The sequence below is a fragment of the Catharus ustulatus genome, chromosome 12, assembly GCF_009819885.2.
Source record: "Catharus ustulatus isolate bCatUst1 chromosome 12, bCatUst1.pri.v2, whole genome shotgun sequence".
In the NCBI taxonomy this organism is placed as follows: domain Eukaryota; kingdom Metazoa; phylum Chordata; class Aves; order Passeriformes; family Turdidae; genus Catharus; species Catharus ustulatus.
Window position 1 is genome coordinate 21,011,470 of NC_046232.1, and position 121,055 is coordinate 21,132,524.

General features: G+C 56.4%; 5 protein-coding genes and 1 non-coding gene across 7 annotated transcripts; 2 read left to right on the top strand and 4 right to left on the bottom strand.

Moving 5' to 3' along the window:
- Positions 1-6,160: 6,160 nt before the first annotated feature.
- Positions 6,161-20,433, bottom strand: MORF4L1 (mortality factor 4 like 1). The gene is made up of 13 exons (XM_033071015.1): positions 20,307-20,433; positions 17,679-17,725; positions 15,792-15,859; positions 13,429-13,515; positions 13,200-13,280; positions 11,599-11,661; positions 10,465-10,490; positions 9,877-9,965; positions 9,672-9,773; positions 9,361-9,449; positions 8,195-8,367; positions 7,828-7,912; positions 6,161-6,803 (listed from the first exon to the last, which is right to left on the bottom strand). The coding sequence occupies exons 1-13, from the start codon at positions 20,344-20,346 to the stop codon at positions 6,719-6,721; spliced, it is 1,035 nt and encodes a 344-aa protein (XP_032926906.1). The 5' UTR covers positions 20,347-20,433; the 3' UTR covers positions 6,161-6,718.
- Positions 20,434-20,902: 469 nt separating this feature from the next.
- On the bottom strand, positions 20,903-20,975 carry TRNAK-CUU. The gene has a single exon. It is a non-coding gene; the product is annotated as a tRNA-Lys (tRNA).
- A 1,236-nt stretch (positions 20,976-22,211) lies between these two features.
- On the top strand, positions 22,212-62,658 carry ADAMTS7 (ADAM metallopeptidase with thrombospondin type 1 motif 7). The gene is made up of 24 exons (XM_033070797.1): positions 22,212-22,305; positions 23,196-23,548; positions 24,891-25,062; positions 26,803-27,002; positions 28,365-28,448; positions 29,502-29,626; positions 30,620-30,769; positions 31,369-31,512; positions 35,096-35,240; positions 36,594-36,686; positions 37,167-37,312; positions 38,513-38,682; positions 39,404-39,537; positions 41,575-41,695; positions 41,936-42,180; positions 44,850-44,991; positions 46,330-46,456; positions 47,316-47,529; positions 49,601-51,394; positions 53,496-53,642; positions 54,880-55,053; positions 55,586-55,732; positions 56,451-56,610; positions 62,332-62,658. Exons 1-24 carry the CDS (start codon positions 22,212-22,214, stop codon positions 62,493-62,495), a joined length of 5,445 nt encoding a protein of 1,814 aa, XP_032926688.1. The 3' UTR covers positions 62,496-62,658.
- Positions 62,659-69,323: 6,665 nt separating this feature from the next.
- CIAO2A (cytosolic iron-sulfur assembly component 2A) lies at positions 69,324-71,725 on the bottom strand. The gene is made up of 5 exons (XM_033070659.2): positions 71,573-71,725; positions 71,145-71,309; positions 70,704-70,753; positions 70,396-70,441; positions 69,324-69,767 (listed from the first exon to the last, which is right to left on the bottom strand). Exons 1-5 carry the CDS (start codon positions 71,694-71,696, stop codon positions 69,670-69,672), a joined length of 483 nt encoding a protein of 160 aa, XP_032926550.1. The 5' UTR covers positions 71,697-71,725; the 3' UTR covers positions 69,324-69,669.
- A 462-nt stretch (positions 71,726-72,187) lies between these two features.
- On the top strand, positions 72,188-108,913 carry SPG11 (SPG11 vesicle trafficking associated, spatacsin). 2 transcript variants are annotated; one of them, XM_033070441.2, is made up of 40 exons: positions 72,188-72,411; positions 74,504-74,688; positions 75,371-75,598; positions 76,103-76,289; positions 76,802-76,939; positions 77,480-77,934; positions 78,127-78,272; positions 78,925-79,057; positions 79,156-79,311; positions 79,738-79,916; positions 80,058-80,234; positions 80,545-80,616; positions 81,096-81,223; positions 83,024-83,163; positions 84,190-84,382; positions 84,840-85,043; positions 85,993-86,099; positions 86,850-86,995; positions 87,317-87,478; positions 87,825-87,891; positions 88,403-88,568; positions 90,784-90,980; positions 91,511-91,619; positions 91,804-91,963; positions 92,673-92,900; positions 93,040-93,240; positions 93,569-93,676; positions 94,169-94,325; positions 94,436-94,650; positions 95,063-95,780; positions 97,172-97,308; positions 98,237-98,435; positions 99,823-99,960; positions 100,511-100,644; positions 101,909-102,016; positions 102,698-102,866; positions 104,343-104,431; positions 105,384-105,539; positions 107,007-107,158; positions 107,673-108,913. In XM_033070441.2, the coding sequence occupies exons 1-40, from the start codon at positions 72,203-72,205 to the stop codon at positions 107,854-107,856; spliced, it is 7,137 nt and encodes a 2,378-aa protein (XP_032926332.1). In that variant the 5' UTR covers positions 72,188-72,202; the 3' UTR covers positions 107,857-108,913. The 2 variants fall into 2 exon arrangements, with proteins under 2 accessions (XP_032926332.1, XP_032926333.1); XM_033070442.2 differs by having other exon boundaries at positions 97,175-97,308.
- On the bottom strand, positions 108,464-117,472 carry EIF3J (eukaryotic translation initiation factor 3 subunit J). Its single transcript, XM_033070444.1, has 8 exons — positions 117,417-117,472; positions 117,228-117,328; positions 112,538-112,595; positions 112,233-112,324; positions 111,783-111,897; positions 110,813-110,971; positions 109,670-109,743; positions 108,464-109,428 (listed from the first exon to the last, which is right to left on the bottom strand). Exons 1-8 carry the CDS (start codon positions 117,442-117,444, stop codon positions 109,300-109,302), a joined length of 756 nt encoding a protein of 251 aa, XP_032926335.1. The 5' UTR covers positions 117,445-117,472; the 3' UTR covers positions 108,464-109,299.
- Between the last annotated feature and the right edge of the window lie 3,583 nt (positions 117,473-121,055).

Here is a 121,055-nt window from a genome sequence, read left to right on the forward strand (position 1 = left end):
CTTCCACACTCGAATTCCCCCTCCCATCCAGCCTGGGATGCATTCCAGAGTGGTCCCTGCTGCAAGAGGCTCCCCCACAATCAGCTGTATCAGATCACAGCGTGTGTGACTGCACAGCTCTGCTCCCTCTGCATCCCCTGCAGGGCCGGGCAGCCCTCCAGGGGTGTGCAAGTGGGGCAAGAGGCACAGCTAAATCCAAACCAGTTCCAGCCCTGCTGCACTGGGCTGAACTCTGCCCTAGGGCTTTCCCCTGTGCCAGACTCCACAGCTCCACGTCCTCCTGCATTTCCAGCTCAAATGAGAACACACAATCCCAGAATCCCAGACTGGTTTGGGTTGGAAGGGACCTGAAAGCTGTGTGAAGTCATTCCCCCCTGTCCTGTACCTCCAGGCCCTTGCTCAAAGTCCCTCTCCAGGAATCTTGGAGCCCCTTTAGGCACTGGAAGGGGTTCTGAGATCTTCCTGAAGTCTTCTCCAGGCTGAACACCCCCAGCTCTCCCAGCCTGGCTCCTTAGGGGAAGAACAGGAGGAACCTGAGTTACTTAAAAAAAACTTAGTAAAAAAGGGCCAGGACACAGCAAGGAGGGAAAAGAACCAAAACCAGGGAGTAAACAGTCAAACACAAGGTAACATTGAGTATTAAAAACCCAAAAGCTCAGGAGGATCACATCCAGGCATGAAAAACCAAAAGCCCAAGAAATGTCCTTTAGAGTCCCCTATCTGCCCAGCCTGGCCCTGTCCCCTGCAGCCCCACGGGGTCCCCTCCCCTGTGTGACACTGCCCTGCCCTGCAGTGCCAGAGCAGCCTGCCCAGGGATGTTGGTGCTCACACTAAGGAGCTGCTGCTTTGCTGTGGCCTCAGCAGAGGATTCCAGGCTGCTGCACACTCCATGTGCCAGTTCCAGCTGCTCTGCACTTGGGACACTCTGGTGTTTGCAGTGAGGAGGGAAAGAAGATGACTTGTATTTCAAATAACAGCTTAAATCCCAGAGCACGAGACCCAAACTTTGGGGAGGGCAGCCTGTTGCCAAGCCACCCTAATCCCAGCCTTCTCCTTCTCTTTGTTTAGCATTCCTCTAATGGAATTTGGACTACAGCTAATGCTGATTAACATTTCCATGTTGGTTATTTCACATAATCTCTCCTCCAGCTGTGGCAGAGCCTAGAAACCATTTATCCTTGTTCAGTCTCTGCTTCCCAACCACAGCACTGGGACTGAAAGGCTGCTCTGTTTAGCTGCCCTGACATGGATCAGCTCCTAATGCAGGAATGGTGTCCTTCCCCTCTGAACCTCCACCTGGGTGAGCAGATTGTGGTTGCAGGCTGATCCTGAGGTGGGAGCAGGGCTTGGGAGGCAGCACAGACACCACTGAGCCGGACATTTCCGTGATGGAGCACTGGTAACAGCCAGGCCAGAAATAATCCAGCTAATTTTACACCTGCACTCATTCTTCCCTGCAGGAATCCAGCGCCAGAGACAGTGCCTAAAATTAGGGCAGGTTACAGACACGATCCTTGATGTGTTAAAAGTAGAAACGTGGCAATGGATGCAGAGCCCTCATCCCACTGCTCCAGCCACAGGAACATTCCAGACACCACTGAGCACCTCCTGGCCTTGGTTACAGGGACAGCTCCACACACGAGCCCAGGAGGTGGCACAGGAGCTGCTGGGGTGGCACAGGAGTGCCCAGGCTCTGCAGGTCAAACACCAAAACTCCAGTCACTGGTGTCACAGTGGCTGTGCTGGGCAGAGCTGCTGTGCTCCCACCCAGCCCAGAGCTCCCACCCAGCCCAGAGCTCCCATCCCAGCTCCAGCCAGCCCAGAGCTCCCATCCCAGCTCCAGCCAGCCCAGAGCTCCCATCCAGCTCCAGCCACTCCTGCAGCCTCCAGCCCTGCCCCGGGGATGCAGGAGCTGAGCATGGAGCAGAGGGGACAGGGTCCCCAAGCCAACCACTGCCAGCTCTCCATCCTTCTGCACCTTCTCCTTGCTCCACCAACCCTCAGCTGTGTCTGCCTCGGTTTTCCCTGCTCCTGGAGTACTGCTCCCACCTCCTCAGAGCATGGGCTGAGACACCAATTTGGGATTATTCTGGCATAACTTTTTTCCCCTTCATTAAAAAAAAAAATCCCTTTTGATGACACACTTGTTGTTAATCAAAATTATTTTTTCTCTATCAGTAATTCTGCAAGGGTGAAAAAAAAAAATATCACGGATATACGTGACTGCATCTGTTTGCAAGATCAAACCAGAGCCTCCTGCGATGTTGACTTTATGGATGGACCAGCGTTTTCTTTGCGTTTTCTTTGCCCTGACCTGCAGCTGAGGCAGCAGCGGCCGCACAGGCTGAGCGGGGGCAGCGACACCTGAGAGCAAATCCCGGGGAGCAGCTTCTGCTGGGAAACTCGGAGAGACAAAGGATCCCGAGCGGCTCCTCCCGGCCGCTCCCAGCGCTGAGCAGGGATGGGCTGGGGCAGCAATTACCGCTCCTCCTCCTCCTCCGAGCATCACCGGCACCTGCAGCCTCAGCCTCGGGGCTGTCGGGCTCTGGGTGTGGGTGGCGATACCTGCCCTGCCCTGCCCTGGGCGGCAGCAGCACAGGGATGCCAGCGGCAGGAGGAGCTCGGCCAGGCTGCATTCCTCCAGCCTGCATTCCTCCAGCCTGCATTCCTCCTGCCCTGCATTCCTCCTGCCCTGTATTCCTCCTGCCCCTGCATTCCTCCAGCAGCCCTGCGCTCCTCCAGCCCCGCATTCCTCCCTGCCGGCATCGCTCAGGTCCGAGAAGGGAAGGGGATGCACGGGGATGCACGGAGCATCCTCTCAGTCCGGGGAGAGCGCAGCTGTGTCCCTGCTAACCCCAGCACGGCAGTGGGACCGCGGGGATGATGCTGATCCCGTTTCCATGGAGAGTCAGAAGAGATGGGGAGGGGAGGGAGCTCCATCACTGCCCTTCCCAGTACTGGGGCCCTGCAGAACGAATCCCCGTTGTTTTATAGGGGAAGGAACGCCGGGTTTGCACTCCCCACCCAGCTCAGAAACAAAAGCAGCAATTGTGGCAGCGGGAGGGAGTCCCGAGGCAGCTCCCACCCTCTGGAAAAGGCACTGCCCTCTTTCCTGGGGTGTGCCGCAGGGCAGGGGCTGGGCACTGTGTCCGGGGAAGCTTTCCCAGATCCAGGTGTGCCCGAGCACAGCAGGGACTGAGGGAGGCACAGCTGCTGAGCACAGTGCAGGGTTTGTGTGTCCCAGCTCCTGGAGCTGTGCAGGGTTTGTGTGTCCCAGCCCCTTTAGCTGTGCAGGGTTTGTGTGTCCCAGCTCCTGGAGCTGTGCAGGGTTTGTGTGTGCCAGCTCCTTTAGCTGTGCAGGGTTTGTGTGTCCCAGCCCCTTTAGCTGGGCAGGGTTTGTGTGTCCCAGCTCCTGGAGCTGTGCAGGGTTTGTGTGTCCCAGCTCCTGGAGCTGTGCAGGGTTTGTGTGTCCCAGCTCCTGGAGCTGCCCTAATGAGGTAATGACAGCCCTGTTTCAGATCACTGCTGCTGTTTCAGAGAATAAACTAATTAGCCAGCAGCCTTCAGTGCTGCATTTAGCAACCCCTCGGTGCCAATTGCAGGTGAGAGCAGCGGCTGAGCCAGAGCTGCTCCCTGGCCCTGCTGCCCTGGCTGCTCCTGCCAAGCACAGGGACTGGAGCCCGTGGGACTCCCACCCTGCACCCACTGGCCAAGGCCTGCCAGCCCCTCCAGCAGCTGTGAAGCCATGGGAATGCCATGGGAGTGCCATGGGAATGCCATGGGAGTGCCATGGGAATGCCATGGGAATGGAAACCTAACGGTGCCACCCAGCAGCAGCGTCCCTGAGGGCACACACAGGTGCTGGCAGCCCCTGGCACACCCTGCTCACAGCCCAGGGCAGCTGCAGAAAGCTGCTTTACTGCACAGAAGCTGATTACAGCTCCCTGGCCACACAGGCAGCACAACCCACGCTGGGGCTGGAGCTTTGGGGACACCAACATGTCCTTGGGGTGATGGGCCAGGGGAGCATCCTCTGTGCTGCTCCCTGCATCTCTCCACCCTCCATCTCATTAATTCCTGTTAATAATTAACAGGAGAGAGGAGGGCAAGGCCTTGGCATAACCCCAGTGTGGCATTAGAGGCAGGGAAAGCCTGGTGAGCACGTGCCCATTGCAGGTAACGGATCCCTAATGGGCTTTGGGACCCCTCCATGAGCTCCTCATCCCCTCCATGAGCTCCTCATCCCCTCCATGAGCTCCTCATCTCCTGCAGGGAGCTCCAGAACCCCCAGCAGCTCTGGGCTCCATCCACAGAGCCTCACCCTGAGCCAGCCCCACAGTCACACACAGCCACCGTGTGATTGTGCCCTCCCTGGGCAGGGGACAGCTCCCAGCACAGCCTGGGGCACAGGGACACAGCCAGGACACAGCAGGACAGGGGGACACAGCCAGGACAGGGGGACACAGCCAGGACAGGGGGGTGTGGTTATGGGGACACAGCCAGGACATGGGGACGTGGTTAGGGGGGCACTCACCTGTGTGGATGCCATGGCTGAGCTGGGCAGTGCCCCCAGGATCACTCTGCTCTCTGCTCTGCTCTCCCAGGCTCCAGGAGCAGCGCTGGGATGGAGCAGCGCTGGGATCACATCTGGCACAGGCACTGCTGCACCAGGCAGGCTGCAAAGGGCAGCAGGAAAACAGGGGGAGGATGGAGCCAGCCCTCCACACCCCCTGCACAGGAAACCTCCCTGACATGGCAGCAAAGGAAGGAAAAAGAACAGCACAGGGGGCAGGATGCACAGCTGGAATGCTGGGACCTGCACAGCTGGAATGCTGGGGGACAGCACAGCTGGAATGCTGGGGGACAGCACAGCTGGAATGCTGGGGGACAGCACAGCTGGAATGCTGGGGGACAGCACAGCTGGAATGCTGGGGGACAGCACAGCTGGAACACCCCAAACAGCAGGGCCCCAGACAGTTTCTGCCAGCTTCCCCACACAATCATTTCCATTTTGGTAAAAGCACCTTTTCCAGGCTCTGTCACGTCGTGCTGTGCCAGGACTCCCCTCCCAAGAGCCTCCCTTCCTGGGCACAGGGCTTGGCCTCCAGCAGTTCATCCTTGCAGAGATTTCATTTCCTGCTCTGTGAACTCCTCAGCTTCTCCAGGGGGTGCAGCCCTGTCTGAGGAGCCACAGCCACGAGCACACCCAGCCTCTGTGGGGTACCAGCCAAGGATTCCTGCCCCAGGCCAGCCTGGAAGAGTTCACCCTTTCCAGGAAGGGCTGGAAGGAGCAGAGGCTCCCAGCTCAGAGGGGCAGCAAAGCACCAGCAGGAACCTGCAGGAGCCAGGGACCTTCCCCCATGAGACAGAATCAGCAGAAGAGCCCACCAGGCCTTGGTACAAACCCTGCTCTGGGAACAGAGCACTGCCAGCAAAAGGCACTTTCACTCTTTGGGGATTGGCAGAGGGTAAATCCATTGTTGGACTGGAACAGGATCCTGGCTCCAGGTAATGGCCAGGATAAATAATGAGAAGTGGCTAATGAGCAATGCTGAGGCCAGCAGAGATTGGAACAGCAGCAGGAGGCAGAGGAGCACCCACCCTGAGCTGCCCTGCCCTGAACAGGATCCCCAGTGAAACCTGCCCTGGAGAGCCAAAGCTGCTCCCAGCCCTGCCTCATTTCCATGGAAACTTCCCCTCACCCATTGTTCAACACTGCTCTTTTTCCATGTAACATCAGCTCCTTTTTCAAACAGCTCCTCATCCAGCCAGCCCATCCCAGCCCAGCTCAGGAGGGCACCAGGGCAGGGTGGGACACGACCCTGCTGGGCTCCTGTCCAGGGAATGCTCACCCCTTCCCTGAGCAGGGGCTGGGAGGGCACAGTCTGTGCTGGGGACACCTGTGGGACCCTCCTGCCCCTCAGCAAAGGCTCAGTCCCACCCCAGAGCAGCCCTGGGACTCGATGGGTCCCAGATCCCTGGCCACTGTGGCTCCCTGCATAACATCTGTGATTAAAACCTGGTATTCTGCCTGCCAAGAGCAGCTACTGAGAGCCAAATCATGCAATGCTTTGAGATCCAAACCCCTCATTCCCCTGACCAGCCTGGCCAGGACACTGACAGGGCAGGGACTGATGCAACACAAACAGCAGAAACCACATTTGAAATTAAAAAAGTTTATTTGCAGATCTGTAAAACAGCTCTGCTAAAGACCAACATTTCCAAACACTATGAGATGAGAATGCGTTTTCCTATCATTAGAATATAAAAAGAAGTCACAGTCCTTCAACTACCCCATGAAAAGCAGACATTTATGAACCAAACATCGAACTTCCAACACCAAGAAGTCACTGGGGTGAGTGAGACAGTCAATAGCACCAACACAGGTGACACAGCCCTGGTGGGTCTGTCATTACTATGGAATAAAGCAGGTTAGGGAGGCCAGGGCTCAGGGGAGCAGCCCTAGGAGCACTGAGCTCAGACAATGACACAGACACATCCCTCTCCATCCCAGCGATGCAAACACCAACCAGAAACACCTCGGGAGCTCCCAGCTTCCACTTCAGCACAATCCCTCTGGAGAGCAGCAAATCCTCCTGGCTGGGGTGCCAGATGCATTGCACACACACAACTTACTCACTTTATGTTACAGGAGCTGTGTGACAGGGAGGTGAAGGACAGGGTGCTGAGGAGCCAGGCCCTGCTCAGGGCTCCCAGCTCACACTGCCTTGCGGTGGTACTCGGGAGGGGCCACCTCGTAGTCACTGGCACTGAACAGTGCAGAGGAGTTCTTGGCCAAGTACCTACAGAAACAACAAAAGCAGCACATTGCTTCCTGCCCAAAGGCTCAGAGAATCTGTGCATCAGGAGGTGTTTGCCCAGACACACATCCAGCTGCTCACTCAGCTCTGCCAAGCACTTCCAGCCTGACAGCTCAGCCAAAAACTCCACTCCAGCCTGGCTGCAGGTGAGCTCTGGCAGCTCAGGATTAACAGGATGGAGCTGTTGGTATTTGAGGTTCAGCTGCTGTCCCAAGAACGGATTTGGTGCTGCTCTACTCAAAGCAGCAGGACACCAGGACCCTCCCCAAGGGCTGATGAAGGATGGCACAAGCAGGAATGGGCAGAGGTAAGGAAGGGCTGTGTGCCATTAATTCTCATGGAATGGGTTCAGGGTTTCTGGTCACTGGGCTCACATTTCTGCCTCACAGCCAGAGCTCTCAGCACCTGCATTTACCTCAGAGTGCCCCAAAGCCCAGGGCTGTCCCAGGGCAGCTTTCCCTGGCTGCCAGGCTGATTCCTGTCCAGCCCTGCTGCACCCTGCATTTACTGAGGGTTTTCTTGCAGCTTCCAGATGATCATAGAGTGATGGAATGATTTGGGTTGGAAGGGACCTTAAAGTTCACCTCATTTCACATTGAAGTGTTTTATTATTATCAGGATGTTCTCCTCCTAAGACATCCCATGGCCACAGGGTTCCACAGCACACTAAAGCCCTGGTGACAGTCTGTCCCAGAAATAACATTCCTAAAGTTCATCAGTTTTTAAACATTTGCTCAATTGTTGTTGAGTAACTGTTGTGTAATTTAATAGCTTGCTGGAATTATCATCTGCTTTTTTTAGCAGCTATAAATAAATGTTGGAGCATTTATTTTGCAACAGGGAGCAGATGGGACCGGGTAGGAGTGCAGATTAACAGAACCAGAGAAGTGGAGTCTGAGAGGAGGATCCCACACAAGGCCCCAGTTATACAACAACCCACTGAAAAGGGGCAGCCTGAGCTCCCTGACCTTTCTCTTTCTCTCTGGAAGAGCTCCCCAGTACTCACTTTAAGAAGTCATGCAAGTAGTTCAAGAGCAGAGCCAGACTCTTCTCGTCCAGGGGCGTGTAGGCCAGCATGGCTCCGATCCGCACTGCTCACAGGGGACACTTGTCACAAACACTGCCCCAAGTCACCCAATCCACAATGTACAGCAGCACACAACAGCAGCCCAGGAATCCATCCCAACATATTTCACCCAAACCAACCAGACTTAAAAAATTCATTTCCACCCCAAACCCTGGAGGGGCTCTGAGGCTTTTGGAACCCACCCTTAGGGAATGAGCCCACACTTCAGAGCTGCCTGGCAGGCTCAGGAGAGAGAAACAAGCACTTGGATCCTCCCCAGAGCCCCTGCCCACCCCAGGTGACTCACCAAAGAGCCTCAGGAGGTGTGGGGCACCGTACACCTGGGACATGGGCGCGTCGGGGTGATCCGCCAGGATCTCGGCGTACTGGGGCCTCTCGAACTTGTAGAGCAGCTGAGTGCCCAGCATGACATTGAAATACTCCTTGATCCCAGCCACCACCTCATTGACAGCATATTCCCTGGGGACAGAGAGCTCTGCCAGGCCTGCTCCCAGCACCAGGGCTGAGCCTGCCTTGGGGACACCACCAGAATCAGGAAGGTCTTTTGGGGGTGCTCACATCTTGCAAGGAAATCTGTCTGGGGACCTTAAAATGCACAGCCACAGGGGGGGAAGGAATTCCAGACCTCCCTGGGAAATGGGCTGCTCTGCAGTGAGCCAGGATTGAGGCAGAGCAAGAGCAGCAGCGTTCAGGGGCTCAGAGCAGCCCCTCTGAGGGCACAGGCAGCACTGGGGACACGCAGCAGTTCTGTCACCCAGAGCTCACCCCAGATCCCAGGACAGCACTGAATTAACTGCAGACAGGGCACAGCCCCCTGGTGTTTCACCTGCTCCCTTCCTGCCAGACCCCTGAGGGATCTCCTGCACATTCCAGCCTCACCCAGCTGCACAGGGACAGGAGCACAACCTCACCCCACCCTGACACAAATTTAGCACAGGCATCAGGACAATTACATCAGGAGGCTCAAACACCCTGACAAGTCAATAATCTGCTTCCTCTTGAATGGAAGAAAATGACTTCCCCTTTCTGTTCTCCCTTTCAAACAGGAAAGTTTCCTGCAGAGTAAACACACCTTGTTTTGCTCAGGGCTGACTGCTGGGCTAATTACAAACAATAATTGGCTTTGCCCAGCTGAGTGTTTACAAGTCCTGGTGCACCTCCCTGGCCCCTGGCCCTGGGAGGGAGCCCAGGGCACTGAGCTCACCTCACACAGCTTCTCTGGGAATTTCTGCCAGCTTCCTTCAGGAAAGTGGGGAAGCAGCAGTCACAAGCAGAAAGCAGAAGGGCAGTTTGGAGTGACTCCCTCAGGATTTCTGACCACCTCCATCACCCTGGGCTTGGAACAGGGACTGGCCATGGGGCTGGGCCAGGTTTCACAGCTTTGGTCCATTTTCCATGGAATCCAAGTCCAACAGCAGCAGCCAAGGAGGTGTTCCAGGCTGCACTACTCACTTGTTATCAGTATTTCCTCGGGATTTTTTGTAGTTTGCATAATCCTCTAAAATGGAGTCCACATTCTTCTTGGCAGGGAGGTAGAAGAGCTACAAAAGCAAAACAGAACAGAGACAAGTTTGTCTCATTCCTGCAGACATTTGGAGCTGGGAGCTGAACTGAAAGCCTTTCTCACCAGGATGGAATCAGCAGGTTAAGGTGGCACAGGTTAGGAAAGGAACTCCTGCCAGAGTTTAGCTGGGCATTAAGGAAACCCAAGGAGGCTGGGCAGAGTGGCAGGGGGCACAGAGCTGGCAGGGTGGCACAGGTACCTGTTTCTGCCTGGTGATCAAGTCCCAATCATCCACCAGCCACGGCTTCAGCTCCTCAGGGATCTTCACCTTCACTTCCACCCTGTTCATAAACGTTTCCTCCTGGGGAGAGCCAAGCCACACCAATCACTCTCAGCACTAATTGGGAGCACAGCACCCTCCTGTTTTCCACCCAAATCCCTGGCAGGGAGTGGGAAATACTCACACTTTCAACGGTGGGATCCACCCGAGCCCTCTTCTTCCTGGGAGGCTGGGGAGTCTCACTGGTGCTGCTGCCCTCCCCAATGCCTGGAGCTGGCCACAGCAGCAGCAAAAAACAGCAGCAAGGTTTATTGAGCAAAGGAAGGCTCAGGTTTGTTTGTTGTTGTTGTTTTAAACATTACTTGTGTGCTGGGAGTCCCCTGTTTGTGCCAGTTTGAAGTGCTGCACTGGCATTACCTGAGGGGGTTTCTGCACTAGAACCACACCAGCCTCTTGTATTTTTTTGGGGGGAGAATTTTTGGACCCAGCAGCTCAGCTCTGCAGCTGTGCCACATCTCAGTAAGAAAACCTAAGTTTGACTTGGGAAATTATTTCAGCAGATCAGCTTTGCTTTTCAAGTGCAAGAGCTCAAAATCCTGAAAAAGCAGATTTTGAACTAACCAGCAAAGTGTGAACCTTTCCCCTCCTGAGCAGGGAGAGCACAGGACTCCAGCACTGGTGTCAGGGAATTATTGGGGCAGGCTGAAAATCTGATTTCACCTCCAAACCCTTCCCTGGAGACCCACTCAGATGTAAAATAAAACACACTTACTTTTCTGCTTGTTCTTTTTTGTTTTCCTGCAAGAAGAACACAAATTATTGCACATATCAGGGGAGTGGTACTCAGGGAAAGCACAGCAGAAAATGTTTCAAGCATTCAGCACAGGGAGCTCCTCAGGGGCACTGCTGAGCTAAGGACACTCAGGAAATACAAGCTAGGAGCTGGCCTCAGAGCTATGGAAGCACGAGATTCTTCATGGAACAGGCCAGAATTCACCATTTTGGGAAGTTTTGCTTTTCCCAAGTGCATTTAGAGAACTACATGAGGTTTGTAGTTGTTTTATTTCAGACAGAATATGGCACAAGGAAACACAAGTGCTGGGAATTCCCAGAAAAATCTCAACTGAATTAACTTCCAGTAAAAGATTGAAAAAACCTCCAGCTTAGCACTGCAGCAGCAGAGGAAGATTCAGGAGCACTTGGTCTATTTATTACCCATTTCCAGGAATTTTTGGCTGGAGCAGCACTACTCATTCTCAGTTTGCTCCCTGCCAGCAGCAGCCTGGACCCACTGCTCAAAACCTGGGGTGGGGAAAGCCCCCCCAGCCCAGCACTGACCCCTCAGGAACTCAGCACTCTCCCAAGTGAGCACTCTCCCAGGCTCTGAGCTGGGCTTATCAGGGCCAGGAAACAGGCAGGGCTCTGAGGAAGGGCTGCAGATAGGGAGGGAAAGGCTTGGTTTAAAGGCAAAGCAGCTGGGGAGAGCAGGGAAGAGGGGGAAGAGAGCAGGGAAGAGAAGAAGGGAAGAGAAGAAGGGTGGACCCCAGGGTCTGGCTAGGAGCTGGGGAAGGAAGGAGGCAAGGGAAAGAAGGAAGGAAAGGAAGGAAAGGAAGGAAAGGAAGGAAAGGAAGGAAAGGAAGGAAAGGAAGGAAAGGAAGGAAAGGAAGGAAAGGAAGGAAAGGAAGGAAAGGAAGGAAAGGAAGGAAAGGAAGGAAAGGAAGGAAAGGAAGGAAAGGAAGGAAAGGAAGGAAAGGAAGGAAAGGAAGGAAAGGAAGGAAAGGAAGGAAAGGAAGGAAAGGAAGGAAAGGAAGGAAAGGAAGGAAAGGAAGGAAAGGAAGGAAAGGAAGGAAAGGAAGGAAAGGAAGGAAAGGAAAGGAAGCAGCCCAGGGGGGCAGCCCCCACTCACCGGGTGGAGATGGCCGGGCTCTCCAGGCAGCACACGGTGTGAGCTCCATCCCTCCGGAAGAACCTGGGGACAGGTCACACACAGGCTCAGGGAGCAGCCTCCCCCAGCCCAGCATTTGCCTTCCTGGCAGCTTGTCAGCACTCAACACCCCTGGGGGACAAGCTGGGCTTGCATCTGTGCCACCACTGCTCAGTTACCTGAGGAATTTCAGAATCAATCTCCTTTCCCTCAGGTCCTGCAGGGGGGCTACAGGAGGTGAATCTGAGGCCCACAGAGGCTGACAGTTGTGTGAACAGCTCCTCCTCCCCCTCCCCACCAGCAGCACTTGGTGTATCTGCAGTGAGCTCAGGGGGCCAAGGGGACAATGCACAGGTGTGATTGTGGAAGGGTATTTTGGGAAGTGTTCACTCTGCAAACAACACACACAGCTGAGTCAAACTCACACCCAAACCTGCTCCCTGCCAGCACTCACATGGCAGCCAGGGTGAAACAGCCCCTCAAGCAGCCTAATTAGTGCTGGCCATCATTTACACCTGCTTTAATTAGGCTTTAATGATGCTCATTACCAGCTGCCCACACAGAGTGGGCTGGGCTTTGTCTGACCCCACAGGAGGGCAGGGACTGATCCCAGGGCAGGAATCACAGAACTCACCTGGCCTGGAGCCCCTGAGCACAGGGGGGTCCAGCACACACAGGGGGTTCAGCACACCCAAACCAGGGCCAGCTCCAGCCCTGGCCAGGTTTTGGCCAAGCCCAAAGTGAAAGTGCTGCAGGACCCAGAGCAAAGCCCAGTTCCTGCCCCTCCTCACATTCCACACCAAACCTGCCCCTGAATCAGAGCTGGGACCTCAGGCTGCTGCCAATTCCACTTCTGGAGAACTGGTGGCATTTCAGCAGCTTCCTTGTGAGGGCCAGAATCACAAATGAGGTCAGGGATTGAAAACATCCCATTAGTAAAGGCCACATTCATCATTAAGTGAAACCCTGCCCAAGCAGAAGATGACAAATGAGCAGAGCTACACTGATTGTCTGAAAATAAAATCTGCCCTGAAACACCAGAAGGATGGAGTGAAGGACTCTGACAGTCACAGCTCGAATTAAGTTTTTCCAGGAGGTGCCTGAGCTTGCTTCTGGTCTCTCATGGATGCAAACCCTTTTTTAATTGTGTATTTATTGTTAAAACCAGCCAAAGAAAGCTCTTCAAATGCAGTTCTGACAACTGTACCATGGCAGGAGGCAAGGCACTGTGAGAATTCTATTCCAAAGTGCTTGGAAGAGGTGGGGAATTCTAGAGAGAAACTGGTTTTGCTGAGATGTACAAGGCTTGTGAGGAATCCCCACTTTGAGTCACCAACAGCAGAGGGCAAAAAATGCAGAGTGTGCTCTCAGCACCTCAATTCCACACTAACTCTGCACCACCCAAAAGGCATTTTCAATAAATACTTGAACCAAAGCCCTTTGGTACCATTAAACTGCTTCTGCACAGGAAAGGGGCTGAGCTGCAGAGCCTCTGAAAGCAAAACTGAGGAGCCAAAGTCTGGGAGGTGCTTTGGGCAGGGTTTGGAGGTGGGCTTTTTATTTTTAAATAAAAGGAATCTTACACTTCAACATTCTTCTGCTGCAGACCAGAAGTCTTCTTGCCTGGAGCAGCTCCTCTCATCTTCCCCTCTGCATATTGTTCCCTTTGAACAGAGCACATTCAGAATAAGGTTTTGGTGGGAAAAGAAGCTTCTTGGATTCTGGTTTGAAACTCAGAAAGCTCCCCTGCCCCCTCTGGACTGAAGCTGTCCAACAAACACTCCCTGAGAGCCCCTCCTCCCCACTACTCACTGGTTGGCCTTCTGGAGTTCTTTTTGTTTCTGCAGGTTGGTATCCACGTATTTGAGCACTCTGCTTTCTGGAACCCATTCATCCCAGCTGGAAAAAACCCAGAGGGAAATAAATCACTGCAAGCCATCCTGGGAGTGCCTTCTGCACACAAGAGTCAGTTCAAAGCTGCACAGAATCTGGGGCCAAACTCTTTGTGTCAAGTCATGGGCTGGCACAACTCGAGGCCAGAGTCACCAAAGCTTCCCCACTGACTGGAGCTGGGTGATTTCTCTAGGGAAGTGCAACCCTCATTTCCAGCCTCCCAAACCTGAAGGATGGGAAATTTAGGAGGGAGAGAACAGTCTTTAATTCAAAAGAAAAAAGTAAAAAAAAATACTCTATGCTTACAAAACTATGGGATGTCTGCAGCCATAGTGTATTACTGGGAAAGTTTCCTTTATCTATTCCAACATTTCATAGGTTAAATTCAGCAATAGGATCTTACTGTAAGGAGAAGAGCTCTGATTTCTGTCTGTGAAGGAAACCAAGATGGCATGAATATTTGCAGGATCTGAAGTGAATGATTTGAGAGAACAGGTGTTGGGGAAATTGCCATTACAGCAGGAATTCCACTTCAACACAGAGAGCCTCCCTCAGCTGAGCAGTCTGACAACTCATCTCCAACAAAACACATGAAAAGTGGCCAAGGCACTCTGAAGCACACCAGCTAAAGCTCTTGAGAAGAGCTCTGTGCCATTCCTCAGCAGCTGCCAGTCCTGGAGCAGGGTTGGTTTGGCCACAGGATGCTCCAGGAGCTCCAGAGTGGGGAGGGAAGGCCAGGGCAGCATCTCCAAAGGGCACAGAAACATCCTCAGCTGTGCCCACACACTCTGGGCTTTCAGCCACTGTTTGAGCCACTCCTGCCTGTTCCACCTCCCAGCAGTGCTGTGTGAGCAGGGGACACCTCTGAGCCCCACAGGTGACACCTCCGAGCTCCTCACAGTGACACCCCTGAGCCCCTCACAGTGACACCCCTGAGCCCCTCACAGTGACACCCCTGAGCCCCTCACAGTGACACCCCTGAGCCCCTCACAGGGGACACCCCTGAGCCCACCACAGTGACACCTCTGAGCCCCTCACAGTGACACCCCTGAGCCCCACAGTGACACCTCTGAGCCCCACAGGGACACCCCTGAGCCCCTCACAGTGACACCCCTGAGCCCCTCACAGTGACACCCCTGAGCCCCTCACAGTGACACCCCTGAGCCCCTCACAGTGACACCTCTGAGCCCCTCACAGGGACACCTCTGAGCCCCTCACAGGTGACACCCCTGAGCCCCTCACAGTCACCCCTCTGAGCTCCAGGGCCAGGTGAGGGCTGTGCTGCCCTGGCTCTTGCACCAAAGCCACTTTTAATGTCCTTAATGGAAGCTTGAAGGCAAAAAAAATAAAAAAAATAAACCCTCCAACAGCAGAAGCAAGCAAAGGGGCTCAGGACAGCACTGTGGCCCCTCCATGGCACAGCCCAGCTGGGGCTGCCTCACCAGGAGCAGCAGCACCCCCAGGTTTGGTTCTGAGTGCTGTGTTTTTACACTGACACATCCCCTGCCCCTCTGCATGCAGTTAAAAGTCCCAGCTGAAACACCAGGTTCAGCTTTTGGTCACATCACAGGCACTGTTGTGACTCTGAGTGCTCAGCACTGAAACCAAACCAAACCAAACAGGAAACTGCTCTGAGACTGCTGGCTCTGAAGAGCTGAGGTTTTTAATCCCTAAGTTCAAACCAAGGGGTAGAAAACAACTCAAAGAAAGGGAGAAAAAGACATCAGCAGAACAACCTTTCACCTCTGATGGGCACAACATTTATCCCAGAGGTGCCTGTGACCCTCAGCCATGCCCCACCTGGAGCCCTGCCAGCTTTGCAGGAGGGAAAAGCATCTGTAAGTTTATTTAAATCTGAGAGGCTGGAACTGAAGCACAGGCTACACCTGCTGCTAGGCCAGCTCTAAGCAAGCTGGGCTCCAAAAGCCTGGCCTAAGAGGCAAGGGCAGGGTCTGGGTGGTTTTGCCCCATCTCAGGGGGAGCTGCCTCTGCTCCCAGGGCACAGCAAGGAAGTTTTCACAGCAGAGCTGCTGCCAGGCAGGAATTCCAGCATCTCCCACCCTGAACAAGCAGAATGCCCCAGAGCATTCCCAGCAGCCTCCTGCAGGAAATGGCCACTCTGGAAATGTTCTCTCAGTGCTCCACACCTCAGCTCAGGTGTAAAATCCTCCTGCTCAGTCCCAGGGACCTGCCAGAGCAGGGGCAGAGCTGCTGCCCCCAGCCCACACTCAAAGCACCTCCCTGGAAACAGAAATCCTGCTTTTAGTCCATGCACTACTTACTTTTTATTCCAGCCACTGTAATGGATGAAGTATTTCACTTGCTTGTCCTTTATGGCAACCTTCACACACTGGAACAGAGAAGAAAGGTCAGTCAGTCCCAGGGAAAAAAGGGGATTTCAGGGAATTCTGCTGCTTTAGCTTGCACAGCTTTCCTGCCCCTGAAATTCTTGGCTGTACAAATCAAATCCACCAACTCAACACTTCCTCCAGGAAGTTCCAAGTCCTGCTCTGGAGGTGCTGGGATTCAGCTGAAGCACTGACAGAATGAGGCTGCTGCAAAACCTGCAGGGCTCCAGCTCTGGGCTCTCTAAAGGGGCTTTTCTTCCACTGGAGTAAAAGCTACTCACAGAAATTAGAACTGGTATTTTCTTGGCACCTCCAAGTGCTTGCAGGGCAGAACTTTTGGCTGCACAACATTTTCTGCAGAGCACACTGTGCTGTGCCCACTTCAGCTACAAAATAATGCCAGGGAGGAACCTCCTGTTCCAGAAACATCTGCAAAACTTAAAACTTAAACCCAGGCTCACGTGGACTTGCAGCCAGGCCTAAGGTTCTGCTGGATCCTCTGCTTGCTCTGGATTAAACCCAGCTCTGCTGGTTTTGGAGAAGAAAGGGGCTGAGCCCCAAGCAGAAGAGGGCTCAGATACAGCTCTGCAGTGAAATGTTTCCCTGCTGAGGTCAGGAGGGCCTGCAGTGAATCTCCTCCAGCTCTGCATGGCACAGAGGCACAGAGCTCCTGTTTGCCAGCCCTCCCAAACAGCTCCCACCTTGCTGTGGGGCTCAGGATGTGCTCAGGAACAGAACAGCTGCTGGACTGGCAGAAAACAGATCAAAGGAGCAGGAAGAAAGCCAAGGTTGTTATTCATGGCTACTGACAAAGCAGCTTTTAAAATTAAACCCTGCAAAATAAACAAGTCAAGCCTTTTTTAAATTGTACTTGGAGCTCATTCTGCCAGTGCAGGAACTCAGAGGGATCCACTCAGCACAACCCAGCCAAAAACCTCTTGTGAGCTGGGAAATCCCTTCCCACCCAGCTGGCACAGCCTGAGCCTGCTCTGGACACAGGAGGGACACTCAAAGCACAGCTCAGTGAGCTCAGGGTGCCACAAGGTGATTTCCTCAGCACCTGCATCACCCTCCTCTCTGCAGGCCCTGAGCACAAACAGGGGGAGTGTCACACATTCCCAACAACCCCACCCTCCTGCTCCAGGGACAGGAAAGAGCAGAACAGGAACCCTAAAAACCTGGGGTTTGCAGCAGCCCAAACCCTCCTGGCTGTGATTTTAGCATTACACCAACTCTTCCTCCTGAAGAGAGGAGCTGAGTGTTCCACCTGAAGAGAGGAGCTGAGTGTTCCACCTGCTTCCCTTCCCTGTGTTAACCTTTCCTGAAGGATTTCAATCCCTGTCTGAGGTGCCCCAGGAATTCCTGCAAGCCCTTTCAGGGGGAGGGGGAGCACTCAAACCCAGAGCTGTGCCTGCAGCACCCCTGAGGCAGCAGGGGCACAGACCTGCAGTGCAGGCTGCTGTGGGCAGAAGGGCAGAGCTGGGACTGGCACGGCACTGGGGCAGACCATGGGCTGTGCTCAGCATCAAATCCTGCAGCACAGAGTGTGTGGGACATTTCCAGTGCTTGGGACATCCCCAGGGCTCTGGGACATCCCCACAAAAGCTGCACAGTGCCACTGGGCTTCCCAAAATCATCCTGGAATACAGCTCAGGGTTTAAAATCCATTCCAGATGGGTTTTTGTTAATTTTAGTTCCAGTCCTTGGTCCCATCTAGAGGCCCAGCAGGCAGAACCATTTCCTTGTGTGGCTGGGGAGCAGCAGGAGCCCCCTGCACACACACACACCCACACCCACACCCACACACACACACACACTTACCTTGGCTTCATAAAGGAGAGGGCCATGGAAACAAAGCACTCGCTCACCTGCAAGGGAAGGGCAGAGACAGCTCAGAGCTGCAGGGCTCCAATTCCATCTCCTGTGTCACCAGGACACCTCAGAGCTGCAGAGCCCCAATTCCATCCCCTGTGACAGCAGGGATAGCTCAGAGCTGTAGGGCTCCAATCCCATCCCCTGTGACAGCAGGGACACCTCAGAGCCCCAATCCCATCCCCTGTGACAGCAGGGACACTCAGAGCTCCAATCCCATCCCCTGTGACAGCAGGGACACCTCAGAGCTCCATCCCCTGTGACAGCAGGGACACTCAGAGCCCCAATCCCATCCCCTGTGTCACCAGGACAGCTCAGAGCTCCATCCCCTGTGTCACCAGGACAGCTCAGAGCTCCATTCCCATCCCCTGTGTCACCAGGACAGCTCAGAGCTCCATCCCCTGTGTCACCAGGACAGCTCAGAGCTCCATCCCCTGTGTCACCAGGACAGCTCAGAGCTCCATCTCCATCCCCTGTGTCACCAGGACACCTCAGAGCTCCATTCCCATCCCCTGTGTCACCAGGACACCTCAGAGCCAGCCCAGGGAGCAGCAGATTGACTCTCCCAGCAGAGGGGATCAGAGCTGGGATTCTCTGCACCCCAGATCCCCGAGGATCTCAGTGCAGGAGCAGCTGCACACGAACAGCAGTGCTGCTGGCACCAAACCCCCACTCCTGCCCCTCCCTGAGCTGCCAGGCATCCCCAGATCTGCTCCCCAGGCCCAGCTCAGGCTGGGCTCACCCACAGGCAGGTTCTTGATGCAGGGCTGTCCTCAGATGACACCTCTGCACCTACAGACCCTGACAGCCCCTGTCCCCCTGTCCTTGTCCTGCAGGATGAGCAGCACAGGGCACTCCCAGCTCAGGGCAGCAGCAGGAGAGGCTCCATGTGGGACAGGGCAGGGAACAGGAGAGGCTCCATGTGGGACAGGGCAGGGAGCAGGAGAGGATCCATGTGGGACAGGGCAGGGAACAGGAGAGGATCCATGTGGGACAGGGCAGGGAACAGGAGAGGCTCCAGGTGGGACAGGGCAGGGAACAGGAGAGGATCCATGTGGGACAGGGCAGGGAGCAGGAGAGGCTCCATGTGGGACAGGGCAGGGAGCAGGAGAGGCTCCATGTGGGACAGGGCAGGGAGCAGGAGAGGCTCCAGGTGGGACAGGGCAGGGAACAGGAGAGGCTCCATGTGGGACAGGGCAGGGAGCAGGAGAGGATCCATGTGGGACAGGGCAGGGAGCAGGAGAGGATCCATGTGGGACAGGGCAGGGAGCAGGAGAGGATCCATGTGGGACAGGACAGGAACAGCAGCAGAACCTCCCCTCTGCAGGGTTTGAAGCAGGGTGAGCTCATCCTTCAGCCTGGTTTTATCTCCTCAGGGACCAAGGCTCAGCCTGGGCTGCTCTGGGAATTGCAGGGCACTCAGCACAGGACACACGTTCCCTCCTGGCTGCTGCAGTGCCTCGTGTGATTGGGAAGATGCAGAGCTCTGAAATGCTTCTGGGCATCAAAACAAAAAGGCTCAGAGGGCTCTCCCTGCAGTGCCACATCACACAGTCTGTATTTTATTTTATTTTAAAATGTCCCTGCAGACAGGGCTGACAGTGAGAGGTGACATTGCCCCTCAGTGTCACAGTGCTGCTGCTGCTGCCACACCTCTCTCAAAGCCCTGCAACGCTTCCCAGGAGAGATCCCACTGAGCAATATCCATCTCTAAAAACACAGGATGGGCTGCAGAAAGGGCTCTTTGTCTCCATGGCAGCTCCTGCTCCCTCACACGGGGGCTGTCCCTGCATCCAGCACCGCTCCCTGTGCCACAGCTCATCCATGTCCCACCCCACGGCAGGGACAGCACCCCGGGGTGCCCCCAGCCCCAGGGATGGGGTATCCATCTCACACTGCACTGCTGCTTTTATTTAGCTCACATTGCTCAGCCACAACCATCACCTAAAAATCGAAATATGCACAGAAAAACCCTCCTAAAAAAATACACAGAAAAATCCTCCTAAAAAAAAAAAACACAGAAAAATCCTCCTAAAAATAAATACACAGAAAAATGCTCCTAAAAAAATACACAGAAAAAACCTCCTAAAAAAAATACACAGAAAAATCCTCCTAAAAAAACAATACACAGAACAATCCTCCTACAAAGCCCAACCCATCCTCATTCACCTAAGCCCCGGTGCTGCTGCAGATGTGGATTCCAGCTGTGGAATCCATGAATCCTCCAGCACCGGGCTCCCTTCCAGAGCCAATAAATAACAACCATCCTCCAAACGCACGGAAATAAAAATAAAAACCGCGACAAATCAGCTTTAATGCCAAGGAAAACGCAGGACATCTGCAATAACAGGGTGGGAGAGGCCCGCGCGTTGCCGGGAGGAGAAAGGAAGGACAAGAAGAGACAAAGGCTGCGGGAATTCAGCTCTCACCTATTCGCACCTCAGCAGAGCGGGGAGCGATGAGAACCAAACCCCGGAGCGGGAGCGGCGGGCCCAGCGCCGAGCCCGCGGGGCCGGGCCCACAGAACCACCCGAACCCTCCATCCCCGGAACCCCCCCGAGCCCTGCCAGCACTCACCCTCCTGGAACTTGGGCTTGGGGTCCTGCTTGGGCGCCATTTATAAGGGCCGGTCCCTCCTCCGGCCGCTCCCCGCGGGGCCCCGGCGCTGCCCGGCCCGGCCCGGCCCCGCCGCGCAGCCGCGCCCGGCGCATGCCGGGACATGGAGTCCTCCGGGGTTCCGCTACGGCCTCACTGCGCAGCCGTGTCCGGGGCATGCCGGGACATGGAGTCCTCCGGGGATCCGCTCCGGCCTCACTGCGCAGCCGCGCTCGGGGCATGCCGGGACATGGAGTCCTCCGGGGTTCCGCTCCCGCCTCACTGCGCAGCCGCGCTCGGGGCATGCCGGGACATGGAGTCCTCCGGGGTTCCGCTGCGTCCTCACTGCGCAGCCGCGCCCGGGGCATGCCGGGACATGGAGTCCTCTGGTGTTCTGCTCCGGCTCCACTGCGCAGCCGCGCCCGGGACATGCCGGGACATGGAGTCCTCCGCGGGCTCTGCGGCCTGCCGGCTGCTGGCTGATCCCGCGCTGGGGAGAAAAAAAAAATATTAAAAAAAAACAAAAAAATTTAAAAAATAAAAAATAAAAACAAGGCACAGAAGAGCAAAATTCATTGCGCCCAACGTGGGGCTCGAACCCACGACCCTGGGATTAAGAGTCCCATGCTCTACCGACTGAGCTAGCCGGGCGCCACGCGCTCCTCCTGGCGGCCGCGGGTGTCGGCAGCGGCCCCGTGCAGTTCCCGCTCCGGCCGCTGGAGGGCGTGCCCTGGCTGGTCCTTGTATTTACTATTCTCGCCTAATTAAACGTTAATTAAATATTATCCCAAAGCCGGCGGGTGCGGAGATGTGGCCGTCCCGGGAAAGTTGTAGGCTGCGAGGCGCTCCCGAGGGGTTAATAACAGCATCGAGTAATCCCGGGGGTTTGCTACCGACACGCTTTAATCTGGGAGAAAATAAGAGGAAAATAAGAAGAGGCAGCACCGGCTGAGGAGAGGGGGAACGTGGCGGCATCAGCCAAGCACCGATTTTAATTTTTGACGGAAAATTCGCTGAATTTTGGTGATTTTTCAATCGCAATCCTCACGGCGGGGCAGACGAAGCAGAGTGGCGAGGGAGCGCCAGGGGGCGCCAGGGGCCAGGCCGGGATGTAAGCCACGCCCCCTGATCTGCATATCCACGCCCACTGGGTACAACCACGCCCTGCTAATGTACATAACCCCGCCCATATAATGTGCATAACCCCGCCCACATAATGAGCATTACCCCGCCCACATAATGAACATAACCCCGCCCACATAATGAGCATAACCCGCCCACATAATGTACATAACCCCGCCCAGCTAATGCACATAACCACATAATGTACATTACACCGCCTATCTAATGTGCATAACCTCGCCCATCTAATGTACATATTCCTGCTCATCTAATATGCATAACTCCGCCCAGCTAATGTGCATAACCCCGCCCATATAACGTACATATTCCTGCTCATCTAATATGCATAACCCCTCCCAGGTAATGTGCATAACCCCGCCTATCTAATGTGTATAAACCCACTATCTAATGTGTATAAACCCACTTACCTAATGTACATAACCACGCCCAGATAATGTGCATAATCCCACCTATCTAATCTGCATAATCCTGCCCTTTTGATCTCCATGACTCTGCCCACCTAATGTGCATAACCCCGCCCACCTAATGTGCATAACCCAGCCCACGTAATGTACATAACCACGCCCAACTAATGTGCATAACCCCGCCTATCTAACGGTCATAACCCCGCCCACCCAGTGTCCATAACCCCGCCCATCCCGTGCCCGGCCCCGCCCCCCGTTGTTGTTGGCCCCGCCCATCCCGTGCCCGGCCCCGCCCCCCGTTGTTGCCGGCCCCGCCCCGCGCCCCCCGCCCGCCTCAGCCATGGCGGCCCCGGCCGCGCTGCGCCCGCTGCTGCCGCTCGTCCCCGTGGCCGCCGCGCTGGCGCTGGCTGCGGGCGGGGGCACGGCGGGGACAGGTCCGTGGGGACAGCGCGGAGGGACCGCGGGAGGGGCGTGGGATATGCGGGATGAGCGCGGAGTATGCGGGGATGAGCGAGGGATGAGTGCGAGACGAGCGCCGGGTGTCCGCGGGATGAGCGCGGGGTGACCGCGGGGATGAGCGGGATGAGCTCCGGGTGAACGCGGGGATGAGCGGGGTGAGCTCCGGGTGTCCGCGGGATGCTCGCGGGGCCGTGGCCGGACAGCCCGGTGGCCCCGCTGCTGCCGCGCTCGCCCCCGGGTTGGGCACGGTCGGAGCCGCAGCCCCGATCCCGTCCCGGTCCCCTCTCCGTCCCCTCCCGGTTCCGTCCAGTCCCGTCCCGGTCCCTCCCGATCCGTCTCGGTCCCCTCCTGATCCCTCCTGGTCCCGTCCCGGTCCCCTCTCGGTCTCTCCTGGTCCCGTCCCGGTCCCTCCCGATCCGTCTCGGTCCCCTCTCGATCCCTCCCGGTCCCGTCCCGGTCCCCTCTTTTTGCCCCTGGGGATGTTTTGCCCCTTGGAGTCAGCGTCCCGAACCGCCTCAAAGCGGTGATTTGATTTTTCGGGCAGTTTTTTTCGTTGTTTGCTCGGTGATTTTTGTGTTTCTCACTGGCAGCCGCAGTTTAACAGCGGGAGCGTGTGCGCAGAGCCGAGCTCGGAGCTCCCCTAAGCCTGGCCTTAGCGCTGGCCCGGCAAAGCCCAGCACCGAGCCGGGGGCAGCAGGGGCAGTCCCGGTGTCCTGGGGGCAGTCCCGGTGCCCGGTGCTGCCCTGTCCCGGTGCCCGGTGCTGCCGTGTCCCGGTGCCTGGTGCTGCCCTGTCCCGATGCCCCAGCGGGCTGTGGCAGCACAGGTGAGGATCCCTGCAGGTAACCACGTTCCCCCCCGTTCCAGAGCCGCCCCCGCCGCTCTCCGGCAGCGACATCGTGCACCCGATCCGTGTGGACGAGAGCGGGTCCTTCCTGTCCTACGAGCTGTCGCACCGCGCCCTGCACCGGCGCTCGCCGCTCTCCCGGAGCTCGCTGCCCGCTTTCTACGAGCTGCACTACCGAGGGCAGCCCCTGCGCTTCAACCTGAGCCTCAACCGGCACCTGCTGGCCCCGGGCTTCGTCAGCGAGCGGCGCTTCGGGGGCATCGCGGGCGCCAGGATCCAGCCCCGCTCGCACAACCCGTGCCACATGCTCGGGGAGGTGCGGGGCCGGGCGCTGCAGGGCGGGCTGGCTGCGCTCAGCACCTGCGATGGGCTGGTGAGTGCGGCCCCCGGAGCCTTCACCCGCCGGGGAACAGCGGCACATGGGGAAAAAAACCCTTTTGTCTGCTAAAAAGGGACACCCGGCTTCCCAGCAGCAGGGCTGGTGCGGCCGTGGATGTGGATTTTCCGTGGATTGCAGTGGTTTGGGAATTCTCTGGGGTTGGGTTTATTTGTTTGTGAAAAAGAGCAATTCTCAGCCTCTGCTGTACAGAGGGGATTGTGTGGAAAGGAGGGCTGGGAGCTGGAGATGTTCTGGCAGCACAGCTGGGGAGAGAGAGGCTGCTCCGTTCCTGAGCTCGTTCCACTGTTGGTGTTTCCTAAGGCAGCAGCGAGCTCGAGCGCTGTGGGGGAAAGGGCTCAGAGTCCTGGGGGATTGCAGAAATGCTCCCACATGGCTGGTGCTGCAGTGCTTGTGCTCACTTTGGAGGGAGGACAACTCCATCAGCTCCTCCATGGCAGGAGTAAATGGGAAATTGGGAAGAATCCTTCCCTGGGAGGGTGGGCAGAGGCTGGGCTGGATGTCCCAGAGCAGCTGTGGCTGTCCCTGGACCCCTGGAATGTCCCAGGCCAGGCTGGGTGGGTTTGGAGCAGCCTGGGGCAGTGGAAAGTGGGGAGCTGGATGGGTCTGAGCTCCCTCCCCACCCAAACCATCCCGGGGATGGGGTCTGAGCTCCCTCCCCACCCAAACCATCCCGGGGATGGGGTCTGAGCTCCCTCCCCACCCAAACCATCCCGGGGATGGGGTCTGAGCTCCTTTCCCACCCAAACCATCCCGGGGATGGGACCTGAGCTCCCTCCCCACCCAAACCATCCCGGGGATGGGATCTGAGCTCCCTCCCCACCCAAACCATCCCGGGGATGGGATCTGAGCTCCCTCCCCACCCAAACCATCCCAGAGAAGGGGTCTGAGCTCCCTCCCCACCCAAACCATCCCAGAGAAGGGGTCTGAGCTCCCTCCCCACCCAAACCATCCCGGGGATGGGGTCTGAGCTCCCTCCCCACCCAAACCATCCCGGGGATGGGGTCTGAGCTCCCTCCCCACCCAAACCATCCCGGGGATGGGGTCTGAGGTCTCTCCCCACCCAAACCCTCCCGGGGATGGGATCTGAGCTCCCTCCCCACCCAAACCATCCCGGGGATGGGATCTGAGCTCCCTCCCCACCCAAACCCTCCCGGGGATGGGATCTGAGCTCCCTCCCCACCCAAACCATCCCGGGGATGGGATCTGAGCTCCCTCCCCACCCAGACCATCTCGGGGTGCTGTGATTCCGTGTCCCAGTCCCGGGTTCCTCGGGGTGCAGGAGGGCTCACGGTGCCTATTTGTGTCTCCCTGGCAGAAAGGGGTGTTCCAGCTGATGAACGAGGACTATTTCATCGAGCCCGTGTCCAGCAGCCCCCGGGAGGAGGGGGCAGCCCAGCCCCACAGGATCTACAAGCGCCAGGTGCCCAAGGGCAGGGCTGGGCAGGGCAGGAGCCCCCCGGCCCCCCGGGAGCCCTGTGCTGTGCCAGGTACTGCCCCTTCCTCTGCTCCCACCAGTGCTGGACCCCTCACTGTCCTCTGCTCCCAGGGGATGATGTGGGGACAGAGATTTGCTTTCATTTCCATGAAAACTTTGCTTTTTACTGCCAGGGTGTTGGAGTTTGGGAGTGGAGCTCGGTGGCTCCCTGGGGGTTCCCAGTGTGGGCAGAGTGTGGGTCCTTCCTGCACAGCCTTGGGTTGCATAAACTCCTGAACCCAGAATTTCAAGGGCTGAGGAATTCAGTGCATTCCCAGAAGCTCGTGGGCACTTTGCTCCCTGGTGCTGCACATTTCCTGGAGCTCTCTGCTTTCACAATCTGGGGCTTCCTTCTATAACAGGGTTATCTTCAGGCATTCTTCTGATAATCTAAATTAATTATCCAATCTGTGGCAATAATCTTAATGGCTTCTTCTGGGCTTTGAAGTCTGTTCTTGACTCAAATCCATTCTGGACTTTGAAGTCTGTTCTTGAAAATGAATTTCTCCATGGGCTGTGTGACTCACATGGATCTCCTCTGCAGTCAGGAGGTTACAGAGGTGGGGTGGCTGTGCTGTGTGTGTGCCCTGGAGAGGAATCCCAAAAGAGTCCCACAGTCTGTAGGGTTTCAGTGCCTGCCATCCTCTCTCTGAGCTCTGCTGTGTCTGTTTGGTGCTGCTGGTGGTGCTCAGCTCCTGTCAGTGCACAGGGCTGTGACAGGGATGTGACAGAGATCCCAGCTGATGGCATTTGATGGAATCATCCCGAGGGGAAATGCCCCAGGGACCCCCGGGCACCCCCAGCTCTGCACAGCCTCAGGTCTGGGCTCTCAGCAGCCAAGGACACAATGGGACGAGCTCCAAGGAGGCTGCTGCCATTAAACTGTCGCAGTGGTATTAGCAATTCATCAAGAGGTGCAGATGGTTGGGATTTTTCGGGCTGGGGGATGAAATGTCCTTTCACAGCTGACCCAGGAAATGTAGGAGTCCATTGTTGGGGAAGTGAGGCTGAGCCCTCCAGATCCATTCCCAGTGTGTGGGATGAGGTTTGTAAAGCCTTCACCCAGCGTGGGGCTGACCCTGACCTTGCTCTTGGAGCCCTGTCACAGGAAAAGTCCCTGCTGGAGAATTCCCAGTGGCTGCTGTGCGTGAGGAGTGAGGAGTGAGGAGTGAGGAGCAGGAGCTCTCCTCCGCCCCCGCACTGCCCAGCCCAGGGAACGTTCCCTTGTTCCCCTGGGAGGGAGCAGAGCCCAGGCTCCTCAGGGAATCTCTGTGCTGGCTGCCCAGGACTCTGCTGCTGCCTCCAGCCCCCGGTCCAGCTTTGGGGGCTGAGGTTGTGGTGATGGAAACTGTCCCTTCCTGAAAAACGCGGATTTGGGATGACCCGAAATGTTGAGCCGCCGGGGTTATTTCTCAAGCATCTCTGCAGGGTTGTCTGTAAATTCCTAAACACTAAGACTGGCTTTGGGAGGCTCCCTGTTCCTTGTGGAATATTGCAAACCCCGTTCTGGTCAAAGAAATTCCTTCAAATTCTTTGTTTATTATTTTTGTGTCGTGCTGGTGTGCAGCAGGCTGAGCCCAGAGTCCTTTGGGACAGAGCACAGCAGAACCCACACGAGTTACTGAGTTATGGGTGCATGTGTGGAGCCTTCCCCACACCAGAGGTGATCACTTGGAACTGAAAAAGGAGATATTAAAGTGGCAGGCATTTTATAAAGGAAGAAAATCCTTTATTTCCCCCTTGAATCTGTCAGAGTCTCAGGAGAGCCTGGAGCGGTCGGAGAGGCGCAGGGAGAGGTGGCAGCAGAAGCAGCTGGGCAGGAGGAGGAGGATCAGGCAGCGCTCCATCAGCAGGGAGAAATGGGTGGAGACCCTGGTGGTGGCTGACACCAAGATGGTGGAGTTCCATGGCAGTGCCAACGTGGAGAAGTACGTGCTGACCGTCATGAACATGGTGAGTGTGGGCCAGGGGGGCTGGGCTGGGCTGGGAGAGGGACAGGAGCACTCCTGGGTTCTGTGGAGTTGGTTATTGCACCGTGCTGGGAGAGGGACAGGAGCACTCCTGGGTTCTGTGAACCTGGTTATTGCACCGTGCTGGGAGAGGGACAGGAGCACTCCTGGGTTCTGTGAACCTGGTTATTGCACTGTGCTGGAAAGGGACAGGGGCACTCCTGGGTTCTGTGAACCTGGTTATTGCACTGTGCTGGGAGAGGGACAGGAGCACTCCTGGGTTCTGTAAACCTGGTTATTGCACTGTGCTGGGAGAGGGACAGGAGCACTCCTGGGTTCTGTGGAGTTGGTTATTGCACTGTGCTGGGAGAGGGACAGGAGCACTCCTGGGTTCTGTAGAGTTGGTTATTGCACTGTGCTGGGAGAGGGACAGGAGCACTCCTGGGTTCTGTAGAGTTGGTTATTGCACTGTGCTGGAGAGGGACAGGAGCACTCCTGGGTTCTGTGGAGTTGGTTATTGCACCCTGCTGGGAGAGGGACAGGAGCACTCCTGGGTTCTGTGGAGTTGGTTATTGCACCATGCTGGAAAGGGACAGGAGCACTCCTGGGTTCTGTGAACCTGGTTATTGCACTGTGCTGGGAGAGGGACAGGAGCACTCCTGGGTTCTGTGGAGTTGGTTACTGCACCATGCAGCAGTCTCAAAGGCTGAGAATTTGGAATATTAAAGTCTATGCTAAAGTTTTCTGGCACAGAGTCCCAAGAAGCAGCAGCAGCTCCCTGGCATTGCTTCTCCTTTTTTCTTCTTCTTCCATTTCTTCTCCATCTCTTCTCTGTGTGTCTCACCCCAATACAGGGGATTATATTCATAAATCATCCCATGATTATTTATTACTATAAAAATTTAATATAATATTAATATAAAATATAAAAATATTAATATAAACCCACGAATCTGAAACATTCTTTCTACACCCATGGAACAAGCAGGTGAGGCTCAGCCTGTCCCTCCTGGCATCCCAGAGGAAAGCTTTGGAAAGGTGGGGTGGGCAGAGGCCCCCAGGTCACAGCCCTGGGTTCTGGGGGTGGTGCAGGCCCCCAGAGAGCCCCGAATTCCTTTGGGCTGTAGAGCACAGGCAGCAGCAGTGAGGCCTGAGGGGTCCCTGGCTGTTCCTGGCTGGGTTCCAGATGTGCACAGCTCCTCTCAGGTGTGCCAGGATCTCATGGCCCAGCTCCCTCCAGGCGTCTGCTCTTGTCTCCCACGAGGGGAATTCCTGAGGTGCTGCCAGCAGGAGCTGCAGCAGAGTCCTGGCTGCTCTGTGTGCCCATGGCTGTGTCCCCAGCTGTCCCCATGGTGTCCCTCTGCAGGTGGCAGGGCTGTTCCACCACGCCAGCATTGGGAACCCCATCAACATCGCCATAGTGCGGCTGATCCTGCTGGAGCACGAGGAGGTGAGGGCTGGGCTGGGCTGGGGCACCACCATCACCATCCCTCCTGGGGCATCACCATCACCATCCCTCCTGGGACACCACCATCCCTCCTGGGGCACCACCATCACCATCCCTCCTGGGGCACCACCATCCCTCCTGGAGCACCACCATCCCTCCTGGGCTCTGCTCCCTCCTGGGGCACCACCATCACCATCCCTCCTGGGCTCTGCTCCCTCCTGGAGCATCACTATCCCTCCTGGAGCATCACCATCCCTCCTGGGGCACCACCATCCCTCCTGGGGCACCACCATCCCTCCTGGGGCACCACCATCCCTCCTGGGGCACCACCATCCTTCCTGGGCTCTGCTCTCTCCTGGGCCCTGCTCCCTCCTGGGGCACCACCATCCCTCCTGGGGCATCACCATCCCTCCTGGGCCCTGCTCCCTCCTGGGGCACCACCATCACCATCCCTCCTGGGCCCTGCTCCCTCCTGGGGCATCACCATCCCTCCTGGGGCATCACCATCCCTCCTGGGGCACCACCATCCCTCCTGGGCCCTGCTCCCTCCTGGGGCACCACCATCCCTCCTGGGGCACCACCATCACCATCCCTCCTGGGCTCTGCTCCCTCCTGGGCTCTGCTCCCTCCTGGGCTCTGCTCCCTCCTGGCTCAGCCTGGAGCAGAAATCCCGGTGCCCAGCGTGGCTGGGAGGGGCAGAGGGGCTGCAGAGCCTGCCTGGGGTGGTTTGTGGTCACACAGTGCCAGTGAGGTGTCACAGGGCTCTGGGGGCTCCTGGTGGTTCTGGGGGTCTGAGGTCGCTCAGCCAGCACAGGGGGTTTTCCTGCTGTGGTTCTTAACCCCTGTTCCTGCATGATTTAGTGTTTTGGTTGAAGCACAGATGAAAGGAAAGCAGGAAAAGGGCTGTCCTCCCCCCAGGCTGGGAGCTGTACACATGGAGCAATTCCATCTGCATGGCAGTCACTCCCAATCCCACTCTGCCTGCCTGGGCTCAGACCTCTCCCCTCCCATCCCAAACCCCAAACAGCTGGGGCAGATCTCCCTTTGTGCTGGCAGGAGGAGCTGAAGATCTCCCACCACGCAGACAACACCTTGAAGAGCTTCTGCAAGTGGCAGAAGAGCATCAACGTGAAGGGAGACTCACACCCCCTGCACCACGACGTGGCCGTGCTGCTCACCAGGTGTGCAGGGCTGGGCTGGGCTGGGGCAGCCAAAACTCACCTGGGGCAGCCAAATCTCACCTGGGGCAGCTGGGGCAGCCAAATCTCACCTGGGGCAGCTGGGGCAGCCAAAACTCACCTGGGGCAGCCAGGGAACACCTGGGGGCTCTGGGACCTCCCTGTCCCTGCCTGCACACCCAGATGTGCTGTGAGATCTGGGGATGGTTCCTCGTGGAAGGGGGGGGCTGGAGTTGGGTGTTCTTTGGGATCCCTTCCATCCCAGACCATTCCATGGCTCTGTGGTCTCAGATCTCAGGTTCACACCTGGGCACAGCTCCCACTGAGGTTTCCAAGCCAGGTTTTCCCCTGGCCCTGCTGCAGAGCCCCAGAAGGGCTGGATCCTCCCAGGATTAATTCTGCTTTTCCCCTCAGAGGCTGGGCTTGGCAGAGGAGCCTCTGGGAAGCCCCTGACCTCCCAAGGAGCTGGCAGGAATCCCTGCCCTGGCCAAGTTTGTGTACCTTGCAGTCAAAGCCTGGTTTGAGGCTTCCAGGCTGCTCTGTCTGAGCTGGCTGCTGTGGTGCTTTGGGTGATGATTCACAGCCCACAGCAGCTTTGCCTGCTCTGGGAGGTTCTTTGTAGCACAAATGAGGCACTCCAGGCCTTGTGCTTCAGGGGAGCTGCTCTTCCTGGGTGGCTGGAGCTGCCCTGGAAAACCACAGCACCTCTGGGATGTGCTTCCCATTGCCTTGCTTGATTATCCCAGCATCAGTTTATTTATCCAAGGGAATAAACCCAGGCAGGCTGGCCAGCAGCTCCCATTAATCAGGCTCATTAATGAGCTGGGGCTGCTGGCAGAGGGAAGGGGAGGAAAGGTCGGGAATGTTTCCCCTGTGGAAGGATGTTGGATGTCTCCCTGCTCACTCCTGTTTGGCTGCTGTCCCTGTGCCGGGTCCTGCCGCCTCCCAGCGCCCTGTCTGTGTGTCTGTGTGTCTGTGTGTCTGTCCCCCTGCCAGGAAGGACATCTGTGCTGCCATGAACAGGCCCTGTGAGACCCTGGGGCTGTCCCACGTGGCTGGGATGTGCCAACCCCACCGGAGCTGCAACATCAACGAGGACACGGGGCTGCCCCTGGCCTTCACCGTGGCGCACGAGCTGGGACACAGGTACTGTCATCCTCCTCATCATCATCATCATCATCCTCATCATCATCATCCTCCTCATCCTCTCCTGGGGCTGGGCAAGGCACGGGGGGAGCTGGGAGGTGGTTCCCAAGTGGTTCCTCCCTTGCTCCCTGAGGATTTCATCCCAGAGTTCAGATTTGGGTTGTCCTGGGTTTAATGAGAACCACACAATGCAAGGCAGCCTGCAGAAATCACCCTTGTGTGTTGTCCTGGGGTGGTTTGGGAAGGTTTTAGAGCAGGGGTTGCCCGCAGAGAAGTTTTAAAGTGGGACCTGTCTGTAATATCAGCAGCAGAATTCTGCTTGCCCCATTTCAGTTAAATTTTCACAAGGTCCCTTGAGCACTGCAGCTCCCAGTAGACAGCTCTGTGTGGGGAAACACCCACCAGCATGGTGAGGTGGAATTATTCCCGAGTTTGCAGTGCAATGGAAGCTCAGGAGCCAGCTCAGGCTGTCAGGAATGGAATGGAATGGAATGGAATGGAATGGAATGGAAGCTCAGGTCCCCCTGCTCTGTGTGTGTGCCTGGGGTGGCTCTGTGCTCGTGGCTCACCTCCCCTCCGTGGGCTGTGCTCTTACACAGTTTTGGGATTCAGCATGATGGAAGCAGCAATGACTGTGAGCCAGTTGGGAAAAGACCTTTCATCATGTCTCCACAGCTCCTGTATGACACGTCCCCTCTCACCTGGTCCCGCTGCAGCCGCGAGTACATCACACGCTTCCTCGAGTGAGTGCTTCCTCCTCCTCCTCCTCTTCCTGCCCTGGCCCTTCCCCTGGCCCTTCCCCTGGCCCTTCCCTGGCCCTTCCCTGCCCCTCTCTGCTGGAGCTGGGGTTGGGCATGGGGCTGCTCCTGTCCCTGAGATCCCTCTGGGTGCTGGGGGCTCTGCTCCATCCCTACCATGTCCTGCAGCAGTGGGAGGTGTCCCTGGGCTGGGATGAGATGAGCTTTAGGGTCCTTTCCCACCAAACCACTCCATGAATTCCCCCTGGGATGAGATGAGCTTTGAGATCCCTTCCCACCAAACCACTCCATGGATCCTCCCTGGGCTGGGATGAGATGAACTTTAGGGTCCCTTTCCCACCAAACCACTCCATGGATCCCCCCTGGGATGAGATGAGCTTTGAGATCCCTTCCCACCACACCACTCCATGAATTCCCCCTGGGCTGGGATGAGATGAGCTTTAAGGTCCTTTCCCACCACACCACTCCATGGATCCCGCTGGGTTGTCTCCCTGTGCTGTGAAGGGGTCAGGAGCTTTTTTGGGGCTGTGGTTGCTGATTAAACCAGAGTGTTTTCCCTCCATGCTCCCTGCAGGTTCTGCAGTCTCCTCAGTTCCCTCTGCCTGACATGGGCAAACCAGAGCCAGCCAAATCCCTCCCTGCTTTGTTTATTTTTAGCACCCGTGGCTGATTTTTCAGGCTGTTGGGAAGTTCCAAGGAGCACAGCCCAGGGTTTGGTTTGTCAGCCAGCAGCTCACACTGCAGGAACATTTCCCTCCCTTGCTGTGGGCAGGTTTGAGAACAGAGAGGAGCAGTGAGGGGAGAGCTGGGCAGGCATTGCATGGTCCCAAATCCCAGCCTGGCCAGGTGGGCTTGGCCCCACATGTGCAGGGGGAATTATTCTGATTTATGGCTGGCAGAGGAGAGGAGCTTCCCTCATCCACAGCACTCTTGGCCCTCTGCTGTTTAACCTTCACCTGGGGGTGAGGAATTTCCTGCTTGTGCTGACCCTGAGCTGAGATGGGACAGAACAGCTGGAAACTCCTCTGGTGGGGTTTGGTCTCTTTGCTGCATCTTGGGGCTGTGACATCCCAGGACAGAGAGGGGCAGGGCCAGTAGGAGCAGTAGGGACAGGAACAGGAGCTGCTGTAAGGACAGGAACAGGAGCTGTTTGAGGACAGGAGCTGCTGTAATGGAATATTGGCAGGAGAACAGGAGGCAGAGAGCCAGGAAAAGGGACCCTGCTGACCTGGGCATGCTGGATGTGCTCACCATTCAGTAAAACCACACTCTCAGATGATGATGATTATTGTTTTACACAAGATGGTTGTTATTTCACAAGCACAGTGCTGGAGCATCTCAGAGGGATTCCTGGCGCTGTGGTCAGCACTGGCTGGAGCTGGGGCTGCAGTCAGGGTCTGCCTGGACACCAGGGGACACTGGGAGAGCCCTGGCCCTGCTGTGGCAGCACTGTCCCCAAGGAAGGTGTCCCCTCACTCAGGCCAGTGCAGGATGCTGGCACAGGGAGATGCTCTGGGGTGGAGGTACCCTTCAATCTTTGCTCTACAAACAGATTTTCAGTCTTTCCACAGTGCTGGAGCTCTTTTTCCTCCACCCTCCAGGGTCTGCTGTCCCTCCCCTGCCACCCTGTGCCACCCCCAGCTCCGTGGCTCTGCAGCTCGTTCTTCCCAAGCTTTGCCTTTTTGTTTTTGTTGTATTCTGTCCTGGCTTTTTTTTTGGACCCTTCCTCCAGTTCTCTGGGAGCTTTTGGAATTTTAATCCTGCTCTCAAATGTATCTGCAGATCCTCTCAGGCTGCTCACAGATGGGGATTTAATCATTGTTCCATCCACTCCATCCTGCAGCTTAAGGAATGGGCTGGAACAGGCAGAGCAGGGCAGGCCCTGCATCTTCCCCTGTGCACTGGGATTTACTGCAGATCCTGCAAGCCAGAGGGAAACTCAGGCCAATTCTCCCTGCTTGGAGATGTGTTCTGGCCAATTGAACAGACAGGAGAATGATTGTAAAATATCTAACAAAGAAATGGATTCTGGAAAAGCTGGAATGTTGAGGCAGCTCCCAATCACCTCCAGGGGGTACAGAGACCCCTGTGTGGGCTGGGGCAGGACAGGGAGAGCTCCAGGAGGAACAGGAGGCTGGGGACAGCATAGGGGGGACCTGTGGGGTCCCTTCACCCCAAACAGGAAAAGGGTGAAGAGTCCAGAGCAGCACGAGTGTCACACCTGGGGCTCATCCAGCATGGGGTGCTTGAGGCTGGACTTTTCCAGTAAGGATTGCAGGACTCTGGGATTCTGTGGAAATAGGTGGGGAGGTGCCAGGCAGTGTGTGCAGCTGCCCAGTCCGTGCTCCATCCATCCCAGCTCAGCCCCAGCACCCACAGGGATCCTGCCCTTCCCTCTGCCTGGGAGCTGCAGGGTGCTCCTGATGGTGGGAATTTGGAAACAGAGAAAGCAGCTCATTTCCTGCATTTTCCCACAGGGAAATGCAATATATTCCAGTGAGGATATACATGGGGGTTCAGGGGGCTGTGTGCAGTGTGGAGCTGGGGGTGGGATGGGATGGGAAGGCAGGAGGGGGTGCTGGCTCTGCTGGGCATCACCCTGGCACTGCAGAGCCCCAAGGCAGGAGGGGTGCTGGCTCTGCTGGGCATCACCCTGGCACTGCAGAACCCCAAGGCAGGAGGGGTGCTGGCTCTGCTGGGCATCACCCTGGCACTGCAGAGCCCCAAGGCAGGAGCTCTGCTGGGCATCACCCTGGCACTGCAGAACCCCAAGGCAGGAGCTCTGCTGGCTCTGCTGGGCATCACCCTGGCACTGCAGAGCCCCAAGCAGGAGGGGTGCTGGCTCTGCTGGGCATCACCCTGGCACTGCAGAGCCCCAAGGCAGGAGGGGGTGCTGGCTCTGCTGGGCATCACCCTGGCACTGCAGAGCCCCAAGGCAGAGCTCTGCTGCTCCCAGCCCTTGTTCCCGAGCTGCTGCTTTGGGTTCAAAAGGAATCTCGGTGTGAGTTAATTCAGAGTTCCCAACCACAACAAACCCAGTAATCTGATCCACCACAGCCTTGCCAGAGGCTTGGCCTGGCTGGAAGCGAGTTTGTTTGAATCAACACCCAGGGCTGGACTGGAGACAGCTCTGTGTGTTTGGGAAGTGTCAGAGCAAAGGCAGCTGGAGCAGAGGGAGGCACTGCCTGCCTTGGCCACCCCAGGGAGACCCTGCCCAGCCTGGTTTGGGCCCTTCTGTGGTGGCACTGTGGGGGTCAGCACGTTTGGCTGCTGAAAATGTTTATTCCTGTTAGCAGGGTCTGCAGGGACAGCTCTGGGGGATGTGGGACACCAGGACATTTATGGGTGTTGTCCCTTCTGTCTTTGTCCCTTCACCTTCCCCACGTGTGTCACCCCAGGGGCACAAGGGGGGATCACTCTGGGGGGCTCCCACCCCAAAAGGTGCCCAGAGGTGTCCGTGCACACCAGGGCAGGGATTGCAGAGCCAGGGTTGTGTCAGGGAAATGTGATTGCTCCTCACCCTGGGACACTGCCCAGGGGTGACCCTGCTGTCCCCTGTCTGTTCCAGCCGGGGCTGGGGGCTGTGCCTGGATGATCCCCCAGCCCAGCAGGTGCTGGATTTCCCCCTGGTGCCCCCGGGGGTCCTGTACGATGTGAGCCACCAGTGCCGGCTGCAGTACGGCCCCCACTCCACCTTCTGTGACGACATGGACGTGAGTGGGGGGCTGGGGGGGCTGGGGGGGATCTGGGGGCTGGGGCTGTGCTCACCCTGCCCCAGGGATGGATCTGATCTGTGCCCCAGGGATGGATCTGATCTGATCTGTGCCCAGGGATGGATCTGATCTGATCTGTGCCCAGGGATGGATCTGATCTGTGCCCCAGGGATGGATCTGATCTGTGCCCAGGGATGGATCTGATCTGATCTGTGCCCCAGGGATGGATCTGATCTGGTCTTTGCCCCAGGGATGGATCTGATCTGTGCCCCAGGGATGGATCTGATCTGATCTGTGCCCCAGGGAGGGATCTGATCTGTGCCCCAGGGATGGATCTGATCTGATCTGTGCCCCAGGAATGGATCTGATCTGATCTGTGCCCAGGGATGGATCTGATCTGATCTGTGCCCCAGGGATGGATCTGATCTGATCTGTGTCCCAGGGATGGATCTGATCTGATCTGTGTCCCAGGGATGGATCTGATCTGATCTGTGCCCCAGGGATGGATCTGATCTGATCTGTGCCCCAGGGATTGATCTGATCTGATCTGTGCTCTGGGATGGATCTGATCTGATCTGTGCCCAGGGATGGATCTGATCTGTGCCCAGGGATGGATCTGATCTGTGCCCAGGGATGGATCTGATCTGTGCCCAGGGATGGATCTGATCTGATCTGTGCCCCAGGGAGGGATCTGATCTGATCTGTGCCCCAGGGATGGATCTGATCTGTGCCCCAGGGATGGATCTGATCTGATCTGTGCCCAGGGATGGATCTGATCTGTGCCCAGGGATGGATCTGATCTGTGCCCCAGGGGATGGATCTGATCTGATCTGTGCCCCAGGGATGGATCTGATCTGTGCCCCAGGGATGGATCTGATCTGTGCCCAGGGATGGATCTGATCTGATCTGTGCCCAGGGATGGATCTGATCTGATCTGTGCCCCAGGGATGGATCTGATCTGATCTGTGCCCCAGGGATGGATCTGATCTGATCTGTGCCCAGGGATGGATCTGATCTGTGCCCCAGGGATGGATCTGATCTGTGCCCCAGGGAGGGATCTGATCTGATCTGTGCCCCAGGGATGGATCTGATCTGATCTGATCTGTGCCCCAGGGATGGATCTGATCTGTGCCCCAGGGATGGATCTGATCTGTGCCCCAGGGATGGATCTGATCTGTGCCCCAGGGAGGGATGGATCTGTGCCCCAGGGATGGATCTGATCTGATCTGTGCCCAGGGATGGATCTGTGCCCCAGGGATGGATCTGATCTGATCTGTGCCCAGGGAGGGATCTGCTCCATGCCCAGGGGATGGGTCTGTATCAGGCAGGAACCATGTCCCTCTGCTCCCCCAGAGTGTGTGTAACACGCTGTGGTGCACGGTGGGGAACACGTGTCACTCCAAGCTGGACGCGGCTGTGGACGGCACGGCGTGTGGGGACAGCAAGGTAAGGGGGACACCCCTCCAGGGTCTGGGGACACCCCTCCAGGGCCTTGGGGGCACACAGGGGCTGTGCAGGGTCCAGTGCAGGGATGGTGGGCTCATCCCAAACACCTGCCCCCAGGGAAGGTGAATCACTCCCCTGGGATCTCTGGAATCACCCAGAAGGTGAAACCCAGCATGGCAGGAGGGCACAAGGCTGGTTCTGCCGTGCTGGATGCTCCTCCCTGGGATGTTCCCCACTGCTGGGGAGGCAGCTCTGACCCCTCTGGGCTGACACAGGGCTGGGAATGCCCTTGCTGAGGGGTCTCCTTGGAGCTTTGGGTTTGTTGCCTCCCCCAAATCCTCCAACACCTCTGAGTTTCCCATTGCTCCAGGCTCTGGCAGAGCCCATGCCGGCACAGCAGGGATTTGCAGGGCCCAGTCCACGTTCTGGGCCGCAGTTCTGCCCATCCCTAACGCTGTGCTCTCCTCTCTGTCCCTGCAGTGGTGCTTCAATGGCGAGTGTGTGCCCGTGGGCTACCGGCCCCAGCCCATCGCCGGCGGCTGGAGCCCCTGGAGCTCCTGGGCCTCGTGCTCCCGCAGCTGTGGGGCAGGAGTGCAGAGTGCTGAGAGGCACTGCAGCCACCCCACGTAAGCCAGCCCTGCCCCAGACTGCCCAGAGCCCCCGGGCAGCACTCACAGAGCCCTGGTGTGGGTTGGGTTGGAGGGGACCTGGTTCCATCCCCTGCCCTGGGAGTGGGATCAGACAGAGGGCAGAGAGTCCAGGCTGGGAGATGTAAAACACATCCAGCGTCCTGTAGGGACAGAACAGCAAACCAGGCATTCTTGGAGCCTGATTCAGAGCTGTTTTGAAAAATCTGCTGCAGTTTATCACCCTGCTGCATTCCTTGAGGCAGCTCTGGCTGGAAGTGTCCAGGAGGACACTGGACAGAGCTGGAGGAGCTGCCATCTCCATCCTGGGGGTCCTGGGCTCACCCATCCCTCCCCAGATGTCCCCTTGGTCCCCAAATCACTGTTGCACTGTTCAGCCAAAGCCCTCAGTTTGCCCTGGGATGGGAGGAGAAGGAAAAAGGAAAAGGGCTTTGCAGTGGTGTTCTGGGGGAGTCACTTTTCCAGCCCCAGGAGAGAGCTCTGACCCTCCCAGACTGCTCTGCCCATCCTCTTCCTCGGGTGAGTTGGGCACGTGCTGCTGGCTCTTGAGGGAGCTGTGCTGTTATCTCAGTCCTGGATCAGGACCTGGATTTGTGTTTGACACAAACCCTGTGGCAGAGGAGCTGTGGTGGCTCATGGAGGGCTCCAAACACAGCTGTGCACAGGCAGGAGAGCAAACACTGGGGATTTCCTGGGCAGTTGTTTGCTTTGGCCACTGGAGGTAAATCTCAGCTTTGCCCTTGGGATGGAGTGAGAAAATGTGTGCTGGGCATCCCCCAGCCATTCCCTCGGGGCAGAGCATGTAAACACAGCCCTGAAATGATCAGGAGCTCCGTTCCCTTCAGCACAGTGTGCCCAGGAGAAGGAATTTACAGGAGATGGGCCATGCACAGTGGTGTGACCAAAGCACAAGGAGATGGTGCCTGTGTTGGGAGGGTCTGCTGGCCTCTGAGAAAAACATTGTGGATGCTTCTCAATCTCCCTGGCTTTAAAAAGTGCAGAGTCAGCTCTGCCATCCCCCAGGGCAGTGGAGGAGCAGAGGCAGGAGGAGTCCCTGGGGTGGAGAGCAGCTGGGCAGGCTTGGTGTAAGGGGATGGAACAGGGACAGGCTCTCACAACCCAAAGCATGGCCCAGCTGTGTGATTGTGAGCCCAGTGAGAGCCCAGTTTGCCTCCCCAGGCCCAAGTACGGCGGCCGGTACTGCCTGGGCGAGCGCCGGCGGTTCCGGATCTGCAACGTGCGGCGCTGCCCCCCGGACAAGCCCTCCTTCCGCCAGCTCCAGTGCAGCCACTTCAACCCCATGCTCTACAAAGGGAAGCTCTACAAGTGGACACCAGTGCCCAACAACAGTGAGTGCAGGGGGATCTCAGACCTGGGAGCAGCTGGAGCTGTGTTTGTGTCCTCTTGGGGTTCCACATGTCAGTGGCTGCCTTCTTTTTTCTTCTGCCTTCACTCAGAGTCAGGATTGAAGCACCAAAGATGGATTTTTTTGCTCAGGCTCAGTTGTTTATTAATTCTTATCTATAGTACAGAGAGTTCTGCAGCACTTTTAGCTAACAAGCTAAAAGAGAGAAAAATGTCAGTAGATGTAGCTGGTTACAAAGTCTTTTAAAGGCAAACTATCCAATTAAAAACTAACATCTGTAGTATTTATACTTTTGACCCAATAACCAAACACCTGTGACCTGCACTGCAGTACTGTTTAACCAAAAAAACAACCTGAAATCGTGAAGGAACAAGAAGGAAGAGGAGCCCAGCTTCTCCATCCTGTCCCATATCTATTACTATATTCTAAAACCCCAAATTCCAAACCCTGTGATGTTACACACCTCTATTCAAATTACACAGCAGTGATTCCAACTCACATTTGGAAGCCTTCTCCAAGGCCTCAGGTCAAAAGCAGTGTTCTTTCTTTTGGGGGTCAGTGTCAGACAGCACAGAGAGTTCCACACTCGAGGCTCCGGGGTTCTACGTGCTGTATTTTGTATTTTACACAAATACAGCCCCTGTGGCTGGGCTGGTTTATGTTCCTGGAGGGGGGTGCTGGGCTGAGCTGTGCCTGTTCCCCAGTGAACCCCTGCGAGCTGCACTGCCGGCCCGAGCACGAGTTCTTTGCGGAGAAGCTGCGGGACGCGGTGCTGGACGGGACGCCCTGCTACGACAGCGAGGGCAGCAGGGACATCTGCATCAACGGCATCTGCAAGGTGGGCACAGGGACAGGGACACCCTGGGATGGGGACACAGGGGCTGGGGACACAGGGACAGGCACAGGGACACCCTGGGATGGGGGCACAGGGCCTGGGGGGACAGGGACAGGCACTGGGACACCCTGGGCTGGGGACACAGGAACAGGGGGCACTGCAACACCTGGGGCTGGGGCACAGGGGCTGGGGGGACAGGGACAGGCACAGGGACACAGGGGCTGGGGCACAGGGGCTGGGGGGACAGGGACAGGCACAGGGACACCCTGGGCTGGGGACACAGGAACAGGGGGCACTGGGACACCTGGGGCTGGGGCACAGGGGCTTGGGGGACAGGACCAGGCACAGGGACACCCTGGGATGGGGGCACAGGGGCTGGGGGGACAGGGCACAGGGACAGGCACTGGGACACCCTGGGCTGGGGGGACAGGGACAGGCACAGGGACACCTGGGGCTGGGGCACAGGGACAGGGCACAGGGACACCCTGGGATGGGGGCATAGAGGCTGGGGGGACAGGGACGGGGCACAGGGACAGGCACAGGGACACCCTGGAATGGGGGCAGAGGGACACCCTGGGATGGGACCCACCCTTGGGTGCTCAGTGTTGCCTCCCTCTCGTGCTGAGCTCATTCCTTTTGCCATTCCCCACTTGGAGAGTGTTCCTGATTCCCATGGGGTGGATCAGTCTCTGGTGGCCTCAAGGAGCCACAGCACAAGCCAGGCCACCATGGATGGGGCTTGGAGCAAGCTGGGCTCAGGGAAAGAGTTCCTGCCCATGGCAGGGGGCTGGAACTGGTTTGTCTTTAACATCCCTGCTGAGCCAAGCCGTGCCAGGGTTGTGTGAGTGCCCTGGGGATGGTGTGTGAGTGTGAATCCCTGGAGATGGTGTGTGAGTGTGAGTGTGAGTGCCCTGGAGATGGTGTGTGAGTGTGAGTGCCCTGGAGATGGTGTGTGAGTGTGAGTGCCCTGGAGATGGTGTGTGAGTGTGAGTGCCCTGGAGATGGTGTGTGAGTGTGAGTGCCCTGGAGATGGTGTGTGAGTGTGAGTGCCCTGGAGATGGTGTGTGAGTGTGAGTGTGAGTGCCCTGGAGATGGTGTGTGAGTGTGAGTGCCCTGGGGATGGTGCCTGCGTGTGAGTGTGAGTGCCTGGAGATGGTGTGTGAGTGTGAGTGCCCTGGAGATGGTGTGTGAGTGTGAATTCCCTGGAGATGGTGTGTGAGTGTGAATGCCTGGAGATGGTGTGTGAGTGTGAATGCCCTGGAGATGGTGTGTGAGTGTGAGTGTGAGTCCCTGGAGATGGTGTGTGAGTGTGAATGCCCTGGAGATGGTGTGTGAGTGTGAGTGCCTGGAGATGGTGTGTGAGTGTGAATCCCTGGAGATGGTGTGTGAGTGTGAATGCCTGGAGATGGTGTGTGAGTGTGAGTGCCTGGAGATGGTGTGTGAGTGTGAGTGCCTGGAGATGGTGTGTGAGTGTGAGTGCCCTGGAGATGGTGCCCGAGTGTGAGTGCCTGGAGATGGTGTGTGAGTGTGAGTGTGAATGCCCTGGAGATGGTGTGTGAGTGTGAGTGCCCTGGGGATGGTGTGTGAGTGTGAGTGCCCTGGAGATGGTGTGTGAGTGTGAATGCCCTGGAGATGGTGTGTGAGTGTGAGTGCCCTGGGGATGGTGTGTGAGTGTGAATGCCCTGGAGATGGTGTGTGAGTGTGAGTGCCTGGAGATGGTGTGTGAGTGCCTGGAGATGGTGTGTGAGTGTGAATGCCTGGAGATGGTGTGTGAGTGTGAGTGTGAGTGCCCTGGAGATGGTGTGTGAGTGTGAATGCCCTGGAGATGGTGTGTGAGTGTGAATGCCTGGAGATGGTGTGTGAGTGTGAGTGCCCTGGAGATGGTGTGTGAGTGTGAATGCCCTGGAGATGGTGTGTGAGTGTGAGTGCCCTGGAGATGGTGTGTGAGTGAGTGTGAGTGCCCTGGAGATGGTGCCTGAGTGTAAATCCTCCGGAGATGGTGCATGAGTGACTGCAGTGCTGATGGCTCTGCCCTTGCAGAACGTGGGCTGTGACTACGAGATCGACTCTCACGCGGTGGAGGATCGCTGCGGGGTGTGCCACGGGGACGGCTCCACCTGCCACACCGTGCACAAGACCTTCGAGGACAGCGAGGGGCTGGGTAAGGGCACCTCCTGCTGTCCTAGAGCACGCCTGGCCCAGCACAGCGGGGCTGCTGCTGCCCTTTGGAGGATGGTTTAATTCCAGCTTGTTGATTTTTTGGGGTAAGACAGCAGGGAGCTCAGGTGGGGCTTGGTGCCGTGCAGAGGTGCAAGGATTGGCACAGTGCTGGCACCCAAGGACAAAAACCATCTCAGACCCCTCTGACCCCACCAAGACCAACGCTCTGTTCCATTCCCAGGCTACGTGGACATTGGGATTATCCCCGTGGGAGCCCGGGAGATCCGCATCGAAGAGGTGGCAGAAGCCGGGAATTTCCTGGCGCTGCGCAGCGAGGACCCCGAGAAATATTTCCTGAATGGTGGCTGGACCATCCAGTGGAACGGGGACTACAGGGTGGCAGGCACCACCTTCACCTACAAGAGGACAGGGAACTGGGAGAACCTCACCTCTCCGGGGCCCACCGTGGAGCCCGTGTGGATCCAGGTGGGATGGGTCCTGCTCTCCTGTGGTGGATCCAGCTGGGATGGGTCAGGTCCTGCCCTGTGGATCCAGGTGGGATGGGTCCTGCCCTCCCTGTGGATCCAGCTGGGATGGGTCCTGCCCTCCTGTGTGGATCCAGGTGGGATGGGTCCTGCCCTCCATGTGGATCCAGCTGGGATGGGTCCTGCCCTCCTGTGTGGATCCAGGTGGGATGGGTCCTGCCCTTTCATGTGGATCCAGGTGGGATGGGTACTGTTCCCCTGTGTGGATCCAGGTGGGATGGGTCCTGCCCTCCTGTGTGATCCAGCTGGGATGGGTCCTGCCCTCTGTGTGGATCCAGCTGGGATGGGTCCTGCCCTCTGTGTGGATCCAGCTGGGATGGGTCCTGCCCTGTCCTGTGGATCCAGCTGGGATGGGTCCTGCCCTGTCCTGTGGATCCAGGTGGGATGGGTCCTGCCCTCCATGTGGATCCAGCTGGGATGGGTCCTGCCCTCCCATGTGGATCCAGGTGGGATGGGTCAGGTCCTGCCCTCCATGTGGATCCAGCTGGGATGGGTCCTGCCCTCCATGTGGATCTAGGTGGGATGGGTCCTGCCCTCCCTGTGGATCCAGGTGGGATGGATCCTGCCCTCCCATATGGATCCAGCTGGGATGGGTCCTGCCCTGTGGATCCAGCTGGGATGGGTCCTGCCCTCTGTGTGGATCCAGGTGGGATGGGTCCTGCCCTCTGTGTGGATCCAGGTGGGATGGGTCCTGCCCTCCTTGTGGATCCAGGTGGGATGGGTCCTGTCCTCCTGTGTGGATCCAGCTGGGATGGGTCCTGCCCTCTGTGTGATCCAGCTGGGATGGGTCCTGCCCTCCCTGTGGATCCAGCTGGGATGGGTCCTGCCCTCCGTGTGGATCCAGCTGGGATGGATCCTGCCCTTTCATGTGGATCCAGCTGGGATGGGTCCTGCCCTCCCATGGGGCTGAGCTGCCCTGGCTCCCCAGGGCCCCTCCTGCAGCCAGGGGATGGGCTCTGCACCTCCTTGGGGTGTGTTTGTCAGGGAGCTGCCAAGCTGCTGGCCCAGGGAGTGATTCCAGCCCACAGCACTTCCAGCTGAGCCTCAAACCCTTTGCAGCATTCTGCAAATTATTGACAGAGGAGAGGGAGCCGTTTCCTGAGGCTTGCCTGTATCTTATCACAAGCAGGGAAAGAGCCCCCAGTGCTTCTGGCTGGGCTGGACAGGCAAAGCCCTCAGGAGTTGATACCCTTGTGGCTGTGAGGCCAAGCCTTCCTCTGGGGAAACCAGGGGGAATCATCCCAAGGATGGTGATGATTTCTGAAATCCCTCGTGGTGCCAGCTGTGGGGCAGAGGTGGTGCTGGCCACAGAGCTGCACCCCATGGACCCCAGGATCCCCTGCCCTGGCAGTTCAGGCCCAGCCCCATGCACTCCCCAGAGCATCCCTGCCTTTGCACGGGCTCCAGCAGCCAAAATCTCCTCCTGCCTTCCCCTCAGCAGCAGCTCGGGGTGGGGTGTGAGATCCTGAGCCAGCTGCCACCAAGGGCTGCTGTTAATGGGGATTAATCTGGCACCACCACTCACTTTCTGGGATTCATAACCTAATGAAAACCTTTGCACAAGAACATTTCCATGTTCATGGAGAGGTTTTGGAAAGAGGCCCTGGCTCCCGCCAAAGCTCCAAGAACAACAAAGCTTTGGCAATAATGGGAGTGCTTAGGCTAAGAAAAACAGGGATGAACTCGCGGCCCCTGTGAGCACGGGTGTGGGAGGCGCTTGGAGCAGGGCTTGTGTCAGCCCCGGGAGCAGCAGGAGCCGTGGGGAGGGACAGGCACTTTAGGAAATTCCACCCTTGGGCAGGGATGAGTTACTCTAAATCCAATCAGCTCTGTTGGGAGCTGGGCACAGGGACACATCCTCCTGGAGCTGCTCCTTCTCTCCTGAGAAACACCCAGGGTGGCAGTGCCACTCCCCAGCTACTGTCCCCTGTGTCCCCAGCTGCTGTCCTGAGTCCCCAGCTCTGTTCACCCTGCCCATCCCCTGTGTCCCCAGCTGCTGTCCCCTGTGTCCCCAGCTGTGTTCACCCCTGCCCATCCCGTGTCCCCAGCTGCTGTCCCATGTCCCCAGCTCTGTTCACCCTGCCCATCCCGTGTCCCCAGCTGCTGTCCCCTGTGTCCCCAGCTCTGTTCACCCTGTCCATCCTGTGTCCCCAGCCATATTTACCTGTCCATCCTGTGTCCCCAGCTGCTCTCCCCTGTGTCCCCAGCTGCTGTCCCATGTCCCCAGCCATGTTCACCTGTCCATCCCCCCTGTCCCCAGCTTCTGTCCCATGTCCCCAGCCATGTTCACCTGTCCATCCTGTGTCCCCAGCTGCTGTCCCATGTCCCCATCTGCTGTCCCCTGTGTCCCCAGCTGCTGTCCCATGTCCCCATCTGCTGTCCCCTGTGTCCCCAGCGATGTTCACCTGTCCATCCCGTGTCCCCAGCTGCTGTCCCCCGTGTCCCCAGCTCTGTTCACCCCCTGTCCATCCCGTGTCCCCAGCTGCTGTCCCCTGTGTCCCCATCTGCTGTCCCCTGTGTCCCCAGCGATGTTCACCTGCCCATCCCGTGTCCCCAGCTGCTGTCCCCTGTGTCCCCAGCTCTGTTCACCTGCCCATCCTGTGTCCCCAGCTGCTGTTCCAGGAGACCAACCCCGGGGTGAGGTACCAGTACACGATCCAGCGCCCGGCTGACAGCGAGAACGAGATCGAGCAGCCCGAGTTCCTGTGGCGCTTTGGCTCCTGGACCACCTGCACGGCCACCTGTGGGACAGGTGAGTGCAGCCCTGCAGGACACCCGCCCTGAGCATCCCTGGGAGCCTTTGGAATCCCTGGCTCTGGTGTTTCAGAGCTTTGGGGGAAGGAGAAAGGGGAGCTGCTGAGGTCAGGGCTCCGGTGCCGTGGTGCTGAAGGAACCCCAGGGCTTTATCAGCTCCTGGCTCCTGTTACCCTGCAGGGCATGGAGACAAAGGAGTTTCAGAGGGATCAGGGAGTGTGAAGGGCTGCTGGCTGGGCCTCTCCAGGGGGGAGAATATCCAGAGTTTTGTGGGGAGCCCTGGGTCCCACAGTGTCTCAGTGCTGACGTTTGCTTCCCCCCACCCTGCCCCACTGCCCTGGCTGGGTGTCCCAGGGCAGCTTTTGGGGCACTGGTGCAGAGGGAAACTTCTGGAACGCTGCTGGGCAAGGCTGGGAGCAGCAAGCACTTCCTCGAGAGCAGCTGGCACTGGAAAAAAGGGGAATTCAAGGACACTTGTGCTTTCTAGGTAGCACAGAGTGCCAGGACATGGGCTTTGTTTAAATCCAGCTTTCCTTTGTGCGATTGGAGCGCTTGGCTTCCAGGACAGAAGGGAAGCAGAGGAGTGAATCAGGCAGGAGTGGGGTGAGGGTGAGCAGCTGGAGGAGGGCTGAGCCCACTGCCTGCCCTGAGTGATGATGTGAGGTGAGATGTGGATTTGGGATGTGGTGAGTCCCAGGGCCCTGTGAGCTCCCGAGTGCTGGAGGCAGAGCCCAGCTCAGCAGCTGCAGCAGGGCTGTGTCAGTGCCAGCCCAGGCTGTGTCAGTGCCAGCCCAGGCTGTGACAGCTCCCCGTGTCACAGCTCAGCTCTGAGCTCCAGGAACAGGGACAGAGCTGCAGCGAGGCAGGGTGGGGAGCTCAGCCTTGCAGAGCCCTGGGAGCAGACTGGGCACACGAGGCTGGGGACAGCGTTTTGTCCCTGGCTTGGGCTGGGGCTGGGCTGCCAGAGGAGCTGAGTGCTGCACAGAGCTCCCAGTGCACACAGCTCCAGTGGCAGAGGTGCAGCCCCGTGCTGCAGCAGCCCAGCTGCACCGGTGCTGTGGGAGGGCATCACACCCTGGGCACAAATGAACTTCCAGCTCTGAGTGCTGCTTTCGTTTTCTTTCTGCTGTTCTGGTGCTCGGGCTCCCCAAGGGGATCCTGCTGGGGTTTGGTTCCCAAAGCTGAGCTGGCCCCGTGTGTGTCGGTGCCCTTGGGGTGTCCTCGGTGTGTGTCCCTCCTCAGTGGGTGTGTCCCCTCTCAGGGGTGCCCTGGGGTGCCCTCGGTGTCCATCCCCCCTCAGTGTGTCCATCCCCCCTCAGTGTGTCCATCCCCCCAGGGGTGCAGCGGCAGGTTGTGCACTGTGTGGAGAGGCTGGCAGGTCTGGTGGAGGAGCGGTTCTGCGACGCGCTCACCCGGCCCGACGACAAACAGCGCACCTGCAGCGAGGAGCCCTGCCCGGCCAGGTGAGAGAGACTGCCCAGCCAGGTGAGCCCTGCCTGGCCAGGTGAGAGTGCCCTGCCAGGTGAGAGTGCCCTGCCAGGTGAGAGTGCCCAGCCAGGTGAGAGTGCCTGGTCAGTGAGGACTGCCTGGTCAGTGAGCTCTGCCCAGCCAGGTGAGAGTGCCCAGCCAGGTGAGCCCTGCCCAGCCGGGTGAGAGTGCCCAGCCAGGTGAGAGTGCCCAGCCAGGTGAGAGTGCCTGGTCAGGTGAGAGTGCCTGGTCAGTGAGCCCAGCCAGGCCAGGTGAGACTGCCCGGCCAGGTGAGCCCAGCCCGGCCAGGTGAGCTCTGCCCAGCCAGGTGAGCTCTGCCCAGCCAGGTGAGACTGCCTGGTCAGTAAGCCCAGCCTGGCCAGGTGAGCCCTGCTAGGCCAAGTGAGAGTGCCCAGCCAGGTGAGCCCTGCCCAGCCAGGTGAGCCCTGCCCAGCCAGGTGAGCTCAGCCAGGCCAGGTGAGCTCTGCCCAGCCAGGTGAGCTCTGCCCAGCCAGGTGAGCCCTGCCCAGCCAGGTGAGCCCTGCCCAGCCAGGTAAGCCCTGCCCTGCTCCTCCCCTGGTGCACTCCCAGGCCCTGTGCTGGTCCCTGACAGCGCCCCAGGGGTCCCATCCTGGCAGGACACTCCTCTGTGCCTCTGTGCCCATAACCTGGCACAGCTCGGGGACTGTCCCATCCCTGACCTCTGTCTGAGCTCCCAGACCTCGGGCTGACACCTTTGGGCTCCTCCTTTCCCCGTGGCCCCACATGATGGGCGTGGGGTGGGCTGGATCCTGGGGCACAGCTGCTTGCTCTGGCTGACATTTCTGACATTTTTTCCTGTCCCTGTCCCCACAGGTGGTGGGTGGGCGAGTGGCAGCCGTGCTCAGCCTCGTGTGGCGGGGCAGGGCTGATGAAGAGGACGGTTCTGTGCATCCAGAGCGTGGGGCTGGACGAGCAGCGGGCCCTGCAGCCAGCACACTGCCAGCACCTGCCCCGGCCCGATGCCACCGCGCCCTGCCACCCACAGCGCCCCTGTCCCTCCCCCTGGGCTGTGGGCAACTGGTCTGAGGTGAGAGGGGGTGTCCCAAAGTGGGGGGAGCTGGGGGCAGGAGCCCCAAACACCTCAGGTGTGCTCCTGCTCCCAGGAAATCCATGGATGTGTCTGTGTGGGCTCAGCAGCTCCCAGGGAGGGAATTCCATTGATGGAGGGTGTCAGGGTGAGGAGGGAGCTCTGGGCAGTTTAACTCTGCCCCAGCTCTGAGCTTTGCTGCTCCTCACACAGGGTGAGGGCCACGCTCCCTGCTTGGCACCAGCAGGGCAAAAATGAGATTTTCAGCTGGACATGGCTTGGAACAGCCTGGTGCAGTGGAAGGTGTCCCTGCCCATGGCAGGGGTGAGCTGGATGATCCTCAAGGTCCCTTCCAGCCCAGATGGTTCCATGGGGTGATTAATGGTGACACTCTGCATAGCCTTGATTTATTTTTGTGTTTATGTGAATCAGCTTAACCACAGGCTGAGGGTTTCAACCAGAAAATGATAACTCCTGATTTAAACAGCCCTTCCAAAAGTGTTGAGAGTGAAGACAAATATCAGGAGAGAAAGGAGAGAGCCTGGGAACTGAGCTTGTTGCTAAGGAACAAATGGAATCAAATGTGAGCAGGGAGTTGGGAGGCTAGAGGAGAGCGAGTTGGAAATATTTTTCTAGGGGCCCACAAAAGCCACAATTAAGGGCTGAGAAAGATGGATGCAATGGTTTAAGGGGAAAATTATGGCTTGTTGGAGGGTCAGTGCTGGGCAGGGCCAGCCCCAGCCCTCCTCTGTGGTGTTGGCACCAGTGCAGAAATGCGTTTGGGAATTTGAGGTTCTGTCATTTTTCTGTCCTTTAATTTAAAGGGAGAGCCCTCCTTCTCTTCCATTCCCCCCACCACCACACTTAGGGGACTTGGAGGGGCTTGGAAGCTTCCCAGAACCTTCTGGTCCCTCTGCCAGCAGGGTGGGGCAGCTTTGTCCCTGCAGAGGCCAGGCAGGAGCAGGGTGCCCGTGTGGCACTGCCAGGGTGGGCTCTGGTGGCCTCAGAAGCACTGTGCCCCAGCTCTGTGGACGTTCCCAAGAAGCTGATGCAGTCCCCAGGCCGGGCTGTTGTTGTTTAGCTCCCAGCTGGGATGGCTGTGCCCTGGCAGGAGCACATCCCGCCGTGCCAGCCAGCCCTGGTGCCTCCTGCCCAAGGCTGAGCCCTCCTGCCAGCTCTGTGTGCTCCCACACGGGGCTCCTGGCAGCTCTCACCCCTTATCTGTGTCCCCAGGGCTCTCCTGATAACCCAGCCCTGGTGAACAACCCCCTGCAAGCGCTGTGCTGCCTGGGGTTATCTCTGGATGGAGGTCTCAGCCTGGTGGGAGTGGGTCTCAGCTCTCCCTGGTTTGGCAGGGCCATCCTGGGGCAGGAGCAGCTGCTCTCAGCCCTCTCACAGGTGCTGCTGTGTGGGAATGTTTGGTTCCAGCTCCTGGAAATGCCTGGTGTGGTGCTACCAGAGAGTCCTGGAATGCTCTGGGGTGGAAGGGACCTTGAAGCCCCCATGGGCAGGGACACCTTCCTCAAGTCCTGGTTGCTCCGAGCCCCAAATGCAGCAGAAAATGCTGCTGTTCCTCCCAGTTTCTGTTGTACTGCCCCGTGTCAAAGAGCCCATTATGGGGTTGGGGTGTCCCCAGCACAGCTCCCTCCTGACCTTTGCTTTTTGCCCACTCAGACAACGCCCACGTTGTTATTCCCTGCTTCAAAGAATGCTCTTCTAGAAGAAGAGATGCAATTCATGGCAATAGGTCACAGCAAAGACCCATTAGATCATCTCACCCCTGCCCTTCCCAGCGTTCATCCCCAGGGAAAACTGTTCCTGGCTGCAGTGCAGGTCAGGGATCACCCTGAGCAAAGTGCCCACAGCACCAGCCCTGCTCTGGGAACAGGGGCAGCCCCATTTGGGCACTGATGCTCTGCTAAACAGGGTGACCAGTGCCCCACAGCTGGGACTGGAGCTGCCCAGGGGTGGTGGTGGGAGCTGGCAGAGTGACACAGAACGTGTACCTGGTGAGGGCACAGCAGCACTCCCCACAGACTGACCCTCTCTCTCTTCCCTTTTCCCTTCCCAGTGCTCTGTGACCTGTGGGAACGGGACCCAGAGGCGCCCTGTGCACTGCAGCAACAGCACCGGGGCCGAGTGTGACCCTGCAGAGAGACCCAGCCCCGAGAGGGTGTGCTCCCTGCCACAGTGCCACCAGAGCTGGGACACTGCCGACTGGTCTGGCAGCGGCTCCTCCAGCAGGGAGGTGTTTAATGAAATCCATTACATCCCCAGCAACCACATTCCTGAGTTTAACCCCTTAATCCCGAACATCCCGGAGTCCAACGACGTCAATGTCATCACCGAGGAGGATTTCTCGGCCAGGAAAGGAAATGTCTTTGTGGATGACTTTTACTACGATTATAACTTCATCAACTTCCACGAGGATCTGTCCTACTACCCCTTCACAGAGAAGGAGGCAAAGCCAGAGCTGAGCCCTGGTGGCGTGGAGGGGCCCTGGGAGGTGCCCACTGAGACCCTGCTCAGCACCGAGCTGGGGGGAGACAGCGAGGAGGAAAACACTTCTGCTCCTGGGCATGAGGGACACACAGAGCCCAGTGACCAGATGAGCATGGCCCCCGAGGATGTGGGCTCAGCCACACCCAGACACACCAGCCCTGGCTTTTTGGGTGAGGAGGAGCAGGATGCAGTGCTTGTGCCCCACTCTGAGCAGCACCCACCCACCCAGAGCTCTGCACGCCACGGCCGCTGGGATGAACCCCATGGAGCAGCACCCAGCAGGACCAGCCTCGGGCAGGGTGCCCCAGCCCATGGCTCCTGGGGTCCCCAGGCAGCTGCTGCAGTGCCCACGGGCTGGGGCAGTGCTACTGTGGATGTGCCCCACGGGCAGGGAGCACCGGGCAGTGTGAGCACAGAGGGACAGGACACGGCCAGGTCTGCAGGGACAGGCCACCAGGACTCCAGGGAAATGGGTCTGGCCACCAGCAGTGACGTTTCCCCACAGCCCACAGGGCAGCACGGGTGGGCAGCAGTGCCAGAGGGGGTGCTGGACACGCAGGCAGGTGGGCAAGCCCATGGCATGGACAGGGCACGCCTTGCCTTGCCCACCCCACAGGCTCCGGGCTGGGGGATGGCAGGGAGTGCTGGCAGCCCCCACCCTGCCCCGATTCCCCCTCCTGTGGGTGCTGACAAGGCTCCTGTGGGGCAGGGAGGGCAGCAGCCAGAGCTCCACACCCCCACAGCCCCCACCTCAACCCCCTGGGTGGCCACAACAGCCCCTCCAGTGTCCTTGTCCCCTGCCATGCCCGGGCCGGCCACCCAGCTCACCTCCAGTGGCCTCAGCCAGCAGGGTGCCCTGGTCCCAGCCATGCCCACAGCCCCAGCTCATGGCCCACCTGCCCACACTGCAGGGTCCCCCCAGGACTGGGGGACAGAGGGGGTGTCCCAGCACCCGGATCCAGCACAGCCCCACACCCAGCTGACCTCCCATGGGACCCTGCTCAGCATTGCTGCACCCAGGGAGCCCTCAGCAGGGACACCCCCGGGGACATGGACACCCCCAGGGACAGGGACACCCCCAGGGACATCACCCAGGGAGCCCTCACCGTGGACACCCCCAGGGACATCACCCAGGGAGCCTTCACCATGGACACCCCCAGGGATGTCACCCAGGGACCCCTCACCATGGACACCCCCAGGGACCTCTGCCTCCAGTGATGGGGGGCACGAGTTGTCCCAGCCCTCACCTTTGCCCCCCTCACTCTGGGAGAAGAGGCTGGAGGAGGAGGATGAAGAGGAGGAGGCTCTGCTGCCACCATCAGCCACTGCCAAGCCCAGCTGGGAGGTCGGGAACTGGAGTGAGGTACGTGGTGAGTGACATGAACAGTGTGACATGGCCAATGGGGATGTGAGACTGGCCCTGTCCTGGCTGGTCATTAGTGCCATGAACAGTGTGACATGGCCCTGTCCTGGCTGGTCATTAGTGCCATGAACAGTGTGACATGGCCGGTGGGGATGTGAGACTGTCCCTGTCCTGGCTGGTCATTAGTGCCATGAACAGTGTGACATGGCCAGTGAGGATGTGAGACTGGCCCTGTCCTGGCTGGTCATTAGTGCCATGAAAGGTGTGACATGGCCAGTGGGGATGTGAGACTGTCCATGTCCTGGCTGGTCATTAGTGCCATGAACAGTGTGACATGGCCCTGTCCTGGCTGGTCATTAGTGCCATGAACAGTGTGACATGGCCAGTGAGGATGTGAGACTGGCCCTGTCCTGGCTGGTCATTAGTGCCATGAAAGGTGTGACATGGCCAGTGGGGATGTGAGACTGTCCATGTCCTGGCTGGTCATTAGTGCCATGAACAGTGTGACATGGCCCTGTCCTGGCTGGTCATTAGTGCCATGAACAGTGTGACATGGCCAGTGAGGATGTGAGACTGGCCCTGTCCTGGCTGGTCATTAGTGCCATGAAAGGTGTGACATGGCCAGTGGGGATGTGAGACTGTCCATGTCCTGGCTGGTCATTAGTGCCATGAACGGTGTGACATGGCCCTGTCCTGGCTGGTCATTAGTGCCATGAACAGTGTGACATGGCCAATGGGGATGTGGGGAATGTGAGACCTGTCCCTGTCCTGGCTGGTCATTAGTGCCATGAACAGTGTGACATGGCCCTGTCCTGGCTGGTCATTAGTGCCATGAACGGTGTGACATGGCCAGTGAGGATGTGAGACTGGCCCTGTCCTGGCTGGTCATTAGTGCTAATTAAGAAGAGCTGGTAACCAAAAGCTAAAAGCAGGGTGCTGCCCCTCTCTCCCCATGCTGTGGGCAGCCGTAGCCATGGACTCCTCCGTGTCCTGGGAGCAAACATGAGCAGGGACGGGAAGGGTTAATCCCACCCAGGGCAGAAACAACTGCAATGGGCTCTGGAGGAGCTGTTCCCCCTCCTGCCCTGGGCTGAGCACTGCCTGGCGTGTGTGGGGTTGTTTAGAGGGGAAAGGTTCTCTCCTCACATCAGCCCACAGCCCCAGCTCACCCAGCAGTGCCCATGGAGAGGCAGGAGCTGAGTCCCAGGGATTCCTGCTGGGACAGCAGGCTCTGTCCTTGGCTGGGTGTGGACTGGGGGTCGGGGATGGAGAGATGGAGGGTCCTGGGACAGCAGGCTCTGACCTTGGCTGGGTGTGGACTGGGGGTCGGGGATGGAGGGATGGAGGGATGGAGGGTCCTGGGTCAGCAGGGTGGGTGCAGAGCTGGGGTCAGGGCTGTGGGGTCCAGGACAGCATCAGCTCTATGGGGTGCAGGCCAGCGGGGTCAGGTCTATGGGTGCAGGACAGCGGGGTCTGGTCTGTGGGGTGCAGACCAGCAGGGTCAGGTCTCTATGGGGTGCAGGACAATGGGGTCAGGTCTGTGGGGTACAGGACAGCGGGGTCAGGTCTATGGGTGCAGGACAGTGGGGTCAGGGCTATGGGGTGCAGGACAGTGGGGTCAGGTCTCTGTGGGGTGCAGACCAGCAGGGTCAGGTCTGTGGGGTGCAGGACAGCGGGGTCAGCTCTGTGGGGTGCAGGACAGCAGGGTCAGCTCTGTGGGGTGCAGGACAGCAGGGTCAGGGCTGTGGGGTCCAGGCCAGCAGGGCCAGCTCTATGGGGTGCAGAGCAGCGGGGTCAGGTCTATGGGTGCAGGACAGTGGGGTCAGGTCTGTGGGTGCAGGACAGTGGGGTCAGGTCTGTGGGTGCAGGACAGTGGGGTCAGGTCTGTGGGGTGCAGGACAGTGGGGTCAGCTCTGTGGGGTGCAGGACAGTGGGGTCAGGTCTCTGTGGGGTGCAGGACAGCAGGGTCAGATTTCTGGGGCTATGGGGTGCAGGACAGCGGGGTCAGTCTCTGGGGTCCAGCCCAGCAGGGTCAGCTCTCTGGGTGCAGCCCAGCAGGGTCAGCTCTCTGGGTGCAGCCCAGCCGGTCCGTGTGTTGCAGTGCTCGGCCACGTGCGGCCTGGGCGCGGTGTGGAGGCCGGTGCGCTGCAGCAGCCATGGCGGCTGTGCCGAGGCCGACAGGCCCGTCCCTGCCCGGAGGTGCTCCCTGAGACCCTGCTCGGCCTGGCGTGTGGGCAACTGGAGCAAGGTAAGGGCAGGGGGGTCCCCAAAACCCTGCGGGACAAGGCAGGGTCCCCAAAACCCATGGGACAAGGCAGGTCCCACCTGCTCTGGGGGAGGGCTCTTGCCCTATAGTAAAGGTTTGCACTTCCCACAGGGTTTAAACTGCTCATCCCACAGTATTTTAATTTTTTCCTGGTAAAAAGTCAGGATTTTGCAAAAGCTAAACCAAGAGATTTGATGAAAGGCCAGGTTGGGTAGGGTGGACACACTGCAGGGGCTTGGACCAAGGTGGTCTTTGAGGCCCATCCCAAACCATTCTGTGCTTCCATGATTTGCCGATCTCTGGACAATGTTCTGGTCACTCTGCTCTGCCAGGGCATGTTTGCAGTTGGGTTGGGCGAGTTTGGTAGGTTTGGTGGTGGGGAACAGCTCTCCTTGCTCTGGGTGGTCACTATTCCTTGGGATCATCAGTTCTTTAAGGCACAAAGACTGTTCTTGTCCCAGCTGGTTTCAGAGGGGTGGTAGTGCTGCACAGACCGTGCTCCAGCTTGGCCTGGAGCTCCAGGGGAGGGGAGGTGGAGTGTTAACCCAACCCAACCCCAGCAGAGTGTCCCTGGGGTCACCTCCTCTGCCCACAGGGACTGCTCTGGCCATGCTGCCCTTCCGCATTTCGGTGCTGTGTCCCTCCCCACTTTGGTGCTGTGTCCCTCCCCACGTTGTGCTGTGTCCCTCCCCACTTTGGTGCTGTGTCCCTCCCCATGTTGGTGCTGTGTCCCTCCCCACGTTGGTGCTGTGTCCTTTCCCCATTTCGGTGCTGTGTCCCTCCCCACTTTGGTGCTGTGTCCCTCCCGATGTTGTGCTGTGTCCCTCCCCACGTTGGTGCTGTGTCCCTCCCCATGCTGGTGCTGTGTCCCTCCCCATGCTGGTGCTGTGTCCCTCCCCATGCTGGTGCTGTGTCCCTCCCCACGTTGGTGCTGTGTCCCTCCCCACTTTGGTGCTGTGTCCCTCCCCATGTTGTGCTGTGTCCCTCCCCATGTTGGTGCTCTGTCCCTCCCCATGTTGGTGCTCTGTCCCTCCCCATGTTGTGCTGTGTCCCTCCCCATTTTGGTGGTCTGTCCCTCCCCATTTTGGTGCTGTGTCCCTCCCCACGTTGGTGCTGTGTCCCTCCCCATGTTGTGCTGTGTCTCTCCCCACGTTGGTGCTGTGTCCCTCCCCATGTTGTGCTGTGTCTCTCCCCACGTTGGTGCTGTGTCCCTCCCCAGTGCTCCAGGAGCTGCGGTGGTGGCACCAAGGTCCGGGACGTTCACTGTGTTGACACCAGGGACCAGCGGCTGCTGCGGCCGTTCCACTGCCAGGCCGGGCTGTCCCAGCCCCCGGCTCAGCTGCCCTGCCGGAGCTCGCCGTGCCTGCCCTGGTACACATCCTCCTGGAGAGAGGTACTGCCCGGGGGGACAGCTCATGCCATGGCAGGGACACCTTCCCCTGCCCCAGGCTGCCCCAAGCTCATCCAGCACGGATGGTGCAGCCACAGCTGCTCTGGGAATTCCATCCCAGCCTCCTCACCACCTCCCAGGGAACAGTTCCTTCCCAATATCCATCTAAATCCCCACTTTTCCACTCTGAAGCCATTCCCTGTGTGCTGTCCCTCCATCCCTTATCCTCTCCAGCAGGGACACCTTCCCCTGCCCCAGGCTGCTCCAAGCTCATCCAGCACGGATGGTGCAGGCACAGCTGCTCTGGGAATTCCATCCCAGCCTCCTCACACCCTCCCAGGGAACAATTCCTTCCCAATATCCATCTAAATCCCCACTTTTTTCCACTCTGAAGCCATTCCCTGTGTGCTGCCCCTCCATCCCATGTGCTCTCCAGCTCTCCTGGAGCCCTTTAGACGCTGTAAGGGGCTCTGAGCCGTCCAGGTGAGCACCCCCAGCTCTGTGCAGCCCCTGACAGCCCCGCTTTGTCCCGCAGTGCTCGGAGCCCTGCGGTGGCGGGGAGCAGGCACGGCTGGTGACGTGCCCGGAGCCCGGGCGCTGCGAGGAGACCGAGAGGCCCAACAGCACCCGGCCCTGCAACAGCCAGCCCTGCACCACCTGGGTGGTGGGCTCCTGGGGACAGGTGAGTGTCACTGCAGGGTGGGGGACACCAGCCCTGTGCCCAGGGTGGCACTGGGGTCTCCTGGGGAGAGGTGAGTGTCACCTGTAGGGTGGGGGACACCAGCCCCGTGCCCAGGGTGGCACTGGGGGCTCCTGGGGAGAGGTGAGTGTCACCTGCAGGGTGGGGGACACCAGCCCTGGGGACAGGGTGGCACTGCAGGGTGGGGGACACCAGCCCTGGGGACAGGTGAGTGTCACTGCAGGGTGGGGGACACCAGCCCTGGGGACAGGTGAGTGTCACTGCAGGGTGGGGGACACCAGCCCTGGGGACAGGTGAGTGCCACTGCAGGGTGGGGGGACACCAGCCCCATGCCCAGGGTGGCACTGGGGGCTCCTGGGGACAGGTGAGTGCCACTGCAGGGTGGGGGACACCAGCCCCATGCCCAGGGTGGCACTGGGGGCTCCTGGGGACAGGTGAGTGCCACCTGCAGGGTGGGGGACACCAGCCCCGTGCCCAGGGTGGCACTGGGGGCTCCTGGGGACAGGTGAGTGCCACTGCAGGGTGGGGGACACCAGCCCTGGGGACAGGTGAGTGCCACTGCAGGGTGGGGGACACCAGCCCCATGCCCAGGGTGGCACTGGGGGCTCCTGGGGACAGGTGAGTGTCACTGCAGGGTGGGGGACACCAGCCCTGTGCCCGGGGTGGCACTGGGGGCTCTGAGCCCGTTCCTGCCCCGCAGTGCTCGGCTCCCTGCGGAGGGGGCATCCAGCGGCGCCAGGTGAAGTGCATGGACACCAGGACAGGCGTGGCCCAGGAGGACAGCAGCCTGTGTGACCACGAGCCCTGGCCAGAGAGCACCCAGAAGTGCAACCCCCAGGAGTGTGAGAGCTCCGAGCCAGGTGGGCAGCAGGCAAACCCAGCCTGGGGAATGATGGGGGAGCCTGGGGGGAGGTGGAGCGAGCGTTCCCTGCATGATTGTGTAAGGCTGCCTTGGCTGATTGATGATTAAGTGGGAATGTTATAACTGTCCGTAAATGTCCAGAACATCCGTCCCTCAGGGGCCAAGCAGGGTTTTGCTGGCACGGATGTGAGCTGGGATGGGGTCAGCAGTGTCACCCAGCGCAGGGACACTGAGGGACCCTGTGGGATGTGGGGTGAAGGGACTCCAGGCAGAAGGGCGGCCAGGAAAAGGAAGGCAGAGGGGAATACCCCGGGAGGGAGCTCTCAGGAAGCTGTTGAGTGGTGAAATCCCAGAATACAAGCTTGTGAAAGAAGCTGGGCCCAGCATCAGAAAATGGAATAGAGGAGCAGTTCTCCAGCATCTTCAGGTGTGTGTGAGCAGGTGCCCCAGGGAGCCAGCCCCATTCCAACCTGTTTGTCATTTACCTGCCCTGGCTGCCTGGCCACACCAGGGCACTCACTTGGCTTCTTCTCCCCCCTCCCCTCACAGAGATACATCCCAAGCACAGGCAGTTCCCTGGGAGACAAATCTGGGGACTGCAAGGGTTAACAGCACTTGCAGAAAAGCAATATAATGAGGGATTAGATGTCACTGATACATGTCAGTCACTTCCCAGCTTTACCTTTTTAATGTGTCTGTGCAGAAGAAAAGCTCTTTGGCTGCCCAGAAAGTGTTGCTGGAGCTCCAGGAGGTTTGCTGGACAAAGGGAGGGCTGGGAGGTGGGGCAGGGGGCAGCAGCAGCTGGTGCTTGGGGTGGAGGAGCTGGATCCATGGCTGCTGCACACATCCCTGGGTCCCTCTGCAGCCTGGGACACCCCTTCCAGCCTTGCAGCTGCTTTTGTTTATCCCATGCCCAGTGTGTTCCTCCTAACACCTATTCCAGAGCAGGCAGGAGTGCTGGCTTTGCTTGGCTGGGATTTGGGCACTGGCACTGATGGCCACTGTTTTTAGCCATTAATTGCTCCTTTTGGAGCCTTTGCAGGGCCATGGGGCACCCCAGCATTTAGGAAATGATGAGTCAGCCCTGCTCAAGGCACTCTTTGTGGTTCTGGCTGTTTTGGTCAGGGGAAAATTTCCGTGCCAGGCTTGGTGATGAGAGCTGTGGAGCCAAGGCTGGACCAGAATAACCACTGAGATGTGTAGGAAGCACACAAATAAACGGTAAAATCCTGGATCAAAAATGACATAAATGCTCTGGCTGCAGCCCAGGGCAGGAAACGCCTCTTGGAAACACAAACGTTTCCAGCCAGAGCATGGAGGGGAACAAAACTTTCACATGGCAGGAAATCCCAGATGTGTAAATGCACAGGCAAAGGCTCCCAGAAAGACATCAATGTAACTCCAGCCCTTTCCTGTGCTCTGAGGGATCTTTCTGCACAAGATGGATCCAGGCTGGAGCAGTCCATGGGTTTGTGAGGAGCACAAGGGGTTTCTCCCTGCTCTGGCACCAGCAGAACCAGGGCTGGGTCTGTCAGTGCTCATGTCCTCACTGGACACACAAGTGCCAATAACCCCAGCAGGGCTTAAATGTTCAAACCCTTATCAGATGGATTTTGAGCAGAGATGGAACAGATGAAGCAAAAACAAACATCTCACAGCAATCAGCTCCTCAATTAAAGGAGGATTAATTAGAACCAGAGTCCTGAGCTGTTGCCAGGTTATAAATTAATTGAAGATTCCACCAAGGTTATTTTTGAATGTGGCTGTTGCCTTGCAGCTGCAGCCAGCTGTGAGTGTGTCCTTAGATGGCTCCTGGGAGCTTCAGAGCCACGGGCACCAGAGTGATGCTCCAGAGGCTGGGGACATTTCTCTGGGACTTGTTTGTGCTGTCTTGGAGAGGAAATCGTGAGCCCCAGGTCTGCAGGAGGGCCTGGAGAAACCTGCAGCAGTTCCAGACAGATTTAAACCAGACAAGTGGGAATTGCTGTGTCCTGGAGGAGGAGGCAGGGGGTGAACAGAGCTGGTCACTCAGCTGGTCACTGCAGGCTGCTGGACACAGCTTTTGGGCAGGTCCTGGTGGTGACAGAGCAGGGCAGCCCCAGGTGCCCATCATGGCCATGCCATGGAGTGAATCAGTTCCCTTGTGCCATTTCTGCAGATCCGATAGCAGGGAGGTCTCTGAGTTCCCCAGATCTGCCCCAGGCAGGTGATGGGGCCGGTCCTTGGCTCCAGCAGCAAACAGGGCTGTCCCCCGGGGCTGTCCCCCAGGGCTGTCCCACGGGGCTGTCCCACGGGGCTGTGTCCCCCGGGGCTGTGTCCCCCGGGGCTGTGTCCCCCGGGGCTGTCCCACGGGGCTGTCCCCCGGGGCTGTCCCACAGGGCTGTCCCCCAGGGCTGTCCCCAAGGTGTCTCAGCCTGGAATTCCAGAGGGATGAGCTGGCTCAGGGACAGGTGTGTAAGAGGTGGAGCAGTTCTCTGGGAGCAGCACAGAGCAGGGGATGGAGCCCAGCCCTGTGCCCCAGCCCAGGGGATGATGCTGGGGAGCAGCAGTGCCTGGGGGAACAAGGAATGCAGGCTCTGCTCACTCTGGGTCAGCCCCAGACTCCATCCCTGCCCCTCTGCCCCCTTTGCCAGCTCCTTATCCAGGGCTGGCTGCACCTCCAGCTGCCACGAGAGTAATTGGCAATTAAATGTGGTGCTCCTGCTTGTTCTGAGCAGGGAAATGAAATTGTTCATGGTTCTGCAAGTCACAGAGTTCGTCCACAAGGGATCCATGTGGGAAATAATTGCAGCAAACCCCAATTTTCTCCGTCATTTGAGCGTGTAAGTCCCTAGCCAAGTGGTGAGGCCAGGAGGTGCTGAGTGAGGCATGGAGAGCAATTAATTAACTGCTAATTAACAACAGCAGTCAGTGGGAAAGGGATGCTCCAGAATGGACTCCCTGTTTTGATAAAATACAGGAGAAAGATGTTGCCTGCAGCAGGGCTGACACCTGAAAACTGGGGGGGTTTGTGGGATTCTCCCACTTTTCCAGCTGTGATTGTGTCAGTGCCAGCCTGTGTATCCCATCCCATTATCCCATCCCATTATCCCATCCCACCCCACCCCATCCCACCCCAGAGGCCACAGGGAGGCACCTCAGCCCCAGAGCAGGACCCTGGGATCATTTATTTGTTAAACTCAGCCCTGGCTCTGAGAGCATCCCCAGGGCCAGAGGTCAGCAGCCTAATTCCCTGGATTTGCTAGCTCAGCTCCAAGCTCAACCTTTCCTTGTTTTCACAAAACCTGTTCCAGGAAGTTTATTTTTCCCAGGAATAAAAGTAAAAGCTTAGGTCTGGCTGGCAGAAGCTTAAATGAAATTTAAAGCGACTTCCACACCGACCTAAAAAAACAGCCCCCAAAAAAGTGGGGGTTTCCAGTCTCTAATGTGCTGACTTAGCCTGGATTTTTAAAGCCCTGCTTTAAGCTATTTCTTTAGCCTAAAATTTGGCATGGACTTAGGGAACGTGTGTCCAAATGAAGTGCGAGGATTATATAAAAAAATTGTTAATAGAAAGAAATAGCAGGAAAAGGATTCAGTGGAAATTGGGTGGGTTCTGTAGGTCCCTCTGAAGAGCTGACAAATTAAGTGCTTGTTACAGCTTCCCTTCTCAAGAGCAAATTCCAGGGAGGAATCACAAGCTCAGCCAAGATGCTCAGACCTGTGCCTGACCCTGCACACATCCACCCTGAGACTGCAGCAGGGTCTGGGGAAGGGATGGGAACTCAAACCCTGACTTCACTGAGTTCAGGGAGGGTTGGGAGAACGCTCCCAGCCTGGGCTGGGGTTGTGGGGCTGTCCTGTGCAGGGCCAGCACTTGGCCTGGATGATCCCTGTGGGTCCTTTCCAGTCTGGATATTTTATGATCCATGAGGTCATTTGGCTTTGGAGCCCTGGGGTCTCCTGTCAGGTCAGCAGAGCCTCCAGCCAAGGGTGGTGGTTCTTCTCCCCCCTCCCCAAGCCCATCCCTGCTCTTTGCACAGAAATCCCATCCCCTGTGGGTGAGAAGGTGTTTAAGGAGCAGGGTGGGCTCATTGCTGCCTGGGCATGGTGCAGGGACAGGAATTTCCTGATGGGCCCGGGGTGCTGACCCTGGGAAGGGATCAGGAAAGGGCCAAACCATCCCTCCAAGGCTGGAGAGCAGCCTCCCAGCAGGAGCCTTCTCAGCTCTTTCCAAGGAGGCAGGAGGCAGCTTGGGTGGGAGCCATAAATAACTTTCTAGGAAGCTGTGAGTGCTCAAAATTCTGAGGGGCTGAGCAGGGTCTGCCCAGCAGAGCAGTGCCCAGGACATTGGCACCCACCATGGGCATCCAGGCTGATCCAGGACTCCTGGCCTGGCCCTCACAGAGATTTCTCTGCTCAGCCAGCAGGGAAAATCACTGCTGGTGTCCCAGCAGGCAGGGCTGGGGGGAGCCCCCAGCCTGGAGTGGGATGGGGTCCCCTCAATCCCACTCTGTCAGCACTGCTGGACCCAGCACCGCAGGGATAAATCGCTTTTTGGGGGCACAAAAGAGCTGCAGCTCGGGAGGCAGGGAGGAAATACCTCAGCTGAAACACAAAATAATTCTTAGAGCAGTGCAGTGACCTCCTCGCTGCTGGGCTGGGGGAGGGGGCTGTGACTGAAATCCCAACCCGGGGGAAAAGTCTCTGCTCTGCATCTGCTGCATCCTTCCCTGGAGCCGCTCCCGTGGGAATGGGGGCAGCAGCCGTTCCCGCAGCGCTGCCTTTGTTCCGAGGGGCAGGGCTGGGGGCAGTGGTCACTGGGAGCTCCCCTGCCTCAGCCTCGACATTTCCCCTGCAGAGAACAGTCCTGAGAAAGGGAACAGCCCCTCTGGCTTTTCTGCCCCGTTTCTGTCCCTGCTCTGCACGCTCCTGGTGCCCAGGGAGAAGCACTGGGGGGTTGGCCCCTGAGTGCATCAGCTCTGCCCTTTTCCAGAGAAAAGCTGTCTTTTATTTTAATTCCTTGTACAAAATTGGAATCACAGGATCATAGGTTTTAGGCTTAGGCTCATTTTTGAGTTGATGTGGTTTAAGCCACTCTCACATCACTGGGTGAGAAGCTGCAGGCTCAGGGAGCCCTGCCTTGCTCCGAGATAAAGTAGAGAAGGAGGAAATCAAAAATTCCAACAAACCAGCTCTGTATTCACATAAACCCTGCGTATTTGGTGATGGGTCTGTGCTGCTGGACTGAGCCTGGTGCTCCCCCACAGCCCAGAACAAAGCCCGTCCTTGGGGCAGCACCAGAGTTGTTTTGAGGCCTGCAGCACACCTGCAGGAAGCGAAGCAGATGATGCAGGTTCTCAAAATAACCAAAACAATTCAAAGAAAAAAGGAATTGTGGCCTTTCCGGCGCTCTGCTGGCACTGGGGGGGCTGGGGACTGGCAGAGGGGACAGCAGCAGGGATTTGTCCCCTGCTGCTCAGCTCTGTGCCTTGGGAGCATCACTGCCCCGGGGAGGTGTTTGGAGCCCTGGCAGCAGCACAGGTGTGGATTGTGCCAGGTTGGGAAATGCCACAGGCACGGTGCCCAGACACAGAGCTCTGTCCGTGCCTCAGCTCCCCCAGAGCCCTGGCAGGGTTTGGGCTGCAGGGACCTTCCACAATCACCTCCTGCACACGTTCACAGCAGGCTCCTGCCCACGCTGGCACTGACACCCTGGTGTGCTTTGCCTCCCCTGCAGGTGTGCCCTGCGAGCGCGACCGCCTGAGCTTCGCCTTCTGCCGGACGCTGCGGCTGCTGGGCAGGTGCCACCTCCCCACCGTGCTCGGCCAGTGCTGCCACAGCTGCCGCCAGCACGGGCTGCTGGCAGCGCCCCGCGGCCACCAGCGCCTCTCCCGGAGGTGACAGCGCTGTCCCCAAGGCCGGCTCCGTGCTGGGAAGGACTGGTGGCTGTGCCACAGCCCGGGGGGCTCCAGGCTCTGAAACTCTGCTCTGTAATGGTGCTGAAACCATCCGGGGGGCTGCTGGGGGGGGACCTGTGTATTGTGCCATGTGCCTTGTGTCTTGTGCCTTGTGCCATGGTGCCTTGGGACCTGTCCCATGTGCTCTGTGTCATATGTTCTGTGCCTTGTGCCATGGTGCCTTGGGACCTGTGCCTTGTGCCTTGTGTCATGTGCCTTGGGACCTGTGTCATGTGCCTTATGTCATGTGCCTTGTGTCATGGTGCCTTGTGTCATGGTGCCTTGTGTCATGGTGCCTTGTGTCATGTGCCTTGTGTCATGGTGCCTTGGGACTTGTGCCATGTGCCTTGTGTCATGGTGCCTTGTGTCATGGTGCCTTGTGTCTTGTGCCTTGTCATGGTGCCTTGGGACCTGTGCCACGTGCATTGTGTCATGTGCCTTGGGACCTGTGCCATGTGCTCTGTGTCATATGTTCTGTGCCTTGTGCCATGGTGCCTTGGGACCTGTGCCATGTGCTCTGTGTCATATGTTCTGTGCCTTGTACCATGTGCCACGTGCATTGTGCCATGGTGCCATGTGCCAGGTGCCTTGTGACACGTGCATTGTGTCATGTGCCACATGCATTGTGCCATGTGCCTTGTGCCATGTGCTCTGTGCCATGTGCCTTGTCCCATGTGCCAGGTGCCATGTGCTCTGTGCCCTGTGCCAGTGCCATGTGCTATGTGCCATGTGCATTTTACCATGTGCCAGTGCCATGTGCCTTGTGCCACGTCCCCTGTCCCACGTCCCCTGTGCCATGTACCTTGTGCATTGTACCATGTGCCCTGTGCCAGTGCCATGTGCTCTGTGCCATGTCCCCTGTGCCATGTGCCTTGTGCCCCCTGCTCATTGCAGGACCTGCCGGGGTCACACTGCCCTGGGAACCAAAGGGGAACCAAAGGGGAAGCAAAGGGGAACGGAAGGGGAGCTGAAAGCAGCAGCAATTCAGAGAACACCTCTCACAAACGCTTATGGTGCTATCGTTTGACATTTGCAGCCTCTCTCAGGTGTTGGCAGGCCAGCACCAACCTTGATTTTTATTGTTGTTTTTGTATCTCTGAGTGAGCATGCAGCATTCCGCCGGCTCTGCCGACCCCTTGGGGTAAGGATTTTAATTTTTTTTTTTCTTTAAGGGACTTGAAGCTGGCAACCCATTCCTGTAATTTTCATTAAAGTGTTTACGCGCTGAGGCTGAACAGATTTCATTGAAGAAGTGGAGACAGGGCAGAGCAATAAAGTTTCAGCGTCAGCTGGGGCTGGGCAGGGCTCGGTGCCCCGTGTCCCCGCTGTGGCTTTCTCTGCCAAAGCCATTGCTGTGTCCCTCGGGGGCACAGGGCATCCCCAGGGCCAATTTGGGGCTGGGTGGGGGGATTTAGGGGCATTTTGAGGGGAATTTGGGGCTGTTTTGGGGATTTTTGAGGCCATTTTTTGGTTGATTTTGGGGACATTTAAGGGGAATTTGGGACCATTTTTTGCGGGAATTTGGGGGAATTTTGGGGGAAATTTTAGGGGGATTTGGGGAGGAATTTTAGGGCCAATTTTGGGCAATTTGGGCAAAAGATCCAAAATTCCCGCCTTCCAGGCCACGTGACCACCGGGGTGTCGTATGACCCCGCCTCCCAGGCCACATGACCCTGGTGACATCACATGACTCCACCTCCCAGTCATATGATCCCGATGACATCACATGGCTCCACCTCCCAGTCACATGACCCCAATGATGTCACATGGCTCCACCTCCCAGTCACATGACTCCAGTGATGTCACATGGCTCCACCTCCCAGTCACATGACTCCAGTGATGTCACATGATCCTGCCTCCCAGCCCACGTGACCCCAGTGATGTCACATGGCTCCACCTCCCGGTCACATGACCCCAGTGATGTCACATGACCCGACCTCCCAGTCCACGTGACCCCGGGGCCGTTTTTGGAGCATTTTTTGAGGATTTTGGGGCCGTTTTGGGAGATAATTGGGATGAAATTTTGGGGTTTTTTGAGGTTATTTTGGGGGTATTTGGGGCTATTTTCAGGGCCTTTTATGGGTAATTTTGGGGGGATTTTGGGGCCATTTGGGGGGTTCGGTGGGGGGATTTAGGGATATTTTTGAAGGGATTTTGTTATTTTTTTCAGGGAGTTTTGGGGATTTTTGAGGCCATTTTGGGGGGGGGTTGGGGACATTTAAGGGGAATTTGGGACCATTTTTGCAGGGTTTTGGGGCCATTTTGGGGGGAATTTTAGGTGCATTTGTGGAGGAATTTTAGGACCATTTTTTCTAAATCTCCCAAAATTGACACAAAAAAAAATCCCCCAAAATTTGCGCCAAAATCACCCTATAAATCCCCCAAGCCCGCCCACGTGAGCCCTGGAGGTCTGGGCCCCCCTGCACATTCCCTTGCACGCTCAGCACTGCAGAGGGATGAGCCTCGTGCTGGGGTCTGATGGCCACAGCTCAGAGTGTGTTAAATGAAGCAGTGACTGAAGGAAACAGGTGGGTTTCACATTTTCTCTTCCCCAGGGGAGTTCAGTTAATTGGAGCTGGTTCAGGTACTGGCAGCAGGAAGGAGTGATCAGTTTGCATCCGAAAATCATTCACAAAGCCACTGTTTGCAGCTGGGATTTGCTGATTAAAACATGAGCTGGGTGGACGGGGTGAATCAGTTCTGCAAATCAATTTATTTGTGGCACAGGGTCTGGTGAGCCCCTCCTGCAGTGCCTTTCCTCGTCCAGGGTCCCATCTGGGGCTGGTTGAGGGCATGGGATAATCCCTCCTGTGGGGCACCAGCACAGAAACCGCATTATCAGTGACAAGGAAACACATCTGGCTTAAATATCTGTGATATTTTCCTTCAGTGAGGCACCTCCAGTGAGTGTCTCTGGAAAGAGGCCCTTCACAAGGGCCTGGCGTGACAGGGAAGGGGGAAAGGCTTCCCACGGACTCAGGGCAGGCTTGGGTGGGAGATGGAAATGCCTTTTTGCTTCTTCTGAAGATGCTTTTATTGTCTCAACACAAGCAGGATGTTACTCAGACAGAGCTGCTGCGGTGGGGCGAGGGGAGGAAAGGGCTCATGGATCAAAAGATGTTTGAAATAGGATCAGGGGATGGTTTGGGTGGGACTGGATGGGCTGCAAGGTCCCTTCCCACCCAAACCAGCCGTGAGCCCACGATCTCCTGGAGGATCTGACAGAGCCTTTTGGCTTGGGATCAGGAGTGAGACCTTCCAGCCTGCCTTGGTCACCTCCAGACATTTCCACGCTGGAGACAGGAAGGAAGAGGAGGTTGTTAGCTGGGAAGCAGCAGCTGCTGCTGGAGGAATTGTTTGTGTCTCAGATGCTCAGGATGCTTCTGCAGCTCTGGGCAGAGCACCTGTGGGTCACAGCTGTCACACCCTACCCAGGGCCCCTGTCCAGCCCAGATGGTTTCAGCTGCAGGGTTTTAGTTCCCAAGGAACACAGGGGTCAGCAGTCCTTCACCAGCTCAAGGACCAGGGAGGGCCAGGTGAGGAGGCAGCAAACCCAGGAGCAGCTCAGCTCCCACCTGTCCTTCCCAGTAATGATAAGAAATGGGATAATTTCCTCTTGCTGTTAAAACCTCCTTGTGTTCTAAAACCTCCTTGTGCTGCACAGAAAGGCTGCACAGGCACAGCACAGAGGGGCAGCAAAGCCAGGCCAGCAAGGGAAGGATCTGAAAAATGCCACTGGTTTATCTTTTTATTTGGATTTTAACTGGCAGCTGATCCCTGGCAGCTGGTCTGGTAGGGCACAGCCTTCACCCACCTCGGGTGCTGCAGAGGGACATTCCCGGTGGGAAATAAAGCACAGAAAATGGGAGGGAGGGAGAGGAGCTGCCCGCTCCTCAGCGGGTACCAAGGCACGGTGTTTGCTCACCCGGAGCAGCCTTTTGGTGGGGAAAGTCAATAAAGCTGTTCCACATGTGCTGCAGGAGGGCAGGGCTGCCTCAAACCCCCGGCCCCTGAGCTCAGCCGGTGTAAACATTGGGAAATACCTGCCTGCTAAAAACAGCTGTGTCTCCAGACACGGCCGCTCCGCTGCCATCGGGGTGAGTAATCCTTACAACCCCGAGTAAAGTGTGTGCAAACTCCAGCTGTGCTCTCTGAGCCCCCGCACAGGTGAAGCCCCAGGAGCGAACCCTCCTGCCGGGGCACCGGCACCCCGAGATGGGCACAGGGTCCGGCCCCTTCCAGCTCAGAGCGTTCCGTGGTGTGCCCCAGAAAACAGCACCGAAAGGGCAGAACCTGCGCGGCTCAGCTCCAACCCTGCACTGGCCCCAGCACGGTCTCGGGATAGCCCCAGGATGGTCCCGGCATGGTCCCGGAGCCCGCTCGGTTCCCGGGATGGTCCCAGGATGGTCCCGGGATGGCCCCAGAGCCCGCTCGGTTCCCGGGATGTCCCAGGATGATCCCGGGATGGTCCCAGAGCCCGCTCGGTTCCCGGGATGATCCCGGGATAGCCCCAGGATGGTCCCACCATGATCCCGGCACGGTCCCAGAGCCCGCTCGGTTCCCGGGATGGTCCCAGGATGGTCCCGGCACGGTCCCGGAGCCCGCTCGGTTCCCGGGATGGTCCCAGGATGATCCCGGGATGGTCCCAGAGCCCGCTCGGTTCCCAGGATGGCCCCAGGATGATCCCGGGATGTCCCGGAGCCCGCTCGGTTCCCAGGATGGTCCCAGGATGATCCCGGGATGGTCCCAGGATGATCCCGGGATGTCCCGGACCCCGCTCGGTTCCCGGGATGGTCCCAGGATGATCCCGGGATGTCCCGGGCCAGACGGGTGCGGAGGCTCCTCCCGGCCCAGCAGAGCCGCGGGTTGCTGGTGCCCTCTGCAGTTGTCCCTCCCTGCTGTAAGTGTAAAGGATTCATGATGGGAAGGAACAATTTTCGGACCTGGAGATCCCGGTGGGGGCGGTGGCCCCCGAGTTTTTTGCCGGGTTTGGAGGAGCACCCCGCGTTCCTCCAGCACCTCAAATCCTGCCCGGTGGATCCCCCTGGAGCTGACCCCCTGCTCCCCTGGTGTCCCCTGGTGTTCCTGTGTCACCCCCGGTGTCCCCAAAGCCTCTGCACACGGAGATGGACAAAGATCCCAAGTGGAAATGGAAACTGTGGGAAGTGCAGCAGCTCCTGGGGAGTCACCTCGCAGTGCCCCAGCAATGATCCACTGCCCGAGGAACTGGGAACATCCCAATTTGGGATCTGGGATCTGGCCCGTTCTCCCAAATTGTTGCTCCAGAGCAATGATTTTTTTTACCCTCTGTGCCCCAGCACAGGGCTGAGCACCCCAGGGCACTGCAGAAACAAGGAGTCACCTTTGGGTCACCAGAGCATCCTGTCCCCCTGTCCTCTCCTGCCCCCTGTCCCCCTGTCCCCCACCCGTTTGTGAGAGCTGGAAATGCAGCTCTGGCGGTGCCACTGCACGGACAGAGAGCCCCCAGGAGCCCATCCCAGGAGAGGAGCTGCTATCTCGTGGCCCCAGGACCCACAGAAGCTCCTTGCTGGCAGAGATATCTGCATTCTGAAAAGAAAATATCAACCCCACTGCTGGAGGGCAAAAAACCCAAGGAAATTCCAGGAAAGGAGCCAAGAGGTAACGGAGCTGAGGGTCCTGGAGCTGGGGTCCATCCCTGCAGGAGGTGCCTGTCTGGACCCTCCCCAGCAGCAGGTGGGATGCAGGACAGGTCCCCTGTGAGGCACTTTTGTCCATGAGGGGTGCAAAGGAGTTTGAAATTTAGATTGAAGCTGAGTAACTGAAGTTGAGAAGTATTTTTTCACACCTGCACGAACCTGTGAGAAAAAGGGGATTGTCCTCATCCTCCTTCCCCCCTCCTTTAATTAATTTTTGCAGCTAATTTGGCACTTGAGGGGAGGGGCCTTGCTGTGCCATGTTCACTGTTTACCAAGGGGAACATTCCCCTGTTTATAATCTGACTCCATCCATCCTTCCATGCCCTCAGGGAAGCTTTATGGGGATTTTTTAAATGGCCACAAATCCCTGAAATCCCAGCAGATGTTTGCACTGTGCCCCAAGTGGAAGCAGCCACAAACCAGGGGAGCAGCTCCCTAAACCCCTCAGGAGATTCTAGAGCAGGTGCTGAACACCTGAACACTGAGTCCCAGGGGAAGGTAAATCCATGCTCAGATCCAGAGCTGCACCAGGAGGGAACCTGGGGATGTCCCCAGGGAGAAAGGTGGGGCAGCTGGGGCTGTTCTGGGTGCTCCAGCTCAGGTCAGGAGGGTTGTTCTGAGTGCTCCAGGTCAGGAGCAGCACAATGGGAGCAGCAGGAGGGGCTGTGGGATGCTCTCACCTCCCACACCTCAGCAAAGTCACAAGGAAAAGCAAGACTGAGTTCTTATCCATAGGGAAACTTCACCCTTGGGGTGGTTATAAAGCAAAGCTTCCAGAATCAGAACATCAAACACTAACAGGGAAAAGTGCACAAGTGTTTAGCAGGAATTGGGTCCCAGTAAAAATCTCCTTGTTCTAGTCCAAATTCTTCTTCTGAATTAATTTCAGTGTTAATGTTTATCAACACTAAATAAGATGAATGAAATTAATTTCTGTAATAGAGATCTAAACTTAATCCTTAAGAAAAAAACCAAGTCCAGGACCTGGAAAGCAGCATTTCAGTACAAGAATCTGGTTTGAAATTAATTTCTGTAATAGAGATCTAAACTTAATCCTTAAGAAAAAAACCAAGTCCAGGACCTGGAAAGCAGCATTTCAGTACAAGAATCTGGTTTATTTTTACAGTGCAGTGACTGAAACAATGTAGAAATTTAACTTGCAAAACTGAATTTATATCACAATGTCTCTCAGAAGGCAATGCAAATGTGTTGCTTTGAATCACAAAATATTCCTCTGGACACCAAAAATTACAAACTTCCAGCACCACACACCGGACTCCTCAGAGGCTGGTTCCTCATAATTTAAATCTATCTTATAAACAATTTCTCTTTTTTAAAAAAACACATGGAAGATAAAAAGAACTCAAGTATTAAACTCAAGGCCTTGATTATTATTACTGTTTTCCTCAGGTGCAGCAGGGCTGCCCCAGGGCAGGGTCTCTAGTCGGGCTCAGTCACGCACTGCTCCACGATCTCCCGCAGGTTCGGGTTCTCCATGGCTGCTGCCACCCTCTCCTTGTCATTGATCTGCTTGTTGACTGCAAAACAGCCAGGACAGGGGCTCAGGGGCTGCAGGGACCCCCGAGGCCCGGGGGGGCTCAGGAGAAAAGGAATTTGAGAGGAGGGGAAAGGGGGAGCGAGGCAAAGACAAGCTTGGTCACAACAACACAGGCACCAGAAATGAGGATTTGGTCACTTTTGTGATCAGGAAAAGGCTGTGAGGTGTTCCAGTGGCATGTCCCAAAGCCAAGAGGGAAACTCAGGGTACATCAGCAGCCCAGGTTCAGTGTGCAGCTGTTTAACCCATTTTTGGCAGACACTGAAGGCTCAAGCCCAGGGCACAGCTGGGGCAGAGCACCCATGTCCCAAAGCTTTACTGCACAGACTGCCTGAGAAATGCCCAGTTTGGGGTCAGGGCTTTGGGATCAAAGCCAATTATTCAGCAGCACCTCCTTTTGTTACAAACACAGCACCTGCCAGGACTGAGGGGGCTTTGAGATAAAACCAAACCAGCAGCAAGCAGCTGGTGACAGAGCCTTGGGGACACCTCGAGGCCACCTGGTGTTCCACCTTTCCCAGGGGATGAATTTGTGGGAAGGCAGGGGAGGGGAGGGGAGGGCAGAGCACAAAGAGGCTGAAGCAGCAGCATGCACAGGCTCTACTCACTGTCCTCCTCCGTGGAATGTGTGCCCTCAGAGATGTAGATCTCCAGCTAGAGGAGAGAGCAGAGTTAGAGCAGGGGAACTCCCCGTTCCTGGAGTGTCCCCCATCCCCAGGGAAGCTGCCAAGGGCTGGCAGTGGAGCCAGCAGCTCTAAAACCACAACAACCACCCCAAAATCAGCTGCAGGAATGCTCAGGTAATTAATGTGCTCTTTACATTCTTTTGGACAAGTCTCTAAAGGTCTGTGTTTAATTTAGGGAGGCTGCCACTCATTCATGGGATTTAAAAGAGGCTTCAAGCCAGGCACTTTACCTTGTGTCTAAAAGGCAAACATCTCTGAAGTTTTACTCTTAAACAAAGGCCTGTTAAAACAGAACACAGAAGAGATTTTCCTGTAAAATTCAGGGTGCATTTTCAGAGAATCCACGTTTAAAAATCAACATAACTGACAATGTCCTTTTGTGTTCTGAGCAGCACAAGCCACAGAGGGAAAGGGGACAAGCAGAAAGTTGTAATTATTTTTTTAATTTAAGAGCTGACCAATTGTCAATTAATAACACTAATGAAGTAACTTGGAGAATACAAAGAAGGAATTCTGTACCACTTCCCAGCAGTTCTGAGTTCTCTTTGAAGGGATTCCCTAACATGACACAAACAGAGGGGTGTCCCCATTTCTCTGGATCTGAGGCTGTTTTTGGTTTGGGTTTTGGTTTCTTGTGCTCTTTGTTTCTGATGGAATGAAGGGAATCTCACCGATGAGAGTGGCCAAGGAGCAATGAGGTACTGTTGGTGTAAACCTGATGATGACCAGATATTCATCCTCCCCTATCTCCTGCACTTCCACGCAGTTCTCCGTCACCACTTCCAGTTCTTCCAGAGTGTTTGGCTTCTCCGGGTCCCGGATAGTCCGGATTATATCTGAGGCACGAGACAAGGAGCAGCAATAAGGAATCTTCCCTGCATTTCACAAAACGCCTTTTCACGAGCGCCCCTTCCCAGCACTGCTGATGTCGCTCCTCTTTGGAATCCCCAACAAAACGAACGAGCCCAACGAGCCGAGCGCGGCCCGTTCTCCCTGCCCAGCCCCCCGGGGCCCTCAGGACCCGCCGCGGTTCCCCCCTCAGCGCCCCAAGGGCAAACCGGGGCCGCCCCCGGGGCTCCTCCCCGGCCCGTGCAGTCACCGTAGACCTCGATGGCCCTGTCGTGCTCCATGGCGCGGCTCGGGGGCGCATGGCGGGCGCTACTGCCGGGGCTCCGCCACACCCGGGCCAGCGCCTGCGAGAGCAGCGCCAGCACCAGCGCCATGGCCGCGCTCCGCCATGGGCCCGCGGGCCGCGGCACTTCCGCGTGGGGCGGGGCCAGCAGGGGCCAATGGCAGTGAGGGGCGGGGCCAGGAAGGACCAATTGCGGTGAGAGGCGGGGCCGGGCTGGGCCAATGGGCGGAGAGAGCCGGGACCACGCCCTGGTGAGGGGGTGTGGCGTCACCGCCTCCTCGCTGTCCGCTCGTGGGGCCGCGTCCGGGGGGACACGGGGGGACCGCGGGACACGGGGTGGGGACACAGAAATGCCCTGGGGTTCCATCTACAGCAGAGAAAAGACACAGAGAATTCTACTTAGAGAAAACCCTGCTTGAAGACAGGAGCAGCAGCGGCAGGCGGGTGGGAACTACAGCTCCCGGCGTGCATTGCTGCGCCGCGGTGCATGCTGGGGGTTGTAGTCTCGGCCCGGCGCCGTCCAGCTGACCGGAACGAGGGCGGCCCCGCCGAGATGGCGGCGGCTCGGGCCGGGCGGCTCTGAGAGCGAGGAGCGGGATGGCGGCGGCCGGGAGCGGGGCGGAGCTGCGTGTGCTGCTGGTGCCCCGCTCGGGGGAGCCGCCGGGATGGCCGCGGGACGCGGCGCGGGCGCGGCTGAGCAGAGCCCGGGATGCTCTGGGCACCCTCCTGCTCCCCGGGGGGATCTGGCTGGAGGCGCTGGGGCCGGGCCGGGCCCGGGGCAGCGTCCTGAGGGGAGCCTGGGCTGAGTGAGTGCGGGATGGGCACGGTGAGGGGAGCCGGGGCTGAGTGAGTGCGGGATGGGCACGGTGAGGGGAGCCTGGGCTGAGTGAGTGCGGGATGGGCACGGTGAGGGGAGCCTGGGCTGAGTGAGTGCGGGATGGGCACGGTGAGGGGAGCCTGGGCTGAGTGAGTGTGGGATGGGCACGGTGAGGGGAGCCGGGGCTGAGTGCGGGTTGGGCTGGTGTCACGGTTCGCACAACCTGAGCGGGGTCGTGGTGGTTCGTGTGACCGCAGGGTGCAAAGGACAACAGCAAGAGACTAAGGGTTTGTTCAGCGACAAGCAGCAAAGCAATTTATTGAGGGTCAACAATTCAGTTTGGGGGTAATGGTGAGAAGGAGAGAGATAAAAAGTTGACGAAGTAGAGAGAGAGAAAGAAAGAGAGAGAGAAAGAGACAGAGGCAGAGAAAGAGACAGAGGGACAGAGACAGAGGGACAGAGACAGAGTAACAGAGGGACAGAGACAGTGTGACAGAGGGACAGAGACAGTGTGGCAGAGGGACAGAGACAGTGTGGCAGAGGGACAGAGACAGTGTGACAGAGGGACAGAGACAGAGTAACAGAGGGACAGAGGGACAGAGACAGTGTGACAGAGGGACAGAGACAGTGTGACAGAGGGACAGAGACAGAGTAACAGAGGGACAGAGGGACAGAGACAGTGTGACAGAGGGACAGAGACAGTGTAACAGAGAGACAGAGACAGTGTAACAGAGGGACAGAGGGACAGAGACAGTGTGACAGAGAGACAGAGGGACAGAGACAGGAGAGAGAGAGAAAAGGGGGAATAGCTACCAGCAGATGAGAAGTCCTCAGGTCATCCGGCGATGTCTTCCATCCATGGGGAGAAAGAAGTCTCCAAAGGTCTCTTCTGAGGGTGATAATTTTACAGTCCATTTCGAGGCGAGGGGCTGCTGGCCAAAAGGTGGGGAGATTTATGGACCGTTGTGAGAGTGAGGCCTGTTGATTCAGCTGCAGAGAGTATGGTTCAGCCTGCACCTGCTAGGGCACAGCACAAATACAGCACACAACCAGGCTCTGTCCATTAGAACATCCGCCTTGGCGAGGTGCAGCGGCTCCGGCCTGGAGCGAGTGGTGGGGGTCTCAGGGTCTCAGGGTCTCACTCACTGACGATGATTGTGAGGCAGAATCAGGCAATCTTCAGACTGACCCTTACAGCTGGCTGGGCTGGGGCTGCCTGCTGGGCTAGCTGGGCTGGCTGGGCTGGGGCTGCCTGCTGGGCTAGCTGGGCTGGGGCTGCCTGCTGGGCTAGCTGGGCTAGCTGGGCTAGCTGGGCTCACGGCCACTGGCCCAGCAGCTGGAGCAAACACGAAGGGTTTGGCTGTCAGGCCCCAGTGCCCTGAACCCCGCCCAGCCAGCCTGGGGTGACACTTGGCAGTCACACAGTGGCTTTAAGCTCTGCTGTGTCACCTTTTGTGCCGAGACACAGCCACTTTAACTCTGCAACAGCAGTGCTGCCAGACTCACAGAGTCCCAGGCTGGGCTGGGGTGAGCTCAGAGCCCATCCTGTGCCACACTGCATGGCAGGGACATTTCAGTGTCCCAGGCTGCCCCAGGCCCTGTCCTGGGACATTGCAGGGCTGAGGAGTGTCTGGGTGCTGTGACAGGGCTCTGCTCTCTGCCCCATCACCACAGAGCAGCTGTGACACACCTGGGGAGTTCCTCGGCCCAAAAAACGGAAAAATCCAGAAAGGGACAAAGGGACAGTGTGTTCTGCTGTCCCTCCTGGCTGTTCTCCCTCCTGGACAGAAGCAGAGCATCCCTGTGTCCTGGGTGACTGAAGTGACGAAGGCAGGAGGATGGAAACCCCTTTATCCTGGAGAGGAGGAGGAGGAGCTGGGGCTCCTCAGGCTCTGTCCTGCAGGAATGAAGCAGTTCCAGGGCTGGGAGGGGTGGGCTGGCAGCAGAGTCTTCACTGCTGGAGTGAAGCTGTGTCCAGCATCAGTGCACATCCAGGACTGCTCAGTGTAGGAAATGGGGAAAGGGAATAAATCCAATAACCTTCCTGAATGTTTTAACCTTCCTGAATGTTTCATCTTCAGCTTCATGTGGGACAGCACAGAAGATGGTGGTTTGCAGTCAAACAAGACAAAACTCCTGGCTCTTGCCCAAAGCCACGACCTGTTTGTCTATGAATTCAGTGTGAAAGATGGAAAACACAACCCCAGTTCCCTGCACAGCTGTAAGGAAGAGACACTTAGAGAGCTCCTTGAAGCTAAAAACATAAGTGAGTCGATTCCAATGTGTTGCATGTGTGTGTGGAATATTGCAGGTCTGGTTCTGCTGCTCCTGGTGGGATGGATCAGGCAGTGGGACTGAGCAGCAGGGAATTTCAGGTATCTCCACACTGATCAGCAGGATTCAAGGGCTTGGGGACATTTCTGTATCCAAAGGTGACAGTGTTAGAAATAATTAAACTCTTGTAGGGTCATTTTTGAGTGATACAAAGTTTAAAATTAATTGTAATAAAATATATTATTCATAAATAATCCTGCAATTTTAATTAAACATTTAATCTTGTGTTTTATGATTAGCATAGTGTGCAGTTAGAATGAGCATTTGATGGTTTACATCTTAAACAGTCTGCCTTCCTAAAATATTTTATTTCCAAAGTTTGTAGCTTTTCTTCTCAGTGCCAACTGAAATCCTATTTTGTGCTGATTTTTAATGTTCTTCATAGTATTGTCCACTGAAAAAGCCACATAAAAAGTTTTGGGTAATTGTTGTAGAGTTGTTGCCCCTAGCACAGAAAGTGAGATGTCAAACCAACCTCCCCAGCTCCCAATCCCACCTCCTGTTAGGGTGGGACTGGGACAGAGAACTGCAGCTGTCATTTTCTTGGGATTCCTTTACAGATCAAAAGTCCTAACTGGCTGTAATCCAAAATTTAAATATCTTTAAATTTACAGGTCTGCCTTCAATTTCCTCTGTGAAGATTCTCTCTTTTGGAAACAACAAGTGCAAGCTTCTGCTCAACCAGTTTATCCTTGTGCACCTGAGCTTTGCTGGGGGGGACTCACCCCCAGTGAGCTGTGACTGCTTCCCCCTGGCTGTGCCTCCAGAAGCTGTGGGGAGAATCACAGACTGCCACTGCTGCAGGGGGATCCTGTTCCTGTTGGACAGTGCTGGCTGGATCTGTATCCTTTGCAGGAGAGGTTGGGGAAAATCATCTGCGAGAGCAGAGCTGCTCCTCTTTGCTGTCAGGGCTCAGCAGAAATTTCTTCAAAGACCTTGAAGTGGTGCCTGCAGTGAAGGTTATGTGGCCAAATCCTGGGTGTTGTGGTGAAGTGCCAGGGTTGTGTATCCAGGGTTTCCAGCACCCCCCTGCAGATTTGGATTAATGGGTTTGGTTCTAGGGTCTGTGTACAGCAGGCTGACTTCTGCTGTCACCTCATTGCTTAATTCAGACAGAAGGATCTGCAGGCACACAGGCAGTCAGCTTGGGAGGCAGCTTTGTGTGTTGGGATGGGCTCAGACCTGCCAGTTCCCCCTGGGTTTAACCTGTTCCTGCTCATCTTCTCTGCACACTCAAGTTCAATAAAGTCAGGTTGCCTTCCCCTCCTCTTGGAGCCAAACCTCACCACGTTCCCCTTGTGTGACTCCTCTGGGCACTCCTGGCTTTTCCTTGATGCTGTTTGCAGACATATTTGGCTGCTCTGATGGTGCCCCCTTAGGGAAGGTCAGTGTGGCCCTGGGAGCTGGGCAGGGGCAGGGCCCAGCCCCTGTGTCCCCCCTGGCTGGCCTGGCAGTGTCCCCTGACCTCAGCACGGCCGTGGTGACCAGCAGCAGCCACTGTGCCCTGGCTGTGCAGCTCAACACCTACTTCAGGTACAGCTCCCAGGGCAGCCTTTGGGCTAAGCTGAGCCCACAGCTCACTGGCAGCTTTTCATTCTGGGATCTGTGCTACAGCAGAAATCTCTTTGTTTAAAGGTGCTTCTTTCACTGTTTGCTCTAATTTATTCTCTGCCACTTTCACAAAGGGAGCTGTCTCTATAACATCTCTTTTTTTTTTTAATATGTCTGTTAACAAGTCTTGCCCTTCATATTTTTTCCAGGAAGATTAGGTGCTCTCAGTGCCAGGGGTGGGTGGCAGGACCTTTTAGAAATACTGTGGGACATGGAATTGCCAAACTGTACTGGTACAGCTGTACTAATTCACCTTGATAAATAAGGGACAGGTAGTAATTAAATTTGAGGTGTGCACCTCAAAGGAAAGAGCATCAGGTTTTGATGGCTCACCTGTTACCCTGAGAGAAAACTGCACTGAGAGCTCCTGCAGGAGTTAAATGTGAAAAAACATCTTAAATCATCTGAGAAATTTTGTGTTTATTTCTTTACAGACAGTTCCCTGAGCATTTGCTCTGTAGGAGAGACCCTGAAAAGCTGCCGGTGAAGCCCCCAGAGGGTGTGGATGAGGATGAGCTGGCCAGCTCTGAGCACAGCATGGAGCTGCTGTCCCAGCCTTTCCACACTGACAGGTACTGAGGGAAACCTCCTGACAGGGGCTGGGCTTTGCCTCCTTTGGATCACTGATAATAAACTGCTGCTTTGTTTATTCAGTTGTAGCTGTCACAGGTGAAATCAACCCATTCTGCTGTAAATGTTTTCAATTTAGAGTGGCCAAGCTTTTTGTACAGCACTGAACAGCTTCCAAACAGGAATTGCTGCTTAGGAGTTACCTTTAAATCTTAGAGCATTGATACTGGTAAAGCAAGTCAGTTATAACTTGGTGCATAGATAAAGATTCACTTCAGGAATTAATTCTGTTCTACTGTTTCTTAATTGATGGGGTGTTTTCTGTGAGGAAAACTTTTTGCTAAAAGTGCTGAACATGGATGTTGTCAGCTGATGTTGCAGGGAGTATTTAAATGCAAATAAAGAGGCCATGGTAAGGTTAAAATGCAAGATGCTGGATGGGTTTTATGAGCTTAAAGTGCATTTTATTTAACTGAGGAAGCTTTTCCTGCCGTGCTCTTGGAGGAGCAGCTAGTGTTACTGTGGCTGTGTCCCCTCTGCAGGTCCTGGAAGGCACACTTATCCTCACTGTGGGACAGAGTGAGGAGGAGAAGAGCACCAGCTTCTCCAGATTTGGTGAACGACTTGAATTTGCCCTGGTATCAGTTTTTTAGCCACCTTGAAGAGCACGACCCTGCAGTCTGTGAGGATCCAGAGAACATGGTGGCCTTTGTTCCCCGGGCTGTTACACGGGCCCTGCAGAGCCAGGGTGCAGCCCCTGGGGCTGCAGGACAGCACTGGGCACAGATCCCCGTGGGAGCAGCCCAGGATTTGGTGAAGCTGCAGTGCAGGCTGGTGACTGGAGCTGCAGCTGTGTTTGAGCTGCTGGCACAGGACACGGGGCTGGCTCTGGCGCTCTGGGATTTTGAGTCGCAGGATGTGAGGAGTTCCCACTTTGGCAGGAGCAGTGTCTTTGTGGAGTGCAGTGCAGAGGTGCCTCTGTGTCTGCTGCTAACAGGTGAGGGGCCACCAGCTGTCCTGAGACAGCTGCTCAGGGGTTTTTGTCTTCCCTGCTGCTCTGGGGGACTCCCATTGCGTTCCTGCTCGGAGCCGCTGCAGCTTTGCCTCTCTCTTGGAAGCAGCAGTGGCAGGAGATGCTGCTGCCCAAGAGGGCTGCTCTGTTTAATTCTGGCTTGGCTGTGCCTTTCAGAGCGTGGTCTGTCCCTGGTGCTGTTTGGTGTGAGCCAGGAGGAGTTCCTGAGCAGGCTGATGATGTTTGGCAGCGCTGGGGCGGTGGATGCCGTGTGCCACCTCAATGGCTGGGAGAGGTGCTCCATCCCCATCCACGCCCTGGAGGTGAGCAAAGCTGCCTCCTGTCCTGCAGGTCATAAACCCTGACTTTCAAAGTATTGCATGCAGTTTGGCAGTGCCAGTGGGGGTTTAGACACAATTAAAAGCGTGCCTCAAACCTAGGGGCAAAAGGAGGTGGTTCAGTTATTAAATAAACAGTAAAACCCAATGGTGAGTAACCCAAAGGGAGAAATGCAGGAGCAAAGGGAATGCCCATTAGTAAAACAAAAGAGAATAAAGCAGTGCTCAAAATTCCCTCTTAATTGGACCTGAAAGCAATTTTACCAGTTTCTACAGCAGGTTTTGTCCTCTTGTAAAATGTTAAACATGAAAAGAAATCCTTGGAACTGAATTTCTGGGTTTATTGTACTGTTCTTGTAGAATTGCTGTAAGCTTGTTCACAGTCCTGATTCTCACAGTATTTACTTCATATTGCTGCAGTAACATTTTGTGTGTGGAGATCCAGGGCAGGGTTTGAGCAGAGCTGGCAGGCACTGTCCAGGTCACTTTGTCATTTCAGGCTGCAGGTGCTGCACCCAGAGCTGAAATCCCTGCTGGTTTTCTGTGTGTGTAGTCTGTAGGAATCCCAGCAGTGAGTGCACAGGGTCAGAATGAGTTTAGAATCCATGCTTAACTGTTCTGTTTGGTGTTTGTCCAGGCAGGTTTGGAAAATCACCAGCTGGACACAGTGGACTTGTTTCTGAAGAGCAAAGAAAGTGTTTTCAGTCTGTCTGCAGCCTGCCCTGCTTCTGAGCACCCTGGGGATGGCTCCTCCCTCTCTTACCTGAGAAGTGAGTGCAGCAGCTGAGCTGCACAGGTTTCTGTCCTCCCCTGGCTCCTGGGGCTGTGTAGTTTGCAGATGTGTGACCTGTGTCTGGAACCTTTGCAGATCTGGAGGAGCTCAGGCCAGCTTTGAACTTGCTGTGCTCAGCAATCCAAGACAATGACCTGGAGCCCCACAGCAAGCAGTTCTCTGAGCAGCTGCTGAACCTCACCCTGGCTTTCCTCACCAGGCAGCTGGAGGAAATCTTTGTGCACACAGAGGGTAAGAGCACTCCTGCTGGGTCATGTCCAGGGATGTGTCATCACTTTAGTAAGTAAGGACAGCTAATTCTTTTAATTAAAAGCTTAAATTTGCCTGGAATTAAAATAAAAATACTAGAATTAAGTGAGTGAAAGATGTTCATCCCTGTGTAATAATTGGTTGGATTAATGCAAATTTCAGTTCTCCTTTCCTGGTCCCTGGGCAGGAAAGCCCCTCAGTGAGGGCAGGGAGCTCTGAGGGGCTGTGGCTGTGTCCTGGCAGGGTGCTGGCAGTGCTGGGCTGTCACTGCCTGTGCAGGGGACAGGGCTGCTGAAAGCTCAGAGCTGTCTGTTTATTGATCAGCACATTTATTCATTCTGCACTGCTGAACATTGAAATCCTGTCTGTTCTTTCCCATTTAACTGATGTCTTGGGTGCTTTTGGCAGAACCTGATGAATTCCTGCAGAAGGCTGCAGAGATTTTAACTGATTACATCATTAAACTGAGAAAGTTCCTGAGGAAATACCCTCGCCCACCCCTGGCTCCAGGGCCCACGGGAGCTGACCTGGATGAAGACCTGCCTGAGATAGAGGAGAGCCAGAAATGGGAAAAGCTGACCCCAGAGGTGAAAATTAATCACCCAGGTTTTACTACTGGGGTGAAGTTTATATAAAGAGATAATCTGAGTGGAAATACTCAAAGTACAGAGGAAGAAAACCAGCACAGGGATGACACAGATCAGTGTGTTCCTTGTTTTCCCCTTTAGGAAGTCATTGCTGAGGCCATCCTAAGCAACAAAATCCCAGAGGCCCAGATCTTCTTCAGAAGGCTCCAGCACCCTGCTGAGAGCCTGCAGGAGTTTCTGCAGACAGGTTTGAACCTGGCCTATGACTGCCTGCTGAGGGGCAGCACCAGGGAGGCCTCAGAGCTGCTCAGGAACATGGTGAGGAGGGCAGGGCATCTCCACCCTGCCTTGGGGAGCTGCTGGGGTCCTGGGGAGGGGCTGATGGCAGCAGAAAGGTGGAATTGCAGTGAAGTGGAATTGTTTGAGGAGCTGCTGAGGTGCTGGCCAGCAGGGTGGGGGTGGCTGTGCCTGGGGAGGTGTCCCAGGGTTTGTACCCAGTGCTGGGGACACCAGGGGCTGCCACAGCCCTGTCTGTCAGGGTTTGGAGGGAAAGCAGCTTTGTTGATTGTGCATTTGATATTTCAGTGAGTTCTGTGGGCACGTTTTACAGTGAGTGTCTTTGTGGCAGGGCTTGGATGTGAAGCAGGAGCTGCACAAGATCTGCTTCCACACCGAGGACAGACACGTCAGGGAGCTCCTGGTGAGTGCAGCAAGGGCTGCTCTGCTGAGCCCTGGGTGTTTGGGGTGTGTTTGTGATGTGTTTGTGCTGTGTTTGGGGTGTGTTTGTGCTGGGGGAACCCCAGTGTGGAGCTGGGCTGCAGAGCAAGGACTGCTCTGGCTGAGCCCTGGGGTGTTTGGGGTGTGTTTGTGCTGGGGAACCCCAGAATGGAGCTGGGCTGCTGGGCTGGGCCCTCCATCCTCCCCTGAGCTCCTGCAGCATCCCTGTCCCTTGGCATTGGCAGTTGGAGAGCTGTCAAAATGTCATTTATTTGTCCTGGACTCCTCCTGACATTTCAATGCATTCCTCTCTGCTTCCAGCGTTTTTTTTCCTACACTTTGTTACTTGTTTGCACTTCTGGGATCATTTACAACTTGAACACGTTAAAGATAGATAAAAACTGGGGGCAGTTGGAGGTAATACTTTAGCAGTTGGAGGTGACACTTTAATTTTAATTAAAGGTGAAAGTCTTACAAGAAGAAAATTATTTTTCTGAGAAAGAGAAGAAAATGATAGACTTTGTGCATCAGGTTGAAAGCTGCTACTCAGAGTCCTTCCAGGAAAATAAAGAGACTCAGTCTCTTCCCAGGTAATGTGGGTTATTGCTTTTAATTATTAATTAATAGCATTAATAGGATTTAAAATAGTGCAGTAAATTTCACAGAATGCAGAATCCAGCACAACAAATGCAGTCTTTAATTTCATTAATTTCCCACTGGTCTTTGTTTGCAGAAGTCAGAGTCAGTGTGGGGACTGAGTCATTTTCTCATTAATCATGTTCCCTCATGACAAACTCTTGTGTGAGTCATGACAAAATTGAGAGGGTGACAGAGCTCTGCTGCTTCAAATGAAGCATTTGTAATAATAATAATAATTACAATAATAATAATATAATTACTGCTCAGTTATTCCTGTTCAGATGTTTGCTCTGGTTTTGATCTATGATGTCCATAATACAGCAAACTAAATAATCTGGAAAAATAATTTTACAGTTATGGTAATAATAATAATAACTAAATAATGGTAAAACTGTCATGATCCTCATAATTTATGTCAGAAAAACGAGGCAGTTGTTCAGTTGCCATCTTGCAGCCCCAGTCAGTTCCTGAGCTCCCATCCTGCAGCCCCAGTCAGTCCCTCAGTGCCATCCTGCAGCCCCAGTCAGTCCCTGAGCTCCCACCCTGCAGCCCCAGTCAGTCCCTCAGTGCCCTGTGCCAGTCCCTCAGTGCCACCCTGCAGCCCCAGTCAGTCCCTGAGCTCCCACCCTGCAGCCCCAGTCAGTCCCTCAGTGCCCTGTGCCAGTCCCTCAGTGCCACCCTGCAGCCCCAGTCAGTCCCTCAGTGCCACCCTGCAGCCCCAGTCAGTCCCTCAGTGCCATCCTGCAGCCCCAGTGAGTCCCTCAGTGCCACCCTGCAGCCCCAGTCAGTCCCTCAGTGCCCATCCTGCAGCCCCAGTGAGTCCCTCAGTGCCCATCCTGCAGCCCCAGTGAGTCCCTCAGTGCCATCCTGCAGCCCCAGTCAGTCCCTCAGTGCCCTGTGCCAGTCCCTCAGTGCCACCCTGCAGCCCCAGTCAGTCCCTCAGTGCCCTGTGCCAGTCTCTCAGTGCCATCCTGGACCCCCAGTCAGTCCCTCAGTGCCACCCTGCAGCCCCAGTCAGTCCCTGAGCTCCCATCCTGCAGCCCCAGTCAGTCCCTCAGTGCCCTGTGCCAGTCCCTCAGTGCCATCCTGCAGCCCCAGTCAGTCCCTCAGTGCCCTGTGCCAGTCCCTCAGTGCCACCCTGCAGCCCCAGTCAGTCCCTCAGTGCCCTGTGCCAGTCCCTCAGTGCCACCCTGCAGCCCCAGTCAGTCCCTCAGTGCCCTGTGCCAGTCCCTCAGTGCCACCCTGCAGCCCCAGTCAGTCCCTCAGTGCCATCCTACAGCCCCAGTCAGTCCCTCAGTGCCACCCTGCAGCCCCAGTCAGTCCCTGAGCTCCCATCCTGCAGCCCCAGTCAGTCCCTCAGTGCCCTGTGCCAGTCCCTCAGTGCCATCCTGCAGCCCCAGTCAGTCCCTCAGTGCCCTGTGCCAGTCCCTCAGTGCCACCCTGCAGCCCCAGTCAGTCCCTCAGTGCCCTGTGCCAGTCCCTCAGTGCCACCCTGCAGCCCCAGTCAGTCCCTCAGTGCCCTGTGCCAGTCTCTCAGTGCCATCCTGGACCCCCAGTCAGTCCCTCAGTGCCACCCTGCAGTCCCAGTCAGTCCCTGAGCTCCCATCCTGCAGCCCCAGTCAGTCCCTCAGTGCCCTGTGCCAGTCTCTCAGTGCCATCCTTGACCCCCAGTCAGTCCCTCTCTCCCCTGGGAGCTTTGCTGCCGTTGCTGGGCTCAGCTCAGCAGCCCAGGCTGACCCAGCCCGTTGCAGGTTCAGCTGCAGGAGGGAGCAGCAGGCAGTGCCGGTGCAGCTGGGCTGCAGCAGGAGCCTCAGGCTGGTGCTGGACTGGGCTCACTGGTGGGATGAGCTGGTGCAGGAGATGATTCTGCTCCCCAGGAAACCACGGCAAGGCAAGTGTTGTGGGGCTGGGGGCTTCAGCTGGGATTGGGATCTCCCTGGCACAGCTCACTGGGCTGTGTGGGCACAGTCCCTGAGGTCACTCACTTTTTATTTATGTTGTCAGTGGAATGATGGGTTTCATCCTGTTCCATCCTGGATCTGGGCTCTCCCTGTAGAGAAGGGTTTGGAAGGGACTTGCCTGAGGCCATGTGGAAATGTCACCCTGTGCCACTCCTGTCCCCCTCCCTGCCCTGGGGGATCCCTTCCAGCTCTACCAGCATGAGGCTCCAAAAGCTGGGAGAACATCTTTGATCTCAGCATCATGTTGGCAACTGTTCATTAAAAATAGGAGCATGGAGGGGACAGGGCACAGGGAATGGCTCCCAGGGCCAGGGGGCAGGGTGGGATCTGGGCAGGAATTGTTCCTGGCAGGGTGGGCAGGGCTGGGTGGGATTTGGGCAGGAATTGTTCCTGGCAGGGTGGGCAGGGCTGGGTGGGATTTGGGCAGGAATTGTTCCTGGCAGGGTGGGCAGGGTGGATGGGATTTGGGCAGGAATTGTTCTGGGCAGGGTGGGCAGGGCTGGGTGGGATTTGGGGCAGGAATTGTTCTGGGCAGGGTGGGCAGGGCTGGGTGGGATTTGGGCAGGAATTGTTCTGGGCAGGGTGGGCAGGGCTGGATGGGATTTGGGCAGGAATTGTTCCTGGCAGGGTGGGCAGGGCTGGGTGGGATTTGGGCAGGAATTTTTCCTGACAGGGTGGGCAGGCTGGATGGGATTTGGGCAGGAATTGTTCTGGCAGGGTGGGCAGGGCTGGCACAGTGTCCAGAGCTGCCCCTAGATGCCTGGCAGTGCCCAAGGCCAGGCTGGAAGGGGTTTGGAGCTCCCTGGGACAGGGGGAGGTGTTCCTACCCAGAGAACTGGGTCCCCTTGAAGGTCCCAGCCCAAACCATTGCCCAGTTCTGTGTAAGAACACAGCAGCATTTCCCTCAGGAGTGTTTGTGTGTGCTGCTTTCATCCCTTTGCCTTCTTGAACCACAGAACTGAGGAGCTGCAGTGCTGAGGCTCTCTGGATGCACCTGACAGCCCAGCATGACTGGGTCAGTATTTGTTCCTGGATTGAGCAGTCAGAGCCCAGCCAGGCTGCCTGGCCCCCCGTGAGCCCTGACATCGTGGACAGGAGCACTCTGTGCAGCACCTACATGAGACAGGACATCCTGAACAAGCTGGCCAGGTAGGGCCCCCAAGGCTTCACACTCTCCTTCCTGTGGGAAACCAAAACCAGAAATAAAATCCTTGATCCATAGTAATTTTTATTCTGCTCTCTTTGGGAACAGCATGAATCCATTGGTAAATGTGATTTTAGTCTTCTCTCAGTTATCTGAGACACTAAGAGCCATGAGAGCAGAGCACTGCTCCCTCAGGGGTGTTTGCCTGTGGTTACACTCCTGATTGCCACTTGACTGCAAGGGAGCAGGTTCTGAGCACCTCCCTGTTCACACTCAGTCTGTGCAGTGCCTGGAGTAGCCACGGGGTTGTTGGGGCACAGGCAGAGGGGTTTGGGCACCTGTGTTGGCCTGAGTAGGGAATGAATGCCTGGGAGGGAGAGGTCTGCTCTGATTGTGCCTGGGAGCAGCCAGCAGAAGGTGTCAGGGACAGCTGTGATCAGTGCCTCTGCTTTTTCCTGGCAGAAAGGGAATTTTTGTCCGCTCTGAGCTGGAAGATTTTGAGCTCCTGCTCCAGAGGTTGTCGTGCCTGGGGGGTGTCCTGCAGAATCCTCACCCTGTTCCAAAATACAGCACTGCCAGTGGCCTGGACTTCCATGGGCAGTTTGTGCTGCACTGCCTGGAGCACAGCCTGCACTACCTGCTCTACACTTACCTGGACTATTACAGGTGGGAAAGCTTCCCTTCCCTTCCCTTCCCTTCCCTTCCCTTCCCTTCCCTTCCCTTCCCTTCCCTTCCCTTCCCTTCCCTTCCCTTCCCTTCCCTTCCCTTCCCTTCCCTTCCCTTCCCTTCCCTTCCCTTCCCTTCCCTTCCCTTCCCTTCCCTTCCCTTCCCTTCCCTTCCCTTCCCTTCCCTTCCCTTCCCTTCCCTTCCCTTCCCTTCCCTTCCCTTCCCTTCCCTTCCCTTCCCTTCCCTTCCCTTCCCTTCCCTTCCCTTCCCTTCCCTTCCCTTCCCTTCCCTCAAATCCCAGATTTAAAGAGGGAAATTCATTTGAGCAGTTGGTGGGGAGAGTTTTCCTCAGGCCTGGCAGTGTCATTTAACAGGAACTCTGGGGTGGTGTGTGAGATTTCCAGCTGGGTTTTGAAGCTTTATCAGATTGTCTTAATAATAATTTGTGTGTCAGTCATGAAAGGAAACAATTACAGCTGTAATTAGTGTAAAGCTATGAGCAATGCAATCCTAAATGAACCAGGACAAGTTGCTCTTCAGAAACTCAGAATTTACAGAATTCAGAAACTTTCTCAAGGAAAGTGTGGGCCGACTCCTGATATGTTCACAGATAAGGACATTGCAGGTTTGCACCTAAACTGGGGTTAGTTGGGATTGAAAGTGGCACCAGTGTTAGGTATTGGAGCTGTTTGAATACTTCCCACTTAATGGATACCTGGCAATTAAAATTTCTGAGCTCTAACTCCAGTCTAACACTGGATTTATATCAGGAATGTAGAAGTGGACCAGAAAAAAAGCCAATAGCTCATTTTGTGTTGTTTGTCCAACCACTTGTGTTTGGCATTTGCACCCACGGGATGCTCCAGATCTTTAGTGCTGTGTTGATCAGGGGTTCCCAATCAGGGGTTCCCAATCCTGCATTTTCACTCTGCTGCTCATTTGTTCCCAGCCTGACCCCTTCAAGCTGCCCTGTGCTGGATGACAAGGAGCTGCAGGAAGCACACCCCTGGTTTGAGTTCCTGGTGCAGTGCCGAGGCGTTGCCAGCAACCCCCGAGGTGGGAACCTCCCTCCAGATGTTCCTGCCCTAGCCCAGGGCTTGGCACAGCTGGATTTAACCTCTGCTCTGCTGCAAACCCTCTGGCCATGGCCAGCCCCTGCCCATCACCCCCTTATCTCTGAAATCTGGATTGTGATTCTGGATTGTGTACAGCTGGAGCTGCACTGAAATATCTGGAGACTGCACAGAAATGACAATTTGTGTGTAATCATCATTACCTCCAGTGCAATTACATTCCCAACAGGTTGGGCAGGAGGAGAATTCACAAGAAAACACACATCCCATTAAAATTAAACCTCCTCTAGTCCCTGTGGTGCATTTTGGTTTCTCTGCCCTTGGATTATGTGTTTGCTTTATTGCTTTGTAGAACTTGTGCCCCTAACTCACTGCACTTCATAAACATTTCATCCTCTGCAGAGTCACACATTAACAAAAGCCAAAAATAATCCCAAGGGAAGCTTTTTTTAGAAGGTGTGGTCAGTGTAGGATAAAGAATTGAACCACTCTAGTGCTGAAGTGTGGGGCTCAGCCCCAGTGGATCTGTGTAGGCAGAGCTGTAATTTGGACAGGGAAAACTTGGTAAAACTTTAGCTCATCTGTGTATAGGCAAAGTGAGGAAAACCTCAACAAAACAGCTAAAGGTAGAAAATTCAGCATTTGTCACAGCCAGAGAACAGCTGTAGTGTGTGATGGATGATTTGATACTGGTTTTGCATGGGATTCAAGGTCACTTCTGTTTCCTTTGCAGATCCCAAGATGATTTTCCAGGCCAGCCTGGCCAATGCTCAGATGCTGATCCCCAGCAGCCAGGGGGGTGTGAGCAGCATCCTGCTGGAGGGCAGGACCCTGCTGGCCCTGGCCACCACAGTCTATGGGCCTGGGGGCATTGACCAGGTACTGACAGGGCTCCTGACCCCCCCTGATCCCCCCCTGACCCCCACCCTGCTGCCCTGTCCTGCCCTCTGGCTCTGACAGATGTCCCCTGAGCCAGAGGGGATGCCCAGGGTGTCTGATCCACTGCAGCCACCTGCAGCACCAGGTGCTGGGGAAGATGGGTGTGCTGCAAATTAAAAGCATTTCACAGGAGAAAAGGTGATGCTTGCTGTGTTGTCACTGCATGCCAGATTCCCCTGATGTAGATTGGCACAGCCCAGAGTTGTTTGTTGTTGCTGAATTCAGTTTCCTCCTGTTTAACTTTGCCTGTTTGCAATGCAGGTCCTTCAGAACGAAGACACAGAAAAACCTCTCAAGAAAGTTGATCCCCAGCTCTTGAAGATGGCCTTGAGCCCTTACCCCAAGCTCAAGGCTGCTCTGTTTCCCTCCTGCACTGCTCATGGGATTTTGCCTCCTGACATCTCTCTGTACCACCTTCTGCAGGTACACCAGGGCTTTTAGCAGGACAGGAGGGGAGGGGAGTTTGTTTGCAGCTAAAACCTGGGGTGGGGCCAGGGCTTGTTCCTGGGGGGTCCTCAGTGAGGAGCTGAAGTTCCCAGCCTCACCCTGAGCTCCTTTGCAGGGTCTCTGTACCCTGGGAGTGAGCAGTGCTGCAGTGGGACAGAGGGATGTTCCTGCAGTGTGCAGTGGGCAAGGGGTTTCATAGTGCAGAAATTGGAATTTAAATTTTAAAATGTTGGTAATGGTAAGAGAATTAGAAATTGAGAGTTACAGGACAGTGGCTTGAAATTCTTCAGCTCCTCAAAATATTTTGTTTCTGATCTTTCAGTCATTAATGCCCTTTGATCCCACGAAATTGTTTGGCTGGCAGTCAACAAACACTCTTGCTGTGTCAGGTATGTCCCTGCCAAGGTTTACCTGCTTCCCTAGCCTGAGCACCTAAAATAAAATACATTCCAGGGGAATTATTTGGCAGATAAATTTACTCAAAAGGCTGTTTCTTTCACAAGAAAAAAAATGTAATTCACAAAAATTGGGTTTTGAACTGGAATTGTAGATTTTTGCAGTAAGCTTTTCACAGGCAGAACTTTTTCTAAATATAAACTAGAAAAACAAAGTTTTCTTTGAAAAGCAAGCTGGGGGGATGCAGCTCTGCTTTTCCAGTGAGCAATGGGACTCAGTGACGTTTTGGATATGCCAAGGTCTGATTTGGAACCACAGCAGTTTGGTTCTGCCCTCGTGTGCTGCAGCTGAAGGGGAATTGCTGGTGTGAACTGTGTCCCACTGACTGTGCTGCTCTCTGTTCCCAGATGGCTGCAGTGAGCTGCCCCACTGACTGTGCTGCTCTCTGTTCCCAGATGGCTGCAGTGAGCTGCCCCCACTGACTGTGCTGCTCTCTGTTCCCAGATGGCTGCAGTGAGCTGCCCCACTTCTCCAGCCCCGAGCTGGTGAGCAGGCACGCCGTGCTGGAGAGCCTGGATTTCCTGTTCTACCTGCAGCACGCGCGCCCCGCCTTCGCCTTCGGCACCTTCCTGGGCCAGCAGCTGGCCAGGAGCAAGAGCCCCAGGCAACTGTGAGTGTCAGCAGGGCCAGGAGCAAGAGCCCCAGGCAGCTGTGAGTGTCAGCAGGGTCAGAAACAAGAGCCCCAGGCAGCTGTGAGTGTGAGCAGGGCCAGGAGCAAGAGCCCCAGGCAGCTGTGAGTGTGAGCAGAGCTAGGAACACGAGCTCCAGGCAGCTGTGAGTGTGAGCAGGGCCAGGAACAAGAGCCCCAGGCAGCTGTGAGTGTGAGCAGAGCTAGGAACACGAGCTCCAGGCAGCTGTGAGTGTGAGCAGGGCCAGGAACAGGAGCCCCAGGCAGCTGTGAGTGTGAGCAGGGCCAGGAGCAAGAGCCCCAGGCAGCTGTGAGTGTGAGCAGGGCCAGGAACAGGAGCCCCAGGCAGCTGTGAGTGTGAGCAGGGCCAGGAGCAAGAGCCCCAGGCAGCTGTGAGTGTGAGCAGGGCCAGGAGCTGGCCAGGAGCAAGAGCCCCAGGCAGCTGTGAGTGTGAGCAGGGCCAGGAGCTGGCCAGGAACAGGAGCCCCAGGCAGCTGTGAGTGTGAGCAGGGTCAGGAACACGAGCCCCAGGCAGCTGTGAGTGTGAGCAGGGCCAGGAACACGAGCCCCAGGCAGCTGTGAGTGTGAGCAGAGCTAGGAACACGAGCCCCAGGCAGCTGTGAGTGTGAGCAGGGCCAGGAACACGAGCCCCAGGCAGCTGTGAGTGTGAGCAGAGCTAGGAACACGAGCCCCAGGTAGGTGTGAGTGTGAGCAGGGCCAGGAACACGAGCCCCAGGCAGCTGTGAGTGTGAGCAGGGTCAGGAACAGGAGCCCCAGGCAGCTGTGAGTGTGAGCAGGGCCAGCTTGACTTGGATTGAATTCAAGCCTTTAGGGAAATTAAAATATATTAAGCCACACAGGCGTCAGGTAGAAGTGTAAGCTTTGGTTTTAATTATTAAGTCACATAGATATAAAGCAGAAGTATTAGTTTTAAGTGAGTAAAAATATGCTTTAAGTGCATTAAGAGAGTAAAAAGCCCTAGAATCCAGTATAAGGTTCAGGCCTGGTTGAAAGTTCAGAAACTTAGCCCCAGACATAACTGAGGAATTGCCTCAGTAAAATCTGCACAAGGGAAGTGAGGAAAATATTCCAGTCAGGTCAAATGTGGGTGGGCTCTTCTTTTAGGAGCCTGAGCCCCTAGATGGCTTTGTAGGAAAATGATGTCCCTTTTCTTGGACATTTCCTGGTGGTGACACTTCTTTGGTTTAATTAGCAAGGCAAGAAATGCACTGGAGGTTGATGGAATGAAATGTTTTGGTTGAAGCTTCAAAATCAGGTGTTCAGAAGGGTACAGTGTCACATCTTACTTGAATACATGAAATTCTCTGTTTAGTGTGGGAATTAGGAGAAATCACTTTGTTTCTGGAGTGTCTGGTTTGTGTATTAGTTACTGTTTGTTTCTCTCCATTGTTTCCACACAGATTGGTTTCTCTTGTGTAAACTGGGGCAGAAGTTGTGTAGAACTGGGGCAGAAAGGGAAACATGAATGTGGAGTGAAGTCATGGTTTAACAGACAGGGACACAGGATTATTTCAGTGGAGAAACCTTTGGGAACATTTTTCTCTTAGCTCCATCTGCAGGTCAGGCTGAGGTTCCTGGTGCTGCAGTGGATTGAGAGCTCTGCAAAGGCTCTCTCTGCTCCAGCTGCTGAGGGGGTGTTCTGTTCATCAGAATACCAATCCCACTAAAATTCCAATTTAGTTTTTGATAAATGTGTTAAATTGCAAACTCTACTCATCACGTGTGAGCCTTCATTCTCACACCCACATTTTTTGTAAATATGAAACTTTGGGCTCATAATCACCTTTGGGGCTGAGGGCTCTGAGGGCTCAGTGAGCTCAGAGTGTGCCTGGGGATCACTGCTGCTGGGCTTGGCTGAGCTCAGCCTGTGTTGCTGTTTCAGGATCCAGGTTAAGCTCAGCCTGTGTTGCTGTTTCAGGATCCAGGCTGAGCTCTCTCTGTGTGTTGGTGTTTCAGGATCCAGGCTGAGCTCTCTCTGTGTGTTGGTGTTTCAGGATCCAGGCTGAGCTCTCCCTGTGTGTGTTGGTGTTTCAGGATCCAGGCTGAGCTCTCCCTGTGCATTGCTGTTACAGGATCCAGGCTGAGCTCAGCCTGTGCATTGCTGTTGCAGGATCCATACTGATCTCTCCCTGTGCATTGCTGTTGCAGGATCCAGACTCAGCTCTCTCTGTTGCAGGGTGCAGCAGGCAGCTCAGCAGGCCCAGGCTCTGGCTCTGTCCTCCCTGGCTGTCCCCTCGGTGGCTGCAGCCTGTGTTTGCTTCCTGGAGCTGCTGGGGCTGGACAGCCTCCGCCTGCGCGTGGCCCTGGCAGCTGCCAGGAGGATTTCCAGCCACAGCACGAGGAGTGAGGCCTCTCTGCACAGGGACTCCCTGGGTAAGCTGTCCTGGTCTGCTCTGGGCATTCCTTGGGAAGAGGAGCAGGGAGGGATGCCAAGGGGCTGCCTGGTGGCTCAGCAGGGCAGTAAAAGCATTTGAGAACTTGGTTGTTCTCTTGTTCCTGCTTTTTTCCTGGTTTTGAAGCTGCATTCTGATCCTGTCCTGTCAAACAAGGCAGGAGCTGACCCAGGCTCTATCAGGATCTCACAGACACTGTCCACAGCTGCCCAGGACTGATATCAGTGAGCTTCAGTTGTAGTAACATTACAGAGAGTTAAACAAAGCCACTGCCAAGTCTCCTTTCTCTTTCCTATTTGAAAACTGTCTTACAGTTCCTGTCTTACACCTGCAGGGAGATCAGAGCTGTGGGGAGATTAAATTTATCCTGGAAATAACTTCAGAAAGTTGAATTTCTAACTCTAGGGCCACAGGTGTCTGCTTTCCCAACTAGGGAGCTTCTGGTACTCTTGGAAATGCTGCCCTGGCCCTGATCCCAATGGCAGCTCAGGATTCTGTTCTTTCAAACAGTTGAGAAGTTCACAAAGTTGGCTGAGGGTGAGAAAGCAGCAGCAGCAGCAGTTCTGACCTCCTTGGAAGAGGCTTTCTGGGATGCCATTGAGCAGCAAGGAATAAAGAGGTGAGAGCAGCCTGCTTGGAGGGGATGGAGGGGAATGGAGGCTGGGCACCGACTTTGGTGATCTGTGTCAGTACCAGCACACAGGGCAGGGTGGGCAGGGCTGCTGGCTCACAGGGTCACTGCTGTGAGCATCTGCTGCAAATCCTGCATTCCCTGCATCTGAGGCTCTCTCCCTGCCATGCAGGACCTGCAGTGGCTCCAGGAGGCAGTGGGCCTTGGTGATGCAGTTCTGCCAGCTGCATGGCCTGGAGCTGAGCACCTCCTTCCTCAGGGAATGTGCCAGATCCAACGAGTGGCTGCAGTTCCTCCTCCAGGCCCAGCTCTACGGCCACCAGCCAGCCCAGGTGAGCTCTGTGCCCTGACCTGGCTCTGGAGCCAGGGGAGATCCCAGTGTGGAGGCAGCAGGAGCCTCAGCAGCTCCTGGCTTTTGGTTCTCTCAGGGTATTGATACCCTTGGGCTGTGGTAGCCCTTCCCTTGCAGCCACACTTGTAAATTTAATTTAAACTCAAGTAGTTACTGCTTTTTTTAATGGAAGAGTTACCAGGTATTCAGTGTGAGTTGTAATAAAGCCACTCATCTTTCCTTTTAAAACTCAATTTAGTATTTTGGTAAAGATACTTAAACTTTTGAGAATCCAAATTTTCCGCCTTGGGTTTGGAACATGATTTAAAAATTAATAAAATACTCCAATAAAAGCAATTGGGAGAAGTCATGTGAGGAAATTAACTGGGTAATTCCAGATAAGATGATGCTTAGCAGGCCTGGGATTTTAACTTGGATCTCTTTGTTGTTTTGGAGAATCTGTAACTCCACAAAAGCACCCAGGCAGAGCCTTTTCATGCTCTGCTGCTGCACTGCAAGAGAGAACAGAGCTGAGCCTGTCTAGGAGACATTTGAGCTCCAACCTTTCATTAGAATAATTCACACCTCCAGAGCCCTTTGTCCCCTCTAGATCTCCAAAGCTGTTCTAAGAACTGAATTTGAGGAATGTTTTGTGTTCAGTGCTTCCATCCTCTCAGCTTGACAAGGTTTTGTTGCTGTTTTCCCAACAGGTCCTTCCCCTCCTGCAGGATTTCCCTGCTGTGGTCCAGGATCACCTGGGGCTGGCCCTGGGCAGGCTGCTGAGTGCTGAGCCTGGTGCTGCTGGCAGGGGCTGTGCAGGGAGCCTGTTCCAGGTGCTGCTGCAGTGCCAGGAGAGCCCCAGCCCCTGCTGGGACCTGCTGAACGAGGGGCTCCGTGCTCAGGCCCCCATCCTCAGCGTGCTGGCAGCCTGCTGCCCTGTGAGTCTGCACTTGGAACAGCAACTGGCACAGCTCCAGAGCCTGGCACAGCTCCAGAGCCTGGGGCTGCTCACTCTGCTCTGGGCTCACTGTGCTGGCCGTGCCCCTCTCACCAAACCCTCCCCTGTGGTGTTTGCAGGGTGCAAACCTCATCTCCTGCCTCTGTGTTTGGATCCTCACATCTGTGGACGAGGCCACCAGGGCTGAGGTGACCTCCCACAGCCCGAGCTGGCCACAGAGCCCCCAGTGGGACCTGCAGGACCTTGCTGTCATCTGGAAAGTCTTCTTGAGGAAGCAAAAGAGTAAAACACTTCTCCGTGGCTTCCAGCTCTTTTTAAAGGTGAGAGAATTGGTTTCAGGGGTGTGTTTGATGTCTCACACCTTCCTGGCCTGTAAATCCCTCTGTGTCTTGCTTTGTGCCAAGGATAAATAATCTGGCTGTCCACTGAAATTCCCAGTCAAGCTGGAAGTTCTTCCAATTACCACAGATCTGTAGATCCTACATCGACCTCACATGCGATTTTAATAAATTAAAAATTCATTGTTCTGCTGCTGAGGAAGACAGGTTCTGCATTTATTGAATGAAAAATTAGATGATTTTTCAAAGTATTATTTATTTATTGAGGTACTTTTGGGAATTTGTTATAATCTGGTTTTGTGTCTTAAAGGATTCCCCTTTGCTGCACATCCTGGAGATGTATGAACTGTGCATGAACTGGAAAAAGTACGACCAAGCGAAAACCAAGCTGGACAAATTTCAGGAAAGCCTCACCCAAGTAAGGAAATGAATTTTCTCTGGATGTCATTGCTGGGATTTAGCAGTTCAGAGGAGCAGAGTGGTGTCACCCAGTGAAACATTGTCCCTCAATGCAGTGTTTTAACACTTTAATCCTTTCCTTCCCATGCCAGTTTTGTGGCACTGATGCTCCCTGTCAGGAGTGGTTTTACACTCCCTGTCAGGAGTGGTTTTCAGGCTCAGGCAGCTCAGTTCCCTTCCCTTCAGGAGCAGATCCAGCAGTGACAGAGACTGTTTGTCTCCCATTAATCCTGTCTGGCCACTGCTGATCCATCCCCTCTCCTGTCCCTTGGCCACCAGCAGGACCTGGTGTCACCCTGCTGTGGCACATTCGGCTCCAGCACACCTGGGGGTGGCAGCTCCTGGCTCCTTGGGGAAGGACACAGCTGGTGCCCCTTCCATTCCTGCTGCCAGCCCAGGGCCCAGCTGCCCTGCAGGAGAAGGGACACTGACCTGAGCCCTTGTCCCACAGCTGGCAGCTGCAGGAGCAGCCCCCGAGGTGCCGCTGCCCTGGGTGGAGTCGCAGGCGCTGTTCGTCCTGCAGCTGATGCTGCAGCAGTGCCACACTCAGTACGAGCTGGGCAAGCTCCTGCAGCTCCTGGCTGCAGCACAGAACCTCCTGCTGGATGGTGAGGACACAGGAACCCCACCCCTGTGGCAGGGCTGGCTCCTGAGGGAGGCTCAGCCTTGCCTGGGGTCAGGGCCAGCTCTCCTGAGCTCTCTGTTCTCTCTGTCCCAGGTCCCTACGTGAGGAGGCTCTGTGCCCTCAGCGAGGCCCTGAGGGACTCCTCCATCCCCATCAGCCCCTCCATCCTGAGCCCCTGCAGCCTGCAGGCGTTCCAGGGCGAGTGCAGCTCCATCCTGCAGCAGCTGCAGGAGCAGGGGCTGTTCAGCCTGGCTCGGGAGGTGGCAGCCCTGGCTGAGCTGCCCGTGGACAGCGTTGTCACACACGAGGTACAGTGCACTTAGGGACAGTCACCTCTTCCTGCTCAGAATTGGGGATGTGACTTCTCAGCCTTCCTGAAACATTGATTTTTGTTGGGTAATGTTTTATTTTAAATGTAAGTGCAGCAAACATTCTGGCTGTAAGTGCTGAGCTGCAGGGTACAGGACCACTGTCCTTATTCTCTTAGTGTTTTTATTTGTATGCCATCAGTTTTATCTGGGGGGAAACACAGGTGAGCTTGTCCATCAGGGGGTGGAACAAGATGATTTTTCAGGTCCCTTCCAACCCAAACCAATTCTGTGACTTGTTGCATATTGTGGCATTTACCCAAGTGCAGTGTTTCAGTGCTGGCCATCCTGTGTGTGTCAGAATTTTCTTTCTTGGAAAGATAATTGTGATAAACCTCTGTGGATTTTACAGGTTCTGAGAGACCTCCATCATTTAAGAGACACTGGACAGTGGCATCAAACCCAGACAAGAGCTGAGTTCTGGAAAAAGTGCAACGACACCTTCACCAAACATTGCATCTGCAGCCGAGCCGCGGCCGCGTTCTTCTTCCACCAGGCCAAGCACGTGTGGGAGGCCCCGGGGCAGGAGAAGACAACCAGCAGCATGGAGAGGCAGCTGCTGCTCACCCTGGCTGGGCACTGGCTGGCCCAGGAGCCCGGGGTGGCCGTGCAGGAGCTGGAGGAGGTGGAGAAGCAGATCTGGCTGTGCCGCATCGCCCGGCAGGTGCTGGCGGCCGAGGGCTCGGGGCAGAGCCCGTGTCCCAGCCCTGCCAACCTGGGGACAGAGCTGTCCTTTGCCAGCCTGGCTCAGCAGTTCTCCTTTGCCAAGCTGCCAGCCCTGAACACGGCCAGGCTCTGCAGGCTGGAGGCTCTGGCTCAGGGGGAGCCCCAGACGGCGCTGGGGGCCGCAGAGCGGGCAGCGCTGGCCGCGCTCGTGGGGACCCTGCTGGACGAGGGCAGCGTGCACGAGGCCACCCGGGCCTGCCACTACTTCCAGCTGTGGCACAGGGACGTGTCCCTGGTGCTGCACTGCAGGGCCCTGGCCTCGGGGGAGGCCGGGCTGGAGCAGCTGCAGCCCGAGGTGCAGGCTGTGCTGGGCAGAGCGGGGCCGGCCGAGGGCAGCGCCAGCGGTGAGTGACCGAGTCCTGCCAGGGGCTGCAGGGCCTTCTTCTGTCCTGCCAGGGACTGCACTGCCTTCTTCTGTCCTGTCAGGGACTGCACTGCCTTCCTGTGTCCTGCCAGGGACTGCACTGCCTTCCTGTGTCCTGCCAGGGACTGCAGGGCCTTCCTGTGTCCTGTCAGGGACTGCAGGGCCTTCCTGTGTCCTGTCAGGGACTGCAGGGCCTTCCTGTGTCCTGTCAGGGACTGCAGTGCCTTCCTGTGTCCTGTCAGGGACTGCAGGGCCTTCCTGTGTCCTGTCAGGGACTGCAGTGCCTTCCTGTGTCCTGCCAGGGACTGCAGGGCCTTCTTCTGTCCTGCCAGGGACTGCAGGGCTTTCCTGTGTCCTGTCAGGGACTGCAGGGCTTTCCTGTCCTGTCAGGGACTGCAGGGCTTTCCTGTGTCCTGTCACCTGCACTGCCTTCCTCTGTCCTGCCAGGGACTGCAGGGCTTTCCTGTGTCCTGCCAGGGACTGCAGGGCCTTCCTCTGTCCTGTCACCTGCACTGCCTTCTTCTGTCCTGCCAGGGGCTGCAGGGCCTTCTTCTGTCCTGCCAGGGACTGCAGGGCTTTCCTGTGTCCTGTCAGGGACTGCAGGGCCTTCCTCTGTCCTGCCAGGGACTGCAGTGCCTTCCTGTCCTGCCACCTCTCCTGCCTTCTGTCCTGTCACCTGCACTGCCTTCCTGTCCTGTCACCTCCCTTGCCTCCCTCTGTCCTGTCCTCTCCCAAAACCTCTGCAGAAATCCCCTCTCTCTCTGTCCCTGCTGCAGGAGTGCTCTCCTGGGGGCTTTGGAGCTTTGCTGCCCTGTGAGCTGCAGGCTGGGAGCTCTGGGTGCAAACATCCTCACCCTTCCCTTTGCTTTAGCTCTCAGTGCTGGCCCAGTAAAGCAGCTCTGGGCTTTATCCCTGTTCCTCCCTTTACAAAACACACTCTACTAATTTGGTTTTTTAGCCAAAGCAAGGAAATGCTTTAATTAATACATTTAATACATTGTGCATTATGAAGGGTTTAGTGTTCCTTGTTTAATAGCAAGGCTGAGAATGTTTATGTGTAAAGTTCTCTGCATGTCTGTGAGGTCTGAGTTTCAGCTGGAACATCCCTTTCTAATACTGATGTGTAAAGCTGAATAGACACACAAGGGCATTAATGAATCCTAACTCAATCTTACACTTAGGAATTTTATATCTGAGATATTATTGGGGGTATTTGTGTTCTGTTACATTGCTTGTACCCTGAAACAAACCATAGGGATCAAGAGCTCAGTTTTCAGAGACTGAGGTGTTAAAATCTGCTGTGGATTTTGGGAGCCTTGCCCTGGGGTTTGTGTGCCTGTATGAGACAGGAATTGATGGTTTTGTTGGCAGCAGGCAGCCTGGAGGACTGGACCCCCCTGGGCTGTGGGGATGACGCCGTGGTGGCAGCACTGAAGGCTCTGGCAGAGGAATGTGTCCATGGCAGGGGCTACTGCAGGCAGGTGCTGTGCCTGTACGAGCTGGCCCAGGTGAGCCAGGGCAGGGCTGGGGCTGGGCTGCTGGGGCTGGGCTGCTGGGGCTGGGCTGGGCTGCTGGGGCTGGGCTGCTGGGACTGAGCTGCTGGGGCTGGGCTGCTGGGACTGAGCTGCTGGGAATGGGCTGGGCTGCTGGGGCTGGGCTGCTGGGAATGGGCTGCTGGGAATGGGCTGCTGGGAATGGGCTGGGCTGCTGGGACTGGGCTGCTGGGGCTGGGATTTTGGGTATACTCTGAGTGGGATTTTGGGTGCTCCTGCAGGAATGAGCTGTTCCTTTGGGGAGGTGGCAGGGGTCAGGGATACTGTGACTGGGATTTTGGGTGCTGTGACTGGGATTTTGGGTGATTTTCGTGATTTTGGGTGTTGTGCAGGAGCTGGGCTGCTCTTTTGAGGAGGTATAAGGGTGCTGTGACTGGGAATTTGGGTACTCTGGCTGGGATTTTGGGTCCTGTGACTGGGATTTTGGGTGTTCTGCAGGAGCTGGGCTGCTCCTTTGGGAGATGTCAGGGATGCTGTGACTGGGATTTTGGGTGCTCCAACTGTGATTTTGGGTGCTGTGACTGGGATTTTGGGTGATTTTGGATGTTCTGCAGGAGCTGGGCTGCTCCTTTGGGGAGGTGTCGGGGGTCAGGGATGTTGTGACTGGGATTTTGAGTGATTTGGGGTGATTTTGGGTGTTGTGCAGGAGCTGGGCTGCTCCTTTGGGGACATGTCAGGGATGCTGTGACTGGGAATTTGGATACTCTGGGATTTTGGGTGCTGTGACTGGGATTTTGGGTGATTTTGGCTGTTCTGCAGGAGCTGGGCTGCTCCTTTGGGGACATGTCAGGGATGCTGTGACTGGGAATTTGGATACTCTGGGATTTTGGGTGCTGTGACTGTGATTTTGGGTGCTGTGACTGGGATTTTGGGTGTTGTGCAGGAGCTGGGCTGCTCCTTTGGGGAGGTGTCAGCTCGGGACCCCCAGGAGGTGCTGGGGGCCATCCTGGCGCGCCGGGGGCCGGAGCGTGGCCGCAGAGCCCAGGCCTTCATCAGCTGCCAGGGACTGTCCCCTGCCACTGTGGCACCCCTGCTGGCCCAGCAGATCACCCAGGAGCTGCTGGCCTCAGCCCAGGGCAAAGGTTTGTGTGGGCTTGGTGTCTGTGTGGGGAAAAGGTGGGGACACACCTGGGCTGGGGTTGGGCTCTGAGGGGGGAATTGTGTCCCCAAACCCTGCACTCCCAGCTGGGGTTGGGCTCTGAGGGGGGATTTGTGTCCCCAAACCCTGCACTCCCAGCTGGGGTTGGGCTCTGAGCTCTCTCTGTGTCCCCAAACCCTGCACTCCCAGCTGGGGCTGGGCTCTGGGCTCTCTCTGTGTCCCCAAACCCTGCACTCCCAGCTGGGGTTGGGCTCTGGGGGTGGATTTGTGTCCCCAAACCCTGCACTGCCCGCTGGGGCTGGGCTCTGGCTGGGATTTGTGTCCCCAAACCCTGCACTCCCAGCTGGGGTTGGGCTCTGGGGGGAATTTGTGTCCCCAAACCCTGCACTCCCAGCTGGGGTTGGGCTCTGGCTGGGATTTGCGTCCCCAAACCCTGCACTCCCAGCTGGGGTTGGGCTCTGGGCTCTCTCTGTGTCCCCAAACCCTGCACTCCCAGCTGGGGTTGGGCTCTGGGGGGGGATTTGTGTCCCCAAACCCTGCACTCCCAGCTGGGGTTGGGCTCTGACTGGGATTTGTGTCCCCAAACCCTGCACTCCCAGCTGGGGTTGGGCTCTGAGGAGGGATTTGTGTCCCCAAACCCTGCACTCCCAGCTGGGGTTGGGCTCTGGGCTCTCTCTGTGTCCCCAAACCCTGCACTCCCAGCTGGGGTTGGACTCTGAGGGGGAATTTGTGTCCCCAAACCCTGCACTCCCAGCTGGGGTTGGGCTCTGGGGGGGAATTTGTGTCCCCAAACCCTGCACTCCCAGCTGGGGTTGGGCTCTGGGCTCTCTCTGTGTCCCCAAACCCTGCACTCCCAGCTGGGGTTGGACTCTGAGGGGGAATTTGTGTCCCCAAACCCTGCACTCCCAGCTGGGGTTGGGCTCTGGGCTCTCTCTGTGTCCCCAAACACAGAGTTAGTTACTCCTGTGCCCAGTGTGGTGTTGCAGTAGTTAAGGTTGTATTTTTATGGACATAAATTTAATATTGTTTTTTAAAAAGGGATTTTTAAAACTGTGGTCTTTGCTGCCCCACATCATCTGATTTAGGAATATCATGTGCATTTCCCTGGGTAAAGCAGGACAAAAGGTTTTCCCCTTTCTTTTTCCTTTGGGAAGTGAGGGGCAGCTGTGTGGTTGTCCAGTAGGATTTTGTTGGGGTGAACTGGCAGAAAAGTATTTTCTGATTATTAAGTTTAATCAGTGACACTCAGAGTGTCTTTAGGAGTGTCATCCCAAGGCCTCAGCCAGTCTGGGTGGTGTCAGATTGGTTTGTTAATTAGTGATAATGAACAGCACAGGTGGCAGTGCTGACATGACTCTCTCTGGCCACAGGGCAGAAGCAGCTTTGGAACCCTGCAGTGGAGAGCCAGGCCCTGCTGCAGCTTGCCAAGCTGTGCCAGGACCACACCTTGGTTGGGATGAAGCTGCTGGATAAAATCTCCTCTGTGCCCCGTGGGGAGCTGTCCTGCAGTGAGTAAATCCTGGAGTAACCTGTGAGGAGCTGACCTGGCTCCAGCTCTGCTGCTCATCTCAGATTTCAGTTCAGTGGGTAGGGCTGAGGCTGTGCACAGCAGATAAAGGTGCTGCTTAAGGGTTTGTTTTCCAAACAAAATTCAGAGTTTTGTGCTAAGCAAGAGCTGGGAAATGCAGTCAGGGAGTGACCTGAGCTGCCATGGTGGGGACAGTGTGACTTTGTTTGTACTGATCACACTTAGAAACTGAATTTTTCAAACCCAAGTGCAAACTCGTGCCCTTCCTTTTCCTAAAGCAGAGCTGGCAGTGCAGGGATGATGTGTTACACATTTTGTGTCCTCACAGAGAATAATTTCTGTAACTGATGGATTTTTCTCTTTAGATTTTTCTCTTTAACTAAAAACCAAGCTGTGCTAAACCACGACAATTTGTCAGCTTTTGCTGGGGGAGGCTGGAAGTTCTGTGCTTTGTGTTCTGCCTTTTGGAGAGGGCAATAATTCACTTCCTCAGCCTTGAAGTGAAACACCAGAATTCTTCTGCTCCTCAGTCACAGAGCTGCTGATCCTGGCCCACAGCTGCTTCAGCCTGACGTGCCACATGGAGGGGATCACGCGGGTGCTGCAGGCGGCTCGGCTGCTCACCGAGGAGCACCTGGCTCCCAGGGAGGAGTACGGGCTGCTGGTGGGTGCTGGGGGGACTGGGGGGGACTGGGGTGAGTGCTGGGGATGTCTGGGGTGCTGCTGGTGGGTGCTGGGGGGAATGGGGGGGCTGTGGGGCTGGGGGTGAGTGCTGGGAGGGCTGGGGGGGACTGGGGTGAGTGCTGGGGGAGCTGGGGGGGACTGGGGGGGCTGTGGGGCTGGGGGTGAGTGCTGGGAATGCCTGGGGTGCTGCTGGGGGGGACTGGGGGGACTAGGGGTGAGTGCTGGGGGGACTGGGGGTGTCTGGGGAGCTGGGGGTGAGTGCTGGGAATGTCTGGGGTGCTGCTGGTGGGTGCTGGGGGGGCTGGGGGTGAGTGCTGGTGGGTGCTGGGGGGATTGGGAGTGTCTGTGAGGGTGCTGGGGGGGATGAGGGGGCTGGGGGAGCTGGGGGTGAGTGCTGGGGGGCTGCTGGTGGTTGCTGGGGAGACTGGGGGTGTCTTTGGGAGTGCTGGGGGGATTGGGAGTGTCTGTGGGGGTGCTGGGGGGGATGAGGGAGCTGGGGGGGCTGGGGGTGAGTGCTGGGGGGCTGCTGGTGGGTGCTGGGGGGGCTGGGGGGGTGCTGGTGGGGGCTGAGGGGCTGGGGGTGAGTACTGGTGGGTGCTGGGGGGGATGAGGGGGCTGGGGGAGCTGGGGGTGAGTGCTGGGGGGACTGGGGCTGTCTGGGGGTGAGTGCTGGGGGTGTCTGGGGGCTGCTGGTGGGTGCTGGGGGGCTGGGAGTGTCGGGGTGAATGCTGGGGATGTCTAGGGGTGTCTGTGGGGCTGGGGGGCTGCTGGGGAGTACTGGGAGGCTGGGGGTGCCTGTGAGGCTGGGGTCTGCCCAGGGAGGCTGCTGCAGAGTGCTGGGGATCTGCCTAAGGGGCTGTCCCTGCCCAGGGGTGATTCCCATGCTGGGACAACGTGCTGCTCTGGGGCACTGGGCTGTTGGGCATCTCCAGCTGGTGCCCTGGAGGAGCTGCTGGAGCCTGGGATGTGCCCAGGGCTGTCAGTGCTGGAGCTTCCCTGCATTTCCCTGAGCTGAAGCTGAGCCCTTGCAGCTCTGAGGGGCTCTAAGCAGCACTCTGGGCTGCTCTGGGATCCCCCAGGGCAGTGCTGTGCCCTGCCTGTGTGCCCTGGCTGTGTGCCCTGGCTGTGTGCCCTGGCTGTGTGCCCTGCCTGTGTGCCCTGCCTGTGTGCCCTGGCTGCCTGCCCTGGCTGCCCTGGCAGGGGCTGTGCCCTCCTGCAGCTCTGAGGTGCCCTGGTGCCCCCAGGTGCGCCTGCTGACGGGCATTGGCAGGTACAATGACATGAGCTACATCTTTGAGCTGCTGCACCACAAACAGCACTTCGAGGTGCTCATGAGGAAGAAGCTGGACCCGGTACGTGAGGGGGTGGTGGCTGCTGCTCCCTCAGGCTGGGGCTGGCTGGGATTTCACCTCCTGGGTGCAGGGATTGAGAGTCAGCTTTCACTGAATAAATCAGTGCTGGGCCTTATTCTCATTTTAGTTGAACCATTTTTTCCTAATTAGTTCAGGGCTACGAGAGCAGCGTTGAAACTTAAACTTGGCATTGTCAGAGATTTCACATCCTGCTTTGCTTTTATTTGCAGTTTAAGTTTCATGGGGGGTTTTAAAAATCATAAATGTCCATAGCATTGTTTAAGTGAGTCATAAAGAAATGCCACATTTGGAGATTTGTGTGTAAAGAGATTTGGATTGGAATATGGATTTTCACACCTGGCTGAGCGTGGGGCTGAGGCTGCTCTTGGCTTTTGGGGTGTGATGGTCCCTTTGTGGGAGATGTGGCCTGTGGTGGGTGCAGGAGGTGTGATGGTCACTTTGTGGGAGATGTGGCCTGTGGTGGGTGCAGGAGGTGTGATGGTCCCTTTGTGGGAGATGTGGCCTGTGCTGGGTGCAGGAGGTGGCCCAGGAGGTGTGATGGTCCCTTTGTGGGAGATGTGGCCTGTGGTGGGAGCAGGAGGTGTGATGGTCACTTTGTGGGAGATGTGGCCTGTGCTGGGTGCAGGAGGGGCCAGAGGCTGCTCAGTGTCTCTGTGGCAGAGTGGGACGCTGAAGGCAGCCCTGCTGGACTACACCAAGCGCTGCCGGCCCGGGGACAGCGAGAAGCACAACATGATCGCCCTGTGCTTCAGCATGTGCAGAGAGATCGGCCAGAACCACGAGGCTGCTGCCTGCACACAGCTCAGGCTCATCGGGAGCCAGCCCTGGGGTCAGTGGGGACGGGAGGGGAGGGGGGGCTGCTCTGTGTGTCTGTGTGTGTGTCTGTGTGTGTGTCTGTGTGTGTGTCTGTGTGTGTGTCTGTGTGTGTGTCTGTGTGTGTGTGTCTGTGTGTGTGTGTCTGTGTGTGTGTGTCTGTGTGTGTGTGTCTGTGTGTGTGTGTCTGTGTGTGTGTGTCTGTGTGTGTCTCTGTGTGTGTGTCTGTGTGTGTGTCTGTGTGTGTGTCTGTGTGTGTGTCTGTGTGTCCTGGAGCTGCTCTGTGTCTGTGTGTGTGTGTGTGTGTGTCCTGGAGCTGCTCTGTGTGTCTCTGTGTGTGTGTCTGTGTGTGTGTGTCTGTGTGTGTGTGTCTGTGTGTGTGTCTGTGTGTGTGTCTGTGTGTGTGTCTCTGTGTGTGTGTCTGTGTGTGTGTCTGTGTGTGTGTTTGTGTGTCCTGGAGCTGCTCTGTGTGTCTGTGTGTGTGTCCGTGTGTCCTGGAGCTGCTCTGTGTCTCTGTGTCTGTGTGTGTGTCTGTGTGTCCTGGAGCTGCTCTGTGTCTGTGTGTGTGTCTGTGTGTCCTGGAGCTGCTCTGTGTGTCTGTGTGTGTGTCTGTGTGTCCTGGAGCTGCTCTGTGTGTCTGTGTGTGTGTTTGTGTGTGTGTCTGTGTGTCCTGGAGCTGCTCTGTGTGTCTGTGTGTGTGTTTGTGTGTGTGTCTGTGTGTCCTGGAGCTGCTCTGTGTGTCTGTGTGTGTGTTTGTGTGTGTGTCTGTGTGTCCTGGAGCTGCTCTGTGTGTCTGTGTGTGTGTCCGTGTGTCCTGGAGCTGCTCTGTGTCTGTGTGTGTGTCTGTGTGTGTGTCTGTGTGTGTGTCTGTGTGTCCTGGAGCTGCTCTGTGTCTGTGTGTGTGTCTGTGTGTGTGTCTGTGTGTGTGTGTCTGTGTGTCCTGGAGCTGCTCTGTGTGTGTGTGTGTCTGTGTGTGTGTCTGTGTGTCCTGGAGCTGCTCTGTGTGTCTGTGTGTCTGTGTGTCCTGGAGCTGCTCTGTGTCTGTGTGTGTGTTTGTGTGTCTGTATGTCCTGGAGCTGCTCTGTGTGTCTGTGTGTGTGTCTGTGTGTCCTGGAGCTGCTCTGTGTCTGTGTGTCCTGGAGCTGCTCTGTGTGTCTGTGTGTGTGAGCTCTGCAGCCAGGGCTGTGAGAACAGCAACACCAGGAGCTGTGCCAGGCGATTTCTGAATGGATCTGGCAATGGTCAGTGCTGGCATCTGCCACAAATGTGTGCTTGGGGTTTCTTTCCAGCCTCCAATCTCTCAGCCAGGCTCCAGCACAGCTTGGCTCCATTAACTGAGCAGGCAGTGTGTTTTTAATAGACACATTTTGGATCAGTTTGTTGGTGCTTTATGAGACAACACCAGGGACAGACTTGGCACTGGGAGGGAGTTTTGAACTTACTTTGTCACCTTTGTAAATAATTGGTTATTCCTTCTTTTTTCCTGTTTCAGAGGAGTCTCTTCAGGATGTTGCAAATTTAAAGAAGCTGCTGCTGAAAGCTCTGACTCTCTTCATTGATGCAGCAGAAAGTTACTCCAAGGTAAAGGGAGGTGGAATGGAATGGAATGACTTGTGGGCAGCAGTGGGAGCACACACAGAGCAGCCTGGGGAGGGTGTGCAGCCCTGGCCCAGTGCAGGAGGGATCTGTGTCTCTGCAGCCCAGCAGCACCAGTAGCACCAGCAAGAGCAGCAGCCTGGCTGTACCTGAATGTGCTGGGCTGGCCCTGCTCAGGTTTAACCCCTGGGGTTACAGATGGGTTCCTCACTGTCAGAGCAGGGACCAGGAGCTAAATTAGCAAGGCTGGAACAAATGAAGTGTTTGAACCCAAGTGTGATGGTGATGGAAGTGTTTGTGGGAGTAAAGCTTTGTTTAACACTCATGGAGTGCAGTGAATGTGCAGCTGCAGAGCTCTGAGTCACTGCAGAGCTCCAGGCTGCTCTCAGGGATGTTCCCAATTCCCTGGGAGCTGCCAGGCTGAGTGTCCCAGCTGTGCCAGGCTGTGTGTCCCAGCTGTGCCAGGCTGTGTGTCCCAGCTGTGCCAGGCTCTGTGTCCCAGCTGTGCCAGGCTCTGTCCCAGCTGCCAGGCTCTCTGTCCCAGCTGTGCCAGGCTCTGTGTCCCAGCTGCCAGGCTCTCTGTCTCAGCTCTCTGTCCCAGCTCCCAGGCTCTGTCCCAGCTGTGCCAGGCTCTGTGTCCCAGCTGTGCCAGGCTCTCTGTCCCAGGCTCTCTGTCCCAGCTCCCAGGCTCTCTGTCCCAGCTCCCAGGCTCTCTGTCCCAGCTCCCAGCTCTCTGTCCCAGCTGCCAGGCTCTGTGTCCGAGCTCCCAGGCTCTGTGTCCCAGCTCTGTGTCCCAGCTGCCAGGCTCTGTGTCCCAGCTCCCAGGCTCTGTCCCAGCTCCCAGGCTCTCTGTCCTAGCTCCCAGGCTCTCTGTCCCAGCTCCCAGGCTCTCTGTCCCAGCTCCCAGGCTCTCTGGCTCCCAGGCTCTGTGTTGCAGGACTCGTGTGTGCGGCAGGCTCTGCGCTGCCGCCGCCTGACCCGGCTGATCACGCTGCAGCTGCACTTTCTGGGCTCGGGGCAGAGCACCAGGATCATCAACCTGGGCAGGCAGGACCTGCCAGGGGCCATCCTGGCCTTGCCCAGGTTCTACCAGGTGAGCTGGGCTCCCTCAGGGCCCTGCAGTGTCTGAGGGCTCAGCTCTGGGTCCTGGGGCTGTTACTGGGCAGGGGTGGGGGGACAGCACACAGGGAATGGCTTCCCAGTGCCAGAGGGATGGGATCCTGGGCAGGAATTGTTACTGGGAGGGCCTGGCACAGGTGCCCAGAGCTGTGGCTGCCCCTGGATCCCTGGCAGTGCCCAAGACCAGGAAGCCTGGAGCAGCCTGGGATGGTGGGAGGGCTCAGGGGCTGAGGAAGGGTTCACAGTGCTTTGTTACCCTGTGTTTCACAGCTGTATTTGTTACCCTGTATTTCCCAGCTGTATTTGTTACCCTGTTTCAAACTGTATTTGTTTCTTTGTGTTTCACACTGTATTTGTTACCCTGTATTTCACACTGCATTTGTTTCCCTGTGTTTCACACTGTATTTGTTTCTCTGTGTTTCACACTGTATTTGTTACCCTGTATTTCACAGCTGTGTTTGTTACCCTGTTTCACACTGTATTTGTTTCCCTGTTTCACACTCTAGTTGTTACCCTGTTTTACACTGTATTTGTTACTCTGTTTTACACTGTATTTGTTATACTGTGTTTCACACTGTATTTGTTTCTCTGTATTTCACACTGTATTTGTTTCCCTGTATTTTACACTGTATTTATTTCCTGTGTTTCCCAGCTGCTCCCAAGCCCAGCAGCAAAGCAGGGTGGCTCGGGCAGGGTGGCTCAGGAGGAGCCCCAGCTGTGAGCTGTGTGTGTGCAGGGCTGTGTGTGTGCAGGGCTGTGTGTGTGCAGTTCTGTGTGTGCAGGGCTGTGTGCTCAGTCCCTGCTCTGTGTCCCTGCTCTGTGTCCCTGTGTTTCACAGGGCAGGGTGGCTCAGGCAGGAGCTGTGAGCTGTGTGTGCAGTTCTCTGTGTGTGCAGTTCCGTGTGTGCAGGGCTGTCTGCACTCACTCCCTGCCCTGTGTCCCTGCCCTGTGTCCCTGTTTCTCAGGGCAGGGTGGCTCAGGAGGAGCCCCAGCTGTGAGCTGTGTGTGCAGTTCTGTGTGTGCAGTTCTGTGCACTCACTCCCTGCTCTGTGTCCCTGCTCTGTGTCCCTGCTCTGTGTCCCTGCCCTGTGTCCCTGTGTTTCTCAGGGCAGGGTGGCTCAGGCAGGAGCTGTGAGCTGTGTGTGCAGTTCTGTGTCTGTGCAGTTCTGTCTGTGCAGTTCTGTGCACTCACTCCCTGCCCTGTGTCCCTGCCCTGTGTCCCTCTGTTTCACAGGGCAGGGTGGCTCAGGAGCAGCCCCAGCTGTAGCTGTCTGTGCAGGGCTGTGTGCTCACTCCCTGCCCTGTGTCCCTGCCCTGTGTCCCTGCCCTGTGTCCCTGTTTCTCAGGGCAGGGTGGCTCAGGAGCAGCCCCAGCTGTAGCTGTCTGTGCAGGGCTGTCTGCACTCACTCCCTGCCCTGTGTCCCTGCCCTGTGTCCCTCAGGCAGCCATCGTGGCCGAGGCCTATGAGTTCCAGCCGGACTGGGCCGAGGTGCTGTTCCAGCAGGTGATCACCAGGGGCGATTTCCTGTACCTGGAGGAGTTCCAGCAGCAGCAGCCCCTGCGGCCTGGCCTGTTCCAGGAGGTGGCCAACAAGTGAGTGAGGCTCTGGGGGCAGCTGCAGCTGCACAGAGGGCAGGAGGGAAGGGTTGAACTCTTCAAGCTGTTATGGGGTAAGGTCTGATACAAGGGAACTGAGATGGAATTCCAGAATGGTTTGGGTTGGAGAGCACCTTAAATCCCACCCAGAGCCACCCTGCCCTGGCAGGGACACCTCCCCCTGTCCCAATCCCTGTCCAGCCTGGCCTGGGGCACTGCCAGGGATCCAGGGGTGCTCTGGGCACCTCTGCCAGCCCTGCCCACCCTGCCAGGGAAGGATTTTTTGGTGGGTTTGGTTCCTGAGCACAGTGTGGAAGCTGCTCTGATCCAGCCTTGTCCTTGAGCTGCTCAGGGCTGGGCAGAGCAAATCTTTAAAATGAATCAGAGCAAATAAACATCCAGGACATTCAGATGCAGGTGTTGAGCACAACCTCTTGTTGAAAATGTCATTCTTGCATGCCCAGAGCAGGAGTCTCAGGGCCTGGGACATTGTGTGTCTCAAACATTGCAGGGTCAAACAGCAGCAGCCCTGTGCTGAGGCTGCCCTGAGGAACCTGAAGAGATTCCTCAGCCACTGTGAGGACATCTACACCTGCTACAGGCTGGCCTACGAGCACAAGTTCTATGATGTGGTGAACTCCCTGCTGAAGGACCCTCAGACTGGCTGCTGCCTCAACGACCTCCTAGCCAGCTGAATTCCAGCTGAATTCCAGCCTGCAATTCACTGCAGGGGCAGTGCTGATTAACACAGATTTTATCAATGACCTGCTCACTGCTCTGCTGCTCTGCAAAATTTACTCCAGAAAACTCAACAGGGTTGTAAGTATTTAAAATGCTGAGGCTGTGGTAACCTAAAATTGTGCTTTGTACTGTAAATCTTACTGTTTATAAAATTGTTTATAAACTACTTAATATAAATTACTTAATAATTTATAAATTAATATTGTTTATAAATTACTTGAGTCACCAGCAAACACTGACTGGGGTGAAGCAGAGATCCAGCAGCCCTTTAAATCACCCCAGGAATTGTATCCAGAGAGGCTGAGATAGGTGTGAGCATCCAGGCCAAGATTTCAGGTACCCATGGAATAGTGTGTTCTGTGAGACCAGTCTGATTTTTGTACAGCTTTAAACAGCACATTCCTAATTCTGTTGTCTTTGAGAAAAGAAAGAATCAAGTGCAAATGTATTTCTGCAGTTATTAAATATAAATTCCTTTGCCATGGGCACAGCCCAGCTCAGCTCTGTAACTCTCCCTCTTCAGGTGTTTTCCTGTCAGGCCCCAAAAGAACTGCTCCCTGGTGAAGTCCTCAATAGTGATTTTTATTAAATTAGTTGCTTTATAAAACATTGCAGATGTTGTAATTGTTAACATAACAATTTGCCCAACTGTAGGAACTGCTGCAGTTTGCTAAGCAAGTTTGGTTTTTAATGAAAGAAAACGGCCGAGTTGTGAGAGACCCACCACAACCCAGGAGAGCCCCAAGGAAGTTGTGTGGTTTGGTTTTTTCTTTTACACTTAACCCCTTAATTAACTGTTAAAGAACACCCAACCCAGACAGCTGCATTAGTAGAAATTTAAATGAATGGAACTAAACTTCATCCTCGGGACACACGTGGGTTTTGCCTTGCTCTGCCCCAGCAGGTGCTGCTCAGGTGTCAGGCTCTGGAGCAGTGGCTGTCCCAGGGGCAGTATCAACACTGAAGTTAGCAGTTCCCTTCCCAAAATACTGAAATCCTCAAGCTTTAACTCAAGACAAAGCGACTGGAGCTCTACGTGCACACCCTGCTGCAAACTGCTCGTGCTCAGCCTGGCCCTGGAGCAGGGACAGTTAAGGCCATGTCATGGAGCTGTGCTGGTTCTAATCCTTCACCTTGTTCCAATTCCTTCCCAATTGAGTGGCTGTTGCTAGAACAGCAGTGCCCACTATCAGAATTTTGGGTTTTTAACTGCAATTTCCAGACCTTTTCCCTTCTACCCCGCCCGGAGCTTCCGCCCGGCCCCGGCACCTCCAGCCCCCAGCACACAGATACTGCAATTCTGATTGTAGCATTTGGCAGAATTTAGAGGAAGAAAGGTTGTGCTACATGTTTAAGGGATTATGGGCAACAGAAAGACAACAGAAGGGAGATAAATGTCACATGAAGTCTTCAAAGTCTTGTACGTACTCGCCGTCGTAGCCGCCGTAGTCGGCCAGGTCGTCTTTCATGGTCGCCTTCAGCCCCCCTCCAGGCACAACTCCTTTTTTCTTCTTTTTGGCTTTATTCTGGGCCAGGAGGAGGAGCAGGATGGTTATTTGGACAGGCCCAGAGTTGTGTCAGTACCCAGCACTGAGCAGTCACAGCCCCTGCCATGTTTCCATGTTCTCTCCCCAGGAAAGCTGTGACAGCTCTGGGTGTCCCCAGCTCCCTGCAGCACAGCCCTGCCCCTCTCTGCCCTCCCTCCTGGTTCTCAACAAGTAACTAATGAATGCAGGCAGCCCCAAGCAGGAACAACCCCACTCTTACCTTCTCTTGTTTTTGTTTTTCACTGCATAATACTGTCAGAGTGTTTGTGATCTTTTTCAAATCATCCACTTCCACTGCATCAGGGAAAAAAAAAAAAAGGAAAAAAAGATTCCTTATCAATGATGTTCTTATAAGGCAGTTAAATAACATCCACAGCCTCTAAAACTAGAAATGAGCATTGGTGTAACTATGGGCAATTGCTTGATTTAAACCAGCAGAACACAGAGTGGGTGGTTCTGGTCCTTACAACCCCAGCAAGGATTCCAGCTGGTGCCTGGGAAGCCTGAGTGTGGTGGAAGGTAAAAGCTGCAAATAAAGTGACAACACCAGAGTCTCACTGAGACATCTGAGCAGTACAATCCAGTAAAATGTACCCAAAGGAGCTCTGGGTTAACAAGAAATGATGGTGTTTACCAGTGAGGGGTGCAGGCTGGGATCCCTGGCAGATGGCAGCTGCCAGCTGGGATGATGGATGGAGCCAGCTCTGCCTGGGATTGAGTTACCCCTCTCTGAAGGACAACTGGGACAGGCCAGGGAACCAGCCCAGCCCCTGCTCCAGCCCCCAGGGTGCTGGGAAAAGGAGCTGGGATTACTTCACCTCTGTACAGTTACACAGAATTCCAGAACAGTCAATCTGCACTTCCAGAATTACATGAACTCCCTTTTGTGATCATTTCCCTCCAAATGAGGTGCTCAAATTATCTGCCTCAGAGAATTTACTCTTAATATTATTAATTTAGAAATGGCTTCAAGAAAAACATGCAGAGTTTAGATCAGCATAAAGTCACATTTTAGATGAGTGTCTCCAACCAAGGTGCAGAAAGACCAACTCTGGCAGAGGAGAGGATCCTTGGTGGGGTTTGTGGGAATGGAATCGGGGCAGTGCCTCACTTGTACAAAGGAACAGAGCCAGCCCCTCTGAGCACTGCCACAGCAGGTTCTCCCCTCGAGCTGAGCAGAGCAGAGCTCAGCAGAGCTCAGCAGAGCTGAACAGAGCAGAGCAGAGCAGAGCTGGGCAGAGCAGAGCAGAGCTGAACAGAGCAGAGCTGAGCAGAGCAGAACTCAGCAGAACTGAGCAGAGCAGAGCAGAACTCAGCAGAGCTGAGCAGAGCAGAGCAGAGCAGAGCTGGCTGCTGCACTCACAGGAGATGCAGACGTCCCGCAGCAGCGCTTCCAAAAAGCCGGCGTAGTGCAAGGACTTCTCGTACTGTGTGATCTTCTCCTTCAGCAGCTTCCCAAATTCCGTGAAGTCATCTTTGGAGGAGGGATTCATGGCATCTATTCCACAAGTGCTATTTACACCTGCAGGGACAGGCAGGACCTGTGAGCTGTGGGCCCTAAAGGGGACCCGGCCCCTGCTCCCACAGCCCTGGCCTTGCAGGAAGGAGGGAAGTTTGCTGCCACACTCGGGAATTTCAGAGCCCCTGAATGGTCTGGAAGGAACCTTGGAGCCCCTCCAGTGCCAGCCTGCCATGGCAGGGACACCTCCCACTGTCCCAGGCTGCTCCCAGCCCATCCAGCCTGGCCTTGGGCACTGCCAGGATCCAGGGGCAGCCACAGCTGCTCTGGGCACCTGTGCCAGGGCCTCACCCCCTCACAGGGAAGAATTCCTGCCCAAGATCCCACCTAACACTGCCCTTGGTCAGTGGAAAGCCAATTCTCCTGGTTCTGTCACTGCACACCCTTGTCCAAGTCTCTGTCCAACAATTTCTGAAGCTGAGTTAAACTCAATGTGACCCAGCTATTCCTGTTCCCTGGACAGCCTGCAGCAGGGAGCCCCATTTCCCTCAAATAAACAATCCCTGCCTCCCCTCCCGAGTGCAGAACTCAGCAGGTTCTCTGCACTGTACCCAGGGCACACCCCCCAAGCACTGAGCTCTGTGACAGCTCACTGAGCAAAGCTGCCCTGAGCAAGGAGCTGAATCACTCCCCAGCAGCGAGGAAACGCTCCCATGTTGGAGGGAAGCTGCTGAGCATCAGCATCTTTGCTCCTTTGTTCTCAGTGCCACAAGCTCTGTGTGCTGAGAGCCAAGCCCTGCTCATGCTTTGCAGGGTCCCACAGGTCCCAGGGTTCATTCATTTATTTGTTTTATTTCCTGCTGCTTTAACTCACCGAAGGTTTCCTTCGCCAGCTCCAGGTCTGACTCCTCTTGTAGCTTCTTTAGCCGTAGTTTGTCTGCCAACTGTTCTTCTGGTGTGAGCTCCTTCTGTTCCTCAGGTGCCTCTAACTGCAGGGAAAGCACACAGGGCAAGGTGGCACCTCAGACATCTGTCACCCACAGGGCACAGAGAACCTGCACCCATGCCCTGCTGCCTCAAGAAATTGCTCATTCCACAAGGAAGGGAAGAAGCCCCAAACTCCCACCCCTGCTGTTCCTGCACTGATCCAGTCACTGAGAAATCACATGAGAATTAAATCTCCCAGCCCCAGGCAGGATCATGTACAAGACCTAAGTTTGGTTTATCAGATTAATCAAGACCTCTTCAGACCTTGTTCAACCCCCAAAAAACCAAATCAAACCCACCCTCTGAATTTTGTGACCCAGAAGAAATGAGGAGTTACCCTTTTTTTAAGCTCCTCTTGCTTTTTCTTCTGTAGCTTTTCTTTTTCTTTGATTTTTTCTGCTATTTTCTTTTTTTCTGAAACTTTCGGTTCTGTGAAAGGTGGAACAACAAACACAGCTCTCAGAAATCTGATGATTCCCCCTCCCCACAACCACAGAAACACTGGAAGGCACCGAGCTCAGCTCCTGGGACTGAGCCCAGGGCTCAGGACATTTCTGTTCCAGCCAGCCCTGCTCAGGCTGGATCTCACACACCCCCAGAGTCTGATCCCCTGCTGGTACAGAGCCAGGGGTTCAATCTCACCTTGCTTTACCTCTGTCTCCTTCACCTCCTCCTCTTCCTCCTCATCATCCCAGTTATCCTGCAAAACAGCCAAGGTTCTTTTCCACACTGTGACCTCCTGCAGTGCCCAGCCCCACCGAGCTGCTGTCAGATCAGGGAGCAGGGGAGCTGGCCACACAGTTCCTGCCGTGAAAAAGGCAGGATTTGGCCAAACAATCAGCTTGTGTCAATAATTACAGCAGCCAGGTGACAAACAGTCAAACAACTCCCACATCAACATGATTTGTTCTCGTGGCTGGTGCCATGGACATCACTGAGCCCAGCTGGAACCACGGCACAGCAGCACAGGCTGGGGTGTCCCACAGCACCCAGGGACCCTGTCCTGTGCTGGGAGAGCCTGTCCCTGCTGCCTGGCTGCAGGGCTGGGAGCTGCAGGGGGGCAGGGCTGGGAGCTGCATTGGGGCAGAGTGCAGGGCTGGGAGCTGCATTGGGGCAGAGCTGGGAGCTGCAGGGGGGCACAGCTGGGAGCTGCACGGGGGCACAGCTGGGAGCTGCACGGGGGCACAGCTGGGAGATGCAGGGGTGCAGGGCTGGGAGCTGCAGGGGTGCAGAGCTGGGAGCTGCAGGGGTGCAGAGCTGGGAGCTGCACGGGGGCAGAGCTGGGAGCTGCAGGGGGGCACAGCTGGGAGCTGCAGGGGGGCAGAGCTGGGAGCTGCAGGGGGGCAGAGCTGGGAGCTGCAGGGGGGCAGAGTGCAGGGCTGGGAGCTGCAGCAGGATGTGCTGACCCAAGCAAGGACACTTCCCCAGCTCACCCTGGGTAATTGGCACCTGCAGGGGACTCGGCTTCCCTCCACATTCCATGGAGCTGACTTGGGTTTGGAGCAGCATTATTTCAGCTCACATCTAATTAAGTTTGTTACACCCACTGCTTCAGTAGCTGCACTCAGCACTGAGGAGCTGGCCAGGCTGGCAGTCAGATGCAAACGGCAGGGGAGGGGCAGCCTGGCCAGAGGGACTCATCCTGGCACTGGCACACCTGGGAGATGCAGAGGGCACGAGGGCAGTGCCAGGAGATGAGCCCTGACCCCATCCTGCCAGCCAGGCCTGGATTATAAACCATGGGAATTCAAATCCTGGATTATAAACCCAGGGAATACCAAACCCTGCTAGCCAGGCCTGGATTATAAACCCAGGGAATTCCAAACCCTGCCAGCCAGGCCTGGATTATAAACCCAGGGAATACCAAACCCTGTCAGCCAGGCCTGGATTATAAACCATGGGAAATCAAATCCTGGATTATAAATCCAGGGAATACCAAACCCTGCCAGCCAGGCCTGGATTATAAACCCAGGGAATACCAAACCCTGCTAGCCAGGCCTGGATTATAAACCCAGGGAATACCAAATCCTGCTTTATATACCCAGGGAATACCAAACTCTGCCAGCCAGGTCTGGATTATAAACCATGGGAATACCAAATCCTGGATTATATACCCAGGGAACTCCAAACCCTGCCAGACAAGCCTGGATTATAAACCCAGGGAATTCAAATCCTGGATTATAAACCCAGGGAATTCCAAATCCTGGTTTATCAACCATGGCAATTCCAAGCCCTGCCAGCCAGGCCTGCTTTACAAACCCTGGGAGCTCTGCTGGAGGAAGAGCCAAGTGCCCCAGTGCAGGGTCCTTGCAGGATACAGGAATTCCCAGAGAACATCTTCATTCCCCTTATTTCTGCAGTGTCTCTGTGTCCCCTGCAGCCAGGGGAGGTGGCAGGGCTGGGACAGGGCCTGGGACAGGGGCTGGGACAGGGGCTGGGACAGGGGATGGGACAGGGGCTGGGACAGGGGATGGAGCAGGGGCTGGGACAGGGGCTGGGACAGGGGCTGGGACAGGGGATGAGCAGGGGCTGGGACAGGGGATGAGCAGGGGCTGGAGCAGGGACAGGGGCTGGGATAGGGGATGAGCAGGGGCTGGGACAGGGGCTGGGACAGGGGAGGTGGCAGGGGCTGGAGCTGGGGCTGGAGCTGGGGCTGGGACAGGGGCTGGGACAGGGGATGGGACAGAGGAGGTGACAGGGGAGGTGACAGGGACTGGGACAGGGGATGAGCAGGGGAGGTGGCAGGGGCTGGAGCAGGGGATGAGCAGGGGCTGGGACAGGCACTGAGTCAGTGCATGAACATTCCTGGCAGCAGGCCTGGCTGCTGGGACACGTGTGCAGGGGAACACTGAGAGCCCTTCTGTTACCAAAGGTGCTAATTTTAAACCCGAGAAGTTGTCATTTCCCAAATTAACAGTTACTGCAAGCTCATTACTAAAACCCTTCCAAAGTACAGATGTGCAGGCACAAAGCACATTCCAAACTGTGAGCTGCCTCACGACAGGCACGGTCAGCAAACACCTTGTGCTGCTCCTGTTCACCACGTCACTTCCCTCTCACGGGGATTTCCCACACTGAGCCAGAGCAGGGCCTTTGGGAATCCAGCAGGAAGAGCAAACCAAAGGAAAACAAACCAAAACAGAACACCTTTCTTTGCTGGATCCTCTCTAGATGCAGCTCTGGCACTAAATCCATAATCCCTTGGAAACAGTTCAGCAGCTGCATCCTCACTGCAAGGTGTAAAATGTTCTCCCAGTGCCAGGGGCAGGGTTGGGTGGGACATTGGGGAGGAATTGTGGGCAGGGGCTGGGCTGGAACTCCCAGAGCAGCTGGGGCTGCCCCTGGAGCCCTGGCAGTGCCCAAGGCCAGGCTGGATGGGGCTGGAGCAGTGGAGGTGTCCCTGCCATGGCTTTAAACCCCTTCTAAAATCCCAAACTGGGCTGGGATTCCATGTGGGGAATATTTATTCCTTTATTAGAGAGCCCCCAGGTGTCTCCAACAGAACCACACACCCTATCCAGCAGGAAAGCTTCTCACTCACACACCCCTGTGTCACTCACACCCCTGTGTCACACACACACACCCCTGTGTCACTCACTCACACCCCTGTGTCACTCACACCTCTGTGTCACTCACACACCCCTGTGTCACTCACACACCCCTGTGTCACACACACACACCCCTGTGTCACACACACACACCCCTGTGTCACACACACCCCTGTGTCACTCACACCCCTGTGTCACACACACACCCCTGTGTCACACACACACACCCCTGTGTCACACACACACACCCCTGTGTGACATCCACGCTGTCCACCCTCACTCCCAGAGCCTGGAGCTGCTGGTCACACTCCTGTCCTTGTCCTGCTGCTCTAAAGTGACACCTGGGACACTGGGCTGTGGCTATTACTGAATTTAAGAAGGAAAACTACACAGAGAATCACAGAAATTTGGCCCCTTTAGGATTTTTAAGAGAAGATGCACTACTTTTTGTGAACTGCTCATGGGAAGAACTCCACCTGAGCCCCTAGAAAAGCTCCAGGTGCTTTTCAGAGATCCTGGTAACAATGTCCTGGAAACCAACCCTGAGTCCTGCCCCGGTGTTACAATGTCCCGGGGCTGCAGGAAACAAAAAGGGTCTTTAGTTGCCTTACTGGCAGAATCCCGGCTCGGTCTGGGTCCGAAGGGACCTCAGGGAGCGCCCAGTGCCACCCTGTGCCGTGGGCAGGACACTTTCCACCAGCCAGGCTGCTCAAACCCCGTCCAGCATGGCCTTGGAACCCATCTGGCACGTTCCTTGTGCGTTCTGCCATCCCTCTGCAATACCCACAGGGATATTGGAGCTTTCTGTGCCACCAGCACCTGCCAAGGGCGGCTGCAGCCCAAAGGGGCAAAGAGCCCTGGAGGGAGCTCTGCCCCCAGCAGGATCAGCCACACGTTCCATTCCCGCTCCGTGCAGACACCACGGCACAATCCCGCCTCGTGCTGCGCGGGGAAGCAGCAACACCAGGTGAAAAGACGCCCTGGTAGGGCACAGAAGTTTCTGGGCAGCAGCAGAAGCACCAACACAGCGCTGCCGTCATTGAACCCGTCCTGACACCTCAGCCAGCACTCCCCGCTCACAGCTAAGGGCCCGAAAGGCTGCAGGGAGCGAGGGGAAGGAGCTGGAGAGCAGCAGGTGGATCCCGCAGAGAGCAGGAGGTGCCACTCGGAGAGCGCCTGTCCGAGCCCTCCTGCGCTGCGAGCCCAAAGCAGCGACAGCGACAGGGCAGGGACAGCTGGGCTCGCTTGGCTTTGGGACTGGACACCGTCACCGAGCCCGGAGCTCCCCTCGGGTGTCCGGAGCTCCCCCCGGGGCGTCTGGAGCTCCCCTCGGGGTGTCCGGAGCTGCCCTCGGGGTGTCCGGAGCTCCCCTCGGGTGTCCGGAGCTCCCCTCGGGTGTCCGGAGCTGCCCTCGGGCTGTCCGGAGCTCCCCTCGCGGTGTCCGGAGCTGCCCTCGGTGTGCCCGGAGCTGCCCCCAGTGTCCGGAGCTGCTCTCGGGGTGTCCGGAGCTGCTCTCGGGCTGTCCGGAGCTCCCCTCGCGGTGTCCGGAGCTGCCCTCGGTGTGCCCGGAGCTCCCCTCGGTGTGCCCGGAGCTCCCCTCGGGCTGTCCGGAGCTCCCCGGTCCCGGCCCGGCGCCGCCGCCTCCCGAGGCCCGAGCCCGGCCCGGATCCCGTAACCCGCCCGGCCCGCGGTGCCCCTCGCCCCGTCCCGGCCCCGCACTCGGTCCCGCACCCAGCCCCGCCCGCCCCCGGAGCCGCCGCGCCGCGGGGCCCGCCCGGCCGCACCTTCACGTCGTCCTCCTCATCCTCGCCGGCCCAGCGGTCCCCGGCCACCCCCGGCACCAGCCGCTTCGCCACCGGCTCCACCACCTCGAAGCTGTCGGCGTCTGTGGGGAGAGGAGCGCGGGTGAGGGGCGGGGAGCGGCGCGGGGGGGCCCCCGCTCGGCCCGGGCCCCGCGGCCCCGCCGCACCCACCCCACGAGTCCGCCGCCTCCGCCGCCATCTTGCCCCGACCGCGGCCGCCGGGCAGCGCCGCGCGGGGCACGCCGGGACGGCGGCGGACTGACCCCGCCCCGCCCACGGACACGCCCACGGGGGGGCGGGGCCTGAGCGCCGCGCGGGAACGGGGCGGGAACGGGAGAGGAAACGGGATCGGGAACCGGAACGGGAATTGGAACGGGAACGGGAACTGGAACGGGAACGGGATTAGGAACGGGATCGGGATTAGGAACGGGATCGGGATTGGGAATGGGAACGGGAGAGGAAATGGGATCGGGATTGGGAGCGGGAACTGGAACGGGATCGGGATTGGTAACGGGAACGGGATCAGGATCAGGATCGGGATCCGGACGCGGCTCGGGTTCGGCACCGGGACCGGCAGCGCTCCCCCGGGCAGTGCCGCTGTGTCCCGGGGCCGGCCCCGCCCGGCGCTATCGCGGAGCCGCAGCCGCGGGAGCCGCCCCGGCCCGGGAGGGAGCGGCGGGCCCGGCCCGGCCCGGCCCGGCCCGGCTCGGTTCGGTTCGGTTCGGTTCGGTTCGGTTCGGTTCAGCTCGGCTCTCGGGGCTCAGCCGGCCCCGCACCGGGCTGGACCCGGCAGGGCTCGGGCACGCCACGCTCGCGTTTATCCACACCGGGTGCGAGGTTCCCCTTCTGTCCTGGGACATCCAACAGAGAAAATCTGGAATTTTTCACTTCCTCAGAGCCAGCTGCCGGTCCCTGCCAGAATCCCAGTAAGTGGAGAAGGAGGATAGATTTTGGGTGGGAATAATAAATTTAGAACGTGTCTCTCATATAGGGAATGATCTCTGTATACACCTGTATAAATCACACATGTGTAGGAAAAATTAAAAAATACAGGCTTCCAAATTTATCATCCTTTTCCTGTTCTCCATTAAGCAGACAATATAAATAATAACAGAGCTGTACCTACGGATCAAACAGTGTCACAAGTTAAATCCTTGCCAAGTTTTACAGGCTCAGAGTGCTGTGGGGACAATCACAAAATTGCCAGGAATTGTGCAGCAATTTGGAATATGTTAATATTGGAATATGTAATTTGGAATTCTAAGGGTTTACACAGCACATTTAAATTTTTCCTTGACAGTAAAACACAGACACGATTTCCTTTCTTCCACTCAAGGCTGAAAAGTGACAGGAGCAGTGTCGTGACTTACAGAAAACTGAGATTCAGTGAAGGATGGCATCAGCTAAAATCATAAAAACAGAATCCAGAGCGTAACCTTTAATGAAACCTTTGTGCTTCTGTAGACTGGAAATGATTGCAGAAGAAGCAGAAATCCACAGCACAGGACTGCTCCTTCGGCCCCATCGGTACAATGACATTTCTGCAAGTGCAAGAACAAAATCTCCTGCTCCTCTGCTGGGTCTCGATGTTTTCCAGCGGCCCCGGAGCTCGGAGCAGAGCGGGGAGGGGACGATGCTGAGCGGGGATTTTGGCACCCGGCAGGTTCTGTTCCTCATTCCAGAGCTTTTCCCAAAGTGGAGCCGGCTCCTCCTCGCTGTGACGCCTTCGTGACACCTCCAGTGGTCTGGGAGATTCCCAATCCAGCCCAGGGACATTCCTGCCACAAAGGCCATGGAAAAGGGCAGGTGCAGAGAATCCAGGTGAGGGAAACAAAGGCTGAACAGGTACCAAAGGTCTGGGACTGTGACTGCTCCAGCACGAACAGAGTCCAGGGGGATGTGGAGAATGGCACCACAAACCAGCAAGGACCACAGAGGAAATCATTGAGAGCTCTGGAAACGGGATGTGGTGCTTCCCAAAAGGACACGGAGCAGGGATCAGTGATGCAGCTGCTGGGGGGCACAAGCCACACTCACACCGGGGGGATTTTGGGGACACAGCCTGACCCAGAACAGGGAACTGCCCCCGGAGATGAACAGAAATAAAAGCTGTGGACAACACCTCTGCTTCACAGCAGGAAGGTTTGCAGGAGGCAGGGGCGCCCTGCAGAGCTCAGTGATGAACACCAGGCGTGCAGCACAGAAAAGATGAATATTTAATGTGTTTACTGAGCAATCTCTGTCGGTCCCGTAGCGCAGCGATGCAGAGCTGCATCCCCTCGGCTTCCCTCGCTGATCTGCGGGCACAGCTCAGCCCCAGCTGGGAACTGCAGCTGCCTTGGCTCTCCTCAGCTCCAGCAGCTCTGTGGGATGGCTGCAGTCACTGAGAGCTGGGAAGGGTTCACTGGGACAGGTGAACATCCCATCCCAGCTGGAATAGAACAGCCCATCCCAGCTGGAACAGGTGAACATCCCATCCCAGCTGGGACAGGTGAACATCCCATCCCAGCTGGAATAGAACATCCCATCCCAGCTGGAATAGAACATCCCATCCCAGCTGAACAGGTGAACATCCCATCCCAGCTGAACAGGTGAATATCCCATCCCAGCTGGAGCAGAACAGCCCATCCCAGCTGGAACAGGTGAACATCCCATCCCAGCTGGAACAGAACATCCCATCCCAGCTGGGACAGGTGAACATCCCATCCCAGCTGGAACAGGTGAACATCCCATCCCAGCTGGGACAGGTGAACATCCCATCCCAGCTGGGACAGGTGAACATCCCATCCCAGCTGAACAGGTGAACAGCCCATCCCAGCTGGAACAGAACAGCCCATCCCAGCTGGAGCAGGTGAACATCCCATCCCAGCTGGAACAGAACATCCCATCCCAGCTGGGACAGGTGAACATCCCATTCCAGCTGGAACAGAACATCCCATCCCAGCTGGAACAGGTGAACATCCCATCCCAGCTGGAATAGAACAGCCCATCCCAGCTGGAGCAGAACATCCCATCCCAGCTGGAACAGGTGAACATCCCATTCCAGCTGGAACAGAACAGCCCATCCCAGCTGGAACAGGTGAACATCCCATTCCAGCTGGAACAGAACATCCCATCCCAGCTGGAACAGGTGAACATCCCATTCCAGCTGGAATAGAACAGCCCATCCCAGCTGGAGCAGAACATCCCATCCCAGCTGGAATAGAACATCCCATCCCAGCTGGAACAGAACATCCCATCCCAGCTGGAACAGGTGAACATCCAATCCCAGCTGGGACAGGTGAACATCCAATCCCAGCTGGAACAGGTGAACATCCCATCCCAGCTGAACAGAACATCCCATCCCAGCTGGAACAGAACATCCCAGCTGAACAGGTGAACATCCCATCCCAGCTGGAACAGAACAGCCCATCCCAGCTGGAACAGGTGAACATCCCAGCCCAGCTGGAACAGAACATCCCAGCCCAGCTGGAGCAGGTGAACATCCCATCCCAGCTGGAACAGGTGAACATCCCATCCCAGCAGGAACAGAACATCCCATCCCAGCTGGAACAGGTGAACAGCCCATCCCAGCTGGAACAGAACATCCCATCCCAGCTGGAACAGAACAGCCCATCCCAGCTGGAACAGGTGAACATCCCATCCCAGCTGGAATAGAACATCCCATCCCAGCAGGAACAGAACATCCCATCCCAGCTGGGACAGGTGAACATCCCATCCCAGCTGGAATAGAACATCCCATCCCAGCTGGAGCAGAACATCCCATCCCAGCTGGAACAGGTGAACATCCCATCCCAGCTGGAACAGAAC

Coding starts and splice junctions, on each gene's coding strand:
- MORF4L1 (XM_033071015.1), bottom strand. CDS start 20,346: ATGGCGCCCAAGCAGGACCCCAAGCCCAAGTTCCAGGAGG. Junction 17,726..20,306: donor CAAGCCCAAGTTCCAGGAGG/GTGAGTGCTGGC, acceptor CTTCCCTTGCAG/GTGAGCGAGTGCTTTGTTTC. Junction 7,913..8,194: donor ACACCTCCTGAGGCTCTTTG/GTGAGTCACCTG, acceptor CCCTGTGAGCAG/TGCGGATCGGAGCCATGCTG.
- ADAMTS7 (XM_033070797.1), top strand. CDS start 22,212: ATGGCGGCCCCGGCCGCGCTGCGCCCGCTGCTGCCGCTCGTCCCCGTG. Junction 36,687..37,166: donor CGGCGTGTGGGGACAGCAAG/GTAAGGGGGACA, acceptor CTGTCCCTGCAG/TGGTGCTTCAATGGCGAGTG. Junction 42,181..44,849: donor TGGAGCCCGTGTGGATCCAG/GTGGGATGGGTC, acceptor CTGTGTCCCCAG/CTGCTGTTCCAGGAGACCAA.
- CIAO2A (XM_033070659.2), bottom strand. CDS start 71,696: ATGGCGCTGGTGCTGGCGCTGCTCTCGCAGGCGCTGGCCCGGGTGTGG. Junction 71,310..71,572: donor CAGGGCCATCGAGGTCTACG/GTGACTGCACGG, acceptor CTCGTGCCTCAG/ATATAATCCGGACTATCCGG. Junction 70,754..71,144: donor CTCCTTGGCCACTCTCATCG/GTGAGATTCCCT, acceptor CTGTTTTAACAG/GCCTTTGTTTAAGAGTAAAA.
- SPG11 (XM_033070441.2), top strand. CDS start 72,203: ATGGCGGCGGCCGGGAGCGGGGCGGAGCTGCGTGTGCTGCTGGTGCCC. Junction 75,599..76,102: donor GGACAGTGCTGGCTGGATCT/GTATCCTTTGCA, acceptor TGCTGTTTGCAG/ACATATTTGGCTGCTCTGAT. Junction 80,617..81,095: donor GACACGTCAGGGAGCTCCTG/GTGAGTGCAGCA, acceptor TTTTAATTAAAG/GTGAAAGTCTTACAAGAAGA.
- EIF3J (XM_033070444.1), bottom strand. CDS start 117,444: ATGGCGGCGGAGGCGGCGGACTCGTGGG. Junction 111,898..112,232: donor AAGAGGAGCTTAAAAAAAGG/GTAACTCCTCAT, acceptor CTTTCCCTGCAG/TTAGAGGCACCTGAGGAACA. Junction 109,744..110,812: donor GCGGGACGTCTGCATCTCCT/GTGAGTGCAGCA, acceptor TCCCTGATGCAG/TGGAAGTGGATGATTTGAAA.